At 31.9% G+C, this 110,054-nt stretch overlaps 9 protein-coding genes across 25 annotated transcripts; 5 read left to right on the top strand and 4 right to left on the bottom strand.

Annotated features, from left to right (window-relative positions):
- Nucleotides 1-1,734: 1,734 nt before the first annotated feature.
- LOC148614865 (CDAN1-interacting nuclease 1-like) lies at nucleotides 1,735-2,773 on the bottom strand. Its single transcript, XM_088589325.1, has one exon. The coding sequence runs from the start codon at nucleotides 2,717-2,719 to the stop codon at nucleotides 1,874-1,876; it is 846 nt and encodes a 281-aa protein (XP_088445451.1). The 5' UTR covers nucleotides 2,720-2,773; the 3' UTR covers nucleotides 1,735-1,873.
- A 2,131-nt stretch (nucleotides 2,774-4,904) lies between these two features.
- LOC148614866 (organic cation transporter protein-like) lies at nucleotides 4,905-35,337 on the bottom strand. Of its 10 annotated transcripts, none has more exons than XM_088589330.1 (12): nucleotides 35,269-35,337; nucleotides 19,554-19,592; nucleotides 17,960-18,111; nucleotides 17,063-17,294; nucleotides 14,405-14,508; nucleotides 12,749-12,903; nucleotides 12,348-12,516; nucleotides 9,597-9,809; nucleotides 8,921-9,147; nucleotides 8,378-8,559; nucleotides 7,033-7,184; nucleotides 4,905-6,469 (listed from the first exon to the last, which is right to left on the bottom strand). In XM_088589330.1, exons 3-12 carry the CDS (start codon nucleotides 18,100-18,102, stop codon nucleotides 6,355-6,357), a joined length of 1,692 nt encoding a protein of 563 aa, XP_088445456.1. In that variant the 5' UTR covers nucleotides 18,103-18,111; nucleotides 19,554-19,592; nucleotides 35,269-35,337; the 3' UTR covers nucleotides 4,905-6,354. The 10 variants fall into 10 exon arrangements, with proteins under 10 accessions (XP_088445456.1, XP_088445459.1, XP_088445465.1 ...); XM_088589333.1 differs by lacking the exon at nucleotides 35,269-35,337 and adding an exon at nucleotides 33,803-33,866; XM_088589339.1 differs by lacking the exon at nucleotides 35,269-35,337 and adding an exon at nucleotides 33,803-33,819 and having other exon boundaries at nucleotides 17,960-18,211.
- A 1,912-nt stretch (nucleotides 35,338-37,249) lies between these two features.
- LOC148614867 (organic cation transporter protein-like) lies at nucleotides 37,250-57,299 on the top strand. Of its 3 annotated transcripts, none has more exons than XM_088589329.1 (11): nucleotides 37,250-37,336; nucleotides 48,755-48,929; nucleotides 49,305-49,557; nucleotides 49,858-49,961; nucleotides 50,183-50,337; nucleotides 51,739-51,907; nucleotides 53,296-53,514; nucleotides 53,940-54,166; nucleotides 54,583-54,764; nucleotides 55,124-55,275; nucleotides 55,715-57,299. In XM_088589329.1, the coding sequence occupies exons 2-11, from the start codon at nucleotides 48,787-48,789 to the stop codon at nucleotides 55,839-55,841; spliced, it is 1,731 nt and encodes a 576-aa protein (XP_088445455.1). In that variant the 5' UTR covers nucleotides 37,250-37,336; nucleotides 48,755-48,786; the 3' UTR covers nucleotides 55,842-57,299. The 3 variants fall into 3 exon arrangements, with proteins under 3 accessions (XP_088445455.1, XP_088445452.1, XP_088445453.1); XM_088589326.1 differs by lacking the exon at nucleotides 37,250-37,336 and adding an exon at nucleotides 46,577-46,737; XM_088589327.1 differs by lacking the exon at nucleotides 37,250-37,336 and adding an exon at nucleotides 46,750-47,251.
- Nucleotides 37,664-43,410, bottom strand: LOC148614868 (uncharacterized). Its single transcript, XM_088589352.1, has 3 exons — nucleotides 43,258-43,410; nucleotides 42,965-43,031; nucleotides 37,664-42,542 (listed from the first exon to the last, which is right to left on the bottom strand). The coding sequence occupies exon 3, from the start codon at nucleotides 40,547-40,549 to the stop codon at nucleotides 40,115-40,117; it is 435 nt and encodes a 144-aa protein (XP_088445478.1). The 5' UTR covers nucleotides 40,550-42,542; nucleotides 42,965-43,031; nucleotides 43,258-43,410; the 3' UTR covers nucleotides 37,664-40,114.
- A 704-nt stretch (nucleotides 57,300-58,003) lies between the features above and the next one.
- Nucleotides 58,004-62,917, top strand: LOC148614869 (uncharacterized). Its single transcript, XM_088589341.1, has 2 exons — nucleotides 58,004-58,300; nucleotides 60,770-62,917. The coding sequence occupies exon 2, from the start codon at nucleotides 60,773-60,775 to the stop codon at nucleotides 62,459-62,461; it is 1,689 nt and encodes a 562-aa protein (XP_088445467.1). The 5' UTR covers nucleotides 58,004-58,300; nucleotides 60,770-60,772; the 3' UTR covers nucleotides 62,462-62,917.
- Nucleotides 62,918-65,275: 2,358 nt separating this feature from the next.
- Nucleotides 65,276-106,548, bottom strand: LOC148614870 (spermatogenesis-associated serine-rich protein 1-like). 5 transcript variants are annotated; one of them, XM_088589346.1, is made up of 7 exons: nucleotides 106,248-106,543; nucleotides 77,511-77,664; nucleotides 75,948-76,060; nucleotides 74,970-75,119; nucleotides 74,505-74,628; nucleotides 69,746-69,811; nucleotides 65,276-68,287 (listed from the first exon to the last, which is right to left on the bottom strand). In XM_088589346.1, the coding sequence occupies exons 1-7, from the start codon at nucleotides 106,297-106,299 to the stop codon at nucleotides 68,146-68,148; spliced, it is 801 nt and encodes a 266-aa protein (XP_088445472.1). In that variant the 5' UTR covers nucleotides 106,300-106,543; the 3' UTR covers nucleotides 65,276-68,145. The 5 variants fall into 5 exon arrangements, with proteins under 5 accessions (XP_088445472.1, XP_088445475.1, XP_088445474.1 ...); XM_088589349.1 differs by lacking the exon at nucleotides 106,248-106,543 and adding an exon at nucleotides 89,843-89,989; XM_088589348.1 differs by lacking the exon at nucleotides 106,248-106,543 and adding an exon at nucleotides 79,990-80,222.
- LOC148614871 (leucine-rich repeat transmembrane protein FLRT1-like) lies at nucleotides 81,060-82,969 on the top strand. The gene is made up of 2 exons (XM_088589344.1): nucleotides 81,060-81,112; nucleotides 81,426-82,969. Exon 2 carries the CDS (start codon nucleotides 81,448-81,450, stop codon nucleotides 82,684-82,686), a length of 1,239 nt encoding a protein of 412 aa, XP_088445470.1. The 5' UTR covers nucleotides 81,060-81,112; nucleotides 81,426-81,447; the 3' UTR covers nucleotides 82,687-82,969.
- Nucleotides 82,885-86,484, top strand: LOC148614872 (leucine-rich repeat transmembrane protein FLRT3-like). Its single transcript, XM_088589345.1, has 2 exons — nucleotides 82,885-83,018; nucleotides 84,758-86,484. Exon 2 carries the CDS (start codon nucleotides 84,762-84,764, stop codon nucleotides 85,983-85,985), a length of 1,224 nt encoding a protein of 407 aa, XP_088445471.1. The 5' UTR covers nucleotides 82,885-83,018; nucleotides 84,758-84,761; the 3' UTR covers nucleotides 85,986-86,484.
- On the top strand, nucleotides 88,335-103,845 carry LOC148614873 (PHD finger protein 24-like). Of its 2 annotated transcripts, none has more exons than XM_088589342.1 (7): nucleotides 88,335-88,903; nucleotides 99,917-100,102; nucleotides 100,391-100,469; nucleotides 101,173-101,372; nucleotides 102,361-102,575; nucleotides 102,885-102,980; nucleotides 103,324-103,845. In XM_088589342.1, exons 1-7 carry the CDS (start codon nucleotides 88,577-88,579, stop codon nucleotides 103,478-103,480), a joined length of 1,260 nt encoding a protein of 419 aa, XP_088445468.1. In that variant the 5' UTR covers nucleotides 88,335-88,576; the 3' UTR covers nucleotides 103,481-103,845. The 2 variants fall into 2 exon arrangements, with proteins under 2 accessions (XP_088445468.1, XP_088445469.1); XM_088589343.1 differs by having other exon boundaries at nucleotides 88,337-88,903; nucleotides 102,361-102,524.
- Nucleotides 106,549-110,054: the final 3,506 nt, after the last annotated feature.

Below are 110,054 nucleotides of genomic sequence, written 5' to 3' on the forward strand. Positions count from 1 at the left end.
ATGATTTTTTTACGATTTCAAATGAAGGAAGACTTACTTCAGAAATAGGTACATGTTAAGGATTCAATAGGTTTGTTTTCCCTATTCAATGTGGTCTATTGGCTGAAGTCAAACCAGTGGTGAATGAAGAAATACATGTTAGGTAGTAACTACAATTTAAAGTTTGCAAGGCAAGAATTTTTTTCTCACTAATTCTCCCAGAAGAAATTTCTTGCTTCACTTTGCGCAACTTTAAATTCTAGTTTACGCCACTAACATGTAACCCTCCATTCATGATTGGAGTGGAACATGATAAAAAATGGGAATTATTGTAAGTTGATGGTCATTGGTTCCAAGTAAATGTGCTGAACTTCGGAATAGTTTGGATCATGAGTTGTAAGTACATGCACACGGTCTGATTTTCTGGTACATCAGTGTAAAATCACACTACATTGGATTGCGTATATGTACATTTAGCTTGTCAGTAATATTTACAGTCTATGATACATGTACATGTATTTGAAATGAAAACAACAGTGGAAATTTGCTCTTAAGATAGAATCCCAATAAAAATATTTGTGGCAACACAGAGGAAATACCTCTGAAAATATTTCAAGATGTCAGAGAAATGACATTCAATTATGTTATTTTATTTATATTATGCTGAATTCATATACATTTAGACTTAAGTACATTCAAGAATTTAGCATTGTGTTGCAAATAAGGCAATAATAGTACAATATTTTTTCTTGCTACCAGCAAGAAAAGAACTTGGATAGGTAGGTATGAAATGTACATGTACATGTAAGAAAATAATTTCATTACTAGTATTGAAAAACATTTTACATTGAGTTAACCAGAATACAATCTTGAATTTAACATTGCTTGAGCCAATGACCATAAATGTTAAGGGTAGACAAAAATGGGTAGGTTCATGCAGATGTAGGAAGGGTGCAGGAAACAAAATATTCTATTTTGGACTAATAGAAAGAGTAATCAAGGGAACCAAGGTTATAGCGGTAATCAAAAGAATGTAATCCAGGGACAAAGTCCACACATGGAAAACAGACATACACAACAAAGAACATAAAGTAACTAAAATCATACATACAAAGTAACAAAAGTAAATGAGCAACTCGGACTCCACTAAAAACTGGGAGCATGGACCAGGTGCACCGGTAGGGTAAGCGTCCTCTGCTTTTCTGATTGTATGATGTACATGTACATGTATATTTCAATGTACAGTCTTGTATCATATAAAGATAAATTTGTAAATGTATATCCAGTATCCTTGGTCTAATTTATATACAATACACTGTACTACAATATAATCTTGCATGTACATTTTCATGTGAAATCTAACTTATATACAATACACTGTACTACAATGTAATCTTGCATGTACATGTACATTTTCATGTGAAATGAAAATACTCCCTGTATGAAGTCCTTACTTTCTTACACAATAGTGAAGAATACTAAGTAAAGCTTTCAAAATCATAGGAAAAAAAACTCTAGCAAAAACAAAAACAACAAAAAACTTCATTCTACACATGTAGCTGAGGGAAAGTTGAATTCTGTTCTGGGAAAACAACATTTAAAAACTCCAATACATGTATGAAGAAATATCATTTAAAATGACTGATTGTATGATGTACATGTACATGTATATTTCAATGTACAGTCTTGTATCATATAAAGATACATTTGTACATCATGTATATCCAGTATCCTTGGTCTAATTTATGTACAATATCAATTGTTGAGATGCTTTTATTACTTAACAGTCTATAAATGAATCACACAGTAGTATTGTGCATTAACATGTGCATTAACAACTACATGTACATGTACATGTAATGTACTAACATGTAGCCAATCAGAATCTATTTTGCTATTTATCCTTGGCTAATGGATTAAGACATATAATATTTTCAGGGAAACTATCTCTGAGCATTATTCCTTTGTCTCTGTGCACATCTAATTCATCAATAAATCCAAACCAATATATAACCATTCCTGGTCCAAATCTATTCCAATAGCTCCAAAATTGGTCTTTAAGGTAAGTTCTATTGCTGAATTCATCCCCAAAAGATGCTTTACTTTCAATCCAGTTCACAATATATCCATCAACAGATATCGGCACCTCCAATTTCACATCAGGTGTTTTGTCATATCCTCTGGCACGCATGTGATCTTCATTTAAGTAGGTATATCCTAAATTGTCCAATTTCCTTGTCAGTTTAAATTCATATTCCTGGCCAATTCCATGCTTGATGCTATCGACAATTGATCCATAATGATCATCGCTTAAAATGCAGTCCTGAATTTCCATTGCTAATATTGAATTTGGAATTGTAGCTGGGTCACGAATCATCTGCGTTACTTTCCCTTTAGGTGGATTTTCTCCTCCATATTCTGTATGAGATAAAAATCTCTCCAAAATAATTCGTGCTAACAATGCTGGTGATAAGTCAATAGATTCAGCTAGCTTCAGCAACACATGCCTCTCTCTATTACACACTGCTGTAGAGTATTTCTGATAATAGTCATTCATTTTGTCTAGGCTGTAGTGAAGGTGGTGGGTCTTTTTCATCTTTTTCTGGTAATTTTGCGAAAATATACTTCCTAATGTGTTAGTTGACAATTCAGGGTATTTTTCTTGAATAAGTTTAAAACACTCTCTTGAGTTATAGTCCTGCATTATTCCAAGAATTTCATTATACACGGCTAATTTCATTCTTATCTCTGAGATATTTCCTACAATAATTTTGTAAACAAAAAATTGTAAAAGTTAAAATTGAACGGTTTACTAATCCGTACTTTCCGTCAAATCGGAACATTATAAGATCGTACCATGTGCAGTGTCGCGTCGTTCATAATAACATGTTGTCTTTCTAATATTGTCCCAAAAAGATATTTTGCAGTCAAGATTAACGAGCAGTTTATCTTCGATTTAAAATCCAAATAAAATGTTAGGTATATAGCCATAGTATATGAATTGGTATAGGGTATTAAAAACACTGCAGCAGCACATCACGTCGGTGCCAAAATCCATAGCCAGTTACTTTCTATAGTGGCGTTCGACCCATGGCAAAATCAACGTGAAAAATAAATATCCTTGAGTATTCAGTCGGACTTCCCTTTGAGGACCCTAGAAAAAGTTTCATTCTGGTTTGAAGGTGAATCTTAAGGTCTGAGTTGCTGAGGAGCTTCATTCGTTGGCTTCTATTATTTAAACGGCATCTTTTTAAGGCAAGATCGACGATATGCTGTCGACGATGGAAATGTTTAGTAAAACATCTGGTTTGGTTTGTAACACTCTTTCATTGCTGTCATAAGGGACAATATGTAATGTCAGAGGCGGTTACAGGATCTCAGGTTAAAAGGAGGGGGGGCGTAAATAGAATTACAGAAAATTTTGTGGGTAAAATTTGTGAAAAATCAAGATTTTGTGCCATTTTTTTTCAATTTGAGGGGAGCGTACGTCCGGCACGCCCGTCTTTGGATCCGCGCCTGAATATCCTCAGATGAGATGCGGATATTTTTCAGCAAATTACGTATAGTTACCTTTAGTATTCCATGGAAGAGAATTCTTGAAAATTTTCTTCGTATTCATTGATGACACTTACCTCTGGAAGTTTTTTTGTTGTTTTAGACGATTTTGAGATGACGACCGTAAGTCAAAATGAATGCTATAATTTCCTTTATATATGGAAATCTGCATAGATACCAACCAGGATGTTTTGAGTATGAATGTGTTAATAAGACAAGGAAACTGTAATATTTCAACGAGAAGAAAACTAAATATTACAAGGGGTATAAAATTGCTTGCATTTCGAATAAGTATAACCATAATTAACCTCAGAGTCGAAAAGGGTCGTCACTCAGCCATGGACAAAAGAAGAATATTATACTTCAATATTCCCCGTTACTTAACAATCCTCTGCTTAACAATGTAGATCTTCAAAGACAACTTATAACTCCGTTTTATTACTTTTGTTGTCGGGACCTTTCAGAGCTTACTGGAAGGTATTTGTACACCTATTCAGGGCCTTCTGGTGAACTCTGTAAGTATTTTCTATTTTTATAAAGATTATACTATTGTGCAATTGTTACATTTCACCCTATCTGTTCCCTTTTCTATTGTATTGGTTGACTCTTCCAGTTATATTTTTACCATGATACTTTCCTTATTTATATGTGTCAAATCAATGCAAATCTGGTATGAATGACTGTGTGCGTTTTATTAGTGTTTTGTTTTACTATGCCTGTAAACGCCCCACAGTTAGGCAATGAATGACTGTGTTTGTTTGTGTGTTGTGTTTTACTATGCCTGTAAACGCCTTCCAATTAGGCAATGAATGGCTGTGTGTGTTTTATTTGTGTTGTGTTTTACTTTGCCTGTAAACGCCCTCCGATTAGGCAATGAATAGCTGTGTGTGTTTTATTTGTGTTGTGTTTTACTTTGCCTGTAAACGCCCTCCGATTAGACAATGAATGGCTGTGTGTGTTTTATTTGTGTTGTGTTTTACTTTGCCTGTAAAAGCCTTACAATTAAGCAATGAATGACCGTGTGTTTTTGTGTTGTTGAACTATGCATGTAAACGCCTTACGTTTAGGCAGTGAATGTGAATGTATTTTTATTTTTATAGTAAGTAGTTAATGAAACACGATTGTGCATCAAGCTATTTGATACCACCCATGATACCACCCAGTTTGTAAGACAGAATTGTTATTAGTGTCAACATAAATTTGGATTTCATTATGATATGGATTATATTATTTAGCAAACGCAGTTAATTATTTATAACAACCAAAAAGAAAAACAAACAAACAACAAGACAAAAACAAAAAACAAAAACAAAAACAAAAACAAAACGTGCATATAGATCAATAAATGTTTAAAAGAAAAGCTAGCAAAGTATATAGATATATTTTAATAAAAATATAAAGTGGTAATGAGATTTAAGTTCCTTTTATGCGTACACACACGTATACATTGTATCTTTAATTGTAAACGTTACCATGAGATCGCTCAGCAAACATAACAATATAAGGCACACACACGACAAGAATATTCACGCCAGGTATACCTTGAATTATATGTATAAAACGCATAGGTGTTACAATAAAGTTTAAGAAAATCAGCATTCATGACTCAATCCCTTATTTTGAACAATTATTGATTATTTATGGAAACTCATAAAAGTCATACCTGCAACGTTGCTCAGTGTGAATAAAAGAGATTTTTCTCTCCATAGAGTTTGAACTCCATTGAGATTCCAATAGATAGTATAGCATTGAGATTCCATTAGATAGTATAGCATTGAGATTCCAATAGATAGTATAGCATTGAGATTCCATTAGATAGTATAGCATTGAGATTCCATTAGATAGTATAGCATTGAGATTCCAATAGATAGTATAGCATTGAGATTCCATTAGATAGTATAGCATTGAGATTCCAATAGATAGTATAGCATTTAGATTCCAATAGATAGTATAGCATTGAGATTCCAATAGATAGTATAGCATTGAGATTCCATTAGATAGTATAGCATTGAGATTCCATTAGATAGTATAGCATTGAGATTCCAATAGATAGTATAGCATTGAGATTCCATTAGATAGTATAGCATTGAGATTCCAATAGATAGTATAGCATTGAGATTCCATTAGATAGTATAGCATTGAGATTCCAATAGATAGTATAGCATTTAGATTCCAATAGATAGTATAGCATTGAGATTCCAATAGATAGTATAGCATTGAGATTCCATTAGATAGTATAGCATTGAGATTCCAATAGATAGTATAGCATTGAGATTCCATTAGATAGTATAGCATTGAGATTCCAATAGATAGTATAGCATTGAGATTCCAATAGATAGTATAGCATTGAGATTCCATTAGATAGTATAGCATTGAGATTCCAATAGATAGTATAGCATTGAGATTCCATTAGATAGTATAGCATTGAGATTCCATTAGATAGTATAGCATTGAGATTCCAATAGATAGTATAGCATTGAGATTCCAATAGATAGTATAGCATTGAGATTCCAATAGATAGTATAGCATTGAGATTCCATTAGATAGTATAGCATTTAGATTCCAATAGATAGTATAGCATTGAGATTCCAATAGATAGTATAGCATTGAGATTCCATTATCATAAAAACTTAATTGTTTAGAATACAATTAAGCCAAGACTGGAAAAAGTTCAGAAACAAAAGTTGATAATAACTTAAAACAATATTAACGCATAATTGTATCGTGTGTCAGCATTAGATTTGACATCCTCGAATTGTAACGTCCAAATTAATTTGAATATATGCGATTCCTATGAACAACAAATCCGGTATCATAGAACTAACTTTCGACGAAAGGTTCTTCTTCGGGCATCTTGTCTTGTTTCACTCCCTGAACTTTGCCATTGGCTTCCATCTCCAGTAATATCTTCTCAGGGCAGTTATCATTGACGTCTCTGCAAACGGAAATATAATTGTATTTATAGCACAATATTAAAAATTTCCAAAAACAAAAACAAAAAAACAACACCCCCACAAAAAAAAAAAAAAAAAAAAATGAAAAAAAAAAAAAAATAAATAACAAAAAACAAAAACAAATACAAATACAAAAACAGAAACAGAAAAGCAAGAATATCAGCCCATAAAGATGAAAAAATAAATACACGAAAATTACATAAATCTATTTTTGATACTAGTTTATTATGATACTTGTGAAAAGAATTACTGAGAACTGTTTTACAGGTAAATGAGATTACTTTTCGTTTCAAAATGTGGAAATGTGGAGGAGCAACAAATGCAACGGAGCACTTGATTTTTGTTCTTGTTTGGTAACCTTCTGTAAACGTTTCTCTTTCCGTGTTAAGTATGGTAATTTCAAAATCATCTCGAATTATTCTCTGTTCTGATATATAAAAACAAATAGTTTTCCTATTTCAACGGTTCATGTTGATATGAATTAATATTTTATTATTTAAGTGACAGGCAATAACATTACTTGAGAGCGATCAAATATTTATACCTGTCATAACTGAGCCAGTCTTCGATAGACTCCGGTAAATCTCTGTCTCTAGTTTCTGGCAGGCAAAATGATATTAATCCTGCTAGAATTGACGATACACCAAATATTACCATTGGCAATGACTTGCCTAAATCACCCTCTATATGTAAAACCTGATAAAGCAGAAATAAAACAAACTGTTCAAATAAGTATCTATGCGTGGTTGTCTCGATCCATTCTCGTTATATGCTAACTTTCAAATCGTTATTAAGATAGTTAAACGCTAAGATTACACCGGTCTTTGAATGGTCAAACAAAGCAAGAGTTATGGCGTACATAGTGTAAAGTTGTTTTTGCATTTTTGCATTAGACGGTAAAATAACGACTTTTAACTGAATTCATTTTGGCTACATAATTGTTTTTTTTTCATATTTTGTGTATGAAGGAGAGAAGTTTATTTAAGCTATATCGCAAATTGTTCGACGCTCTATTTAAAAGTGATGAAAATTACAATCTAAAAACTCCTGCTTTTTGTGCAATACCTGTTTCCTTTTTAAACAATATCCTCAATAAATTTCATAATTATTATACTTGATTAGTTGCATTAAATGAATATTTTTCAATATTAAAGTGAAGTATTAGAAATACTGCAAACTGATTTATTCATCGTGTCATAGGTTTCCTTTTCTCTTTCGTCTACCCCGGACTTGATTTTTATGAGCAACTCGGCAGTTGTCTCTAGAAAAGCAGAGGACACTTACCCTACCGGTGCACCCGGGCCATGCTCCCAGATTTTAGTGGAGTCCGAGTTGCTCATTTGCTTTTGTTATTTTGTACGTATTATTTTAGTTACTTAATTTTCTTTGTTGTGTATGTCTGTTTTCCATGCTTGGTCTTTGTCCCTGGATTGCTTTCTTTTGATTTCCACTAACACCTTGGTTCCCTTGATTACTCTTTCACACTTTGTTGCACTAAGCTTGTGAAGAAAGTCTATTTTCGATTCTGAGAACCTTGTTGTTTGCATCAGAAATCACTGAGGTGTGGTTTCAATAGCAACACAATAAAACAAATAAGGACTATTTTTAATAGTAAGAAATATTACTTATTAAACACAAACATTAATAGTATAACATTTCCACACCACTTGGATGCTTACAGGAAACAGCACTGCAATGTTTTTTTGCTCGGTTTTTAAATTGCATTATTCATGATTTGTATACACTCGTGCCAATTATCCAACTCATCCGAACGACGGACTGACTAATAGATTGAATATCCGTTATGTTCAAACCGAGGCTACATATTTTTCCCCTGTCAATGAGGAACTATCTGCACTTTCTAAGAGTACATAAAACAAAAATATTACCAAATTGACTAAATAAGGAGCTATCATTCCACCCGCCCTGGCGAAGAATGTACCAATACCAAGAGCTGTGTTCCGTATCACTGTGGGAAATATCTCTCCAGAGTACAGAAATAATACAGCAAATGCAGAAGAAGCACCAATTTTACCGGTTGTCGCTAGCACCAATGTTAACCACTGATATTCTGGAAGTGAAGTTTCAAAGATGTAATATGTAAACCAACAACAAATCTCTATTGTCTTATCAGATTCGTACAAATTTCTACATAAAATCTTACTACACAGGTTGTACTGTTGCTATTAATGCAAATCAATATTGGTTATATTGAAATTAAAGTCTGAATGGCTACTTTTTAAACTGTAACTCTTTCACACAATTTTAAAAATATTTTCATATTGATGTCAAAGTGTCGGTTTTTTTTAATTTTAAAAAATATGAAGTGCGTTTGCTACTTTTTGATTTAAAAATCTACAGAGAAAAGATAACCACTTGAAATACCCCTAATAAACAATTATCAGTTATCTGATTTTTTGAGAAAAAAATACCTGGTCCCAGGCATATAACTGGAATGAATGAAGCCAGACAGGCTACACCACTTAGTTCTATAGAGGCTATATACACAGGCTTCCGCCCCATCTTATGAAGCATAGCAATACAGCCTGCAAAACCAATGACCTCAGCTAGACTCTGGAGGAAAAAGTTGACGTAGATGTTTCCTCCAAGGTTTCCGGAATTCATTCCTAAACCATAGAAAACCATACTAGCCATCATCCTGTAAATTAATGCTAGATACATGAATGTTTTTTAAATGACCAACCACTACAGATTTTATCCACTTTATTGAAATGAATTTTAGATATCATTTTAAAATAAAATTACGTAAAATATCATTGGAAATTAATCAAATGTATCATGAATATTTCGAGATATGTAAAATGTATGTAATTCATATATTTTAATTTGAAAGTATAAAGACATCATAAAAACTTTAGAATGTCTTATAAACTTATGAAAAACTATATAAAATACTTTATGAAGTGCTAATTGTATAATTCATAAAATAGTCTGATAATCTTTAGTTTATAAGATATCTTATGTGGTGAACAAATTTCGTTCGTTGTTTATACATACACAAAATACTAGTACTTCATGTACTATTGTAAATGAATATAATCGAAAGGTGTAGAAAGTTTTTGTGATCGTTTTAGTTCTCACTCTTACCAGTCATACGTAATGACCAGACACATGATCACAAGGCGGGGATATTTACACACAGCCCAAATTGGAATGGTCTGGTTAGATTCCAAACAATGTTTTTCAAACAGTTTATGTGGTAGCTTAGCTTTGTTGTATTTGGCGGTTGTTCGTAGAATCTCTTCGGCTTCCTCCGCACGACCTTTTGCCAAAAGCCAACGTGGAGACTCTGGAAGAATGCTATAAGAACAAAACATATGATATAGATAAGTAGATAGATAACAGTTTCACCGTGATAAATGTAAATAGTGTTTTTTAATTTTGTAACTTTTGTTTCTGGTTTTAATTTGACACCCTATCTCGAGCCATGTTTTGATCTATAAAGCAATCCATGTAACCAAAGGCGACATTTTCGTATTGCAAAAAATGTATCTGGAGACAATAAAAATGTGTGTATGGGAGAGAGTAATCAAGGGAACCAAGATTCTAGCGGAAATCAAAAGAATGTAATCCAAGGACAAAGACCAGACATGGAAAACAAACAAACAAGAGTAAACGAGCAACTCGGACTCCACTAAAAACTGGGAGCATGGACCAGGTGCACTGGTAGGGTAAGGGTCCTCTGCGTTTCTAGAAATACCCACCGGGTTGCTCCGGGGTAGACAAACGAGGAAAGGAAAAGTATGACCCGTTGAATAAATCAGTTTTCATGGTGCAGATGGAGACACCATAACGATCCACGAGTTCATGATGACGACCATAAAACTTCTGTGGTGACGACTTCAATCTTGTAGCAACATAACCCTGTTCCAGAATCCTAATTGTAAGAAGTCTAACGCGATACAAAAGTCTTCGTAATTACGGCAATCTCTGGCATAACGTATGAGTTGTGATATGAAAACTCTAACGCAGATGCTATTCGGGATGTCGCCACAGATGAAAGTTGGCAATTCTGAATGAAAAGTCATCACGTTTGTCGTAAAGAGTAATCAAGGGAACCAAGGCTATAGCGGCAATCAAAAGAATGCAATCAAGGGACAAAGACCAGACACGGAAAACAGACATACACAACAAAGAACATAAAGTAACTAAAATCATACATACAAAGTAACCAAAGCAAATGAGCAACTCGGACTCCACTAAAAACTGGGAGCATGGACCAGGTGCACCGGTAGGGTAAGCGTCCTCTGCGTTTCTAGAAATACCCACCGGGTTGCTCCGGGATAGACAAACGAGGAAAGGAAAAGTATGACCCGTTGAATAAATCAGTTTTCATGGTGCAGATGGAGACACCATAACGATCCACGAGTTCATGATGACGACCATAAAACTTCTGTAGTGATGACTTCAATCTTGTAGCAACATAACCCTGTTCCAGAAGCCTATTTGTTAGAGTTCTAGCGCGATACAAAAAGTCTGCGTAGTTTCGGCAAGCTCTGGCATAACGTATGAGTTGTGATATGAACACTGCATACGCAGGTGCTGAAGGGATGTAGCTACAGATGAAAGGAAAGTTGACAATTCTGAATGAAAAGTCATCACGTTTGTCGTAAAGTTTGGTCAATATTTTCCTTTACCATCGATTTCTAGGTGTAGGTCAAGATATGAGGCTGACTTCACAGTGTCTGTAGTTTCCTTTATCTCAAGTTCTTTAGGGCAGATGCGATGTATCAAATCCCCGAAACTAGGATTGTTTAACGATAATAAAACATCGATATAGCGGAAACTGAGATTAAAGGATCTAGCTAAACGTTGTTCTTTCTTTCGGATCAACCATAAAGTCAGCCTCATAAGAGTGAAGGAATAGGTCAGCAAGTAGACGAGCACGATTTGTTCCCACTGGAATGGCGACTGTGTTGAAAAATGTGTCCACCACACTGGACAAATTTGTTGTCGATAAAAAATTTCAGTATTTTGAAAAAATCTACTTCGTTATATTTCGAAGATGATTTGGAATTATTTTTTTTTTAAAATGATGAGGAATAATTACCAAGAACTACATATTTGTTATTATGTGTACCGTCTTTTTTGGAGTAACAACGCCGTATCGGTATTTTAACTGAGAATGGGTAATAAAACTACAAAGAGCCATAGGTTTTAATGCTCTTGTATTCTGATTAAGTATATCAATTACAAAGAATAGAAAACAATTTGAATTCAAATAAATCAAATAAATTAAGGGGCGTTTATAAATCCAATCCATCGTATTTATTTAAAAGAATGTACTTTATAGACTACAGAGTTAGTCATATTGGACCAAATGCCCATTTTTTAATAAGGAGATTGGAATCAATGGAACTTCACAATTCTGCGTATTAAATTTGTTTTCACACAAGACTAATCAAGAGATCAGTAAGTTTGATGAACATAATTGTACAAGTGTACAGGATACGAATATATGTACAATAGAAAGCTAATAAACCATTATTTTGACAAAGTGTTCATTTGTAAAGCTGAAAGTTCTACCTTATTGCACTAAATATGCAACAAAAGATTGAGTACATAATGTACTTGTATAATGTCAAAATTTGTGAAATGACGGTATGAAATATTACAAAAACAAGAAGAAAGTGACGGATCGTTATGACCTCGCCAATTCAAACCTTACATAGCCATCAATGCCATGTTGAAAAATCGACAAAACCCACGAGCTATGTTTGGGCACTTTCTTAGAACGGAAATTGAAGGCCAACTCATTATCACTAAACCAAATCGCCCTAACACGCAAAAGTTCTTTGAACACAATTTGTCAAGAATAAGTAGCAAATAAAAACTCACAATATATATAGAAGGAATATCAAGGGTGGTATTGAAACTGCTAGATTTAAGTATTTCCAATTGCGTATTGAATAAGCAAGTAATGCCAGCAACATTTCTCCAGCTGCCCAGAAAAATTCAAACGTGATTCCAGCCCAGATACGTTTCTTAGGACCAACCATTTCGACACCTGAAAAAATATTTGTTTTCTATATTTTGTCTTGTCAGAATATGTGAAAAGTTGAAGCTAGGTGTGAGATCAAGAACTGGTTCCAAAAAGTTGCATAGCGACACAACGTGCACTTGGTTTTCACCATTTCCTGTGTTTTTATTTACATTTACTCTGAAATCGATCATGTAAACTCAAATTCAAAGACTTTCTATTAAATGAGCACGCTGACCAAAGTTTACTACCTACATACCTAGGACGTATCCAGTTCCAAGCAGACCACCAACAGCGAAACCAGATAGAAAACGCAAGAAAACAAATACTTGGAAGTTTGACACAAACGACGTCGCGATGTTTGGTGCAGTAATAAGTACTATACAACCTATCAGCGTTTTCTTACGACCAAATCTGCAATGAAAAACTGAATTTCAAATACACGTCCACTTCATATAATATTTCAAAAACACTATAGCTTGATATCTACCCAAATGCACACTTATCGAAAACAAATGAATAAATATAACTCACTTTTCTTTAGATATTGCAATTTTTTGTTTGAAATAAATCAAACGCCTTACGATTATGGTAGGTGAATTGTCTTGAAGACCAAATTTAGCATGAACTTCTGGACTTGGTATCTTAAAACATACTTTCAATGAAGATACATTTGTTAGATTCTGAATCATTAATTGTAATTAATAAAGAATATTATGATTTTAAATCTGGTAGATTACAAGAACTCAGGTGAATCGAACTACAAACATGATAATGAACCCAACATAGTTATTTACAGCTAGTTGAAATAAACCAGTTCCAATTTCAATACAAATTTAGATATGATAGTCAGTAGTTCAAATAGCTCTCTAGGTAGAAATCTGTCCTACATTATACTTATGTGTCCTACTTAACTACCACAGATACTGTCCCTTCAGCACCTGCGTATGGAGTGTTCATATCACAACTCATACGTTATGCCAGAGCTTGCCGAGACTACGCAGATTTTTTGTATCGCACTAGATTTCTAACAAATAGGCTTCTGGAGCAGGTTTATGTTGCTACAAGATTGAAGTCATCACTACAAAAGTTTTATGGCCGTCATCATGAACTCGTGGATCGTTACAGTGTATCCATCTGCGCCATTAAAACTGATTTGTTCAACGTGTCATAGTTTTCCTTTCCTCTTTCGTCTATCCCGCACTTGACTTTTTATGAGCAACTAGGTGGGTGTTTCTAGAAAAGCAGAGGACGCTTACCCTACCGGTGCACCTGGTCCATGCTCCCAATTTTTAGAGGAGTCCGAGTTGCTCATTTGCTTCTGTTACTTTATGATTTTAGTTACTATATGTCCTTTGTTGTGTATCATTTTAGTTACTCTATGGTTTTTGTTGTGTATGTCTGTTTTCCATGTCTGGTCTTTGTTCCTGGGTTATATACTTTTGATTATCGCTATAACCTTGGTTCCCTTGATTACTCTTATAAGTTTGAAAAGCTGTTAATTATGATGGTGAATGGCAAATTTAAAAGTTAAGATCAGCATAATTGACAGCTATTCAAAATTAAAAGACAGTGTCCAAAGATCACATAGGTGTTCTGTGTTAATTAAGTTGGACACATTGGTATAATGTAGGGCAGATTTCTACTTAGAGAGCTATTGAAATTACTCACTAGCGTAGCTAGATTTGTATTTAAACTAGCTGTAATAGGTATAAATAATTGTCATATTTTAAAGCAATGTTTTACCATGGAGCTTCTATTTGCTAATCTGTAGTGTACAAGGAATAGTTTGTACTTTATAAAAAATACAAAACATTTAGCAGAGTCCATGTTGATATCGAAGTCACTTGATATAATGTTTTGGAGAAAATTGATAAAAATGCTACTGGACCTATGGAAGTGTGTGATGACTTACGCATCAGACACAATGCCCGTCAACAGTGAACCTGCTGTGAATCCCGCCATAAAAAGCATCATTGCAAAGGTTGTGTCCCCTTTTCTTTCGCATACCAAATTGTTCTGTTGTAAAAAAAATTCCGAGCTTTCTAGTTAATATACATTTATCAACACGAAGAAAGTTCGCTTATCACCTTTTTTTCCTGGCCTAAATACAATTTTTTCTTTAAAAAGAAGATATATCACACTTTTTTTTCTTTCATTGGAATTCAGATAACAATAAAACAATAGCTTAAGTCGAATTATTGAAAATTTATTTCAGATTTTCCGAGTCTTCAAAACTGTCTAATTCTTTGAAGAGAAAGCGAACTTCCTTTTTTAATGTAAAGAGTGATTGATGTACCGTATATTATTTGAATACATTAATGACGATTCTTAACCTGAAGCTCTAGAAAGTCTGAATTGCTCACCTTGCTGTTTGACCATATGTTCATATCTTGAATTCTATTCTGAGAATAATATTTTTTTGAAAATATGAACATCAATCTCAGGAAAAAAACACGTCAATATTGGAAATAAATCCTATACCTGTCAACAGATCTCCAGAAACATTCGTCTTTGGATATATCTTATCATGCTTTTGTTTTGACGTTAACCTATTGTTCAATTACTGGATTCTATTTTACAAATCAACGGTGGACATACAATAGACAAAAGTTTCCAAAAACAACTGAGCTAGTAGTTGTTTTTTTTTAGAAAGTATAAGCCGTTGTTCTATACATCAGTATGCCACTAATTACATTTTGTACCACTAGACAAAAAGAAACTAATGAAAAAGTAGTCATTTTTATGAATACACATCCGCACATCATTGTTTGGTCTTAGTTAGTCCCTTCACCAGTTTGGTTTTCACGCGCTGGTGTTTGGCCTTAAAGTCCGCGTTTTTTTCATAGTGATGACTTGCAACTTCATTGATCAATTATCCATTAAGACCATACATTTGTGTATATATTTGTGTTGCAGCCGTTGGTCAGAAGAAACTGTTTAGGATAGAATTGCTTTTTCTTGGGGGTCTATTGCAACCACCCAAGGCATTTTTCTACCGACCAGCGTCATTGGCTAAAAGAATCTTTGATTCTGGATTGGATTTCAAGATATAAACAAAATTCTGAAACATGCAGGTAAAAAAACCCGCCGATCTGACAAAAAAAGGAAGAAAAGTCTTTATTTGAAATGACTGTTTGGTCACCTAACTTGCTTGGTACCTTGTCAATAGAACGCTAGAAAACTATGGTTTTGGGAACGTTACGGATCCTTGAAATGTTCATTTGCAATTCATCTAACTATCTGTCTGATACCTACACTGACAATTTACTGTAACACTGTACATCTGTGTTACATAGTTTACGAAAAGTTAGATGGACATTTTGCCAAAGTAATAAATGAAATGTTGCAAGCACACTTCTTTTTTCACATACCTGGCTACCATAAAAATAATTATTTTAATTAGAAATACACGTCAAAATAAAGTATATGTACATGTACTTAATTTTGTGTAATATTGACCACATATGTATAAATGAAATACTTGTACGTTTTTTTTTTCTAAATTAGAAAGAAGTGGAGACAAACCTTTTTGGTTTTTCATTGAAAAAATAAATAAATAAAACAGGTCGAATCGTCTATATAGTGTCAGGTCATTTCATCGGAACTCCGTATAATCTACTGTTTACATACTGACATCTTGATATTGATAGAAGCTGCTGTAGGTAGTAGTTCCACTCGAGATGTCTCTTAACAGACAAATGTAAAAATATTGAAAATACCCAGTATATACCCTAAGCGAATTAAGCTCACTTCAATTACAAAACAGACCTAATTGAAAGTCAAAACAGATTAATTTAAGGACATTAAAACAATAATTTATGTAACAGAAAGAATGAAATGTTGCTGATTCGTAAAAAGAAATAACTCGCCCTTCGGGCTCGTTCTTTATTAACGAATCAACAGCATTTCACTTACTAATTTCTCAATTTTGCAGTATTTCTCAATTATTGAACATATTACCCTGAGTCCGAATTTAGATTATCCTAACGGTTTAGGCGATATTTGCGAAAATCTGCTGTTTGACCCCTATATTCTATTTCACAGTAACGATATCCTGTTTTTTTTTTTTATAAACTTTGATATTGGTACTTTATGGAATAAAAACTGAATTTTATCTTTGAAAAGATGTTTGAAAAATGTTAACGTCGACAACGACAGACATCAAGTGATGACATCAGCCAACAGAGCTAAATGAAATCTTGGAATTGAAATCAAACTTATCAAACGAATGTGCGATGGACCGTATGACTGTGAAATGAAATCATAGATATGTTCATCTTACGTGATTGTAGGAAAGAAACATATGTCTATTGATAGTATATAACACATTGTTCAAAATGTTACCAAAATGTTATCAAAAAGAAGTAAACTATTTCAATGTAATATAATTGAACATGCTATTGTAAACCAGAACTGAAATCAGAAACTTTAGTAATACTTAAGTTAACATTAGTGTAGTATTATGTATATGATATCAAAATTTTTATGCAAATATCGAACATTTCACAGCCATTTGGTGATCTCAAGGACGAGTTACATATCAAAAGTAACTGCGTAATTCATTACCTACCTGCATAGCATATGTGAGTTCAAAATAAGTTTGATCATATTCCCATTTTGAGCAACGATATGATTGTGTGTTGTTCCACATCACTTCTGTAACACTCGATGAGTTCTTTAACACTTGGACAATTTCACATTTGAATGGAACTGTTGTATTGGTTTGCAAGTTCTGGTAATTCATGACGTCATGAACGTCATATGACATACCAGAGGGTTCCGTTAATGTACCGTGATGACATCTGCAGTATACACACAGTGGATATGAACATAATCAATGATTGTTTGGTACCACAAATGCAAGTGATGACCACTCAAATGACATTCCAAAATGGCATATACTAGTAAACCAATTAAATCAATGTTTGTTTAGAAATTGCCATAGGAAACATCAATGTACAAAAATAATAAAAAATATTATTGATGTCATACATAGTTCAACCAATTTCTGGAGCTACTATGTCATTTACTAATAGTAGTCCTTTGTTTATTGCTTTAAAATTGTTTTATTCTTGCATTGTTATAACCCCCTTTTTGTGTTGGACTCTCACCTCATTTGAATTGAGTAATGGGAATTCCAAATTGATCACTAAACGTCCATTGATGTATGTTGATATGTTTTATTTGGTTATACTCTCTTTAGAACATTCCCTGTTTAGATTATCTTCTCTACTTAGTGTTGAATACGGAATTTATATCAAATCGGACGACAAATATACATATTTTACATATTTTACAGATTTAAAATTGTCAAAAAATATGCCTTTCAAGATGATTTTATGTACATTTGGGCCACGAACACAAACTTCATTGATGCATTGATGACACATTTCTCTAATTAATGTACGGACGATACATATATGGATATGATAATTGATAATATATATAATATATCTATATTTATTACCTGTGTTTTGGTATGTGGAGGATAAACACGGACAGCAAGGTTTGAATAGCGCTGAACATCTGTGGTATACATATTAATGTATAGAGAAACTTCTGGTATCGCCCAAACTGTCCAATGTAGCTGAACACGTCGTCGTAGTGCATGCTGAATCACTAGTGTTAAGTTAAAAGTATAGAATAATACTTATAGAAAAAAACTAAAGACTATCCGCAACCCACTATGGACAAGATCTGCACAGTTTGACTTTTGACTCTACAATAAATATTGTGACCTATGGTTGACTTGACGTTCAGGAATGCTATATTTTTATGATACATTACTGATGCTATTCACAATATTGTGGATGCCAAAAATTAATTTGTAGGTTAAGTATTTATTTCGATGAACTCTGGCACCTTTACAAACCCAATTTACGTTACGCTTTGAACTTTGCTAATCACCAAATTCAAAGAATCTTGATAGAATCACTGTTTACGTTTAAGGTGATAGTTGTACTATTCTAACAAGCGCAAATATATAACAGTGAAAATACCAGTCAACTTTTCATATACACACTGACTTTATGTTCTTGTGATTCTGATATGACGTGCATCAAAGCTATTTAGACTACAGACATGGTAAAAAAGTAATAAACTGCGCCTATTCAAAATTAGGAAGAAATTAGTCCTATTAGAATCGAAATAAATCTATATGGTCTTATCTAAAACTCTTTTGTAATAACCGAGTTGCAAAGTTTCTTATAATACTCATTCAGTTTCAGTTTATTGTAAAAAAAATGTGTCACAAGAGATCAAAATACATACAAATAATTTTACAAAACATGACAAAATAAACATATGATGACAAAGGAGACACTTTTGATGGATTTATATATAAATATGACAATTATATCAAGGCAATAATTTTCTTGACATAAACAAATTTTTTGTAGAGAGCAGTTTTATTGCCATCCCCTTCCCCCAAAATATAGACTCCGTCTTCTCAAGGTACATTCAAATTCTGGGTTGCCAGAATAACCTATTGAACCAATGAATCAATTGAAAGGAACGGTCTTTATTTAATTTGACTAGTTTTTATTTTTCTTTTACACGGGTCAGTGGACATGTTTACAGTTAAAAGAATACGGTATTACTGTCCACCTAAGGCAAACGTCAAAGACTAGATAGTATTTGTATTTTCCAATTATTATTACAGTTTTATATAACCTATAACCAGGTACTTGATTATAAATCTACTGATAGCAAACAAATATTTCTTGTGTATGAGTAGGTAATCCGAGTTTCAATAGTTCTATTCATTGATTGCATTAAAGTATAAGTACTCGCATTTGATAAGAAAATAAAAAAATAAATAATAAAGATAAAGACCGAAAACAAATTATTCCACCAAAACGTGTAATAACGTTAAGTAGCTGAAGTGTAAGGTATGCTGTTTGATTGAAAACACACAAACCACTGATTAGAAATTTCATAACGGATACAATCCGAATGTTCGTGATATGATTGATATGATCAGATTAATAGAATTATCATTAAGGTCATGAAAAGTTAAGATAAGATCAATTACAGTTTTCATCGTGAATAAAATTGCTTACCTGAAGCTGGCAGCTTCTCCAAGGCTGGTCGATATTTATCTGTAACAACGAGAAAAGTCATTGAGAAAATACGCATTAATGAACGTCTAATTTCTTATAGTTTATGATTGAATATTGAGGTTAACTTCTATTTACTAATGTATTCAAAGAGGAATGAACTTATTGCAAATCAAGCTATAAAGTATTGTTAATTAAAGATAGATCTAAGTTTTAATATATTTTTTAATAGAAGCAGTTGTAAATTTAACATGTTGTATTACGGGTCTTAGTTTTGTATATTCCACATTTTTCATCTGTACTTTTCAAGATGTTTGAGATTGAATAAATTCTGAAAACCATAATCTAGTTCTGAGAAAAAAATGTACTTGCGTTAAGATTTAGATCCTACTGCCACGGTCAGTGTAATGTTTCATTTCATATTATTGTACACAACGTAATTAGTGTGCAAATAATTAACAGATCGTACAAGTGAAAATGGAGCGTCAAATTCATAATGTCTGTAATCGTTGAATTGAAAGAAAGTTATATTCAAGATAACATTTCCCAATATTCATGCAATAAACCCTTTATGGCAGGACCTTGGAATACGAGAACAAAAATCATGCAAAAACAATGTCGTACATTCAACACTTATCCCAAGTGAATAATGATAATTATTGATAATAAATTATGTGTCATAAAAGGAAGAAAAAGACACAATTTAACTAAAACCACAGATACATTTCAAACAGTAGATTATAATGTCAAACATAATATATGTATCTGTTGTGGAAAAAAATATTATAAAATACCATACGTACAAAATGTATGGGAGTGTTAAGTTTATGTTTAAAATATTCCTGTTTCGAAAATATATACATTCAAATTCATACCTATATATAGACCCATATAGACCACAACAGTTCGTGTACTGTGACAGTTTTTAATAAGCACAGTTTAAAATTTAGAATTCACATCGTCATTCTGAAATCTTGACTATTTTATTTATATAAAGATTCGTATAAAATGATTTTTAATTTTTTTCGCGTAACTGTGGATTACCTTAGAAGTTTCGTTTAAATGATAAAAACGCATCTACAAGAAGCACAAACTTAAGAGTTCTGAGCTTATTTTCCACAGATGTTGCTTACCTGCTTAAGCGTACGGCTATATCTTAGGCTTATAAAGCATTGGCCTACGGACTAAACCTGGAAAGACATATCTTCACTTCGCTTCAAATCTTTTCTTCCATAGAAGGATTATATCAAGTAGCATTATATAGTTCCTATCTCGATTATTTCTATATACTTGACTGAATCCAAATAGATTTAAATTTTTTTCTTAAGAAATGTTTTCCGACGTATTTGCAAAGAGGAAACATACTAAAACTAGGACACTGTGTAGTCACGTGATAATTTCTATTCCCCCTAATTCCAAGCCGGTAAATTATTAGTAATTCAGTGCTCACTTGTACTTTGCATGCTAATTGAGTTAATAATAAGATCAGGACGTCGTTCGAGAATTTAAACCTACGGTTTAATGATACTCATTATATGATATTACGCCTACCTGCACATATACTCTTCACCCCATGATCACATTACACCTCAGAGTTTATACGTAAAAATGGCAAAAACAGTAAAATATTTTATGATATTGTCTAATTCAAGACCAATCAATGTTCAAATAATAGTTAATCTTTCAGTATCGTCATTATACGGAAGTACATGTTAAATACAGGAAAAAAATGTCTCCAGAAGAAGATAAGAAAAGTTGACAACTGCACTTTGATATTTTATAGAATATATTCAGGTTTGATTGATTGGAAATCTATAGAAGCACAATGTAGTAAGATATTCAAACACTCCAATTAGAGATTTGAAGTATGGTTCAGATGTAACGACGAGATATTTTTCATTGCGAATCAATTTCAAATCTAATGTATGATTCATTATATTAAAAACTTAAATGATGGAAAAATCATAACTGAAATGCATGAAACGATTTCATTATTGAAAAATGATTGTGAATCAAAGATTTCCAATACTATACAGAAGCTACTAGTGTTACATTTAAGTCCTTGCCTTTAGGTGTGCTTTACTGCTTTTCCCATTTTCAGACAATTTTTAAACCTTGCTTGATCTTTATGACTTACACAGAAAAGAAATGTAGTCAACGATGATTAATGTATTAATGCTGTTATGACAGTCAACTGTCAGTTACTTAATTTTGTGAAATAGGTGGTCTTATATATAAACCGTTGTTAATGAATAAAAACGTCGAGAAGTCAAAATATTTTGTCTCTTATATATTCATGATGATACACAACTCTTACTTGCAAGGTACAATTTTCTTTTTGATTCGTATTTCTATACAGAGGAAAGTGGAAACAGAGAATGTGTCAAGAATTCAATCGTATCAAACTATGACATTTCATTGAATGATGAAAACATTTCCTCACTGTGAGTCTGTCTTCAATCGGCCCACGAAGTGAGAATTATCAACGAAATAGCCGCCTTAAACATATATAAAAAAGGACAAAATTTTAAAAAATGCTCGGGATTTACCAAAGATACGTTGTTGCATTAAAGAATATCGCCGAAGTATGAATCGCCCCTTGTTTTTGACGAGACCAGACCCCCTTAGTGATTCCATTCTGTTGGGGAGCAGCAATATTTAAATCACTCTTCACGAATCATTCTCACTTGAAATGTGACATACTTACCTTTCCGGAGCACCTTATGGAACTTCCGGTTTTATTTATGGGAGTTTATATTCATAGTTCTTAATTTTTTTGTGTTACTTTTGTTCTTCTTATCGTCAGTTTTTATATGCTGATCGCTACATTGTGTATATCTGCTATCCTTTTTTCACGTTCAGACCACGTACTGGAGTATATTATTTTTGAATGGTTCCCGTACTTTTGTGCCGATATATATGTACGCGATGTGCATTTACATATTTGTTGTTGTTATGATATTCCCTTTACAATGATATTTGTACGACTGTTATGACATCATGACCGATTATAGAATACAACTATAGATCTGTTTGAGTTTTTGAAATTATGCTCTTGTTAATCCAACAAATTTTACACAAATAAGGGGAACTCCCTTTATATTCAACAGTTTATTTGATTGATGCTTGTCCTGTTTTCTATAACATTTCTCATAAGAATTTGGAATAAGAAAGATTGACATGGCAATTTACCAGTGCATTCAACCAAATTAGAGTATTGCATAACACCCTTTGTTCAAACAGACCGTATGTAAAATAGCTCGATATTTCAATACTTGGTCGTTTTTACAATAAAAACAGTAAGTTAAATTTTAACTCATAAATACAAAATGGATGTGCAGTCACGGTTTTCATATTTGTTTAACATTTTAAAAAGTTGATTTTATCAAGAGTAATCGAGGGAACCAAGATTCTTGCGGAAATCAAAAGAATGTTATCCAGGGACAAAACAGACACGCACAAAGAACATGAAATAAACAAATCAATACATATTATACCTAGATCTTCAATGTTTTTCAATGCTAAGTCAAAGTGAACTATTATCTTAATCTCAAATAAAAAAAGTGTCTTTCATTCGTTTCACCATATCACTTTCAATAACTTTAAAATTTAAGCAAACATTATTCGAATGTGTTCCTTTCATCAACAGTGTTGAACCTTTAAAGTTTAATTTTTTCCTTCCTTGCTCAATAAATAAACTTTACCCGATAAATAATTAGCAAACCCATCATTTCCAATTAAGGTTACTGTTTACTGTTTTCAGCTATTGCACATACAAATGTAAAAAATCAATGACGTACCAGGATTTTCTAATGGATAAATTTAAAGCATTTAGTAACCTTCTTGTTGTGAAAGGATCTACAGTTTAAATGCTAATGTGTTTATTCAGGTATTGCATTAAATGAAGTGAAAAGTTTTACATACAGATTTTCTGAGGATATATATCTTGAGAAAAATGAAATTAATTTTATGGTTACATTTACAAATCTCCTTAATGGCCAGGGGGTAGTTTCGAAGACATACAGTAAATACTGTTTGAATCGTTGTGCAGTGTATTTTTAAAAATTCGATATTTAAGGAGAAGCATAAGAAGTGAAACAGGTGTATGTTTATTTCATTAAATTTAGCAATCACTCGTTACAACCGTATCATTATAAGAAATTGTCAGACTTGTTGACTTTGAAACTTTAACAAATGTCAACAATATTTCCCATGATATTGTCTTGATTAATGGAACACAGTATTATTTTTATTTAACCTTAAGATTAATACTGAAATTACTCTAAAAGTTGAAAGGCTTTAGTAAAATATTTTATTCTTTACTGTTGATTTGTATAAGTAAGCAAGAAAGTGAACTTAAAACAAACAACTATAGCTATAAATTTAAAGCCAATACAGCAATATTATCACAATGCTTGTATTCATTTGTATAAAAAAATCAACCTAAACCCTAATCCGAGGTTAATATATATATATATAAATCGATGTACAATTGTAACGAAAGGGTAGTAAAGCTGGCAAGGGACATCAATATAGCGACAAATATCTGATAACAAGAACATTGTTCATTCATCATATTACAGTAGTTTTCACATTTAAGCCATGAAAACTACTTAAAAATGAACCACATTATTAGACACGAAAATATTCAATCGTCCCTTTGACATAATGCAGTTCTCAGAATGGAATTGAAACCTATTTCTGAAATATAATAGGCGTTGAAATTTACTATGTTATACGACGGGCAGTGTATTATTACACGTCCTATGGTCAGTATAAGAAAAATATTATTAATCATGTCGAGATAAATCAAGATGTACATTTAAAAAATATTTCTATGTAGGAAATTGTTTTAAGGAGAGAAATGATAACAAACTTAGACCTAAATTTGTAAGATATTAACATGCGAATCTATTTAAGTTAATATTGAGTGCGATTTTGACACCACTTTAATAAAAAAAAATGCTGTTGGTTAAGTTTGATAAAAAGGAGTCCTCTTTCATTCTGTAATCCTGTCTTTCCTTTCTAATTCAAAATTAAGTCATCAAGTTTCTTTTAGTATTAATGAATATGGACTTTGCAGTGAAAGATTGATCATGAATTTAGTAAAGAAATTCAACGTTACATTATACCTCTGCCATATATTATCCATTCTCTAGGAAGTGTTTACCCCTTTTCTTATAAGTATCACAATAATCTTAATGTGTTAACGAAGAATCTGAATATATTCAGTTCTTATCTGTTTGGACTTTTTTCATCAAAGGACTTAATAAAATATAACTACTTCGATATTTATTGTGCCTAACCGCTGACACAGTTTTTATGATTTTAACGCCAGAGTCACGTCTTTAATTTTTAGATATTTCAAATTAATTTATTTTTCCAAAGTTTAGAAACAGAATGATACCGTTCCAGTCGTTGTTGCAAGGAAGCAAAACCTTCAAACCAGGCGTTAATATGAGAACATTGATTGGAAATCTGAATTCTTTAGTAAAAATGGTGACTTCAGCAGTGTTTGACTCGCGTCTGAGGTTTCGATCCGAGCGCTTAGATATGAAAAAAGCAAAAAAACGAAAACAAAAAGACTTTGTTAACATTCCAACGATCAATAAGTCTGTTCACTTGTACACCTGGACACAGACAAATGCTAAAAGGTTGTTCTTATATGTGCAGTTAAACTGTCTACAAGAACTACCATAATTACCGAAACGCTACAGCGCTTCTAAAATATTTTCATCAATTAAACAGGTTTTTAAAAAAAATTAATCTACATTATCTGGATAAAAATGGTCACGTCCTTTTATAGTACAGGAAGATTACAGTATCATATTATCATTCCTCCACGTATTAAAAAAACGAAGAAGGTTTGACGAGGTTTATCCGGACGATGTGGCTACACAATGTTCTTGATTATACTTACAAATGAACCTAATTAAAGAAGTCCTTAAAGAATAAAACAAGATAAATATTACAAATTTCAGCTTGAAATAGCTTAATTATCACGAAAGCTTAACAATGATGGTATATGATTCATATCACAGCTGAAAAGCAATTGAACCATGAAAAGAACAACCTACATGATGTTCATAATCGGGGATACAGGCCAAGGAAACGTAAAAACACCATAAATAAACATTTATGGACCAATTTTACCGTTATGGTAGGTGTCTTCCCTATGTTTTAGGGACATCGCGCTAATTTTTCAAGTGATGTTAAAAAGAAAGATGTATTTAAAACACTGTTAAACTAATTTCATGATGTCAACTAAGAACTTAATGTTGAGGCAATAACAGAATTATATTTAAGCGATACGAAATAATCCATTGAATTTTTACCTGAAAATTTTAGCGGCTATTATAGTCTTGATTGTACACAGTATAGCTAACAATGCAAACGAAACTTTTCAAATATCTTTTTTAAAAAAGATCGCGAATTCCTGGTTTTTACTCCGATATTGCAAAATGCTATACGCACTATTGCCTATTCCTTTTGATTATTGCCCAGAGTTTACCAGTTTGGTTATTGCTATTATGCTACATTCAGAACTGTTAGACACTTATTTCAATGGAATGGAAAAATATAAAAAGGACGAAGCAACATTTTCTCTGTAGAAAAAGTCCAAATCCATTACGTATTGATGATTTGATTATTTATTATAATTTATTTGATATGAATACGAGCAGAGCTCGAGACACATCTGCGTCTATAGAAAATTACTTTTTAAAAAGTTACAACTAAATGTTAAAGATGATATCAACTGGAGATTTTTTTAAAATAAAGTTTATAAAATAATGAAAACTGAATAAATGATAACACAACTTTCGGTGGACTAATTATTATCTTTTAAAAACATGTTCTATCTTGATTGACTATCTTGTAAAATTCAAAATACCACTAAATTTCAAAAATACTACATTGAAAAAAATTTGTCCTGAATAATCTATTAGTATTAAAATGACATTTACTGTGGGTAAACATCAAACCTGAATCTGATATGCATGGTCTGACGTGTAATGTTTAGAAACCAACGTTATGTGCCTGTCGTAGGCAAGGAACCTGTACTCCAGTGTTTGTAGTTCGTTCGATTTGTGTCCTTTTTGAATAGTTTCACTTCACTTATCATGGAAGAATGAAGTGTGACAAAGATTTAAATAGTCAATTAATTTGACGGTGAAACTTCATTTGATATGTAGGCATGAATGTAATTTAGAACATTTTAAGATTAAAGGTATCGTATCCATGTGTTGCATAATACGTACAATGTTCTGAAGGACAGGAATCCATTTTGAATAAATTCCTGTTTATCGAACGAAGAACCATGTGTTCAATAACTAGAAAATTTCATATATGTACAATCAAACTATTTTACTTACAATCAAAGTCAAGAGTATCTTGTTCACGTTCGTAAATCATTGAGTAGAAACCTCCAAAACCCATCGCGTTTTAATACCAATTTTGTTTGATTTTACTTTAGCTACGATAAAAGATGTAAGTTAGCTTATTTGGGTAACAAGTGTAATATATGCATATCATTTAATTACGATTCCACATTTTACCATATAGCGGGTTATTTGCCTTTTAAGTAGTGAGGTATGTGATAAGCGGAAGTGCTATATAAATTTGTTGAATATCAATAAATAAGTATATTTTTGTCAGAAAATGTCATTGTGTGGAATTATAGAAAGATTAAATCAATATGATTTTAGGCGGTGCCTATGAGGGGAGTAGCTATTAGTCCTCAAATAACAGTCGGCGTTTTGTTATATCGCTGATGCCTCGACCAACGCAGTTAATCGAGACTCCATACTATACGCTGATCGTCTCTGATAAAAGTTCAAACAATCACTTTCTAACTGCATATGTCATTTCCAAAATACGTCACTTCCGACAGAACGATTTGGAGACATTTATGTTCCAAAATAAAAGCCTACTCTCCGTACTTAAAAACCCTTCTTCATTGATTTCATCGTAAGATTTGACACTCACAGAATTCCCGTATTATGGTACTAAGAGGAATAATTCAATATAGCGATGAAAAGGTTGCGTTAAAGAATTGTAAAAAGTAGCAATACCCCAAGTACAATCGCCAGGAAAAATCGCCGGCAACAATAAAATGAAACAACATACGCAGATCATATCGAACTTCACTATAAATAAAAACTTAAAATCAACCAACAACCACAAACAACAACATCATCATTAACAGACAACAACTGCAAAAATGATAATTTGCAGAAATCTAGAAAGCTGGCCATCTGGAAATGGCTTACCAGCTTGATTAGTTGTCTCGAATATGAAAATGAAGCACCGACCAGTAATTATGATTCTAAGGAAATCGACTAGAATTTGAAACCGAATTTATTTTAAGGAGTTGTTCTAAACAACAACATCAACAAAACAACCCCTAAAAACAAAAACAAACAAACAAACAAACAAAACAAAACAAAACAATAAACGATCCTGGACTTTGAAAAAAAAATAACTGTTTTCTTTCTATTTCAAATGTAATTCCAATAAATCTTTTAAAGTATTTTTTCATGTTTCCCATTCACATTATTTGTTTTGGTATTCAGAACAATTGCGATACCTATATGTAAAGTTGTCATTATTTAAGGAATGCCTGTTATATTTTTCGGTCTGTGGAGAAATAATCTGCGTATTTTCAAGTACGCACAACGGGCATCGAGGTTATTTTAAATAGACCCACCGAAAACATATAATAGACTTCCTTATAATTCAATTTCATTATCAAAATTTAACTAGTTAATCATTCTTAAAGCTGCATTAGCTGTCATTTTCGTAGAAAAAAATTGTTTTGAAATATGCTTTAATTATACTTAATTGCACTTTTCTTATAAAATTTCATTCAATATCCACAAATAAAATGTGTTAAATACATGAAATAGGCGTCTATATATTTATGGTCGTCTTGCATGACAAAAATCGACCTAGAGAAATTCGTATTCATGGGACTTCTGGTGACCTTAATCCACGCATGTGCTGTAAGGGTCGCTTTTTAAAAAAAAAACAAATCTGATTGCAAAGCAAAAGCGTTAATCAATGGTAAGGAAGAACGTCGGACTCAAGCCGTAAAAGAAATTCGAATATAATGCAAGAATCCTTTTGAAATTTACGTATTGTGATACAATGTGGCAGAAATGTGGTCAGTAACTGTCATTATTTATTTGAAAACTGATCACGAAATAGATGAAATGAAATGTAAACAAGACATGTGCTTACCTATGTATCCGTTATTGTTATTTTCTTTTACCAAGGTTAAAGTATTTTTAACCCGGTTTAATGTCCTGTCGGCAATCTTCGGAAGTAAAAGCGAAAAATAATAAAATCTGAGCTATCGATCTTCTTTGATTGAAAACACGTTGTTTTTACAATATTCTGTAGGTATTATTGACATTTATTGCTTCAATTGCATTACTACAAACTTATTTCATTTTATCAGCAAAATTCAGTAGAATCAAAACTGAACAAAGTTGGCAGCTAATGCAGCTTTAAAGGTTGTTGACGTCACAGTCACATTACAAAATTTAGTCTATGAGATGATGAACAAAATCTGTTATCCGATCAGAAAGCTTGTTACTTCTTAAATTAAATTATATTGTTATAATTGTAAAGTTATGTTACACGTTAACTGCATTTTGTATTTCTAAAAGTTTGATACTTTATTTGAAAATATTATAACTCACAGACTTTTCAACGTTGGCTACATCTGAGTAAACCTTAAATGGTATTCAATTAAAAGATACGACTGTTTGACTAATGTGAGGGATGTCGTCTAAAATTAACAACAAACAAGATTGTCTTACTTCCTTTTGATATCAGGTCTGAACAAGAATATCTTTAAGAATGATATCAACGTTATTTTGCAAAGACCCCAGGTAACGTTGGGCTAAAACTTTGTTGAAATTAAAAACTTAGAATAAAATGTATGATGAATTATATCATATGTCGATTTTTACCTGTAGATTGTTTTTACATTACCGCACATTTGTGGTAACTATAAAATATTGTTTACTGTCGTTTTCCAGAATACTAAGATAAATATACTTTACGTACATACATATCTTGACCTTTAAAAGAAAATGTCTATGCACATGAATGTTGTTTGAAAGATTCTCAGCAATGAATAAGCATAAATAATCCATATTTTAATCTAATTATGTGATTAGTGAACATATCTTATAGATTTACTTATTCTTTACTCAGACCCATCGAAATTTTTTAAGCACATCTGACATTCGGTCAGACACAAGGTGATGACTTGTCTGACCGAACGACAATTTGTCTGACCGAAAAAACTCTGAACAATTTATCGACACGCTAACATTTTTGATGGGGGGGGTGGGAATCTCCAAGTACATTTTATTATCAAGCTGATTTTAAAACTACTGGGTATGGGCTCTTGAATTTGTTAATTTGTCACCATTATTCATTTTGGCTAGAGTGTATCTGATGAGTCTTCATAAACGAAACATGTGTACTTTGTTTTGAGTTCTTTGTATTATATATTGTTGATTTTTTAAATTTGAAATAAAGTATTGTTCAATTATTAATCTTTATCAATTTCGATGTAAAAGAAATATACTTTATTATTTTTTTCATTATTATTTTGACAATATAATGACCGCATGTTTCACATGTAAACGAGTAGCGAGACAACGGAAGGGACGATATATCAAAGGACGAAATGACGTGTAGCGAATGAACCGGAAGTTACATATTGTTTACAATCAAATTGATTGACTATCTCGCTAGACTGTAGACTAATTCACGTAATTATTAAAACGTTCTAGTTTTATTATTCACAAAAACCACTTCAGTTTTGAGAAAATCTTCTTTAACGTAAGAAAAAAACATCGGACACCCGGGCCGACAAGCAACGTGTATTTACCGGACCCGGGACAATTTTACCGGACAGGTCCGACGGTCCGGCAGGTTTCGATGGGTCCGTTTACTTATTCATGATTCCAGTATGCTACATTGTGTATGTAAACCGTCTCTGTGCTGTACTTAAATTGCTATCCTTATGTAATCTACATTTAAAAGACATTGCTCTGTTGTGTATGTCTGGTTTCCATGTCTGGTCCCTGGATTACATTCTTTTGATTACCGCTATAACCTTTGTTCCCTTGATTACTTTCTCAATTTATCTAATATCTAAAAAAACATCTGCATACATCACTCCTAAATAAACAATTGATTCCGTTAATAACAAAGTAAAATATTATCACTAAAATTATAATGTTCTAATTAGTAAAACGCCAGTAGGTCTGTTTTAAGGACAGTTTTATCGATCCAACGTTTAAATATCGGATGTATAGATTGGTTTAATCAATGAAATCAAAGACCGCGACATACAACAACGTACATACTTTGTAAGAAACACAATATTAACAGGTATAATGAGTGGGATTCCCGGTTAAATTTGGAGAATTGAAAGTAAATCTGAAAAAGATTGGTTAAGAGCACTTAAATACATAATGACCTTTTCGAGGTCTCTGTGAAAAAGTAGAATATATGTCTATATGCTTTGCAATATTTCCTATTTCAAGGAGGACTGGTTATTTATAAAAAAATCTTTTATCTAAAGCCTTATGTTTGCATAAGAATGACTTTATGCAACAAAACAGCCAAACCTGATCCCTAAACGCCAGCGTTTTCATTCCTCTGTGACACAAATAACCTTTAAATAGACCGATAATCATGTAAGATATTTTGCATTAATTATTAAGTAATTCCACCTATGGAAACCACTAGATAATACGGGAAGACTTTGTTCTAGATTAATGACTAATGATGGATAAAGGGTGAAGATCAGTAAACAAAAAGATTCGGTTCACAATATATACTGTAAATGGCTTATTTTAGTCAAAGTCCTGGGAATCAGACGTTATCCTTTATCGGCTACGCCACAATACATGTGACGTTTGGTTTTAATAAAAAAAAAGTCGATATTTTCAGATCAAAACTATGTCAGTAACATTGGACTTGAAAATATCAATAGTAGGCACATAATAAACAAATGTGTAAATAAAGATAATTTTAAAGTTTTGTAAAGTAATTACACGCCAAAACACATATCTTCAAAAAAAAAAAAAAAAACAAAACAAATACATGATTTTGTCAAAAAAACTATAAACAAATATTGACATTATAAAAGCATATCTGTAGTATTTGAAACCATTTGAAATACAAAATTCAGTGAATTCATCTCCAGTGTGTGGTGGATTGAGACCACCCAGAAAGATGTATGCATATAAGTCTAATAGAGTATGGTTACATTTCTTTTATTCTTCTGCATTTTAAAACTAAACTTGTTTTAATAAAGAAAGTGCTTGGCTGCTTTGCATACATATCTTTCAGTTCAGAGTCTTACCTTTGCTTTCAATCCGGCACTGTTTATATCCAAGTTTAATAACATATGAATCTTTTGGAATTCCCTTTATAAGGCCATTGAACTACTTTCTCACTTTATACAGTGTCTCACAAGTTTTTTTTACATATAATAACATGTGTTACAAGTTTATAAATTATAGAATGTTTACCTACGTTTTATGAAGAGTAAAAAATTGTGTTGTAGTTTGTTATTCAAATAGCGGTAGTGCGGTATAAACCACTTGCGAAACGGATTTCCAATTTGTGGTTGTAAAGTTAAAAAAAGTAATGAGTGCTTTTAGTACTTTAGAACTGTTTTCACATTACGCTATAATTATATAAATGATTCGGTCCCTAGTTCGGTTAAAATGAAAAATGATCTTTTTTTACACATGAAAATTATTTGGAATTCTGGTAGGGCAGATAAGTGACTACAATTATATAAAAAGATGAATATTTAAACATTTGCTGTAGTTTTTATGAATGTTAAATTATTATTATAATTCATTCATTATTAAACAACGAATTAATGTCTTAATCATATTTGACAATTTTGAAATGAAAAACTTCAACATATGAAGAATTGATTGGACTGCATTCGAGATGCAAATGTAAATGATTACTTTTAATATAATGAGTGTATTCTTAGAAAAACCTATTGCTATTAACGCTTATCTACAAAACTTTAGTTAAGGTGCAAAATATCAATGAAAATAAGAAATGGTCGCGAATAACGTATAAAGTAATAAATAAAAAGCTGCATCCGTTGGAGCTAATTGAATGTTTAAACAGAAGAAGAGAAACAAAGATACAGAGTTAAGTTTAATCGTGTAGGTGGTTAAGCTTTGTCCTCAATTTACTTCAACAAAGTCATATTTTCTTTTTAATCGGTTTCAGCTAAAAGGTCATCTTTATTTGAAGAAAGAAATAGATCAGTGAAAACATTTGATTCCAACTGAATAAAGGCCTCGATGCTTTGTTAAAACATTTCAATGTAATCGGAAAACATGTCATTGATTTATGAATGAAGAATATCGTTGACCATTTTGCAATATTTGCAGGTAACTTGAACTGGTTTCTTTATTCTCGAAAGGGAATGTCCCACGGTGATCTGCATTTGAATAAGGATTTTGATATAGTTCTACAGAAAATCCTCATTTCGTAATTGATTCTGTTAAACAAGTACAGCAATACAGTTTTACAGTTATGAAATGGAAGTTAGCAGCTTAGAGAACGCCTTAGTAAGGCACTCAGCAGACCAAGCTGAGAGAGAAGGGACATCACATTTTTTTTTCAAAGAAGAAACATCAAAAGTATATAAGGTCAGTTTATGATTTCAAATGTTGACATTTTCAGTGAAACACGATGTTATAACGAAAACAAAGACTGGCTCCTGGGTTTGTGAATACCCTAGGGATATATAGAAATAGAAAAAAAGTGTCGGTTTCTTGTTTCTGTTGTGTTGTCTAGTTCATCTTTTAATAGTCCACTATTGCATTCATTAAGACATATTGAAATTTTCAATATAAATATGATTAGTATATTTGTATATCATAACCACTGGTTCGATGCCAATGCTGGTGGACAAAAGATCCCCGATGGCATTCACAAAGTAGTCAGTCCTGCCTGATTCCGGATCACACCATACCGGTATTTTATTTATTTATATTTATGTATAAAAATATATTACAAACTTAAAAATACCTTAAACACTGAAGGTTGAGGCTACATTCCAAGTCTTCAAACATCTTATTATTTTCGATTTTTTCATGAACATTTAACATTAAAAATGCCAATAATTGTGACCAGGAATTATCAAGTGCAGATTATTTATAACGAGTTTATCCGATATTGCTTACCTTAGTAAAATCAATTCGAAATAAGAAAGGTTTTTAAACAGGATGTCAATATAAATAGAGTTGTTTAATTGCTTTACGAATAACTGGCTAAAACTGGTTTTAAGTTGTCATCGTTTTAGTCAATAGTCATGACTACGATGTGTAGACAGTACGATATTGAACGATAGGATGAGAGCATTTCTTGTCACTTCCTTGTAAATAATTTTGCTCAATTTGAATTTTTAAATCAAACTAACTATTGAGTAGATAAAAAAAGTCAAAAAAAAAAAAATTACAAAACCTGTTTCAAACTAAGCAATTATGCGTTTATTTTATATACATAATAAAATTATAGAAACATTAGATCTAATGCAACATAACCCCCCCCCATTTCTCATCATTTCATACATGACAGACGAGGACAAAAAGATGTCCTTATAACACAACAACAACAACAAAAGAAAATCAATATAAAGTTACATTCTAAATACAAAACATATAGACCTCAACATTATGATGTAAAGATGAATTTAAAAAGGGTTTAATGGGAAAATCCAAAGATTGGAATTTCAAAGATGAATTTCTTAAAAGTACGAACTAGTCCACAGATATTCAAAAGCTCAGACCTGTCCCATCGCGTGGCAGATCACTGTGGGACTTGCTAGGGTCTTACTAACTATATTCTAACATTTTAAATTACTTTGCATGATTTCCAAGGACAAATGACATCTTTAAGTTGCATACCATCGCGAAGCTTGAAAATAAGTCTGTTCAAATTTATTATACTAATGGTACAATGATCGTAGAACCTGGCAGCATGAAGGCGAATTACTCACACATGTAATAATATTCATATATCCTTTTTATAGTAAAGACTACTTTTGACCAGAGTACAGACAAATAATAAACTAGCAATGCACAGATCTAGGTTCAGTGTGTTTTAGTACAACGTAAGGGTGGCCATTTTACCCGGAAGTGATTAGTGGAACTAAAATAAATTTTGAAGGAAATAGTTTAAATAAAAGCCGCCATTCAACCTAGAATCTATCATCCATTTTGTCAAAATGATCAAAAGATCAGTAGAGCAGGACATGCTTATCCTTCCGAAGCACTTGATGTCAGTCCAGGTGTTTTGTGAGAGTCCATAATGGTACTGCTTATTTTTTTTGTTTGTTTCACGTCCTGTTTACTTTTTCTTCATTTTATGTGTAATCTATGTAATTCGGTTTTCTACATTGTATTTGTAGATCGTATTTGTTTCATGTGTTCACGTTTAGACCATGTTTTTTGACTTTGACGTATTTAAATAATCCAAATGGTTACGCTTTTGTATTTTGTTGCCGATGTTTAAAAATTTTCATCTATTGAGATTCAAGTAGTAAGCTAAAATAAAACATATAAAAATTCATTTCTGGCCTTTCAATGGCAATTACTCTAAAAATCGGTCGGTATTTAACTTGTAATTCAAGACATTTTGCAGGTCTTACCTTGCAAAGATTATATCATTGATTGATTGATAAGTTCTTTCTGTCTACCATGTTTTTCCATGTATTTAGCTAAAACAAATCAAAATAAACAAAAGTCAAGAACAATAATAAGACGTCTTCGTACAACTTGGACCTTATAAGAACATTGGTATCCCCAGTCATAGGAATAATTTTAATAACTGAAGGATTATCCTAGCAGTCGAAAGCCATCTATCTATTACGTTTGTCAACATAAATACCACAAAAGTCGTCCTTTTTAGCTTCGAAGAGCAATAACTCGAAAAAGGAGAGCAGAGCTCTTAAAGCGGAGGAAGGAAGGTCACATTTATTTCCATTTTCCCTGGTATGTACATAAATTAGTGACTTGATCCCTGAAGTCTCAAAATAGCAACTGTGGTCTTTTTATAGGCTTGGTCCACATTATTGCCCCAATTTTTAAAAGAAGATACTTAAAAAGTTGGTGACTAAATTTGGTAATGATCCACTGAGCAGTTTCACAGAAGTTTTTTTTCTAAAAAATACAAATGACAGACAATAACAACAAACGAGAACAACAGATGACGACTGGTGGAAATTGAAGACGATAGCTCTTGGATATCCGGTCCAGGTGATTTAATTATAAATGCGATATTCATTCACCACATCGTAATGACTTCTAGTCAGTATGATAAGTGAATTGAAAAAGGGAACAAAAGATGCCTCTGTATTTATTAATTATTGTTGTGATTAGAAAATGCCTAAGCCAGAGTAATAACTAATAAAATACTGTACAAATTACAAACACCAACGATCAAAGCTCATAGAACATTGATTCAGAAAAGACGGCACCAAAAAGAGAATCCCGTATAGGCACCTGAAACTCATAACACTCTCAAGACCAGTTTGGGAACCAATCTAAGTGGAATATTTAAAAGGTGTCAGTAAAACGGAACCCTAAAACAATGTGTCATTCTTACACCTGTACTTTCATGTAAAAAGTGGAAATGTTTCTTATAAGAGTGGTGATAAAACAATATTTACAGTAGAGCATCTATTTAACCCTAAATTATGGTTTACCTCTTGTGTTATTGTTTTATTTTTCAGGGCGAAAATGTCCCCATAATTTTAACAATCATTTTCTTGTACTTGCATTTGATGGTTATTAATTTGTACAGCAACAACTAAACTGTATTCAAATTTCACTGGAACTAAACAATTACACATTATTAATTATTATAATTATAATTATAGAAGTAAGCATTCGTTAATAATAGGTAACATATAAATTGAATTTAATCGATTACATATTTTTCATGTCTTTAACTACCATTGTTTTTCAGTTTAAATACACACTGGACAAATTCATTAATTTTGTTTATAGAAAATTTATTTGACATAAAATTTTGCTTTTAATCAAGAATTAAGAGCATGTCCTTGTTGAAACCAGGCAGTTCCTATCATGCTACATGGTAAGATTTATCTAACTGAATTTTTTGTTCATTTGTAATGTTCATATTATATGTATGTCAGATAGGAAAAGGATTTTTTTTCAAATCGCCAATGGATGGCTCTGAAAATGTTTTAAAGTTTCCCATGAAAGCAACAAAATTTTGCACAAAATGAAAGAGTGATCTCTTTTTTTCAGTGAATGTCAATGCTTTCTATGTAATTTATTTCTCTTTAACTGATGCAGTGAATAAAAAAACAACATCAAGTTTTGAGAAAGGATGCATTTGCAATATGAAATAGACAAATTTGTTGGAAATTGAAATTCCTCATGTGCCACCCACTGCCTTTTTCGTGTACATCCACTGAATTAAAGGTAATTTAAATCAAATGTTATAACTTGCCCCAACATCCTTTAAAGGAAATATCCATCCGTTTGTTGATCCGATTAATGTTTAAAGGATGTAGTAAATAAAGTACATGAAATAATCTGAGTCTTTCAACCTTTATTATTAATTAAAATGTAACCATTTAACTTAATTATTATTAAATATTTCATCACGAGACTATTACATTTTGTAATAACTTACATCGAATAAAACATCGCATCCTGTACATCACAATATTTGATGCTTCCAATAAGGTAAGAATCACTACAATTCAGCATCTCGATAGTATACTATATATATAGAACTAATGAATAATTAATGCTTTATCAGAATTAGAAATTGAACGGCTAAGGCTTTCATTTTTATCACTATGACTATTATTATTAAAGCTAAGAATCTCATTCTATATGAAGAAAATAATTAAGTGAGAGCACAGTCACAGCAACATTCTTACCTTCAAGGAAAACCCACACATCTTACACCACTATCACGTGAACTGTAAATAAAAAAGTGATCGGCAAATATTGCCAATAGAAAAAATACAAAATAAAATTATTAAAAAGTCGACAATCCTTTTTGTAAAAAAAAAAATAATTTTTTTTTCTCATTTCGGTTTAGTGGTTTATTGAAGAATAAAATTTTTCCCAAAAAAGAAGAAATAAATTTTGAAATATTCAAACCACATACATGGGCAAGTTTATGACCAAAGAAGAAGGAAATTTAAAAATAAACCAGATTAAAGATAGGGTTCAAATAAAGATAGAGATTCCTCATACTTTGTAAGAAATAATTCCAAATTATCATCCAAATATACAGAAGAAGATATTTACAAAATGCTGGAATTTTTAATCGACAACATATTTGTCCAGTGTTGTGGACGCGTTTTTCAACAAACGATCGGCATTCCAATGGGTACAAATTGCGCTCCTCTACTTGCTGACCCATTCCTTCACTCTTATGATACTGATTTTATAGTGATCTGATCCAAAAGAAAGAATATCGTTTAGCTAGATCCTTTAATTTCAGTTTCCGCTATATAGATGACGAATTATCTTTAAACAATCCTAATTTCGTGGATTTGATACATCGCATCTACCCCAGGAATTTGAGATAAAGGATACTACAGACGCTTTGAAGTCAGCCTCGTATCTTGACCTGGTCCATGCTCCCAGTTTTTAGTGGAGTTCGAGTTGCTCATTCGCTTTTGTTGCTTTGTGTGTGTGATTTTAGTTACTTTTCATGTTTGGTCTTTGTCTCTGGATTGCATTCTTTTGATTACCGCTATAACCTTGGTTCCCTTGATTACTCTTTCAAAGATCATTGAACAAGACAATGATGTCTGATAGTCTTTTTAAAGTTAAAACTTGCACCACAATATTTAGTGATAATCTCGTTTAATGACAGCAAATTTGTATTGATGACGATTATGATTACTAAGACAGGTGTCATTATATCATCAACCTTAAATAGTGTTATGAATATATTATTAAGATAGCAGAATTAAAGTTACTGGGTTAGTGTATAGAATAACAGTAATTATAAATATAAGATATTTTCCATTTTCTTAGAAATAGTGACAAATAAACAATCTTAAAAACTTATTATATTTAGTTTGGTATTTGGTTGAGATTTTTTTTTATCCTAACCAGAATATTTTGGTCAGTCCCAAAGTTATTGGGAAGTCAATCATTCATTTATGTTTTACTTGTCCCCGAGTTTCATTTGCCCCCAATGCCATTTAATCTGACGATGTTACAGCATAGGTAAGAAAGTAAAAATTATTTCCTATTTTAAATGTTCGTAAGTATTTCTAAAAAACAATTTTAACTGTTGTTTATTATGATACAGGTTTAAAAAATAAAATTGTCGACATTACTTTTACAAAAATATAAGACAAACTACAAATGAACATTAAAGAAGATGATTATAGTGATGAAGAACCCAATAAGTAGTTGGCATACAGTATGATCTAAATTAATTAGTTGTTACACTTCAAGTTAAATTGTTCATGATCTGTTATTGGTTACAAAGATTTAGGGGTTAACAACACTTCAGGGAAATAATTCCGTAAAAACCGACCAAACGTTTTATTTTGTGACATTCTGATATTCAACTCAAAGCATCTAAGTGATCATTTGTGACATTCTGATATTCAACTCAAAGCATCTTGGTGATCAAAACATTTGTCGAAGAAGCTACCATATGTGCATTGAATATAACATATGATTAAAATTTCTCGAAATTTGTATATTTTGCTTTTTTTGTCGAAGTGAACCACTGAATAAAATTTCAAGAACTTTAAACGAGCCAAATGAATTTTAGAGATGTGTGGTAACCCCTTAGATACGAAATACTGTATATTATATCTATCATAAAAGGGGGAGCAGGTAATTACATATTTCATATACTGCATGTATTATTTATGCATATGTTATAACATGTTATGAGCTACTCGGCGGGTGTTCCTAGATAAGTAGATGCTTATCTTGCCAGCGCACCTTGCTCATGCTTCCATTTTTTATTAATCGGGTTATTCGTTTAATTCTGTTTTCATATTACTTTTATATTTGCATCACAAATTTGACAGTTCTAACATCGTTGGGAATTTTTCAGACCTTTCTATACGTTTACATATCTTCCCTGTATCAATTTGATCCGATGGAGCAGTGTAGCAAATAGAGTCGTCACATTCTGAGACGTTTGTATAATATTGATTTGTTGTGACATGCATCATTAATTTGATCCTCTATCCTACATAATAACATCTAAATGAACTGTCCCGTACTACCATACATCGTGTACTAAGTTACATCCCTAGATAAATCCTACGAGGAGGAATGACCCGGCCAGCGAAAGCTATATTTTTATATAGCCTAGCTGGCCGAGCGGTCTAGGGCGCTGGACTTTGTGCAGGCGGTGTTGCCATAGATGTCACAGTGGTAATGTGGTTGCCATTGTGGTGGCTGTCTTGACTGTTGCTGGTTCCATGGTGCTTGCTCCCACCTTTTATCATTGGTATCTAGTCTTGTGTTCTAGATCTGCTGTATCATACCCTTGATTTCTTCATACCTGTCACTTCCTGGTTGGGAAGCTTTGTTGATTTTTGGCTTCTTGGTATCGGATGAGTCTCTGTTTTGGTGGTCACTTTCGATCTGTCGCAAAACTACACGTAGTTTATCAAACTCTCCAATGGTATCGTATTTATGTCCTGATATATCTTTAAGGGATGGTTTTAATCCTGTCCACAACTTGGCATGAAGCATTGCGTTAACATCTTGTCGACGTACAAGTCCTCTGTCCACTGCCTTTTCAATAATTCCTTCCAATCTACAACTCCCTGCTGTTAAGCTTTCATCTGGTCTTTGGCGTGAACCATAAAACTCTGCAAGTAACTCTTCTTTCTTGTCGACTCTCCAATCTAATTTCTTGATGATATCATGTACAGTGGCATTCAGTTCCAACCTCATTGCGACAAGTCCTGCTTCACCTCTCAAAGATCTTCTAACAGCATTCAAGATGGCATCCTCGTCATATTTCTGTTTGAGTAAACACTGTACTTCAGTGGGGGGTGGGGGTAAGGGCAAAATTGAAAAATCAGTAAGTGAACCTGTCAATCACAGGTATAAATACTTACCTGATAAATATTATTCTGAAACAAAATACAAAGTCTACAAAATAAATGTAGGGCTGGGGAGAATAGTAATCTAAATACTAACTTACAATTCTTCTATCTGTTCTTGAGTTCTATTCGATGCACGAACTTACCTTTTGATCATTTTATCAAACTGAAAATCAACAAGTATTAAGGCAAAATGTAATAGTCAACTCAGCTTAATGTATGGGCTAGTCTAATGATAGGACTACGGTGTATAGATATATGTATCAAACTATAACTGGCTGTAGTATAATCTGACTGTGTTTATCCAAGCTCACATGTACGGGATAATGTTGTCTAATGTACTCAAGTCAAGTCTAAGTATAGTCACCAGTATAAGGTAGACTTACTCTAAGTAAAAGAGTTTCTAAGGTAAAGTAAAGTAAATATTGGTATACTAGAACTGCCTCAAGGTAAGCTATATAGATGTCAAGAATAGTCTCAAAGGAGACAACTGATAAGTCTCACTGATGGCAAGCAAATACGAAGTCTCAAAGATGGCAAACAGTAGTATACTCTATTATCTAAATCACTCTAAAGTACAAGTGTTAGTAGGTATGTGTGTAGGTTGAGGTTAAAATGCCAAGGGTAAACTAGTAGGATACCTATAGCATGCACAATAAACTAATCAATCTTGCATATCCCTTTTCAAACTAAGTTACTACTCTATATGTATCATCTATAGTCAATAAACAAAATTTAAATTTTCAAAATTTACCAACACTTGAAGATGTTTCTATGTCTGTGCTGAAAATTTATGCAAAATTCAACAATACAATATGCTTGTGGCTAATAATAAACACATGTAATACACACTCAATGTCGATGCACTAAGTTTTCAACTATGTATAAAATCAGTGCATGTGCACAAGTAAATGTCACCTACATGTATATAAAAAAATGTAAGTGTAACTGAAAGTGTAACTAAGTGTGAGATTTCAAATTACTAGCGTGGATGTGTGTATGCACCTATACAAAATCAACTCTTTTTATGTGACAAAATCAAAGTGTGAACAACTAAGTTAATGTCTGAAAATCTAAAATTCAATTTTCAAACAATCAATCAATGCTAAACTGTCACAAATATGTACATGTTTTTATAGGAAGTGTGTGTATGTAGTAAACTTCCGGTTGACTTTGACCTGTGTTGACCCTAAGTGACCTCGAAGAGGGGCGGCGTGTGGTCCGGTGGTCAAGTATTAGTAAAGGCATACATGTATAACTAATCAATGAAAGTAAACAATATCCCCCTGAAGTCTTGAATGCTTCCTAAAAAATTGCTCATGACTATCGTACAATTACTAATCAATGAAGTGTCTCAAATAATTATCTGAGTTACACTTGAAATAGTACTCAAAATTGCAAAGTCAAAATGTTCAATTTCTAACGAACTCTGTATGAATTGCAACTATTTATCAATAATCATGCAATAAATATACAAATGTTCAAATTATAAATCATAAGTAACTTATAAATAATTGAATAAACACAAAATTTTTAGGCTCTATCCTTGAATATGCGCACAATTCTCCATGTGTTTTCGTACTCGAGTACCGGAAGTTGAAATGGCCACACTTATTTGCAATACCAGGATACGCCGATCGGAGCTAGCAACGGTATACACTAACACTAACGGAACTTTCACTGAGTATCCCGATTTCCGGTCGGAGCCAACGAATCCATATCACACTATCCTCCAAATTACGTGGGTGCCAAAATGTAATCGCACTATGTTCGGCATTAAATAGTCGACACAATGTTGTAAGGTTCTGGATAGCTTATTATGAAGCATTCAGAAATAAACCCTGTAACAAAATATCACAATTAGTAACAAGAAAATATATGTATAAGTTTCTGATTTTCTAAACATGAAATAAATCATTCTAATAGATTTACAAAACGTTTGTCATTCAAAAATTACTACTTGAACTGATATTGCGTCACAGATTCATAAAATTAATAAATTGAATACTTAAATATTATCTGATCGAAAGTTACTTTTCTGTGTCCTTAGAAACAGTACAACACTTGCCAAAAGATCAAAATGAAAATATTTACTCTCATTCGTTAACTTCAATATTATATAAAAATAAGCATATTAAAGAAAACTGAATTAGCAAAGCAAATAGCAAAAGCATCTAACTAAGCAAAATTTAGCTAAGCAAACCAAAGCAAAATACTAAGCAAATGTAAAATAAGCAAGTACAAACTGAACGATTTACCATACCTCATATGAGATACAAAGGTTATGCCTCATTACATCATAAGGTAGGTTACCAAATCTGTCATAATACCTGTACAACAAATATTAAATTATAGTTACTTTGCACAAACTTGTATACACTGATATTCATATCTGCCTTAGACAAATTTAATAAAAAAAATATAACTCAAAAGTATTTTATCAAATTTAAAAGTTTACTCATTTACTCTCGGACTCATTCCGCTTAGTCGCTCGTCATTCATTACGTTTATTTAAAATCAAGTTATTTAATTCAGGCATAAATCAATAACTCTTACCTTAAATATTATGCCTGTTAGACAATTACATTTACTTTTAAAGGTTTACATAATTCACACACTATTCGCCCAATACACATTCTGACTACGATAACATGATAAAGGGAAAGTTACCCGTGCGTGAAACGATGTAAATCAATAATACAACCGAGTAGAATAATGACCGAAAATGTAACGATAAAGTAAAAAACTGACCTGAATTAACTGTAGAATTCCTCCAACATGAATAAGAAAATATCAAACTGCAAATTAAAGCAACAGAAGAAATCAGATACGTGTGTTCGGCTTGAACATAAATCCGCAACTACATGGACTTCAAAAGGGATAAACCGCCAAAAGAGATATGACCAATGAAATAGTAAGAATGTGCGGCTAAATCGAACGTGAAAACTGACCATATAGAAATAGTAAGAGTGAACAATAATCAAGACGAAAACTGTCAACTGTCAAGGTCCGTCTATGTAAAATACACATTCATAATCAATTACAATCCGTAATTAATCTATGTTAAATAAAGACAAAAGTTTCATATGAATGTATTAATGATTTTATTTCAAACTAAAGTCAATATAATAAAATTAATTCAAATTACAAATAAGTATTCAAATATAAATTTTAACACAAATTCTGAATATTTACACACTATCACACTAAGTTACAGCCCTCAATTAATCCTACAAGGAGGAATGAACCGGCCAGCGAAAGCTATATTTTAATATAGCCTAGCTGGCCGACTGGTCTAGGGCGCGGGACTTTGTGCAGACGGTGTTGCCATATATGTCACAGCGGTACGAGTTCGAGTCCCGCGGAGAGAACGACCAAAAATTTGCATCGCAAATTTGACAGTTCTAACATCGTTGTGAATTTTTATATATATAATACCGAGTTCCTGTTAAGACTTAGATGGCACAGCGAAAGCGAGACAATCGGTGCACGCGTTTTTGTATTTTTGTTCATAATTTGACCATGAAATTTAAATTTAACTAAATCAGGTATTTTATGTTGATGATTCAATATTTTTGTCGATTTTGTTCAAAACTAAACCAGGAAGACATGAACAGGTTTTAACTTTATATCTAGATTTCATATACAGCAAACAGCAAATTATAAGTACAAATTTATTTCTCGTCAGTTAAACATTCTTCTGAAGTTTGTGTTAAATCACATTAAACTATTGTGAGCTTCTCTCTTTTATATAATGCATTATTTTGTTTTTTAAACTGACATCAGAGTTATATCCGATTCCAGTTCTTGTTAATATTATATGGCTCCAATATGTTGGTGAATCTAAACAGCCTTTCAAAAGCGCCTGAACGGACACAGGAGCGACCTAACAAAATGGCCTTTACTCCCTGTGAGTCAACTCCTCAGATTACCAAACCACGGCATGCGTCGATGATTTTAACAAAATGCAAATTCTAATCGTTGAACAAGAGACGACCTGGGGCAATCTACAAAGAGTGAAGCGGGAGGGATTTTGGATAAAAGATTTCTGTTTTTTTTACATCCACGCGGAATAAATAAAAAAATCATTGAGTTTTTCTTGTTTTGTATAGTTTTTTTTCATCACAATGTATGTACATGATTTTGCTTTTATATTTTCACACAAATTTCAAGATCAGTACAAAACGTATTTCTCTTACACAATATTTATTACTTGGGCGCATTTTAAAGCTTAGACACTATATAAATGTATGGTATTTTGAAAAAAAAATGACAATAATGGGTGAGAAAGAAGAAATTCTGAAATTCTGAAAATTCCTTTTTACGATTTTATAGTTATTTTAACGCCAAAAAGAAAATCTAAGCGCCTATATTTATCAGATATGTTGGGTAAATCATTATTTTAATTAGGAATGCCAAAAATACGTGTTTAACAGTGTTGATATGCTTTGAATGAGAATTCGGTTTGATAATCAGACCAATTTTCTGTGGGAAGGAGCAATATTTTTTTAGCATTAATGTTTTTCTTTGTTTTTTTTTCGTGTAGAAAAGAAGATACTTTATCGAATGATACCAAATTTGGGTTGTTTTAGTGTAGCTATAACTTGTAGAGTCGAATTTATGCGACTTTTTCTGAGAAAAAAAATTCATTTTTTTGCACTTTCTGATAAATTGTGACTACGAAAATCGCAACAAGTCACCAAAAGAATCCCAGAGGTATTAATTGTGATTATACTAAACAGGAAATACTAAATAAGCCATTCTTTACTGAAGCATAGATGCACTAGGGTTTTTGACATTGAAAATATATAAATTTAAGCGATTGGTGGGGTGGTGGTACATTACTTTTTTCACTTCAAAATTCTAAGTGTTACCTTACGTTTCTTAGTACCATTGTAAAGCTGAGACATTGTGGTACATGGTGATCTCTATATGTATTCAGTTACTTCATACGTGCTGTCCCAGGAAGACTTAGACGCCCGAACAATTCAGTCACAAAAATCTTGGCTTTTTTTTTTAACCCAGTGGGCTACAAATATAGGCTTGTACCGAAAAATAATCGCAAAATATTCTCTGGTCATTGGAGATATAAAGGTACCTGAAAATCACTATATAGTTGATGAATGGGAGGTGCACGGTGGACCCTTCCAGCCCATTAACTAATACTTTCTTTTCCCATAATGGCAATTGTACAAATATTATGACAACTCTCACCTTTCTTCGGTAAAATGTCTGTCTTAAAATTATTTTTAAGTATAACTCTTTTATTGTTATTTTTATATATTTGAACTCATAAATATGGAGCCTACTCATCGACATTGTTTGTTACTGAACTAAACATTGTCATATTGTATGTATTCTAGAAATATGTCATATAATTCATCATTTAGTTATTATTGCATGTTGCATTTCTTTGAACAATTATAGAAAAAGGAACAAATGTGGTGAAACGTCATAACAATAGTAAATACTGACAGAGATCACCAAAAGGTATCCAATAAGTATAATAATATACCTTTTGGTAATCTTTGAAAGGCTCCGACAAAAAAAGTAATAAAATATATGGTAACAGAATGACAATTCATCGTAGTATTCTTAGTATATATTGTTTCCTTGATTTAGCACTCGACTCAAAGTGTCATATATTTTGAAAGGTCAGAGCAAGTTATGTAAATCAAGTATAAATACTCGCAGCATTTTACAATAAGTTCGGTATACCCTTTTTTGAAAATACGTACATTAATCATACTTTTATTTTTAGTAGTTTAGTAAGTACAGTTTTACGTAATTGTAATCATACATACAAGCTGACAATTGTTTGGTTCATATCCAGGTCAAATTTATGTTTTAACTAAGAACGACAAATCCTGACAAATCTTTATCAAACTACAAGTATTAACTGTGTCATGCGTACAGCTTCTGTATGATCTAGTTTTTATATCATGCAACGAATACATGCAAACGATATAAAATATATGAAAAAGATAGATTAATCGACCCTCCTTTATTATTCTGGATCCATCTACACTTAGTCAGGTAGGTGTGTAAGATAAATCTTAGAAATGGTAAAATATAACCAGACAATAATTAGGGTGAATTCTAAACCACTTGCATAGATATATCTTTTATTCAAATATTCATCATTCTAAATTGTATTAGTTTATTGAAAAAATTATATGAAAATCTATCGCTTTAAACTTTTCTATAAATCTTACCAATCGGTCAACCGGTATTAAACTATGAACCGTAACATATGAATAAAAACAGAATAAATCCTTTATAATCATAAACTATATTTTTAATTTGTGTCGTGTCTACAGAGTTCGACTGACATTAATATTGGACAGGTGGACAGGGGCAAATGTAGTGTTATTAAGTTTTTTAAGTAAATAACAACTCAACAAAATTAAGCTACATACATATTTGAAAGCGTGATCGTTATTGTAGTTTCTTTAACGATGTGGTATATTCATAAGAGGCATGTGTAAATGTTAAATTACGCATCGCATTATTATTTTTTTCTATATTGGACGCTCTATACTTCTACAAGGTATGTACAGTAATCCTTGAAATATTTTGTTAAAGCTGCATGTGTTGTTACAACAATTAAATCGTATACGATATATCAAAGAGTAACCAGGGGAACTAAGGTTATTGCGGTAATCAAAAGAATGTAGTCCAGGGACAAAGACCAGACATGTAAAACAGAAATACACAACAAAGAACATAAAGTAACTAAAATCATACATACAAAGTAACAAAAGCAAATGAGCAACTCGGACTCCACTAAAAACTGGGAGCATAGACCAGGTACACCGGTAGGGTAAGCGTCCTCGGCTTTTCTAGAAACACCTGCCGAGTTGCTCATAAAATGTCAAGTCCGGAATAGACGAAAGAGGAAAGGAAAACTATGACACATTGAACAAAACAGTTTTCATGGCGCAGATTGATACACCGTAACGATCCACGAGTTCATGATAACGACCATAAAGTAATATATGTTTGAAACGTACAACAGAATGATCAATAAGAAAGTAAAAGAAAATCAAAGTGACTAACCGCGTTGATAGTTTTGTGCATATGCATAACCCAGAATATACAAATCAAAATGGATTAACCCAGTTAAAAGGTATTCTAGACAGTGTCTAAAAATTTGGAAAATGTACTCATTTTATGACATAGTCATTCTAGAAGTGCATAATGTAAATACTAATTACGTTACTATCTGCCTTTACGTTATCTTCTATCCAACAGCATTGACTGTAGTTGGGTCATTGACATTCCGAAACATCATGTGTTACCTTGTTCTGATTGCATGAACAAGAAAAAAGTATTCGGGAAAAATGTTGTTGTCTGAAATGGTTTTATTTCCGATAATTAGATCTAAATAAGAAAAAATCTTTCTGAAAAATAGAATATTGATTATTGGTTTGAATGGATTTTCATCATCAATATATCCTCTATACTGTTAAACTAACTTTACCCGTTGGCAATTCTACACTGCCTGTTTATATTGCCATAAACCTTTTTGATTATTACCTTTGACTTTTGGCCCGAAGTAAATCAATTCGTCATTTTTTTATATTAACATTACTTGTGCAGAATACATATGGTATTTGGATGGAATCTCTACAAAAAGCTGAAACATGATATTTTGAATATTATGAATCAGACATTATATAGCTTTTTTACTAATATAATGTGTAACCTTATACATGAATATTATGCTGATAACTATGTTATTAAGTCTGTAAATAAATCAATCGTATTAATTAAGTATTAATGAAACAACGATCTGCCAGACGTTAAAAGTTAAAAATAATCCAGTACTTATATATTAAACATAATCCTAATGAATTATCACTCATATACACCTGCAGAAAATTATAAATAACTTACCAACCCCTGAAAATGTTCTTTTTTTATATTTTTATTTTCTTGTTGTTTGACCTTAATATTAGGCCCATAAATGTTTAATTGGTCAACATCGATTTGTCAAAGCATAATTGATTATGATTCTCAAACGGACGGAATTTTTTTTTCTCGTTTTCAGCGGAAGGATTCGGAGAACAAATACCAAGAATAATGTATTATGATGATACATTCCGCCACATTGGAGAGTTCGGAAGATATCAGAAATTTTTGTATTTCCTAATTTGTTTACCACAGATCTTCAGTGGAATACAAACATTCCTTCCTGTCTTCATATTGTATGTGCCAGACCATAGGTAATATTAGGATTGTAGTTATTTGTTCTTTTCTTTTAAAAATGAAAATGATTTTTTAATCTAATAAAATTTGAATAAAATACATGAAGGAATATCGTAAAAAATCTATCGAAATAAATAAGCACTATATTGTTTGAAATCATAAATTGTAATGCCGTGCAGAGTCTGATACTTTTTGCACAGCTTCACGTAAGTCATGCTATTGCATCATGTGTTTATTCTTCCTATGTTTGAGGAAAATATACCGGGCATCTTATAAAAATTATTTGAATGTAATGATTTTCGTCATCATTTTTCATTACAAACGTCATATAACCATATCACAATAATAGTAATGTATAGAATATCAATGTTTGTTTCATTCATCTATTTCAGATGTGCTCCTTCCATTGATGCCGATGGAGGATCTAAAACTTTTAATTTTCACAGTTATAACGTAAACAACTCCAACGTTATTCATCTTCTCGATTCTAAAGGTCAAGAAAAAATCACTTACCTAAAATGTGATATTGTATACGCAAGACGACAGAACTCGTCCCATGAAGTTAATTCATCTATTTATGAGAAAGAAAAATGTAGTAAATGGGTGTATGACAAAGACGTATTTGACACTACGTTTGCTATGCAAGTAAGTAAGACAAAATTAATTTCTTAGCGTTATTACTAAAGCATCTTTGGGGTAAACGCAAGAAAGACCATAAACAAAAAACGAAACATACAAACACAAACGCTACTAAAACAAGAAAAAGAACAATTTATATTAAAGGACAAAAAACAACCACACCAAAATATATTCAGAAAACACGTGAGTTTGTATATTTAGACAATACTATTAAACTTCTAATGCCCACGTGTAGTTCTTGTCTTCCGTACAGTACTATAGTGTCATATACTACCTCTCATAATGGGAGTCACATGTGCATTGTAGACAAACCTTGTATGTGAGAAAAAGGGTGATAGAACGCATGCTGTGGTGTCATTCATGGCGGGTTTGACAGTTGGTGCACTTACAACGGGCTTTATATCAGACATGTAAGTATAAAATACTGAAACACAACCAACTACAAAAATCCACAAATGTTTATAAAAAATACAATAATTTAAGATTTTAGAAAAGGATCAAGATTATTTGGGCACCACAGAATGTATATTGTATACAAAAAATGTGCCAAAGACAAAATAAAAAGTATGATATAAGTATAACTCCTTTCATACGTTTATATGAGATTATGTCTATTTTTTCTACATTGAAGGTATGGTAGGAAGAAGGCTCTGATGTTATGTCTGACTTTGATTATCATTCCAAATATTTGTCTGACATTTGTAAAGGACTACTTGGTATTTGTTGCTTTACGGTTTATCTCTGGATTTTCTGTATCTGGACTCCTAGGCACCGGTTTTGTTATGGGTAAGCTCAATAATTTATTCCGAGATCCTTGAGCTCTGTCAACATAATCATAGTGCAGGTTTGATAAAGATGATTTGTATTAATTCAAATTCGCATTTTGTAATTTCCATTCAAACAGTTTTCTTCTGACATACCCGTATTTTGGGTTTTTGCATAATTAGCGATTTGATTACAATAGATTTTGCACGGCTTTTATATTTACTACAAAATGGTTTCAGTGATAAAACTATTAGAGTAAATATCAATTGGCGCAATGTATAGAGTGAAATGCAAGAAAGAAATATGACGGCTAAGTTGGGCCCGATCAATATATTTTTATTTAAGTGATAAGACTTATACTGTGATATCCTCTTTTGGTCTCTCTACCAAAGACGATGATGGTGATTTACCGTTTATGTACTGGATTCCTAAATTTAATAAGAATTGTGCTTCTCTTCTTGCTGACCTGACCTATTCCTTCACTCTTATAAGGCTGACTTTATAGCTGATCAGAAAGAACATCGTTTAGCTAGATCATTTAATCTCAGTCTCTGCTATATAGATGACGTATTATCCTTAGACAATCCTAGTTATGTGCATTTGATACGTCTAAATTACCCACAAAGAACTTGAGATAAAGGATACTACAGACGCTGTGAAGTCAGCCGCATATCTTGACCTACACTTAGAGATCGATGGTAAAGGAAAACTATTGACCAAACTTTACGACAAACGTGATGAATTGTCATTCAGAATTGTCAAGTTTCCCTTCAGAACCTGCATATGGAGTTTTCATATCACAACTCATACGTTATTCCAGAGCTTCTCGTAACTACGCAGACTTTTTGTATCGCGCTAGACTTCTTAAAATTAGGCTTCTGGAACAGGGTTATATTGCTACAAGATTGAAGTCATCAATACAGAAGATTTATGGTCGTCATCATGAATTCGTAGATCGTTACGGTGAAAACTGATTGGTTCAACGTGTCATATTTTTACTTTCCTCTTTCGTCTACCTCGGACTTGACTTTTATGAGCAACTCGGCGGTTGGTCCATGCTCCCAGTATTTAGTGGAGTCCGAGTTGCTTATTTACTTTTGTTACTATGCATGTATCATTTTAGTTACTTTGTTGTGTTTATCCGTTTTTCATGTCTGGTCTTTGTCCCTCGATTACATTCTTTCGATTTCCACTAGAGTCTTGGTTCCCATGATCACTAATTTTTTAAAGTTTTTTTTCAACTTTTTATCTAATGGAGGGAATTATCTAAAAAAACTAAAGTTAAATGTTACGCGGATCAAATCAAAAGCAAGGACAAGTATTCCAATAGCCTACATAACGTAGAAAACAAGTTTGTTCTTTTGAACGAAACATAAATAAGATAACAAAAGAAATTCAGAACGAAAATTTTTAAAATTTCAGGAATGGAAATAGTAGGACCTACGAAGCGTGCCTGGGCTGGAGTGGTGTTTGAGTTTTTCTGGGCATTTGGTACCATGATGTTGGCCCTTGTAGCGTATCTAATTCGGGACTGGAGATACCTTAACTTAGTTGTATCTGTACCACCTGTTCTTTTCTTCAGTTATATATGGTAAGGAATATGATAGTTAACCATACTAGATGAACAATACGAAATGCTATTCTTTCCATGCACTTCGTAAATTATTTACTGGAAAGGCAAAATATTCCTCCATAAAACATACAAGTAAATAATTCTGTATTATTGATTTTTTATCCACGTACTTCAGTACACCTTTTATTGATTTTTAAAGTATAACATATTTATACAAAAATGATACTTCAAATTTGTCATTTTTTTTCAGGGTACAAAATATATGACTATATTATATGTATTGTAAATACCTTCATAGAACCATAGGCGACATATTAGACCCAAAACAAGCGAGGACCAAGATGGGAAAGAGTAATCTTGTAAAGAATTTGTTTTCGTTTCCAGTTGCAGATATGGGGATGAGCAAATCGTACAAACAGGAAACAGAAAATCAATAACAATTTTAAAAGTAATTTCATATTCTACTACTTTGTGTTTAAAGATTACAGTGTGTAGTCATGTGCTTGTAGTGCCACAATATAAATTTTAATTTTCAATTTCAGTTGCATGTTAGGACGTGAAAAAAGTAGCCTTTTACTTTTCAGAAATATTTTTGTTTTGTATACCGCATGCACAATATCCTATTGCAATAATAACATGTATGTTTGTTTGTTGTCATGATTACTTCTACGCTAGTCATGTTTGTAGCGCTGCTCCAGTCACAGTCTTCCGTTTTAAAACAATATACAAAGAAATTTACGACACAAAATACCAAATCATAAACAAGAGCTATATTGAAATCGGGTATGTAAGTCTCGTTCTAGTTTCATTTTCTTTACCAGAATTTCCGGCGTAGAACATATTGAAAACCGAAGACCGATCTGCATTTTATTGTATACTTTCGGGTACTTGAACGCTGTATAGCAATGCAAAATCTTCTATTCTATATTTTTTCATGTAGAAATAGATATTTTTTATCGGTATTTTTTTCACAAAAAGATGTTTCGCCTTTAACACTGAACTCAACGCTCTCTAAATGACAAATCTCCATGCTTTTGAATGGTAGACTAGGACCCAATCCCGTGAAATCACAGGGTCACATGACGAGACTTACCTACCCTATACATCAAAAACTATATTCAACCCGAATAACATAGATTACATTTAAAAACTGATAAGAAGGAAAAAAACAAGACGTAATCCTTAGGCAATATGAACTCCCACAAAAAAAACTCTAATAGGTATTAAATATATCAAATATTTATGCATACAAAAACCAATAAACAATTATTAACTTTCGTTATTGGTAAAAAAATATCAAATCATCATTCTTCAAGACGTAGCGTTCGTATCAAGAAGGATAAGCACTTGAGAACAGTACTGAACTATTGATTGAAAACACATAATTATATGTATGTATATTTAAGGGTACTACCAGAGTCTCCAAGATGGTTGCTAAGTAAAGGGCGTACCAAGGAGGCAGAGGACATTTTACAGATTACAGCTAGGTTGAATAAAAGAAGTGGTTTGCCAAGTGGAATATTAGTATCATTTACAAGTGAAACGAAACACCATCGTCTTCCATTGTGGAAAGCATGTACCCACCCAAAGCTCATGTATCAATTAACGGTACTGTTCTATGGATGGTGAGTATAATATGAAAACGTGTTAGTCAAGAAATATCACTATTTGATTTTGTTCAAGTGCACCGGATTGGTTTCAAATGTGCAATCATTTTTGTGGTATTCTGTAATTCAGCCAATACTCTCGCTAATCCATAGAAAGTTAGTAACAAACCGCACATGTAGTACGGTGTTTGAACAAAAGAAATACTCGAATTAAACAAGATATCACAATAAAAGCATACTTTAAAACTATATACAAAAATACACCACCACCAACAACATACGACCGTTCAAACAAACAACAAACAAATTAATTTACCTATAAATAGATAAAACCAAAAATATTGAGTAATAAGGATGCCACTGAAAACTAAGTGTCAAGTCATTGCAAATGAGCAAGATGAAAAGCAACAAATTATTTAAAGGCACTTTTTGATACTTTTTAGGATGGTCGTCAGTATGGTATTTTATGGACTTGCAATGAATTCTAGTAATATAGGTGGGAATTTATTTCTTAATTACTTCATGTCAAGTTTGGCCGAACTGATTGGTTTTGCTGGATGTTTAACGGCTTTACAGAGAGTTGGGCGACGTTATGTGTTCACAGTGTCTGTACTATTCAGTGGTGCAGCCTGTATTGTTACTATATTTCCAGTATTATACGCATCCAATGGTACGTTCTTACCGTTTGTTTTTTTTCATTTGAAATCCTCTACTTTTACTGTCAGCGGAAATCTAGAAAGAAAACAACACTAAAAACCATTGGATTAAACAATAAATTGATTTTTTCACATTATCCTGAAAATGATCACATCACAAAAAAAGTAAATAATTTTTGATTCGGATAAATGAATTTAATATATAGATAGCAACTATACTTCAAAAACGGTTCAGTAATCTGTGATTATAAGTATTTATATCTTAAATGATATTTTGTTATGCATTGTCAGATGTCTTCATACGATGGCTATATGAAAGGCATATCAAACCTTTCGTTCTCCGAAGATGATTACACCATGTCTTGTTCGTTCATGGAAAGTCGTGTATTCAGCACTCTGTATTAATTGTTCTTTTATTATATATACATAGATTATCAATGGATAGCGATGGTATTGTCGACTATAGGGAAGGTCTTCGTTTCTTCGGCTTTTGCTGTTATGTTTTTGTACTCCGGTGAAATATTTCCTACAATAATCCGGAACTCTGCTTTAGGTATAGCAGCAGTCTTTGCTCGCGTTGGAGGAATGGTAGCCCCTTATATAATTGATATTGTAAGTTTATATTTAAAATCATTTGCGTGTTTGGTAAAACAGAGAGGAGGCTCTCGATTTCAAGAAAACAGTCACCTAAGATAATCATTTTTAGTTTCAGTTTGATGAATGAAAGTTCTCAGGCTAATTATATAAAACATGCCATAATAATGCAAAAATAGAAAATTTATCACACAAAAATAGCAGTAAGGAAATCTGCTGCAGCACATCACTATGATTTGTTCTCAAACATAATACTTTTTTTATTTATCCACTATTTTTGCAAAAGAGATAGCAATGGTCGTTGCATCATACTTAAATTGATGCATGACAAACGTACTAAGTAATATACGAATATATTTCTTTTTGTTCATAATTAGGCTGTCCACATGGATCATGACTTTGGGAAGGCCATACCTCTGATTGTATTTGGTGTAACTGCTGTACTAGCTGGTGTCGTTGCATTGAAACTACCAGAAACCAAAGACGTTGCCTTACCGGAGACATTGGATGATTGGTTGCATCTCGGAAAGTACGTCTTACCTTTTATTTTATGCAGCATGTTTCTATATTCTTTTCTGGAATATCTTATTTTGAACTTTTTTTCAAAAACTAATTGAAGGTCATACATGATACAAACTATCAACAAAAATACCAAAGTGCTAGCTGTAAGGTGATTCAAATACGTCACGATCTACATACACAGTGTAGGTAACCGAATAATATAGATTACACATAAAAACTGAAAATAAGGAAACAAGACGTCACAAAAAACGATAGCATTAGAAATATGAACCCACACCAGCCGGGCACAACAAAATTCGATTTCAATCGGACACAATAAACCGATACAAACAACATTCAAAGAAAGTAAAGGAAATTAATTCAATGCATCTCCGGAAAACATTTGTACACGGGCAAGTTTGTTTCTCACTACAAGAGTTAAACCAATGACATTTTCTTTACAACAGAGTTCGAGATGTTGGTTTAGAACTACAAATTTCAAGTTGTGAAAAGCTGAAGAAGAAGGAGGATAGTAAAAAAGAGAAAACAACTGGAATCGAGGACAGCCAAAACGATATACAATTATTATCTTGAACTTTTTAAAAAATGTTTCAAGATATGAATCGTGCAATATGCATACACATGATTGTCCAGAGATGAATTTTTGGTGATCGATTAACTTGTAGTTTTTTACATCTTCTTTATGCATTTAATTGCTACTTTTAAAGTTCGGAAATGATAGGGCAGATAATATTTTTATTTTGCATTTTGATTGAAGGGTATTTTGTGGTTCTTCCCTAAAAATGCAAAAATAAGCAGTTAAGCTTAAACTGTGAATAACTTCACCTTTAAGAAAATTTCTTAAAGGTGATTGTAGAAAATGTGCATGTATACAATGACAATGTCGTACTGAATGCACATAGTGTATATATGTGATTTTATATTATAAATAAGTATATCTATTATGAACAAATGATCATAGTTACAGGGTGGATGTTGGAGTGTCTGATATAGTATAACTTCATTTTCGTTTTTTTTTTCTTCTTATGGTCATTTGTTTAAAACATTATTTTACAATGTACAATTTTTAGTAGTACGCATTCTTGTGTTTCATTAGACATAACTTCTATAATGCAGGCAATATGTATTGCCCTTCTGGTGGGAATAATCAATGCCTGCCCAATGATTAAGTTTTTTATTTAACGGTTCAAGTTCATAACCCAGTAAAATTCCCTAACTGCGTATCCTAATTAAGTCGTAAGTAAACATATTCAGCGTTTAGAAATTACTATAATCATATTTCTCTGTGTCAACGATATTGAGAGCTGAACGCTTGGAAAGGTCAAATAATGTCAAAGAGGGTTTTGGTTCCTGTGGCCACACGTATTTAGCGTTTTGTATTAGGTTGTGTGTAGAGACATGATGTATACGTCATATTTTTGTAATTTATATATACATATATATGTTTTTGTATATAGGTTTATAGAATAAGAACGTTTCTATGGATTTGACTTTTGTAAAGTCTACTTGTTGTATTTTGTTACAATATTTGTAAGAACATATAATGTTTCCCCTTCCATAATATTACGTGGGAGGGTAACTTGGGTTATAAGATCAGATATACAGTTGTGCGGCCCAAATGGGTTTTTCCTTCATGGTCGTAGATAATGATAAAAGGTAGTAATTTGTTGTTTATACTGGTATATAGTCTCTACATTACGAAAGGACATATACTTATCATTAGGTTAGTTTTAAGAGTGTTATTAACTTGTATTGACATCACTTAATTATCAATATTCAACATGATTTTATTACCCCAAAATATAAATGTGTCATATCAAAATAATACATGTGAAAAGGCTACATGTACGAATAGACGTCATTTTTTTCATTTTTAACATATACGATTGAAGTGGTTATAAACTCAATGGGCTGCACACGTACCCTTATACTTATTAAGTTACTTCTGTTCCTGATGTTTGTATTGGTTATTGATCTGAAGAAGTATTTGATACGTTGTTTCGTTATAATAAATACATCTTTTTTTTGTTATTTGTGCTCTATAGGTCATAAAAATATTCATTGGCATGTAAAGACAACGTATAGAAATAATTATAATTATCATGATAATGATACAAATTTATGATAAACAACTGCATCCAATGAAAACCAAGACCGACAGAGAACATACTGCATATCAGGGATTTGTCAAGTAATATAAAAACCTTTACAAGGAAAACAAAACAAAATACGCTAGCATCCTTATATATAGGTCACATGACCTTTTATGCGGATGGGCGTTAGACGAGTATTGACAACAATACGTATATAGTAATTCTGGTAGTCGGAAGTGTTGCTCACTGTCACCGTCATCTAAACAATCTTATTGTTTGTTTGTTTTTCTTTAAATAGCATTCTTTTTCTGATGAATTAATAAACTATTTTAAATTTCCATATAATATGGAATTACTAGTATTTTGACATTAAAAAGCAATATGTCGTTAATTTAAAATTCATGTTTAAAGTACCACATGTTCAGAAATTCTAATTACTGATCAAATAGAAACACATTAAATGTTCATCACTAAAATGGAAGTACAGACCTAGAAAGAACAATTTGTCAATACTGTTGTTATATATTTACATTTTAAATCAACATACATAGAACTTCTACTGTGGTCGATTTTAGTATGAATTATATCCCTATTTAAATGACACAAAGCCTTTCAAACGTATAATATTTTAACTACTTCTATTGAATAAATTGACGTCACAGCTCGTATTACTATCAAATATGCCAAGTTTGTGTTGTACAATCCGTGTCAAATGGTACTTTTAACGTTTACAAGCTTCCAAGGGGGTAGAAAATTGGTATTTGTTTGTTCATTCTACATGGAAACTTGGAATATTTAGACATCCTGATTTTAAAACAAGAACAGGACATTAATCACATGACGTAAGAAGTGGATGTCATTTGTGCGAGGAAAACTTTAAGACTTACATTTCTGGAGGGGAGTAATCCATATGTATTATTGCAGCAATTCCTCTTTTTAGTAAGTTACCTTAAAATAGTTCCATATTTTAGTTACGACTATATGTCCTGATTATCTTTTCTTTTTTTCCATGCATTCATGTTTCATTTTTTTTCAACTGAAATTCACTCATTGAAACAGTGTGTCTATTTTTTTTCAATCCATTTCATAACAAAGACATCCTTTCTCAATGTTGAATGTTCGTTTTTGATTAATTGCAACGAATAAAGAGAAATAAATTACAAAGAACGCGTTGAAATTCATTGAAATGGGAGATAACTTTATTATGTGCACATTTTTTTTTATTTGTTTTGGAACTTTAAAATCATTTTCTGAACAATCAATTGTCGAATGGTGAAAAATATGTTGTGCCACCCATATCTGATTTTTACATGCATGAACAGCCTCTTATTATAAGTAATTTATTTTGTCTTTCATTCCACTACCTATCATAATTCATAACCTTTTACATTTATGCCAATGTCTACTTTATAGTAAATAACAATATGCCTAGTTCACTGTCTAGTTAATGGATCATAACTAATAACACTGAAACCAGTGTACATATACAGGATACGTACCTGTTACATTTCAATTAGTACTACGATTAACCGTGTCGGCTCATTTGCTAATGCTTATTCAGAAACGATATCACATAAAAAGATATGCTGGCAAACAAGATTACATACAAATAGCTTTTAATACAACTATTCCCGACTTGCGGACCAACATTTTGTCAACATTTATCTCCCTTTGGAGCAGGTGTCTATTCGGAACACGTAAGGTTTTCCATCCGATATCGACGTTACTTTAAAAAATCTCGAAAGTCAAAAGGGAATTTCTCGTTCTACTGACCCTGCCATAAATTTTCTTTACCCGGGATACAAATGCAAATCATCCTTATGTAACCTACCAACAAAATGAAACACCCTGTAAATTTTAGAAACACCGTTGTGTTTGTCTGCTGCGGATTCCATTTTCATTCGAGTTACCTCTTTTTTCTGCACCCGAATCCGAACATCGATTAGAGAGACTTCGAAATTATACCTGCTATTACGGGAGGTAACTCTGCAAAAACAGAATAAAATATGGCTGCATCCCGAGCTCCGCAAGTAGGGAATACAAGCACCTATATTGAATATATACATGCAAAACATTCTCGTGAATTGTCATTCTATTGTAATCTCCATTATCATCCATTAAACTGTAATCGTCTAGTGCCTATGTCATTAAACTGTAATCGTCTAGTGTCATTAAAATGTATTTGTCTTAAAACTGTAATAGTCTTGTGTCTATGTCATTAAATGTAATTGTCCAATTTCAATATCATTAAACTGCAATCATGCTGTGTCTATGTCATTAAACTGTAACCGAGCGGTATTTATGCCATTAAACTGTTATCGTCCAATTTCTATGCAATTCATCTGTAATCATCCAATGTTTGTGTCATATATTTGTAAACTTCCAGTGACTGCCTTCTTAATTGCTACCGTTTAGGGTATACGTCAATGAACTGTTATCATCCAATGTCTACCGTTAAACTGAAATCGCCCAATACTACCGTTAAACTGATATCACCCAATTTCTACCACTAAACTGAAATCGTTCAGTGTCTGACATGAAACTGTTAACTCCCAGTATCTGCCTTTTAACTGTCATTGTTTAGGATCTATGCCATTGAACTGTAATCTTCCAATGTCTACCACTAAATTGAAATTATTCAGTGTCTGACATTAAACTGTAATCGTCCAGTGTCTATTTTCGTTATGTCAATTAATACTCTTAAAAACTGAGATGGCGGGATCAGGTGCGCCTAAAAAGAAAAGCATGGATCATTTTAAAGTTGTTTTTATGAACCCGATCTTTTATCGTCTCTCATAACTTATATCATGTATTCATTAAACGGTGTCTAAGGAAATACAGAACTTCAATGCAGAGGGAAAAACAAATTCTGTCTAAAATTATTTATAATCCTATCAATTACCATTAATTGGTTCATGCTTATGCTCAATAACTGCGATAATATATTTTAAAAAGAAAATAATAAATAATGCGAGGTGTCAGTTGCTTCGTTTTCCTATCTATCCATATATTCCCAACATGTGATCAACAATAGGAGATAAAATAAGATATGATAAAAAAAAAGTACTGCAATCTCTGCTGTGATCTACCTCTGTACTGAATGAAAGGTTTTTTGAGGTCATCTTTATTGTACATTAACCTCTACCGGTAACTATATTAGATAATATTTATTTTGAAATGATGTATAAACAAACACATCTGGATGGATTACATGAATTATTTTATTACAGAAGTTATTTTTGTATTGCTGGTGACATATTTTATATAGGCCTTGTGTTGGGTCGTAGGTAGCGATGAATACAAACCATTTGATGTTTTTTTTCGTAATGAGATTAATGGACTTCTCTTCTGCAACATATTCAATTTCTTTTAATTTCAAGATTTTTTCATTATTTACTCCCTTTCCAGACGATGGCAGAAAATGAAATGTGTGCATCATGTTTGAGAGATAAAGAAAAGTCGATAGCTAAACTGTGGTGCTACACTTGTTGGGAACCTAATTGTGAGTCGTGTGGCAAAGTTCATCGAAGGTTTTCCATACCACATACAGTTGTAGATATCAACAAGGTGCCGGAGACCGACAGAAGAATGTCAAAAACTTGTTCGACTCACTACGGACAAATATTGAATAGTTACTGCAGTAACCATGAAAAACTTGTATGTCCTGCTTGCACTAAAGAAATTCACAACAAATGCAAAGACATCGTATCGGTAGAGCTGGCAACTAAGGTAATCACAGATGGAATCGCCATTAAAAACCTTAAAACACGTATGGAGAACCAAATGATTGTTATCCATAATATAAGCGAGAATCTTACTCAATGCGGGGAAACACTTAACAAGGACAAAAGGTCAATCTTAGATGAAATATCAAAAATACGCGAAATGGTAAATTGTAAGTTAGATTTAATTGAAAAAGGGGTACTTCACAAATTTTATCAACTAGAACAAAATATTTCGGAAGGAAAAAAGGACTTAGAGAGGACTAAAAATACTACACAGTCTAATATAGAATCAATAGATAAAATTCCCAAAAATTTCAGTGATACATGGATATTCTATCAAGTAAAACATACGGAAGACATGCAAAATTCTTGTGAAAAGATCACAGATGGTCTCCGTAAAGACATGGATTCATTCAAATTAAACTCGGTACCTGCAAACTTTACAAGAAAATTGACAGACTTGTTTAGTTCTTTGGATGGAACTGGTTACGTTGACCAGTATTCAATGACCGACGATTTCATAAACTCAAGCAAAATTTCCATCGATATAAAGACGGCTTCAAAACTGCAGACTCTTGTTCCTACGAAGGGCTTTGTTTTTGGCGCGAGTTGTTTCACTGAAGATAACCGAATCGTACTCGCCGAATCAAAATGGGATTCCAAACATAAACTAAGCATATTCGACAGATCAGGACGTGCAGGTAGAATATCGATATCTCTTCCAGAGGAACCAAATAGAATTTGTCCCTTTGAAAAATCTCACATTTTGGTTACATGTAAAGGCAAGCTTCCGATATTAGTTGTGGATTCTAGATCAATTACAACAGAGATAAAGAGAATTAATCCCAGCATTGACAGACTATCACTGAAAGAAAAATTAAAATCGAGTGAGAGTTCATTTATATCTGCTAAAGGATCACAAATCTGGGTAAACATACAGTGTAGCACGGCAAAGAGAGACTACTCGTACATTTGTAATGTAAACAGTAACGGTGATATTCTTAAATCAATCAGTGCCCCAAGTGACATTTGCGATATGTGTTTCAATGTTAGAAACGACTCCTTTATTATGACACAAAGCGGTAAGAGTGATATTTTGGAGATATCTATTTCTGGCGATGAGAAACTATATTACCATAGCAGTGACCTATGCAGCCGGTGTATTATCGCTAGTGACTCTTCTGGTGGACTTTTTCTTTCCGAACCAAAGACCAATACAATTTATAAATTAAGATTCGGAGAAAAACGATCAGTTCTCTCTGGAAAGGATGGACCTGTAAATGTATCGTACATTAACTTTAACAACAGAAGCTGCGAACTCGTGGTAACAGGCGATGGAGGATGCAGCGTGAATGTTTTTCATGTACAAACATAACGTACAACGTGCCCGTCTAAAACTGGCCTTTTCTACAAGAGGAAGAATCAGAAGGTGATTCTGATGTGTTGTTTATGGATTTAACTAAAGAACTAATCGAAGATTACAATATCACTGTTATAAGGCCTACAAAACGAAAATTCTGTTTTTAACACACGATGAAATTGAATTAAGCACAACCAACTTCCCTTGGAAAATTAAAAAAAAACGAATAACTTTTGATAAGAAAAAAGAATCTCAACAAACGAAAAAAATATATATATAAAAAACAAAAGAAACAAACCAAAAGAAAACAAAAAAAATCAAAGGCATGGACTTTTGCTTTCCCTATGAAGCAGAACATGTATTATTTGCCTTGAACTTTCCGCACATTAAACTGAAAAACTTTGTGAACAAAATGTGTTTTTTTGTATTAATATTTTAGACATTAAATGTGCAAATCAGTCGAAATCATAACTTATGCCCAATTTCTTCAGAAGCTTTCTGTTCGATACCAAGTGTTAAAAGGATCTGTGTAAAGGAGCAATATCACCAAACTTTAATAGGACTGGGTGCATAACTTTTTGTATGTTTAAACGAATCTGGAGCTGGTATGTCAGTTAACTGCTAGTAGTCCTTTCTTTGTACATTTGTGTAATGGATACTAGTAATCAGTTTCTTAATTTCTGTTTTAACATGGAACTCAGACCTTTTTAAACTAATTTAAGGTGTGTTTAATTGTGTAATATTTTTTTCTCAAAATATTGCCACATTTAAAAAGGGGCTGTGATCACGGCGAATGATAATCAAGGCAACCAAGGTTCTAGCGGAAATCAAAAGAATGTAATACAGGGACAGAGACCACACATGGAAAAGTGACAAACACAACGAAGAACATAAAGCAACTAAAATAATACATATAAAGTAACAAAAGTAAATGAGCAACTCTGACTCCCTTAAAAACTGGGAGCATGGACCAGGTGCACCGGTAGTGTAAGCGTCCTATGCCTTTCTAGCAAGATCCACCGAGTTGCTCATAAAGTCATGTCCGGGGTAGACGAAAGAGGAAAGGAAACCTATGACAAAGAACTTTAACCTTTTGCACCTGTTCCAACTCAGGAATGTTTGGCTTATGTATGTATTAATTCGTGTTCACTGTCACTTTTATGTTGCTGGAGTATATGGGGACAACTATTTTGTTGTACCTGTGTGTAATGTTAAAGGGCCAGATGCAGCCTGCCCTCTGGTGTGAGGGTTTCCCCTTCATTCATTGAAGACCAATGTGTGGCCTTGGTTTGTTGTTTCTTTGATAAATTCACTATATACATTCTCATATAAATCTGGCTTTCATCTAGGAAATGTAAGACTTGATGCACAATACGTTTTACATGTATCACTTTCTGTCACGTGATGGCAAAGAAAAAATTTAAAAATGAATATTTTCATTACACAAAACATGAAAAAGTAGTATACCAAACACAGATATAATCATGCTCAAGCAGTACAATAAGATTTGTTTTCAAAGAAATGATAAGCAGACAGGCATGAAAAACATGCAATCAAATCAAAACTCTAAATACTGTGTAAGCAAGAACACAAAATACACTGCTTCAAATGGAATTAATGCAAATGCTTAAGTTGAATTACCTCTTTCAAGTCCCCCAACAATAACGGTATCTTTCATGCACATCTACAAAGGAAACTCAACATTCCAATAAAATTTAATTGAAACCCATTGAGTGGTTCAGGTGTTGAGCTTATTAGGTTTTCACATGTAAAACAATTAAGATGAATTATCTCCCTTTAGAGTACTCAGACAATAATATTATTCCTATATGCACATCTCTACATATGATGCCCAACCTTTCAATAGATATTCGTAAAAATCCATTGAGCAGTTTAGGTGCTGTTGAGCTTTCAAAGTTTTCACATATAAGACCATTAGAAATGGATAATCTCTTTTTGAATTCGTCAGACAAAAATGATGTTCCTTCATTCACATTTTCAATGATGCCTGAACTCCAAATAAAATCTCAAAATCCTTTGAATGGTTAAGGTGTTGAGCTTACAAGGTTATAACATTAAAACAATTGTGATAGATTATCTCCCTTTGGAGTCCTATGACATCAATTACACCATTGCTTATAATCATTATCATCATTTATCTGTAATCCATAATTTTTCCTTTGATCTTGTTGACAGATAAAAAACTTAATGTGCATTAAATTGGCTAAAAATGTAAAAATTTGAAGACTGATAAACAGAATAAAAGATATTTTTGATTTTGATGCTGACAAAATTATGTGAATTATGGCAACTTGGGCTTGTGAATATATGTCAGTAACAAAATAGAAAGTAACTATTATTCTATATTACAAATGGTATAACAGTTTTCTTTGTTCATTGGTTATTATGATCACATGATGCAAAGGATATACCATGTACATGAAGCCTTGTTTCTATTCTTAAATATATTGATGCTATACTTCCAAATTTAGACCCAGATATAAACAGTTCTGTTCCATAAGTACTCTCAGCCAATCACGAGGGTTGCGCTGCAGACGAAGCAGACAATAAGAAAATACATCATCAACATATGTATTATATAAATTAAGGACTGTCACTCAGTCAATATGTTATATATGAACCTGTTAGATTTAACTGACCTCGGACTTCGTCCTTAGTCTATATAATCTGAACAGGTACATATATAATGTATTGACTTTGTTAAAAGTCCATAATTGATAAATATTTAGTCTACTTTACAGTAGTGAGAAATCTATGAGTTTACACAATAACAAGGACCAAGTAAAGACAAACAAATGTGATACACAATCAACATATAAAGCATAGATTTATTTAGTTAACAACATGACAAACTGATAGAAGATACAAATAAATAAAAATATCTCCATTTGAAACTTACATTGTATTGGCAAAAAATATACTTTTATAAAAAATTGTATTACAGATCTAATGTGTAATTTAACCTCTTAAGTAGATAATATAAAATTTAAAAAAATGAATGGAAATACAAACACATCAATAATTGCAATATGGAAAACAAGATACAGACAAGAAACATTTAAAATTTACAAAGGGGGGCAATATAAGGTCAGACCGAAAAAGCTATGCAAAAGTCAGGTATAAGAAGGGAAGTCACCCCCAAAGAAAACCATGATGTAATTCTCATTTTGACAAAATAAATATTAGGAAATTTATCTATGAGAAATTTGTTAGAACATAACTATATGTTTCATACTAAATCACTATGCCAACAAAAAATACCAAATACCCTGCGTACCATGAATACAATAGGAAGGAAGGCACTGTTTTAAAGCAACTTTTGATAAAGAGAACAATAAGGGAAGGCATATTTTTTGGGGCTTTCTTATACCAGACATGATTTTATTCAGGATATGAGTGCTTAGGACAGGGATGTCTTTTTAAGCTTGAAGTTCAAGCAACCGCCTTGTTAACATGAAGGTAAGTGGGATACACTAAAACTACACACAAAATGTACATCCCCATCCTGCTAAAGTTGTATACCAATTATCCTCGCTTAAAAATGTAAGTGACTGGTGTAGATACAGAAAGGAGTAAAACTTGTAACACCTAAAAAGGGGGTTAATATTAAAATATTCTTTTGAGCTTTTGAACATCAATCTTCATTACTGCGCAACAATGTTAATATATTATAGCAATTTAATACATGTTGTCTTCTTTCAGAGACACACACAAAAAAAAAAAACACACACAAATAAACTCTGTTTACTCTTCAATATAAGAAATAAAAAAAACAACTATTGTTTCAAATTACAATGACATATCACAGACAGAATGGAATAAATAACAATAAAATATCAAACAAAGTAATAGATAAACACATATATCACAGTTTCATAATGAGGCAGATCTTAAAGTATTAATAAAAAGAATGTAAAATTTTGAGGGTGCATTTCATCCTTTTCATTATATTTAAATACTAGGCCACCTTGTCTTTGTTTTTACTGTACAACTGAAGGTAATAAACATTACAACCATCCCATTAAAAAATGGTAAAGTTTTGATGTACAGAAAATGTCTAAAAGAGATTAAATCAAGTACATGTGTAGTATATGGAAAAGATCAGACACAGCATGAGGATTTGAAAGCAAAATTTCCATTAAAAAAGAATTGATTGATACAGATGATTAAAGGAAGCCATTGATAGTCAATACAAGAAGCTTATACATTGCACAAACTGGTAAAATGCATATAAATATGTAAATAAAGGAATTAATTTAAAATTTTAATGTCTGATTATCAAGTTATAAGAAATCTATCTGAAGGTCATTTATAGAGTATATATTCATTTTCCCATTAAATGGAAAGCATCCTCTCTGGAGGTTTATATCATACATTTAGGCATTATAAATATAGAGTGCAAAATTATATTAAATTTGATAAATGACCTGGAAAGCTGGTTTTCATTTTGATGTCAAAGCTTAGTCATTTTTACACAAATTTGTTTTAAGTTCACTAAGGTGAACATAACAAGCATGGTTTATTTTATAATTTATTTTTTGAAATAATAACTTAACTACACTAAGGGATTGAGCAATTCATATGATGAGCCACACATAGTATATAGGGATCAGAGATAAAATAATGTATCAATTTGTATCTATAAATACATTAGTATCGAAAACCTCTACAGAGAAATACATTACACTATTTATCACAACCAGCATGTGTATAATATGAAAGATTTTCTAAAGATATTTCATGTAGTGTTGGTCAAATAAATTTGACTGGTGTTGCAAAGTTCACAAAGCTTTCATAAAAAATAAACACATAGAACAGGGCCTATATTTTGACCAATGACTTATCAGTCATAGGTGACAGAATAACACACTTAGTAATTATATGCAGTTCTCCTAGCAAAATTGCAAAATACCATATGGCTGACACTTGTTTCTGATAAAAATCACTGTTTTATTTTTTTAAGTTCTTTGTAACACACACTTCCTGGCGGAAAATTTGTTATATAGTGAAAAACCAGTCAAATCCAAAACCAGAATAAACTGGAAAATCTGTCTTCACCAGATATTATCATTAAGTAGCACTCCAGCAAAGAATCATGCAAAAATAGATATAAGGTTGGAAAGACTACATATTTTTAATTTTGATATTTTGTTTAAAATGCCTAAGTAAACAGAAAATTACATGTAGCTCTTCATAAAATCCATGTTAATGAGAGATAAAAATTACATAGAATGCACTGTAGAATTTAAAATTAAGGGAGATAACTCTGTGAATGAAACTAAAATACAATAGAAACCATTGGTTTTTCAATGTGAATTAACTCCTAAGAGCAGACAGATTGGAATGAATAATTATACATTTCATATAGACCTATAAAGCAACTTAATAACAAAAAAAAAATAAAAATATGTAGCCCTTTTTGGGGTGTATCACAATATAACTGAATTTGCATGATTCTTACAAAGACTGCTACTTAATACATTTTCAACCTTTTTGACCAAAACACAATCCCACACAAAAAAAACCCAAGTCCAAGTAAGGTTCAATTCAGACAAGTTTTACCATAAATAAATAATTACTACAAAACAGCAAAATACTGAGTAAAGTTATTGCATCCTGATATAACCAGATAACTAATACTGATATAACACCTTACAAAGTTATGGCAGTAAATATAATTATTTCTTATTAGAAGCAGCTACTTCTTCATTGTGTTGAATGATATTTAACGGTGTGGCAGGTTTCCATGTATCTAGACTTTTGACTACGTTAATTTCATCCTCCTTCTGTTTTCTTTTCTCTACCTCCTTGAATGAGTCTCTGAAATGAAGATTATTCTTCAGTTAGATATTCATGAAATTTATAAATGACTGTTATATGCATATTTTCTATAATGGATAACCACGAAAATATTTTGAAAACAAATGTGATAGAAATATATAGAAATATAAAATTGGTTGTGATGGAGTTTTAAAAAAATTATCTTAACATGTATATCAGAAAAAAAGTCATACAATTTATAAGTACATTTTGTACTCCATTATCTTTTCCATCTTCAATAAAAAGAGCTGAATGCACTTGTATTTTTAACAATACAGAATAAAATCAACTGAAAATATTTCAAGTCCGAGTGTCAATTTAATAGAAAAACAGAAAAGAGACAATATTTAAAGAAGTTTACTGTCATGAAACTTATGTTGAAAAATTTTTAAAAAATGTCCATGCATTTAGCTGCTGGTTATTGATATTAAGACATTTGTATTAATGAAATAACAGTAGAAATGTTGCAAAAATAAGAAGAAGATACATAGAAAAGAATTTCTAATAAAGAAATAAAACTGAGTTACAACATGCAAAGATTTCCTGGAATTCCCCCTTAGGAATTTCCAAAAGGAAATAAGCAGAATTCAAAACATTTCATTAAAACCCTTGTAATACATGCATTATAAACGTGCAATCGCAACAAACTATAACTTGAGCATACTATTACCACAAGAGAGTATGACAACAAAAGGAGATTATACCAAGAAAAGGAAAAAAAAGAAGTATGCATGCTTTTATATAAAAAAATGTTTTCAATATAAAGGTGTATTAGTACAATAAGTGCAGCTAGCAATGTCATCAAATTTTAGTCACAATGTTTATTAGCCATCCACTTGGAAAAGTATTTATCAAGAAAATTAGTGTGCTTTGAATCAGCAAGAGCCAAATATTATCTATGTAATTGATGTACAGTGTGTAAGTGTTAAGCTTTAGATTGAAATGATATTTTAGTACAGGTCCATCTAAGAATTATGTTGAAGGAGGTAAGTCCATAATTTTGTCAACTTTTTTAATGGTGTAAAGCCATCCAGTATTCCCCCAATTTGTAAACCAATAAAAGTATATAAAATGAAGAAGTACCAGGACGTGGCAGAAAATAATTGACTGATTATATTGTTATCTATAGTGAATCTTTTTTTCAAAATAATTCAACTTTGTTATTTGTACAAATTGCATTACTTTTCCAAATTAAAATACACTTCTTGTTTATATATTTATCATCAATGTGACCTTCTAAAATATTTAGGTTGCTTAGAAAGCTGATAAAAATTCTTAACTTATTGCCTATTTCTTAGGTGAACCTGTACTTCCACTGGTAATATCATAAACACAGTAGTAGCAGGCTAGTGTACAACTGAGATTATCTTTTAAAGTGACTAAATGTTTTGATAACATTGCTAGTTTTTCTCCAAAAACAATAAAGCTTAATTTTCCATGCATGCTATAACTTGGTACCTTTTAATGGTTGGAAGAGGCTGCAGGGGGACAAATGTATCTACTTTGTTTTTGCCATAGTTAGCACTGCAACAAACACACAACACATGGTTAAGCAATGGAAGTTTTACAACAATTATGGTAGCACATACATATACTAAGGAATACATTACTAATGACACAAACATGGAAGCATGTGCTAGGGAACAATTATGGTAGCACACAACAGTCATAATTTGATATGATGGGAATTGTACTTCTACAGCAAATAACCTAGTTAATTTTAGAAAAAAAAAGAGCTGGTCTTCCTTTACATATTTTGGGATAACTTGACTACTGACTTATTCATGTTAGCACAGATTTAAGGATAAATTTAATATAATACTGACACGTTCATGTTAGCACATAACTGACCATTACATAATAACTTCCTTAGGTATTTACATAGACAATTGGCAAGGGGTTTTTCGTCAGCAATTAAGTATATGTCTGATAGAATGTTTAAATCTCTTTTCAATTGCCCAGTAAACCACCTAAGAAAGGTAATGGCTATTTGATCCAGGGAAGACCAACCATATTCCCTGATGATAACTATGTTATTTGCCATAACACTTAATTATCTATGTAAGTGCTACTCTTACAATGGTTGAAGTTGGAATTCCATTCTTCTTTACTTGTAATACACCTATGAAACTATGGATGGAAATGTTGTGCCAACCAACATCAACCATTGCTGGAGTCATTTTAGCATAAACCGACACTTTGGGATAACTTTACTGACACATTCATGTTAGCACATACTATGGGATAACTTAAATACATTGTACTGACACATTAATTCATGTGTACAACTTAACTACAGACATATGCATGTTAGAACATATTTTGGGATAACCTTCTACTGACTTATTCATGTTAGCACACATTTAAGGATAAATTTAATATAATACTGACACATTAATGTTAGCACATAATTCAAAATGTTTTTCTACTGACATATTCATGTTAGCACATACTATAGGATAACAAAACTACTGAATATTCATGTTAGCACATTCTAGAGAATAACTTATCAACTGAAATCATAATTGGAGCATGGCATGGGTAAAGATTGTATAAAATACCATAACTTCAAAAATTAATGCATACATTTAAAATTGTGATTTTTTTACCAAAATGAATTTTTATATTCATTTTTGCATAATTTAGAACAAAATACTGCTTTCTACAAGACTAAGATCGGCAAATGATAATTAACTGTAGTGCTTGCAACATAGTCACATTTGCTGCAATAATTTTTTTTTAATTTACAGTACTGACATTATTTTGTAGTGACACTGTATCACATAAACTACTATTAACTAAATTATGTCAACACATGCATTATTGAATCTTTAAATACGACAATAATTATCTTTTCTCAGATATGCATATGCAAATGTTATCTATGTTTGCAACCAAACATTACAATTTTTTAACAGCAGTACTTGAATGAAGGTGTTTGTAATTTTCATGAACATTTTTTCTGTGGAGGAAAGGAATAAACAACTAGCATCAACCAAACATAAACTATTAGGGTAATCAAGGGAACTAAGGTTATAGCGGTAATCAAAAGAATGTAATCCAAGGACAAATACCAGACATGGAAAACAGACATACACAACAAAGAACATAAAGGTTTATGTAAGGGTTTATATATATATGGACAGGGCGCTGGAGGAACATCACATAAAAATTGACGGAAACTAGGACAAACTAATTATTGATTAAACCTTCAAACCAATAAAAATGTTTTCATCAAATGTCTATGACTGCCAGTGATCAAATATGAAGACCAACTTTTCATCACTGGTAGTTAATAAATTTTGATGAGCTTACATTTTCAAAATTCTCATGTAGATACATATTTTAAACCACATCTATCTGAAGGAAAATTAAACATATATTTTCTCCACTAACTCTTATATTTGGTTCAAAGTTACAAAAAAACTTTTGTTTTTATTCAAATTTTAATTACTGTCTACACAAGAAAAAGAGCATCAATGTATGTTAAATTTCCTTTCAAGTAATTCAAACAAATGTTCAAAAACATTCCACAAAACATATCTTTTTATATGCTGTATTTATAATGATAACATAGAAACATGTGCTTAACAGATTCAGTTTCTTGTGTAAGCAGCCAACAAATAAAGGATAGTTTTTGTGCAGTTAATATATACCGAATATTCATTTATTAGTTTTTACTTAACGATATGAAGGTTTAATTAGTTTCACACTTTGTTTCTGAGCACTGATATAGCTACCTGAATGTCCTGGGAAAAGAGAATTCAATTGTTTATAAAATAACCATTTTTTTTGCAATGACAATAGATGTTGTTCCTTTAAATGGATTTGTTTCCTTTCATTAACATTTTAATGCCAAAATCACTTTTCAGTAGGTCAAAATGTTTTGTTTACAGTCTGTTTATATGATTTAAGTTTTCCATCAAAATCTTTGTCAAAGTTTTCTTAACAAAGTTTTTTTACTGTGTAAACCAGTATCAAAAACTTTGACTTGAATAAAGTTTGACCAATCAAAATGAGTTTTCAGAATAACAACAAGAGGCTCCCAGGAGCCTGAATCGCTCACCTGGTTGAATTTTGCCTTTCAAGGGCAATAAATTAAACAAGAAGTTGTCCAACAATTTTGACTCAAGAAAACTTTGATAGGACTTATCATAAGAATCATTTCAGTAAAGGATATTCTAAATCACAGTTTTCAAGACATTTGCTGCAAACTGTAAAAAAAAAACTGTCATTTTCCCCTGTCAAGGGCAATAACTCTTATAAGAAGGCGTCTGACAAATTTTATGCCTGATGACTTTTGTAGTCCTAAAAATAAGAATCATTTCAGCTATTGAAAGAATTTGGCTAAACCTAATGGTTTTGGAGATATATGCGAAATACTATTGTCTGACCCCTATGTTCTATTTTTAGTAACAGTGGCCATGTTTTTCGACGGATCAAAAAACCCCACTTCAGTTCTATGCTGGATACCTCAAGGAACACTTATACAAAGTTTTGTTTCAATTGGTAAAATAGTGTCAGAGAAGAAGATTTTTGAAAGAAATAACATTAAAAATAGCAAAAAACTTCGAAAAAGGGCAATAACACATGCAGTGTGGGAAACCACCACTCGCCAGCTCGCCAAATACGAATACATGTGTAATTTGGAGAGTTCTCATTAGCTTACACTCGTCAATTTGGTGACAGTCATTTGATTTCCAAGGAAAGTTAACCAGCCAACAGGTTATTTAGTTAAACATCCGTTAACAACATACATTAAAAACATGTTCCCTACATTTTAAGAAGTTTAGCTTTAGATCTAATATGTCAAGTGAATTTTGGCATGATATGCACAGTTTTATTGATGTAAAGCATTGTTCACGATCTGCCATTTTAATTTCTGGTAAACGGGATGTGCCAAAACCTACGCGACGGACCCGATCTCGAATTAGTATTCAAACGAAATTATCTTGGTAATTTATGATATGTTACCTTAAATTTATTTGTTTATTGTCAAAATAAAAAATGAACAAGAAGCAATGATCAATATTTTCTTGTTTCATAATGATGAATCAGTTGAAATATAATTTTATTTTTAAAATATGAGTTCAGAAATAGAGTACTTATTGTACATGAGAAACTTCAAAGGGAGGAAATATTCGAAATTGGAAAAGTTTTTGATAAATTTAATTTAAAAACAAATGAAAAGATATTGAAGAAAGAAAAAGAAATGCAGAAGATAGTCAAATCCAAGAGAAAACAGATGATAGTACAGACAAAAAAAAAAACCAAAAAAATTTGGCTAGCAAGATCAATATTCCACTAGCCAGAATGGCAAGTTTGGAAAAAATGGTTTCCCACACTGTACATGGCTTAATAGATTAAAATGAAAATTTGACCGCAGATAGATCTCATCATGCTGAACACTTTTACCCATGTCAGAATTTGGATCAACCTAACCGTTTTGGAGATATATGCGAAAAACTATTGTCTGACCCCTATCTTCTATTTTTAGTAACTGCGGCCATTTTTTTCAATGGATCAAAAATCCCCATACAAATTTTATGCAGGATATCCCAAAGAACATTCATACCAAGTGTGGTTCCAATTGGTCAAGTAGGGTCAGAGGAGAAGATTTTTGAAAGAAGTAACATAAAAAATAGCCAAAAACGTTGAAAAAGGGCAATAACTCCAACATGGCTTAATAGATTAAAATGAAAATTTGACCACAGATAGATCTCATCATGCTGAACACTTTTATCTAGTCAGGATTGGGCTTAACCTAATGGTTTTGGAGATATATGCAAAAAACTATTGTCTGACCCCTATCTTCTTTTTTTAGTAATGACGGCCATGTTTTTTGACAGATCAAAAATCCCCACTACAGTTCTATGCAGGATACCCCAAGAAACACTCATACCAAGTTTGGTTCCAATTGGTCAAGTAGTTTCAGAAGAGAAGAGTTTTGAAAAATTAATAACGACGACGACGGACTCCAAATGATGGCAATAGCTCACGTGGGCTTCGGCCAGGTGAGCTAATAAAAAACAAATAGCATGTGCCTGATTTCTATCCTGTTCAAATGACATATTTCATTACTGAACTTTGAACATGTAAACAACAGTCAACTTTGACCAAAGATTTTATCAGAAACTTCGATCGTGTAAACACGCCTTTAGTTATTTGTCATGAAACATAATCTTTTGGTTTTTTTTTATAACATTGTAATATTTACCCAAACTGTGGGAGAGGAAGCGAAGATCCTACTCTATGGAAACCCGGACTATACTCTGGCGCCTGATAATTTTTATCCCCCTCTGATGCATAAGATATACCATTCCTCTTGTCAATCGTCACCTCTGTAGAATAAAACCAAAGATATGCCATTGCATAATTAGGTGGTAATTAGCAACATGTATAAACATTCAAAATATTTTTTAGAGGTTAGAACTTTTAACTAAGTTACCAGCAAATACAAAGTCTTATTTGAAAGATCTTTCACTTACACTTAAAGTTACTGTCTGGAAATGGATAATGTCTAAGATAATGAAGACACCTTAGAACAAAATGTACCATTATATAACTACAATTTTTGTGACTGAATAAAAGTCAAAATAGTGCAAAGTTCAGTGCTGTATGTTACAGGGCCTGCTAAGAACACTGTAAAGGCAAGTGAAATTTAAGCTGATGAAGCAAATACCTCTCCTTCCTCGTCCATACAGCATTCTATGTGTTATTTCATCTGAAGATGTATCTGTAGCTTTATGAACACCATTAAATGTACATTTCATGCCCTTGCTTGATAGCCCAGGGTCTAACAACCATTCATTGTCTGTTTGTCTGTATGTATCTATAAAATATTTCAAAAAAAAAAGTTGCATATGGCCTGAAAAGATGAGTCAGAAATTATTATATTATATTTTATCTATCACTGTGATTTTAAATAAATTTTCTTAATAGACTTACAAAGGATCAGCATGATAGTTAAATATTCTTAGAACCTATGATTTTACACATTTCAATGATTGAAAAGGATATCTCCTATTAATCTCAGATCATTAAGGAATATGCATAAAGGGTAGTAGAAAATATACTGCTCATTCAAAAACTATTGTGTGCTTTTATAATTATGGTTTGTCATTTAAGTTGAGTACGGCATATTAATTTTTCTTTCGTGACTGAGAAAAAAATCTTTAATATGTAAATATACACTATAATCAGATCAACTAGATGTATCAACTTTAAGAGTAAGTATTGCTTTGACACCATGCTATTGTTATTTTTTCCTGGACAGATTCATCATAAATTCTGATCATACCAACTATAATATAAGACAAAATTCAGTTATTCATATACATGTATATGTAAAAATGTACCTTAACAAGAATATTTACAAATCTGTCCCCTATGTTTCTACGAGAACTTTTTGGTCATTAACATGAACATGGCATATAGTTTAAAGTGTCATACATGTAAGTACCAAATCTAAGATAGAGTGACCACATATTCATAAAAAATAACTTTATCACAAGTGTAGCCATGGTAAAACGTGTGGCTGAAAGAAGTACAATCAGTAGACCATTAATTTTCATTTATATGCCTCGAAAATTCAGCTGAATGAAAATGATAATGACAAACTATATAAAACACAAAATAATCTTTAATCCATTGTACTTACAAGGGTAAGGCCTCATTGCTTTCCAGTTGTTGGGGAATATCTCCATAGCTGGATACTTTGGATTCTGTGGGTGATCAATGTACTTCAGCTTGGACGACCAGTCTGGTCCAGCTCTGGATAGAAACATTGTAAACAATCAATCTCTCAAATCAGTCATAAAACTATGTAAATAAGTGGAAGGATACTAATTGTTGAACTAACAGTGGTTGATTACTGAATACTGAACCAACTAATGGCTTGCTTTAACTGTACGTTATATATAAATTTCATAGTAATTTAAATTTAAGTATTAACTTTAATGAACTTAAATCTCTGGTTTTGTTTCTGTCTAATGATATTATAGTAATTAGATAGTTTAATGACATAAAGAATGTAACTTTATAACACTGAAACAAGTCATATTCCAAAAAACAGGCTCTGATATGAAATACATTTATGACACCATGTGTAAAGACATATTCAGCAAGGTAACATTGTAAATATTGTTGTTAGCAGACTATTTTTACCACAAGTATAAGCTTTCCAAAAAAATAGGACTTGGCTCATCATTATAATTGCTATTTTTGTAGAACAGGATTCATTTCTCAACCCTGAACATTTATAATATAGGTCCTTTGAGCATTGTGTCATTTAATTACTATATCATGTATTTAAATATTGAATGATTTGGGATAAAAGATAGTTCATGAAAACTAATTTGCATTGTAGGGCAATAGAATTGGCTTTCTTCATTTAAGCTAGTGTCTTATTAGGCAGAAAAAAAATTTGTGTGTTTACTGTCCCTAGACCGACCCCATTTTTTCCCCAACCCAAAACTTTTTCATCAGGAAATTTCATCCCTGATCTGTTACCAAACCCACAATTATTGTACAAGAACGTAATCTTCTGTGGTTATACAAAAAAAAAAACAAAAATTTAAAACAAAAACAATCTACCGACCCTAATTTTTTTTCAGCAGGTAACAGTAAACACATTATTTTTTTGGCCTTACCAGCCTCCTATTGTTGCAAAACAATAGACTTTTTCTTGGTTGACCAAAGGGGACCAATTTCTGATCCATAACTCTTCTAAAAACACTGAATGGAATTTGACGCTACTATAAATTCTTCATAAAATGTTATCATTGGGAACCTCATACTTTGTTTTTTTCTTCTGAGTGACTTTTGAGGTTTTCTGATGCACAGCACATTTTTTAAGTAAAACAAATAAATATTTCTAAAAGGGATAAAAAATAAAGATGTCAATTTTACCAGGTTTTGATTTTACTTAATCTTGTTACCAAATTAACCATAAGTACATGTGCCGATTTAACTTGTTACCCTCTGGTTAAAGTGAAGTGCTGAACAAACAAAGTTTGATATCTGACAGGGAACCAGTGCATGATTTTTGTAGTGAACCTAATACTACTCACAGATCTTGATTGGTGAACGTTACAATTTACCAGGTAAAAACCCAGAGGTGGATCCAGAGATTTTGAAAAGGGAGGTTCCAGGCTACAATTTGCTCAATTTTGCATAAAATTGCCTTAACCACCCTCCATCTGAATCTGAAATTGAAACCTACTCAGAATATTCAATTTGTATGTTCTGGTTATGTGGAGTCCATTCATCATAGAATCCATAGCCATGTGGGATGTATCGTCTACCCCGAGGTTTATATCCTGCAGCATATTCACTCTCAATATTCTGTATCTGTGGAAAGTGTCTACGTTCTCTTTCTACAAGTAAAGGAAAGAAAAACAATTTACAGACTATATGAACGTAATAGGGAGTGAGCTGAAGAAGGTAGACATACGGTTAGGGAAACAACTCATGAAATCAGTGATATGTTTGTGTCATATTCAATTGCTTCAAAGCCTACAATGTATCAAGCTTTTATTTGAAACAGAATGAAATCAGTTCAAGTTACTTTAATGCTTAGATGAGATTGATGTAAAAGCTGAATACAAACATAACAATGATTTTTATGAGTTGTTTCCCATACCCTAGGTCTACCTCCTTAAGCAATGTCTTATATATGCAGATGCTCAGAAACATGAATTGCTCAAAACCATTCTATCAGAAGTAACATATTTTGGAAATGAAATATGCAGTGAATGACTGATTGTTTAAACGCACAGCATGTGTTAAAGGAAGTCTTGTACATTCCTGTTGGTTGAAACATCAGTGACACAGCAACATAATGCATTTATATCAACAAATCAAATGTTATTTCAGTACAAATGTCTCTGTACTTTGTAGGAAAAGCTTAAATCATGTTAAAATTAAAGCAGGGCCTAATCTAAGGGGAGAAATGAGCAAAAATGTCTCCTTGTTTGTGTTCACTTCTCCCATTTGTCTATGAAAAGGAGAAGTTTTTGTGTTAGATTACATACATATAGATCATAATGTCAATATTGTTATTTTTTAAACAAAAGTGACTAAAACTTCTCCTTGTCACTGATATCTAGATTAGCCTCTGTTAAAGTTAGTTTTATTCATAAATCCAAAAGTAGAGCTGAAAACAAATAACACAACTGGGTTCTGTGGAAACTTATATAATATTGAATTTCTATTGATCCTTGTTTTGTTATTGTCCTTAGATGTACATGTATGGTAAAGACATTTCTTTAGTATCTCAAAATGTACTCAGATTTCACAATGTCAATGTACAACAATGTATAATAGAACATTCGATCATTTTGCAAAAGATTTTGCAGTACAGTGTACTGATTTATGTGTACCGGTATATACAAATCCATAAATTTGTTTTAATAGTATGACTAAGATTTACTTGTGGTTTGTCAAAGTTTGAATAAATGTGGTATTTATGTTTATTTTTCCATAAACTTACTTTTCATTTTTGTACTGGCACTTTGCAAGTTTAAGCATTTTGTATTTCAAAGTTGAATTTTAATTTTTATATCATCTTGATTTTGAATATCACTGAGTCAGTTTAATTGATTTGATGCTAAGGTACCTTGTTATAGTGAGTACTTTTAAAGAACTTTCATGGTCACTTTGTATAGTATTATAGTTAAAAGTGGGTATTACATTTAACTGCTTGATTGTTGAGATGTGCTCTATTTATGTATTCAATCTGTTTTGAACATGCAAATGCAATCTGACTGATATCATTTGTGTGAATATTTGCAATAATGTTCTATAATTCGCATATATTTGATAATTTATATGTTTTGTATGGATATTTATATGTCTCTTTGTTCTTATTTTGTAGATCTTTTCAATGCCTTCTGAATCTGAATTAAAAGTAATTCCACATTCATGTTTTCTTTGGACCATTAATTACTATCGAGCCCCACTTGGTCACATAAAGGTGAAAATGAAGCTCGTGATCATAAATAAAAGCTTAGTGATGACTAAAGCATTAATAAAATGCCATTGAAACCAACATTACAATTAACAGGCTAGCAAAGTGAAGGTAAGTTTTAGTTAATGACTGTGAGTACATGTTTATTCATTTAACATACATTTTTTACATAATGTCCATGGTATGCTTTTTAGAGTTTTTAAGTGAAAGGGAAATTTATGACTTCGGCAAATATGAACTTCTTGTATGATTGCAAGGATTGTGACAAGAGAAAATCCTGGTATCACGAGCTGGAAAATCAATGGGAAATACTGGGCTAAGGTATATGCCTAAAAACCTTGACAAATGTTGGTCTTAACCCACAGTGGAGCTAAACTTGTGATTACAAGTTCAAAGACCATGTACTTTGCAATTGTATTACAAATGTGTTTTAAAAGTAACCAAAATAGACTTACATTATTGCCATATTGCTTCATCACATACAGAACTAAGCAATCATTTACAGACAATTCCTGTTAAACGGTTTCTATGAATAGATCTATGCAGCATAAGTTTTTCTCATGCAAAAATAATGACCTACCGTGATAGGCAAACCAAAGCAACTGCTTGCTTGTTGTAATTGTAAAATTAAAAAATTGCACGATCATCACTTGATTAATTTTAGCACTTTTCATTTGTATTATAGATTTTATAAAAAAACTAATAAGTGGACATGCATCAGCTGATTTGTTACCTCTTCTCCCAGGCTTTCCTATTTCTGTTGTAACGTGTAACATTTTGTAACCTTTCTTGATAGATGAATTTCTCGATATTGACACGTCTTACATATTTTCATAGATTATTGTTTAAATGTTTTTATGTGTCAACATGTAAACAAAAGTTTAAACACCGCCATGTGCCGAACAGGAAGCCGTGACCTAGGTGATTTACACGGTCGAGCAGGTACTTTCGATTGCGACGTCTATCGGATTGTTTCACTCTCAATTATTCAAGTCCGATAATTTTTCGCGGGAACTATCATACGTTTTGAGGATAAATTAACAGTTATTGAATATAATGTATATTTAAAGTCATCTTATTGTAGAAATAATTACTGCGGGTCTTTTAACGAAGTAAACTCGTATACTAAATATAGATATATGGTGGAATGACCTAAATTGGACCAATTAATAGAGCTTTCACTGGCGCGGATCCAGAGTTTTAGGTAAGGGGGTGGGGGGCTAAAAAAATCTTGAGAGGATCACTGGTGAGGATCACGAAGTGAATGTTTTTCACTGGGGCCCAGAATCCGTCACTGGCTTTGGAAGTAATTTTGTGTGTAAGCGATATAAGATTGAAACACACGACTTGTGTAATAATAGGTCGATGTTTCTTCAAAATTGGGAGTATCACAGTGACACTCTTATGTATACATGAATAATTTGGAAATCGGACAACTCGAAATAAAACTTGACAGGTGATTTAATGTTAAAATAAACTAGATTATAATATAACAAGACAAATTAAAATCAGAAGTACACTAATTAATTAAACGCCCCAACTACACTGGTCGATGAAGCTGAATAAACAATAATAAAACAAAACAAAACAAACAAAAAACAAAACAAACAGAACTAAACTGAACCAAAAAAAAACAACAAAAACAACAACAAAAACAACAAAAAACAAAACAAAAACAAAAAACTGAACAAACAAGCAAAACAACATTGTATTAATGCAGTTGCAAGTTATTTTTTACTATAAAGATGAAAAGTAGTGGCAGTGGCGGAATTTAGACAGACGAACATATAAATGTCCCCAGATAAAACTTAGTAGAGCAATCAAAGATAAGGATACTTCTACAATCCTCTCAGCTGGTAAGGACATGCGGTATTTCATTGATATTAAACCATCGTATGATATGAATATAACATTTCTTTATTTCAGTAGTTCAAATCATATATCATATAGCATTAAATTTGCATTTTGTTCTCCGAACACAAATATATGGACATATCAGACCAGACTGCGTATCAGATATCAATTCAAGTCATATTCAACGTACTATAGCGGTATACATAGATAAGCATGACGTACGATCTTATCTATTAACACAATTTAAGCTGTAGAGAATTCTCTGATTTTTTATAGTTTTTTTTATAACTAATGGCAGTTGCTATACAATTTCAGGAGACAAAACGTAGAATCCAGTATGGAAAATTTAATACAACATCGACAGACAAGACGCGTAACAACTTTGATTCTGGGAACTGTGTTTTATATGTGCGTAATAAGTGCTTACCCCTGCCCTTCACCTTGTTGGTGTGTGGACTTAAATACTACAGTAGTATGCAACTTGACAGGAATTACGGAAATTCCAAAAGATCTACCACATAATGTCAAAACATTGCTGTTAAGATCAAACGAAATAGGCCACATATCGGCAACAGATTTAGAAGGATTAAACACGCTACAAAGCATCGATTTCACAAGAAATAAGCTTACCAAGGCTGGTATTAAGACCGGAGCTTTCAATTTACCCAGCGTGAAATTCTTAGACTTGTCTGCTAACCTATTTGATTCAATACCAGAAAATCTGCCACCTAATCTCTATACTCTAAACTTCCTTTACAATCCAATCACTGAACTGAAGTCGGGAAGTTTTCTGAATATGTCTTCTATCCAGTATCTAAACATGCTTGCAAACCAGATAACTACTATTGATGTCCATGCATTCGATGGTCTGAAGAACATAATCGAAATTGACCTGAGTTCAAACCAACTTTCAGATAGCAGCGTTAACGGCAAAGCTTTTGAGAAAACTATTCGTTTAAAGTCACTGAAGCTGAATTACAACCAATTGCGAAATATTCCAGATACCAAGTACTTTCCTTTGTCACTTCAGTCTCTGCAGCTCTATGGTAATAAAATTAACAATATCAAAGCACAAGCTTTTCATTCAATGAAAAACTTAAATACACTTGCACTAGCTCAGGGACAATTGACGACCATAGAGGATGATGCATTTGATGGTCTTGGAAATCTCACCAACCTTGATCTAAGCCAGGGCCAAATCTTAAGTAGTATAACCAATGACACGTTTTCAGGTTTAACATCTTTAACAAGTCTTTCATTGGATATAAACAAGATATCTATCGTCGAACCAGGAGCTTTTCACCAACTGAAGAATATTAAAGAAATCGGTTTGACTGGTAACAATTTACAGACGTTAGACCCTGGTGTTCTAGATACCAGATTTATTCCTCATCTGTCAACGGTTTACATATACGATAACCCATGGTTTTGTGATTGTAACCTGCGATGGCTTCGTGAGAAAATGGACAACGCATCTTACAAAGTAGAATCACCAACGTTAACAAAATGTGCAGGTCCTCCACCAGTTGTCGGAAAAACATGGACTCAATTAAAACCAAGTCATTTCAAATGCTAACAAATACAATTCTCAGTAAGTGATGCACAACGTGGTATACTTTCCTCCTGTAGCATGCGAAAAAAGCTAGTATGAATTTGACAATATCGAGTAATTGTAAATGTAGTTCATACAAACTTGTATAAGACTAAACAGTTCAATAAGCTTATAAAGATAACACTGTAAACATCCACTGACATGATGATTGGAATTTCTCACTGTTTACCTACTGAATGTACCTAAATGTAATTCATAGGGTAGCAACGTATAAATGTCAAATAAACCTCGTTATAATAGTCGTAAAGGTTGAAACATTCATACATTTGGATAGGAATAATTAGTCTTTATGTAGAGTGAGTACCTTTACGAGTTACAATTAGACTTCTCGCTTGTTTAACTCCAATATCGAAAGAAAAAAAAACGTTACTCTTATAGGAATTTTATTTTCCAATACTTCATATGCTAGGTTGTCGTTCAATTCACCCGAGAAAAAATCAAGGGAAATGTATCACATGAAATACAAAGAAAACATACAGAAATAGTTTTATACGCATGTTAGAGTTAGAGATTCATCGAATGAAATTATGCAGTAGTTGAATCGCCGAATCATAACTATTAATATGTCCGGGTTTTGTTTTTTCTTGGTATTGATTTAATGTGGATCCTGAAAAATTCGAAAGATCTTTTAGAAACAATCAGTTCAAGACTATAATCTGAATATAATAGCATTAAAACCCATGATTTTTCAACACTGTATACTTTTATTCCCCATACTCAGTTAAAATCCCGACTTAAAAACATTATACATTGTTGTTTTTCCAAAAAAGATGGTACTCCTAGATACAAATATATAGTTCTTGGTAGAGATTCCTCATACTTTGTAAGAAATAATTCCAAATCATCTTCCAAATATGCAGAGGTAGATGTTTACAAAATGCTGGAATTTTTAATCTATAACATATTTGTCCAGTATGGTGGACGTGTTTTTCAACAAACGGTCGGCATTCCAATGGGAACATATCGTGGTCCTTTACTTGCTGACATATTCCTTCACTCATATGAGGCTAACTTTATAGCTGATCTGATACGAAAGAATATCGTTTGGCTAGATCCTTTAATCTCAGTTTCCGCTATATAGATGACATATTATCTTTAAACAATCCTAATTTCGGGGATTTGATAAATCGCATCTACCCCAAAGAACTTGAGATAATGGATACTACAGACACTCTGAAGTCGGCCTCATATTTTGACCTTCACTTAGAAATCGATGGTAAAGGAAAGCTACTGACCAAACTTTACGACAAACATGATGACTTTTCATTCATAATTGTCAACTTTCTTTTCATCTGTGGCAACATCCCTTCAGCACCTGCGTATAGAGTGTTCATATCACAACTCATATGTTCTGCCAGAGCTTGCCGAAACTACGCAGACTTTTTATATCGCGCTATAACTCTAACAAATAGGTTTCTGGAACAGGGTTATGTTGCTACAAGATTGAAGTCATCACTACAGAAGTTTTATGGTCGTCATCATGAACTCGTGGATCATTATGGTATATCCATCTGCACCATGAAAACTGATTTATTCAACGAATCATAGTTTTCCTTTCCTCGTTTGTCTACCCCGGACTTGACTTTATATGAGCAACTCGGTGGGTGTTTCTAGAAAAGCAGAAGACGCTTACTCTACCGGTGCTCCCAGTTTTTATTGGAATCATTTGCTTTTGTTACTTTGTATGATTTTAGTTACTTTATGTTCTTTGTTGTGTATGTCTGTTTTCCATGTCTGGTCTTTGTCCCTGGATTACATTCTTTTGATTACCGCTATAACCTTGGTTCCCTTGATTACCCTTTGAAAGAAGTATAATAAACTGTCGACAAATAGTGGAACCTAGAAATATATACAATTGTTGAAATTCATAATAACAATAAAATTAAAAACAAAGAAACTAATAAAAACAATGAGGACTGTATGTGTAATACAAAACAAAGTACAAGTAGTTAAAAACAGAACGCATTATGTTCACAAGTTCTCATTATGTCCCTTTGATTATAAAACACCTGCTTAGTATATCATTACATTATAGAATAATGCAGAGCACGATAATTTGGACGATATCACTTATCAGCTTTATAGCACCTTACTCACAAGGAGCCAAGTATGAATGTCCAGTAAAGTGTTATTGTAGAGACGAGACCAAAAGTGTTTTCTGTAATAGAACTGGGATTTCCGAAGTTCCGAAGAACATTCCCAAGAACGTAGTAACTTTAAATCTAGGTCAAAACAATATACAGTCAATTCCAAAAGATGCATTGAAAGAACTCAAAAACCTAACATATCTTGATATAAGTGGAAATAGGTTCACAGACCAGAGCTTTCTGAATGGGGCTTTAAACATTACCAGCATTCAATCTTTGGATCTTTCAATGGGATCGTACATGACTGTACCACAAGGCCTACCTCCAAATCTTGTAACTCTCTATTTTTTTGACAATCCGATTCAAGTCTTAACCGCTGGAAGTTTCGTCAACGCAAGCTCTATACAAAATCTGGAATTCCGTTATAACCAGCTGAGGAAGATAGAAGACCACGCGTTTGATCCCCTTGTCAACGCTTCAGAGATAGACATCAGTTTTAACAAGCTTACAGATGGAAGCATACCACAATTGGCATTCGTCAAGAACAAGAAAGTATGGAACTTACAAATGCGTTTCAATGCTCTGACCAAGTTCCCAAATACCAATTATTATCCCAAATCTTTACAACATTTATACTTTGTAGGAAATAGAATAACCACAATCCCGTCTTATGCGCTACAAACTTTGACAAATCTTCAATCATTGGAGATGTGGCAGGGTGAGATAAGAGAAATACAAGACAATGCATTCTACGGCTTAAATAAAGTGACAATATTAGATTTCATGCAGGACCACGTATCTTCAAACATAACTAATTCAACCTTCAATGGACTGACAAGTCTACAGACTCTGTACATTGACCTCAATAGTATCTCGAACATAGAAGTTGGAGCTTTTTATGCCATGAAGAACGTACAGTCACTGTGGTTGGGTTCCAACCAGATATCACGGTTAGACAAAGGCACATTCGACCTGAGTATGAACCCAAGCTTGAATACACTATATCTCGACGATAATCCCTGGATCTGTGACTGTCATCTAAGATGGCTGAGACAAATGATGGATGATCACCCGGACCTGATTCAAGATCCACACCTGGTTGTCTGTAGTGGCCCTTCACCAGTGACTAATAAAGCTTGGGATGTTCTAAAACCTGAACAATTTGTCTGTCCGTAGATAACACGCGTTTACTTTAAAAGAGGGATAAAACAAAGATAAACAAACATTATGACTAACATTAAAATTTCAAATAAACATAAATTATTTCAAAGAACATGAGTTAGTGACTGTTGTACTGATTAATCAACATTCACACATTCTGATCAAAACATAGAAGTTAACTAAACTTTGCAGAAACTATGAAGATGCAAGAAAAAGGGACAAATATTTCATTAATGAATGCAAGTTTATACCATTGTTTTGACTTTTCATTTTTTTAATGTCATAAGTGGACCTAGGACTAATCACATTCAACCAACATGACAATTGTAAAACCATATTACTTTTTATGATAAAAGCTTAAGTTAATTCCCGTTAAGATTTATATTTTCTCAAAGATAATTCAATTTTTTTGGGTTAGAGGTCATTATGTTTCATAAGTTACGTACATGCACAAAAGGATGGGAATCACTTGGAATCATTTAATATAATCTAATGAAAGAAGTCTAATATTGCCGTTCATAATTCAATGATGAGAATTAGTTTTCCCAGAAGGTGACATTGATTTATATTGCGTCCTTTTGATTACCAAGCGAGCCATTGTAAAGTTCTGATTAAGGATAATAAATAATGCCATTTTAGTATACCTAGGGAGATCAAGCGACAGAAAGTATGTCTAAAGACCGTGTGACATTTCTGTCACAACATTGTCACAATACTGTTGTGAATATTTTGTAGATTCTCATTGACAGTTTTACAATGTACGTTCCAAAATACCACAGAGAAATCAGGCGAACCTAGCTAAAAAAATCAAAATTGTAAGGTTAAAGGGAAAAGAATATAGTCTACAGACAGAGAGTGTATAACAACAAATACCAGTTAAAGAGAATACGAAAACTCAAAGATAAAACGAAAACCAGGAAGCCATTATGTTTACATAATTTTTAGAGAGCATGAACAGTTGCACCAGTATATAGTAATATAAAGTCATCAAGTATGTTATTGATTGACCAATATAATGACGAAAATAACATGTCAGCCGTGCATTGTTTTTCTTTATTTTTGCATTCGTGTATTTTCGAGCCATACACTCTTTTATCATGTACACTTATCGTCTAAACAAGAAACTAAGAGAAGTTTTCGGTCTAATATTATTGATTGTTTGTTCATATCTGTTTTTTTCAAGTAGAATACGTTTTAAAATAAAGGAGACCAAGTTTGTTAAATAATTGCATAAGAAAAGAATCTAGCTAACTTAAGTTAACAAATAATAATAGAAATGAAATATAAAGTACACAAAAAAAATCTTGAGAGTATCAACAACGTTTGAAGTTAAAACATAATTCCTAACTATCGATGCCATTAGATTCGGGAGCTGTTCCGTAATATTAAACCAAGATTTGCATATCGTGGATAAAATAAGCTTTAAAACTGTGTCAATACTAGCAGAAATCAGATTCACCAATAATGACATGCGCGAAATATACACAGTTGTGGCAATATGTCACAGTACCATCGATATCATATAGGCTATAGATATTACTGACATAGTCCATTCAGGTACGGACATGTGTCATTGAAAAAGAGCAAGTGTGGCCATCTGCGAAATGTAATTCAATTGTATGGTGGGTAGGGTTTGAATTATAACTATAATCTAAATATCTCTAAAACTTTTTATTCCAAATAATTGGTTCCTTTTTCCACAACGATCTTCTACAGGTTTGTGTGTTAAAGTACCAAACGCATGCGTAAAAGTAAAGTAATAACCAAAGTGCTCTTTTTCAATACATTTTCAAGACATGTAATTTTGTAGCTGAATGATTGCAGAGTTTACAACCGTAAACAATGAAACTAAACACATACATTTGTATTTTGAGGTAGCGAAAAATACAGTGTCGATATGAATTTTCGATAAAGCAAATTAAGCGAACTGATTTTGATTTCTATTGTCTCTCTGTTGACTGCGGTGTTAAGAAAAGTAGCGCGTTGTCAAAGTACGTTTACCAATGTATTCAATTTAATGTAGCTTTTTCTTCTAAAATGACGACTCATCTAGAGATTTGCGTGGGGATAAAATGCAGAGTGCAATGTGTCAGTATTATATAAGGTCATAATTTATTTCTGTTGTAAGCGCGAACCACGACTTTGTTTGGGAGCAAGATTTAGCCGAAATGGAGCTACAAGTTGACTGTTTGACTTCGGTCTACTATAAACACTGCATTTTGATAAAGAGGAATTCTATCACTTTAATCACGGAAACATTTAAATGTTCTATCAAATTTATTTTCAATGAATGTTTGAATAAGTATTTAATACAATTTAACAACCAAAATGAGATTATATTGCCACATTTGAGATAGATGAATAAATACGAGTGAACTAGGCTGAATACAAAGACCTCTTCACAGCGATCTTATGACTTAACAGGATAATTGTACGAGTTAAAGTTACTACCGTGACGGCTTTGTGCAATGTATTGATCCACTGTTGTCATATTACTACTGTGAAAACGACCAAGTCCACAGTTTCAATTTTACCGGAAGATTATGTAGGAGGAGCTTCTTAAAACCAAGCGTGCGACACAAATCACGTGTATCAGGGTACATATTATGGGTACGGGAGTATCACGGGAGGATGAGGCCAAACAAACAAATATTCGACTTAAAGTTCAGGCTGTGTCTGCCTTTGAATCAGCAGGGAGAAAACACAGAGAAAAGAAAAAGACACAATTAGACAAACGAAAAGGAAAACACAATGGAAATAGTGAGGAAACTGTGAAACAGTCAGGATGGCATCGTGCTAGAGAGAGTATATCTAAAGTTCGTGCCAAAGATAGTGCTCTGAGATTAAGTGATTTCAACAAAGTGAACAGAAAAACTCAGTTAGACGAAGATGATATCAGACCAGTTGATATTCCATATCAAAGTACCGTCAAGGTATGTTGGCCTTGTTTATGTTTGTTAATATGTACTTTGAGCTTTATTTCGGTGAAAGAATACTCTACTTCAAAAAATTCTTGTTCGATTGTTACATGAAATAATGTGGTAAAATGTGAGAAAAGTTTAAATTTAAATGTTGTCTTTTAAGTACACAATACAGCTATGTAAGTCAATGTTTATAATTATATAAGGCAAAATGTATCTTTTTTAAATTAAAAAAACATTCTACCTTATTCGGTTCATTAACTATAAAACTATTTGTAGTAGTTAAATGTTTCAGTACAACTAATAGGCTGGTATCTGAACATTCACATCCAATAATTATAAGAAGATTTATAAAATTTCACTAGTGTGATAGAAGTTCGAATTTATACTGTGGGGTGTACTCGGCAGATTGAAACGACAATAACAATAAACAAAATCTTATATGTGTCATTGATAACTAGAACAAAATAGACAATGGCGTTAAATGTAGCTTTATTAGAGACGTATCAAGGTTTTAAAAAGAGGAGATTCAAAACTGGGATTTATTATAGGGGGTCTAGACCATCTTTGCTCATTTTTGTTTCAATATTCCACAAAATTAACAAACTTTTCCACCAAACAGGGAGGAACACTAATTACTGTAGTTCGATGAGTCCCCTATGCTTGAAATTATAGAATTATTTAATCCAATATTCCTGTATATTCCTGGTCTGTGGGTTCAATAGTAAAATAGCATGTTTTACCATAATTATGTTAACACCTATGAAATCTATTCCTGTTTCAGTTTTATTAGAACGATAACAATCTTTCCCATGGATTAGATAGCATGCTCCCGGCCATGGCATCTTGGTACGGTCAAGAACAATACAGGAAAAGACCCTTCAAAAATCTAAAAAATGCACTGATTGATAAAACATGGGATTTTAAACACCAGCTTGACAAAATAGTTACTTTTCATAAGTAGAACCATCTCAACTTCCCTCTCGAAACTGTCATGCCGGAAAACATGTAACGCTCGGTCATATCCTTTAACGATAGACAGAAAATATTAAGTGTTTCACACTTCCTTGTCCATGCTTGTTTCTTTTCAAATTTACAATTAAGTACGTTATTTATAAACATGATGTTTTTCATTGAAATACAGCTATCTATAAACTTAGGGAAAGAAATGTGTGATGGTTGCAGATTTGTTCAGTGACGGAGTTTATCAAAGAGAATATATGTACTCTAAGTTTTCAACCAAGGGCGAAAACACTTTAAATGTGACATAAACACGTTTAAATTAATGATTAAAACCGGTAAAGAATTATCATTTTGGTTGGAGTACATAGTGATAGGGGTGTCCATCATTCCGTCCGTCCTTCTTCCTTCCGTGTTACGCCTTCTACGCTGCTAAATGGAATTTAACGAAACTTTAACTGAGTAATTATTATTTTTCCCTAATAAAACATACCTTATTTCATTGACACGAATATGAATTTGTAACACCTGTTTCCAGTGAAATTTGCCTATTTTGTATTCGGGACACTACTTAAAACATAGATATCGACGAAGTCAAAGACACAACAACAAAACAAATATTATTAACCAATACTAAAACCAGTTTATAAATAGATGATTTATATCAAAACTATTCACTGACCGAAATTTAACAAATACAGTTTACAGCAGATGTTGTCATCCGTATAAAAATTAATATGCAAACATAATAAATCCCGGCACGAGAATGAGTTATTTGTATATATACTTCCTTGAATTCTAATTTAAAGAAGCAAAATAGCTTGTTTTATATAAAATAAGACATGCATCAGAAAGTCGGCGATTTATAACGATATGCATATCATAGGGAAACAATAATCAAATGCGTTGTGACATGAATAAGCTGATAACATACTCTTTATGAGACAATATATACATTTTAAAAGATTCTTGATAAAATGTAAATCTTCTGTCAAAATCAGAATAAAAGTTTTGATATTAGTATCAAATTGCACTTACATGCTTACATTGTATACTGACAGATTTTCATAGTGATAATTGTTTTGTGTTATTTCTGAAATATTGATGACACCTACTCGTATACTAACATTATACTTCTGCGTAAATAACAAAGAAACAGTGTTATTGATTATAGTAATCTCAACCATAAAGTACATATACGTTTTCATCAGCTGACAAGAAAATAAAAACACTTGAATGATTCACGCGTAGCCATCTTAAATCTGAATCTCATAATTAATCCAATGAAACCATACTTTTCATAACAAAGCTATCAATTCTCAATATTCTCGGATTGTTACAAGGTTTAAATTAGTAATACAAGAGACATCTTAATATGTTATCAATACTACTTAGACCAGAACTATTTGTATCAATGGGACATAGATGATAAAACGTTATTAAAACGGTGTCCAACTGGGAGGTTCGATAATAATTCAAGTGCATTTTACCAACCATTCAGCATGGTAGATTAGTATTACCGATTTTAGTGATTTTGTCGACGTAAATCAATCTAAGAAAAAAAGGAGAAGAAAACCATGGTTAAAATATTCAAGACAGAATAATAAACAATTGTTCAAGCAAGTATATAGTTCCTGAAAGAAAACGAAAATCAAATCACTACAAAAAAAATAATAATAAATAAATAAAAAGAAGAAAGAAAGAGTAGTTCATTTGCATATGTAAATTAAGTTTTAGATGCATTGGTTACAGCCAGTATTCTTTGCATTTGTAGGAAGTTTTAGATGCATTGGTTACAGTCAGAATCCATTGCATCTGCAGTATGTTTTAGATGCATTGGTTACAGTCAGTATTCTTAGCATCTGCAGTATATTTTAGATTCATTGATTACAGTCTGTATTCTTTCCATATGTAACTTAAGTTTTAGATGCATTGGTTACAGTCAGTATTCTTTGCATATGTAACTTAAGTTTTAGATTCATTAGTTACAGTCAGTATTCTTAGCATCTGCAGTATATTTTAGATTCATTGATTACAGTCTGTATTCTTTGCATATGTAACTTAAGTTTTAGATGCATTGGTTACAGTCAGTATTCTTTGCATATGTAACATAAGTTTTAGATTCATTAGTTACAGTCAGTATTCTTAGCATCTGCAGTATATTTTAGATTTATTGATTACAGTCTGTATTCTTTCCATATGTAACTTAAGTTTTAGATGCATTGGTTACAGTCAGTATTCTTTGCATATGTAACTTAAGTTTTAGATTCATTAGTTACAGTCAGTATTCTTTGCATATGTAGTAAGTTTTGGATGCATTGGTTACAGTCAGTATTCGTAGCATCTGCAGTATATTTTAGATTCATTGGTTACAGTCAGTATTCTTTGCATATGTAGTAAGTTTTAGGTGCATTGGGTACAGTCAGCATCCATTGCATCTGCAGTATGTTTTAGATGCATTTGTTACAGTCAGTATTTTTAGCATCTGCAGTATATTTTAGATTCATTGATTACAGTCAGTATTCTTTGCATATGTAGTAAGTTTTAAATGCATTGGTTACAGTCAGGATCCATTGCAACTGCAGTATGTTTTAGATGCATTGGTTACAGTCAGTATTCTTTGCATATGTAACTTAAGTTTTAGATTCATTGGTTACAGTCTGTATTCTTTGCATATGTAACTTAAGTATTAGAAGCATTGGTTACAGTCAGTACTCTTTGCATTTGTAGTATGTTGTAGATGCATTGGTTACAGTCTGCAACCATTGTATCTGCATGTATGTTTGCAGAAATCTGATCATCCAAATCATTGCTCGTTCGATGTTTTGCGGAAGAATAAAACAAGTTCGAAAGAAACTCAAGCTGTACGATTCAGTTAGTTATTTACTTTTGTATGATCAGCGCGGCAGTATTTGTGTGTGTGTTTTTTAAATGCCATTTAAGTTGACAAGACTAAAAGAGCAGGAAATATTCAAATGAACCGGTGTTTTTTAAAAGGATTAATCAAACAAAGAAACAAAATAAATAAATAAATAAATTACAAATTCAATGTATGTTTTCCCGCATTGTGTTTTTGGGCTCTTGCTTTATTTCATTAGGTTTGAATCATTCTAAATTTCTGGGATTTTATACCGGTATGTTGCTTTTGCAACATCAAATCTTTGTAAATACAATCATCTTTTTCACAACTCTTTCAATTAGTGTATCACTCCGCTCATCTGAGAATCTCATCCAGATCACTTTCTGGTAATGTTGATACATAGCGTGACATCTGAGTATTATTTAGCAAACGGTATAACACATATCATAAGTTATTATAGTATAGTATTTTTGCAATAGAAAACTCGGAGCTCTGTTTTGATAATTACCTGTAATCAGACACGCAGTTAAAAATTTAAAAGTATAATTAAACTTGAAGATCTTCGGATCACACTTTCCGTAAATGCAAATAGTCAATACTGATGCACAAAACAATTTTGGCACACTAAAAAAATCTAGTATTAAAAAGTTAATGTCGATGATATGGACAAATTTTGTTCACAGCACATCGGGAAAACTAGAAAAAAGAAGATGAAGTTTTAAAAGTAAACTATGAAATTGGAATAAAATATAGCAGTGTCGTAGACCATATTGTAAACACCACAAAACAAAACAAGTACACTTAGTAAATCGACCAGCACGAAGTCCATATTAACTTCCATATCACTTTCTGAAACTATGTAGGAAAAATACAGACAAAACAGGTTAATTAGGCGGTATCATTTGCTGTATCAGACGTACATATTTAATGGTCAAAAGTCACTCAAGAATTACAGTTGTATAGATCAGAGTAGTGAGTGCATGATTTTTTTTTATAATAACAGTATAGAAAATTATTTCGCTTCCAGGCAAATAAATACAGTTTACGCTCTTTTTTAAAATTATCATGTAGAGGTTATAACAATGTCATCTTAAAATTACATCCTGCCAAACGTATACTTCTGATTATAAAGTATTTAAAAGCATTTAAAAAATAGAAAATATTTAAACAGATTGAAATGTTTTGTGTTTGTACCAGTCGATAACCGCGACACTTACACAAATATAAAGTAAGGTGTAAATTACTTAAATTATACAAAAATATGTTCACGTCAAAATAAGTAAACCGGTTTTTGTGAATATTTTTATGATTGGTTGTGTTTGTTTCTGTGATAAAGCAAGTGTCAAATGAATAGAAACTTCGTTCAACATTTTAAGCCAAATTTAAAGTTCATTAAAGAAACAGTATAATTTGACTTTGGTCAGATAAGATGATAAGTTTATATTGCACCCGATATACCCGTTTGTAGAATGACAATGTTTTAATATTGAAATTTTTACACAACTGCCTCAATTTAAAAAAAAATTCTATTAAATTCTTGATAAAATTAGTCCTTTGAATCTTTAGCATGTACGAAACACTTTCTGTTTTCTTCGTTGTATAAAATGTTAGACCAATCTACATTCTTTCTGCACGATTATTGTATCATTGAAAAATGAAATGTAGTAAGTACTGATTGTATTACAGATAACATTGTTTTGTTCATAAGCATATTTTGTTAAAGGGAATAGGAACCCCAAAACACATTTTACTCTAATTTAATAGTAGCTATGTAAACATGCACAAAAATGCGTTTCTTTAATTTCAAGGCCTCACTAATTAGCCTTAATTAACTGATAAACACTAACACAGGAGGCTGACATTTTTTCCCAGCCTGCATCATGGTTATGACGAATCTGTGGCACTAATCTGCTCAAGTAATACTTTATCTTATCATATCGTCACACAAGAAACAAAATGTGTGCGAAGTAGAAAATATAATTCAAAACAATTGTATAATAAAAAATATCAAAACTTGAAATTGTTTTTTTTTAAATCAACATTAGGTGTAAAAAAAAATTAAAACTGAGAATTGAAAACAGTGTTTAAAAATTCAATATCATAATTTGAGACAGCACAGCAGATCATCAGACAAAAATTAGATGTAAATAATATTACACTTTTATAGTATGTTTATGACAAAAACAAAAATTAGAAAAAAAGAAGATAAATAATAAAAGAGTTTAACTTTCTCTTTGTTTGCATTGCATGAAATTTCAAATTCAAGAATGTTAACTACTTTAATTTGTAAAAAAAAGTCTTTCAGTTTTTTTTAAATAACTTTTGGTTTTGTTTTCAATTCAATTGAATGGCCTCTAAAATTAAGAGAAACAAAAATATATATGTTTTGCATGATTGAGTAATGTATAGAAAAAATATAATACATCAGCGGTGTCAATGACTTAAATTAAAAAAAAAATACATGTCCTTTTTGTTCCATTATTATCTTGTGTATATTCCATTCCAGAAATGTAAACTTCACTCACAAGTAAAAGAAATGTTCACAACCACTTCCATGATCTTCTACTTATGACAAACTGTACATTCTTCACAGTTCTAGGGTTGTTTACTTAACAATACGTCAGATTAAGTGCCACATTTATAATATAATTAGTGCTGCCATCTGGTAATTTGGCAGTAAGGGAGATTATCTTATAGCAAAGATGGCTGCTCCCCTCTGTAACCATAGATTTAGAGCAGTTATCCTCTCTAATTAAGTAATTAAGTACAATATAGGAAAATGAACTTCAGATTCTTCTTGTATTATGTAAAGACTACCAATGTACCCCACATGTTGAAAAGGGTTCCTATTCCCTTTAACTGTTGCATCTGTTAGAAGTGTCAAGTATACAAGAAGAGTAGTTGACTTCCGTTTGGTAAAATACACCAGTACATTAACTGTAATTAGAGTTGTAAACTAATAAGAGAATGTGCAATATAAAAGTAAATCTTAAAATGTAAAATAGTACTCCAGGTAAGAATCATTCAAAATGTGATTCATGGTTGGAAAGACTACATATTTTTTGGTGAGTTTTTATATAACCCCTGTTCATAAGAGATATAAATTATATAGAACGTGCTGTAGAATTCAACATTAATGGAGATAACTCTGTAAAAGACACTAAAACACAATACCAACCGTTGAATTTTCAATGTGAATTATTTCTTAAGAGCAGATCTAGGCTGATTGGAATGAATAATTATACATTTCATCATACAGACCTATAAAGCAACAAAAATAAAAATATGTAAACTTTTCTTTGGGTGTATCACAAATTAAGAATTCGCATGATTCTTACAAAGACTGATACTTAATAACTACTTGTAATTATAATTGTAAAGAAGTGTTTTAATGGATAATATCAATAATTGATATCACAAAAATAACCAAAAAAAAAAAACACATCTAAGAACTCAAATCTTTGTAGGAATCAGGTAAAATGTAGAAAAAAATCTGAAACATACATGTCAAAAACCCACACATTCGACAATATTCTTTACCCTTGGAAGTTTCTCTATTTAACATATGACCACTATTTGATCTCTTTTTCATTTTATATGTTTGAAAACTTTTCATTAGAAAGTTAGAAAATTGTTGTTTATGACAGAGTTATCTGCCCCTGAACGTTCAGAAAAGGCTGTCATAAGTAATAATTATTCATTCGGAGCAAAATTTAAAATTGTTAGTACATAATTGAATTGAATTTTAACTGCCTTTAAGAGTAATAGCTTTATATCATCAACCAGAAAAATGGCCAATGGAGAGTAAGTCACCTTTTATGTCAGAAACAATATTAAAGTAAAAGAAATATCTTTCACTATGTGTTAACTAGGCCGGATACAAAATTGTATCTGATAGTACACATGAAAAATTGTAACATTTGTTTTTCTTATGTTTTTCTTAAGGTGAAAATCACTGAAAACATATGTTTAGGACTACAGAAGGAAACTCATAAAAAAACAAAACAAAACAAAACAAAAAAAAATGAGTATAAGTACCTGTTAGTAAAAAGAGTGTACATGGTTAAAAGGCTTTATGATAAATCGTATATCATACACATGTTTCCATATGGTTTTTCCGACGCAGTCGGTATAGTTTCGCTTTTCACCCGTTGACCTTAAAGACTTTTCTGTTTCAATTAGCTTTCAAAGAGCCAAGTCATTAACATGTGCGCGTCCTCCTATATATAGTTACACTAATAATACTTTGAAACGGAAACTCCTTAAAATTGACATGTGAGGCACTTGACTCAATACGCTTTTCAATTTAATTTGGAGTTTGTTGATAGGGGAGACGTATGAATGATTTATTAGGTTGTCTTTTTAGTTAGATTAATTTAATATTTGAATTCCCTTCATTTGCTTTGCGTACACAAAAATATGGAAATAAACTATCCTAAAATTAGTTTTTCTTTTGACAAAAGAAAATCAAATGACTGTTAATAATTATCATAAAGCAATGACAAAGAGTAAGTGAATATCTTTGAAACTTTCGTATTAAATATTCACAGTAATGTCGAGATCAAACTTCGGTTTTACTTATGCATTTTAGTTTTAGAAACAAAACAAAACACGATAAACAATTTGATAAAGTTGTTTTTAGTTAAATAGCTATTAAAAAAAAACACACATTGTTCTAACTGAAGAAATTCCATAGAGAATGCTGAACCAAAATTATAAATATTGACTAAATTATGTGAAAGATAGTTACAGACTTTACAAATCTGGCCTGGTATACCAAGTAAGATTTTTTCTTATTTTACAAAAAATATAAACAAAACATATATATACTTGTTGAGAAAGTAAGGGAACTAAGAATGATATGATGTGAAATAACACCCCTCTCTTGAAAAAGAAGCTTATTTTTTGTTGGTTTTGTCGGTTGGTGCTAGTCGGTTGGTGCTAGTCGGTTTGTGTTTTCGGTTGGTGCTAGACGAATATAAAACTTCATCCTCTTTATTTGCATACTGTTTTGGAAGCATGAAAACCCAGTATTGAACAGTTGGAACAAAAAGCAAAGTGTTAATTCTGTTAATATCCGTATGATCCAATTACAGATCATGGTGTAGATGAGAAAACGATCCTATTTGAAAGAGTAAATGCAGCCCCAGAAATGGTCTTAACAAACATGGAACAATCCCGATATAAGTATTAATGGCAGATGTCAATTGGTCAAGGATCTATAAAGAATGAGGCGTTAGTACGAGTGTAGACTTATAGTTAATCAAGCTATTGCAAACACAAGCTGATGTATTTATCTTCTGGTCAGTTCCTTCCTAAAGAATCAATTGTATACAATGTTGTCACTGATGAGATTACCTCCTATGTCATTATTGAATAAATAGTTTGATTGATTGATTTATAATCATCTGTAGTATTGATGAAATGCATTGAGTGTAATAGGACAAATTAGGATCGTTAAGAAAAACGAGGACTCATGTGATGGCTTGGGATTAGAAGACAAAATTGCTGTCCTTAAATTAATTCTCCTGGATTTAACTCATTAACTAATACATTCGTCGATTTATTACTAATATATCATTAAACAAATAACGACAAAATCTTGATAAAAGAATGGTTTAATATACCGTGAGCGATATAACGATTCTAAAGACAACCGTTTCACGTCGTAAATGTTTGCCGACATTGTTCAGTCCTATGGGATTCTAGTCTCTTTGACATATTTCTCTTTACAACAGGTCATCAAAAATGAATAGTCAGATAACTAAATGATAAACCAAGTACATAAAGCACATAAATAGGAAGCAGTACGACGGATAGGTGTCAAATGCTTTTCTAGTAGTTTAATGTCTTGTCCAATATTCAGCGACCAGTGACCGAGATAGACACACTATACTCGTTGGCAAGTATTGTTTTTTTCCGATCCTTTTTTCGAGACAGAACCAAGTACCTTTATCATTAGCTATAATTCAAGCTAACATTCCCAAGAAAACTGATCCGTCGAACCTCTGCTAAGGGAATAATAGTGATGAATAATTTCCAAATTCATTTTAGCTCTGTAGTTTATGTTTTCTGTCAGTCGACGACAGAAGCAAAAGATCAATCCTTATTAGATTTAATTCCCCTGTGTACTGGAACGAATTCTTTATTGTTTGGATGATGTAATAATTTCACAAATCACGCGATGCCTTCTTTTATCTCAAAGAAAATTGTAGATTGATTTGCAATTTAAACAATACCAAGGCTTCCGTTATGATTTACTTTGGTTCATACCAGTGATGTAGTCTATGAAAAAAAATGAAAAGTAGTCGAGAAAAATGATAATATATGAGGTGCTAGAGACTACTATCAACGGTGCTGTTAGAGATATTGCTGTGTGAATACTTTATTCCGCAATGGAATGCTACATTAAAGTTTCAATCAATTTGAACTGTTAGATTAAATGAAAGATCAAAGGATAGCTTAAAGGATATAATCTAGGAGTAATTAATGACTAACACTTCAAAATCAATGTCAATAATTATACTACTACTAATAATAATAATAATAATAATAATAATAAGGATGACAATAAATACATGGAAAACTTTTGGTCATTTACATGCACATGTGACAGTGATGATTTCTTCTCTTCACAAATGTTTTGTGAATCATTTTGTTAAAAATGATTTATTATAGCTCTTCCTATATAGTAATAAAGCATATTCAATTATCTTAAATGATTTCATTTCTTGACCTCTTCTATAAATCGTTGCATATAATGACAACAAACAAACAAGGGTAATATCATTTCTAAGTACATTTGTACTTGGGTAATGCACCATTACCTTCCCTATTTGTATGGCTTGATGTATCAGTATAATGTTTTAAAGAACCATCCGTGTTATTAGTTAATACTATGAAAGTTGTTTGTTTTGTGTGGTGTTTTTTTGTCTTTACAATGCGTGAGTTGAAAGCACTTTTTAACTATAACGATAACAGTATTGTTGTATGTTTTTAAGGATTTGCTTTATTGATATCACTAGTCAGTGCAAGTAATAACAATAAAATATCACACTTTAATGACGTTATGTACTGTATGCAATCACGAACAACCATGAATAATAATAATAATAATAATAATAATAATAATAATAATAATAAACTATTTCAGTTTCTTTTGGTTTCAAATACTTATCGATGACTTAGATAATTATTTTCCCCAGGTACAACCAGAAGAACTGTGCCATGTTTGTAGCGTTTATACTGGGCGTGAAACATATCCTTGTAGAATTTGTTACAAAGTCTACCACGAGGGATGTCTGAGGAAACTTGGGCAATGTAGAGATCCAGCGTCCTCTTCCTTACTCAAAAGAGCCCTCAAACCGATTGGATGGAGCTGCCATAAATGTGTAGGTTTATTGTGGCTTAATAAATATTTGTTTTTCATTTTTCATTCTAATGAAATCTATATAATTAATTAATTAGACTTTTCTCTTAGATGTGGAAAACACTGAATTAATTTCACACATACTTGAATCAGTTGATTTCTTGTTATTAATATATAGAAATATTAAACAGTCTTTTGGATTTTGTTTTCAAAGCTAAGATCATCAGCGAATTTCTGTTGTGAGTGACATTAAGTACGGTTTGAAATCAAAATAAAAAGAATAGTATACTATAGTTGATTCCCATTACAGGACAATTTAAGCAACGTTCTTACAGAAGAAGAAATGTGTAATATGGTTTCTTTGTTTGAGAGACACGAAGTCATGCAAGGTTTATTTATTTATAATGTGTAGTAAAAAGATCAGCAATTGATAAATTATGTATAGATCTATCATCGTTTACCTCAACACAAAAGCAAAATATACCATATTTCAAATAAAATTGATAAATTAGTCACATACAGATCTTTATAATAGTCTGTTAAAAACTAATTTAAAGAACACATGTACTTATATACAAAACAGGAATATACATTTTTCCCATATTCTTAGAGCATTGACAAGAAGAGTTTTAATTCTGCACTTTTCAACTAATGATAGCAATGCACCAACTGCTGTATATGAAGAGCAAATTATTACAAATTTTATTCATAGAATTCATGTTGTTATTAGTTTGGATTATATGAAAGTTGGTTGTCATATTTTTTTCAACATCTTTGATTTGAAGTTCAAAGGAATTTGATGTTCTAAAGCAATATACTATATCGGAAACCTGTTTCACAAAGTTACAAAATGAAGCATTGAGGTCGGGAAAGTTCATTATATTTCATTTTTGTATTCAATGCTTTTCTACTCAATTTACCTAAAAGATGAATATTTGGACAAAAAAAAACCAAAAAAACAAAAAACAAAAAAAAAACAAAAAAAAAAAAAAAAAAACATGTGCAATGACATCGGTAACGATAGGATTCTTCATCTACAAAAAGTCAAGTTTCGAAACAATTTTTTTTTATCCTGAGTACATTGTATTACAGACTCAAGTATTTCACTAGAAGATTATTTAGATTATCGGCGGAGAGTTTATCACGAGAATACGAATACTGAAATGACCAAAGAAGAAATACAGGCGGAAACGATGATTTTCCATCGTGTAGATAAAGACAGTACTGGTTCAATAACCTGGTGGGAATTTATTAATTTTGAGACAATCCGTATACTGAAACAAAGACATAAAGTAAGATTATATAATATTACAATAAAATGAAATGAAAGAACAAATTCAATTGAAATATGAAGTTTAAGTTTAATTAGCAAAGAAAATTTTGTTTCAGATGATGCACATATTAAACAGGAATTAGAAATTACATTGACATTGCTTGTCAATGTTATATAGAACTAAACATTATATTACGATAATACATGTCAATGGTGGTAATCTTTTTTTTTCTCATCATTTCTGTTTTGGAAGATAGGGACGTAACGAGTGTAAGTCAATGTTAAGGATCGAACGGCAAAGAGAATACTGACTATTGATTCTTTGGAGCGTCGGTTTAAAGATTCTGTTGGTTATTGATCTGTACTTAATAGATCAGTTGCCTTATTTTATATTTTTCAAATAAATGGTAATATAGGAGTAATATCAATGTTTATTCAATGTATTTGAATATTCATAACGTCCTAGTGTTACAAATATCTATTTATGCATCTGATGCTCTTGTATTAGTTTTGTCTGGAGACGTTAAGGAGTCTTCATCATTAAGGAAGAAAGCTTTATGAATCTGTTAAAATTCATCTGACCTTACTTAAACCCAACTGATTCATCTAAGTGATATTTCAAATCAACTAGTACTATCCCAAACTACTTTAAAACAAGTTTAGACAACACATTTAAAGGGACAAAATGTAACCTCCATTTTTTCTGTTGAAAAAGTACCCGAACTGAGACACTGGTCTTTGAAGTAGCAAAAGAAAGCACACGTGCTAATGAAAAAGAAGCATTTTAACTTTTTGGGGAAAATTGTTACAGGTTTGCAAGTTCGATCTTTGGTGCTACCATTGTGTTTATACCTGTAAAAAGATAAAAGAGATGCGCGAAGAAATAAAATTGCTGTAGAATCGATGTTATTCAGCATATGAAACAAGGAGGGATTCTGGAGATGTAGATATACAGCTTACAAAATCATAATAACTTTACGTGTAGTGAAACTATTTTTCAATTGCAGAATTCACTGTTACATTTACTGCATATTAGAGAGATAGATCTTGCTAGGCGTTTGTTCAAGATATTTGACCAGAACGAATCGGGTCTTATATCAGAAAACAATGCCAGAAAAGCCTTAGCAACCTGGTACACACTGTTCCTAGAACCAGACGAAACTCTACACGGGTATGCTGTTTTTTCAACTAAATTTTGTTTTGGGGGAAGAGAGATAGAAAGGTAACCTTTTTCTAAAATGGATGCATTCATTTGTATTCCCCGATGACAAAATGTGCAACCATACTTTGCTTAGATTTAGATGTAGCTATAAAAATTGTCTTTGGGAAATCGTCATGTTATTGGTAAAATGACTTATCAAGTTTTCAGGGCTAGAAGCCTATACAGCTGACCGATATATCCTTGAGTATATTTCCGTCATTTGAAACAATAACGAACACAACACCGAAAAGGCCTGTCAAAGTAGTTAAACATTCTCATTAGAGATTCTTATACTTTCTCTAATCTAAACTAATTTTGAATATTCGACAGATTTGCAATTATGTCAAAAAATAAGCCAGAAGATGTTGCCAAAATAATAACTGAAAATTTAACTTTCACGATGGACGAGGCAGTCTGTACAGAGAGGTAAGTAGTAATGTTATGATAGTCATATCATAAGTCACCAAAGTCGTATAAATGCAATTACAGATTACCACAGTATTCCAATTTATTAATTTAAAGTATGATCAATAACTGACGTATTGTCTGGAACAAATCCTGATCTTGTTGTTCAGTTTTATTTTGCTTTTCAATCCAGAGAAATGTAAAAAAAAAATAAATGTCACAGTTGGAGAGACACGTGTTCTTCTGAACATATTTTACCTTGAAGATGACCTTTTACAGATAAATTCAGCACAACATTCACGAAAGGGGCCGTAAGAACTTGCTATTGATAAAATATTTATACTGATAATTTTTTTTTCATTAGAGTTATAACATGGAATGAATATCTATTGGAGTTGGCTATTTACATTCTTGCTGCACGATCCAACTTAAGTCCAGTTCCGGTTGAAGGTTCCGAATGGACGAAATCTGTTGTCGTCTCAACAGAAATGGATTGTGATCTTAAAAAGACCTCCTTTTAGAAGAGGTTGTACCAACTTGTGCCAGGATGATAGCGAAAGTTAGAAGTCTAAACTTCATATCATAAAAAGACAAAATTACAGTGAATAGTTTTTTTATTATCAGGAAGACTCGGAATATTATGCAATGATGTGATATGTATGCAAGTCAATTTAAAATGATTAAGATATATTGTGTTTAAAGAGAATGCGTTTTTGAAGGGGACTGGAAGTAACTATCGAAATCAATGCAATGCAAATTCAGGCTGATGATGCATTTGTACGATTTATGTACTTCGTAACACGATAAATGCAAACACTAATTTATTTTGATTATGGTATCATTGATAATATTATTAATTGTATTAATATAAAATAGAAAGTCAGTAGTCCATGCATTTTCTATTGAAAAAGCAAAGTAAAAAAGGATAAAATTGAAAATGCAAGGTAAAAAGGGTATATAAAACAAACATAAATGTATGATGGAAGATTTGATTTGGTAGGTTTTACTTCATTGGCAGTTTCTACCCCTCCCTTTCCCTTCCATGGAAGAAATATAATCAGTCGTCATAGAGCATTGCAGATTTTATAACTACTTATAGTTTTATATTTTTCTTATTTTTTGTGTTTCAATATTTTCAAGCTTTGACATACTTTTCTTTTTCGATCTATCTTATACAGAGACAATTGAAATGGTTCTAAATATATCTCCCCATTACTGAAAACAAAATGAATAAAACTGTTCTATATATGACATCCAGGTGAAAGAATCAATTTGGCTCACTCCGGGAAAAGTAATATCGTATGCTGAAAGTCTGTAGACGAAATTGAATAGATCTTTTTTGGTTGGTGTCTCAATAGATTAAGTTGATTGCTTTTGATTTATATTTTATGGTCTTATCTTGATACGTTGCTGAAAGGTCAAATTTGATAAGTGAAGAAATACTGAATGTTACTTAAATTTATTTTACTCGGATTACAATTGGCTTTTCACATATATTTCACGAAGTATTGTACAGATAATTTTTACTTCAGAGACTGCTAAATTACATCAGGCATTAGCCAGTTACTGTATCTGTCAACTAGGACTGCCTGAAAATTCCAATTTACGTATAAGTCATTCAAAGAATCATCCACATAAGATGATTACTTACGAAATACTTTCATGTTAAAGGTTCACCAAACAATTAAACAATGCTTTTTGTTTACAATATAACATATAACATCCAATACCCAACACTCAAATGTGCAAAACATTATTGAAGCTGTTAGTGTGTTATTTTAAGGTGACGTTTTGTTTGACATGTTGGCATAAAAAAAATTCTATATTTGAAAATACAATGCATCACACACTGCACGAATTTGAGACAGAAGTTGTAGTCAAACCTGAGAATGGCGCGTATTTTGACATAAATATATCCAAGCAATACTTTATTGCATAATAGCTTTAATTCGTTCTTGGTGTGTTTTCCAAGAAAACTGTGTCAAGTACGTTTCCGGTCAAGGTCACCTAATCTAATAGATCAGCATCACATTTACAATTTGTTGCAATCAACATCCATTTATTTGATATGGAATTTAAGCAAACACATTTTTTATAGCTGATTATACGGAAAATGATACTTCAGCTAAACGTCTTTCCAAATGGATCTTCAAGGGAATATGATATAATGGATACGCAAAATTCTTAATTCTTATATATGGTCGACTGATCATGGAAGACAGACAAACAACATACACATCTAGGAGAAATGAACCGACGGAAATAAAGGGTTATTGACCCGAAACAGTCCGTCGAGCTTGGAATGAGATCCGTCGTTCCGGGTATATATTTCAACTTCATCTTTTAATTGCTTAAAAAGGCAAATAACTGAAGTGCCAATGAAAATTTGGCAAAATAAAAAAAAGGAAATCCACGGGATAGACAAAAACACAAACTGACAGGCACAAACAAGATAGAAAAAAGACAAAACAAACATCAAACATCAAGTATGTGCTGTTTTGTCAAAGCAAATGTAGATTCTGAAAATGATACATTGTCAGTGAATTGGCTGGGTAGCATGATCTCCTCAGTCGGACAAAAGATTGTAATAGCAGCTAATATAGTCAGTACGTTCGTCCATTCTTATCTACAACTCTGAAACTGCTGAACGAAATTTGATGTAACTTTCACAGATTATTCATTACATGGTTCCATTGTGCAACTCCTATTTTGTTTTCCCTTTGAATGCCTTAATCACTTATGGGATCCCCTATATGGTTTCCGGGTGGGAACGCGAGGGTATCACCAAGTGAACTTTCAGTTTTCTAGTTTGATATTTTTACCGTATGCAAGTGCACTAATTCTTCGATTCCTAGAATTAAGATGCCCATGAAATACTTTCAAACAAATTAAAAAGATATAAACCAAATATGAATAAAAAACATTAATGTGAACAAAAAATTAATAAATAAATTAATAAATACAATTATTTTTTTTTAAAAATACAATAGATCATTCACATCCAATTTTTTTAACCCATTTAGCTTAATGTTTACAATTAATCAATGAGGACTAAACATATTTGCATATGACCAATTTCTCCGATTACAGCATAAACTGCAAGAACTATTTTATATAAACGATAAATATATAAAGTTTCCGAGTTCCATTATAAATTTTGTTTATTGTTAGAGGGAAAATGGAAAGAACGACAACCCCAATTACAGAAAGAAAGCACCAAGAAGCGTATCACCATAGTACTCACAGCAAACATGTCATCCTAAGACAAGTAACACATTAAATACTTACGAAAGAATTCAGTAGTGGCACTTTTACTCCTTGTAAGCACCAATGATGTCATCGTGTTACACGTTAGTATATTATCGCTCTACAGTGTAATATTGCATCTCCCCAGTGTAACGGATACAAATAATGATCATTATTATAATAAATAAAATAAGTTAATTTTCTTTATGATATATACTATTAAGCTGCTGGCACAAACAATAAAATCGGCACATACATTCCAATCTTGAAAAAATAAACATAAACCATTACATGTTTGTAAGAACAATTTTAAGCTTTTGTTAAATGGTATCTAGTATTCTTAATGTGTAAAGCTATTTGTAAAGCGTGATACCCTATTATGTTTGATATCATTATATCAAAGGCCATGAAACATAATTTAAATTTACCTTAGGCTTAACCTGTTCTTTGTTTTCCGAAAGATCCTTGTAACATTTATAACTGAAAATTATTACTAGTCCAAAACAAATGCATCGTTCTTTAAACTTCTTTGTTATATGTTTGAACATTACTTACCGAAAATGTGAACACATAATGTCTTTTACACATCATTAAGCTGAATTTGATTTCTTATTTCGATACTTTGGTTTTGAGTATTCCTTACAAACAAGTTATTTTTTATCTTAAACTTTCTAAGTATTGGTACTGATTAGAGGCCGCTCCTTGGAAAACCTGTACAGCATACCGAAATTTGCATTATCTATTTGATCGGTATTTTCAGGCTCAGCAGGTTTCAATCCTGACTAAGACATAATTGTTTTTACATTGATACAAAAACGATACAAAAATTAAAGATTGTATCTATACTATCAAAATATAATTTATTTTCTTTTTCTTTTTCTTTATTTTATTTTTTTTTTAATAATTTTAAATGTATATCGACAGTACATGGTGTTGTTAGTGGACATTGATTTATTCAAACTTTCAATCCTCCTAAATATTTCCTTTTTATATTAATTGTTTGCTATTTTACACAGATAAGCAACAAAAACACACTTATTTGGTAAACAAAATTTCTTCATTGTCTTTCATTTTGGTTAAAAAAAAACAAAAACAAAAACAAAAAAAATATCCAAGGATGGTCGCGAACTCATATAACACAAAATTACAATCACTTTTTTTGTCGAGAGTATTCTTAAAGTGTTTCATGTGATTGTTAAATAATTGAAATGAATGACACAAATACGAATATATGAGCAAATTAGAATATTTGTCCAGGTCTTACTAACATCGTAAAAATAGTAAGATGCCATGCGAAGAAGACATCATAAGAAAAATTCTTACAATTAATTTCTTTTCTACAATGACATAAACAAATATGTACATATAGTTGTATTGCCAAATGAATGCAAAAATGTAGTACAAATATGACAAAGCAAAAAAATAGATAAATGGATTAACGTACCTGTTCAAGAGACTCTACATGTAAAATCAGGCCAAGCTCATGATATGGGTGGCACAACATTATTGTTTTCACATTGATTTTGTTTTTGTTTCAATATAATGTTTATATCATATGTATGTAAAATAGTATAAAGATTTATTTCAGTTATCAATGAATGGCCCAGAAAATAATTTGAAAGCAACCAAATTAAAAGAGTTATCTTAATTTTCCAATAATAAATTTCACTGCTTTCTATGTAATTCAGAGCTCTTCATTCGTTAGATATAACAAAAAACCAACAGTAAACTTTGAGAAAGTATGAAATTTTTATATAAAATGGATGAAAATAATTTGCATGGTGTTTGCATGGACACTCTCTTAAAAACATTTATGTAGTCAAATCCTGGCATTGATTCGCCCAAATATCGATACAATAAAAAGGAATCAACAGTAGACAACCGTCGAAATCGATTAATTTAATCTTGATCATTCCCGAAGAGTATAGGACATGTACAGTTCCTCAATTTCTATCAAAAATGTTTGTTTAATTTCTCTTACAATATAGTATTGATAGTAAAATACTCAGAAGTCCTAGAGTAAAAAAATGGTAAACTACCCCTGATGTAATCTTTTTTCAACGGAAATTCCATCACGTGAATTGGTTACATGATTGAATTTAGTTTTCACAAGTGCTGACCGTCTTGTTGTTACAAAAAGCTGTTATGATTAATAAACCCTAAAAAATCTTAAACAAAACAAAGAAAAAAGACCACAAGAATGAGATGAGTTACACCTAAAACGCATGCAATATGGAGCAATAGAGCCATCCATTTAATGATAGATTTCCATCATTAACAATAGGAAGAACGATTGATCAATGTGCGTAACATGTTGGTCGGGATCTAACATAAACATTTAACACGCCATACACAGAAACAATGGTATTTTTAGTATAAAAGGCATCAATGAAACCAAGATTCTAGCGGAAATCAAAAGAACGCAATTTAGCGACAAAAACCAGACAGGAAAAACAGTCCTTGGTTCTCATGGTGCAGATGTTAACACCGTAACGAATTACTATAATAAGACTTTTGTGTTGATGACTTCTATCTTGTAGCAACATAACCCTGTTCCAGAAGTCTAATTGTAAGAAATCTATGGCGGTGCAAAAAGTTTGCGTGGATACGGCAAGCTCTGCCATAACGTATGAGTTGAAATATGCTGAAGGGATATTGCTACATATGAAAGGAAAGTTGACAATACGAAATGAAAAGTCATCGCGTTTGTCGTATAGTTTGGTCAGTAGCATGTGATCAGGATATATTGATCGGTTAGAAATTATTTGGTGTTTTGGATAGACATTTTAAAACTTTAATCATAAATCAACCGGTTACTTTTAAAGCTTTCATTTTCTAAAATCCAATGCAATTATCAGAATATATAGATATACGTAAATACATGCAACACAATAATGGAAACACGAATTATGTCAAATATATACGTGTCTCAGGTTGATAAAAACTTGGAATGAAATATCAAACAGGTTAGACAGAATCTCTTCTAAAACGAACATTGTTTAAAAATATATAATACGACTTTCTTCACTCTCTGATGTTATTTTCTTTTTGAATGAGTTTGGGAGTTAGTTTTACGTGATTGCTCTCATATACAAGCATGCATTGCAGTAATCTTTGAACAGTGGGTACATAACACGGGTAATGTAAAGGTCAAAGAAAGACAACTTATCGTTGTAGTTGTGGTAATTATATTAGCCACAAATTAAGAAGTGGAGGCGTCTGGGATTTGGATCCAACCTATTACATGCTTTAATACCTTCGTGCAACAATTGGGAACAAAAATGATCGAATAATAGCCTTGAGCACCATTGTTTTCTTAACCCCCTACCTTGTCTTTAATAAATAAAGTTAAGGAACACTTAGATATTGTTCGTCAATTAAAATATTCTACCAAGTTTTACAAGGAAGAATTTTGTGTTTTCAAATCTGTAATCAGTATCAACTTGTTGAGGCACTGTTCCTTTTGAAATTATGACCAAGCAATACTTGGAAAAGACGGAAGAAGGGACTGAAGTTTTGATAACAAAACATCACAACGCAAAAATGAACAATCAACATTTAAACTGGACACTTATCTTGCCAATGTATGCCAATGAACCCCAACATTTCTCTGATTAATCTTCCCGATTTCACTTATACATGTGTCTGTCAAATATAAACCTTTAAAAGAAAGAGTGTCTTCAATAAATTTGAATATAAGTTTAATGAGATAGATGGAAAACATTTAGCATTGTAACCCGCCATATTTAAAACCTGATCTATTAAATTCAACCATCAAAAGCAGACAAAATACAGTTAATAATATTGTTTCCATAACTGATTAGTTGCGATATTGGAAAGATTTAAAAT

This window comes from Perna viridis, chromosome 6 (genome assembly GCF_037379345.1).
Source record: "Perna viridis isolate PV_CMFRI_1.1 ecotype Kerala chromosome 6, ASM3737934v1, whole genome shotgun sequence".
NCBI lineage: Eukaryota > Metazoa > Mollusca > Bivalvia > Mytilida > Mytilidae > Perna > Perna viridis.

Coding starts and splice junctions, on each gene's coding strand:
- LOC148614865 (XM_088589325.1), bottom strand. CDS start 2,719: ATGAAATTAGCCGTGTATAATGAAATTCTTGGAATAATGCAGGACTAT.
- LOC148614866 (XM_088589330.1), bottom strand. CDS start 18,102: ATGCACTACGACGACGTGTTCAGCTACATTGGACAGTTTGGGCGATAC. Junction 14,509..17,062: donor AACTCACATATGCTATGCAG/GTAGGTAATGAA, acceptor TTTTTACAACAG/AACAATTTGGTATGCGAAAG. Junction 6,470..7,032: donor GACTGGCTCAGTTATGACAG/GTATAAATATTT, acceptor TTCCGTTTGCAG/AGACGTCAATGATAACTGCC.
- LOC148614868 (XM_088589352.1), bottom strand. CDS start 40,549: ATGAGGTTGGAACTGAATGCCACTGTACATGATATCATCAAGAAATTA.
- LOC148614867 (XM_088589329.1), top strand. CDS start 48,787: ATGTATTATGATGATACATTCCGCCACATTGGAGAGTTCGGAAGATAT. Junction 54,765..55,123: donor CCCCTTATATAATTGATATT/GTAAGTTTATAT, acceptor GTTCATAATTAG/GCTGTCCACATGGATCATGA. Junction 55,276..55,714: donor GATTGGTTGCATCTCGGAAA/GTACGTCTTACC, acceptor TCTTTACAACAG/AGTTCGAGATGTTGGTTTAG.
- LOC148614869 (XM_088589341.1), top strand. CDS start 60,773: ATGGCAGAAAATGAAATGTGTGCATCATGTTTGAGAGATAAAGAAAAG.
- LOC148614871 (XM_088589344.1), top strand. CDS start 81,448: ATGGAAAATTTAATACAACATCGACAGACAAGACGCGTAACAACTTTG.
- LOC148614872 (XM_088589345.1), top strand. CDS start 84,762: ATGCAGAGCACGATAATTTGGACGATATCACTTATCAGCTTTATAGCA.
- LOC148614873 (XM_088589342.1), top strand. CDS start 88,577: ATGGGTACGGGAGTATCACGGGAGGATGAGGCCAAACAAACAAATATT. Junction 100,470..101,172: donor GAGACACGAAGTCATGCAAG/GTTTATTTATTT, acceptor ATTGTATTACAG/ACTCAAGTATTTCACTAGAA. Junction 102,576..102,884: donor GGGGGAAGAGAGATAGAAAG/GTAACCTTTTTC, acceptor AATATTCGACAG/ATTTGCAATTATGTCAAAAA.
- LOC148614870 (XM_088589346.1), bottom strand. CDS start 106,299: ATGACATCATTGGTGCTTACAAGGAGTAAAAGTGCCACTACTGAATTC. Junction 77,665..106,247: donor TGCCACTACTGAATTCTTTC/GTAAGTATTTAA, acceptor CTTTACTTGTAG/AAAGAGAACGTAGACACTTT. Junction 76,061..77,510: donor ATACAAATTGAATATTCTGA/GTAGGTTTCAAT, acceptor GTTTCTATCCAG/AGCTGGACCAGACTGGTCGT.